The following is a 144,179-nucleotide window of genomic DNA, read 5'->3' as shown; positions in this document are numbered from 1 at the left end:
GGAGCGATGCCTCCTCCATTGTTAAGGACCCCCATCACCCAGGTCATACCTTGTTCTCATTGTTACCCTCAGGAAGGAGAAACAAAGATGTAAAGGCAAACACTCACTGATTCAGGAACAGCTTCTTCGCTTCTGCCATCCAGTTTCTGAAAGTGATTTTTGCATCACTTATTTAACTATTTACTTGCCATATATACTTGCTGTAATTTAGTCTTTTTCAATTATTATGTATTTCATTGTACCACTGCCGCAAAGTTAACGAATTTCACAAAATATGCTGATGATATTAAACCTGATTCTGAAAGTTCTTGCTAATCGAGTTGCAGAGCTGATTCGATTGGCTGAATGGCCTAATTTTGCTCTTTTCTCTTATGGTCTGGTATCCATACATCCAAATTACATCAAACATGCTAACCTCATCAGTCTTCTATGTTAGCAAAATCAAAGTCAATCAACTTACCTGGAATTGGTGGTAATAGAGCCATTCATTATGGATAATTGTGGCGATATGAAATTGTGAATAGCAGATATTAGTTAAAATAAGAACCAGTCTTCAGGAAATTAAACCTGTTAACAACTTAACTTCAACTGATTCTTTGATACTATTGAAACCAATCATTTTGCATTGGATATTCTGATTCTGTATCACAGGTGAAGACAATAAATGAATGCTCATGTTAATTTGAGCTTATTGAAAATTTCAGCATGAGATCAGTGGCCACTAAATGCACAGTTAAGAGCAGATCTGTTTAGCATTTCGTATTCTGTCTAGTTGAATGTTCTATATATTTTGAATGTCCAGAGTTTGTGTGAAGAAGCTTTTGGACTAGTGCTGAATATTCAAAGAAATACTGTGATTTGGGATGTGCAATCATTATAAATTTGTACTTTCACAGTTACCTGTCTACATTCAAAATGCTAAACTTTAGGTGATTATTGCCATTGAGTTCTCATCTAATTTTTAATTTAAAATATAAATATTTTTATATTTATAAATATACTTATATTTAAAAATATAAATACTTTGTGTTTAAAAATATAAATATTGTGTCAGAAAGAGATACTGGATTCTCTTCAGAAGGAATGTGGATTTGAAGAAAGACTTCTAAATCTTGCGGTTATAGCTTCCATGTGATTCAGTTCAGTCAGTCACAACACGACATTAATTGCTGAGGTTCTAGGAGTGCGCTCTTGAATGGAACTTCCTTTCACATCTATCATGTTAGTTGTCTTTAGGTCCCCTTCCTTGCTGTACTTCTGTGCATGCTTTGGAAGAACATTCCTTCCTCTATTGCCATTGCATCCTGATAACAATCACAGACCTACTTGCTCAGGTTCACTGCTACACTTTCAGTGGAATTGCATGCACTGAAGCTCCTGGTCTCTGTATTAATCCCTCCTGGCACATCCAAATCATGACAATGAGCAATTAACCCAAACACAGAAAGATAAATTCAGACAGTAAATGCTTTAAAGATTATTGCAAGCAAATGATTCCATACAGCATATGAATAGAACTGTCATAATTCTCTACTCTTAGAATAAAGAAACCATTGGATTGCTGTTGGTTTATGTGAATAAACATCAGCATTTATGACTCCATGTACTAACTAAAACATCACTCTCTATCCAGGCGTTGTTAAAACAAAACATGCTCCATGTGAGTAATTCTCAGAAATGATTCACATTGTCAAAATCAACAGTCCCCAATACACCACATAAAGAAATATCAAACACTCTATGTTGGAGAAATTAACCAATTTGACTTAACTGAATTTAGCCTCTAAACTTTGTAGTTGCTCAGTAGTTTTAATTTATTCTATTGGTGTAGTATATATTAGTTTTGGTTTTATGCATTGGTTTGATTTTTAAATGACTGAATCATGAATAAAATTACAATCAAGAACAGCAGCCAAGGGCAAAATTAACTGTGTTAACAAGGATTGCATACCTTGGGCTATGCACTCATTTCAAAGTTAAACACAAGAAATAAAAGTGTAGTTTCAACTCTTGAACCTGATTCATATCAATTTTCCAAATTATTTGCTTTACAAATTGGGTTAGTTTTTTCAACTATTTGTGGGTGTCTTGTAAGTGATTCATTGGAAGCCACAAAGACTGTGCAGGGTAGCCAAAAGCGGGAAAATATGTTTTAAAGCAGTCATCATTCAACATCCAAAATGACTTAAATGCACATAAATAAAAACACTGAACAGTAATATATTTAATTAATGGGTGTTGTCTATGCTGGCAGTGTACAATTGCACCAGTATGTTCTGAGGAAGATGGAACTTTACCTGCTGCTATAAGAAGTAGATCATCCGATGAGAATGTTTGCTAATAAAGGAGAGATTTTTTTCCACATTAAGTCTTGCAAAATGACGATGCCCAAGAACTTGAATGTTGAAGCAATGCTAACTGTAGTTGTTGATGGTAAGTGGGTGGAGTGGAGACATGTCTCTCTTGAAGTTGATATGTATCTCCATGGTTTTGAGGGCATTCAGCTCCAAATTGTAGTGACTGCACCAGGACACTGGAGAGGTAACATTGTGGTGGTACTTGGAATCATCGTCTCTGATAATTACTCTAATAACACTGATGTCATTCACAAACTTTATCAGTTCAATTGCTGAATCACTGGAGGTACAGATGCTGATGTACAGAAAAAAAGGAGGCCATAAGACCATAAGCTATAAGAATAAATTAGATCGCACAGCCCATAGTGATATATTATCTGTCTCATTCCCATTCTCCTGCTTTCTCCCCATAACCCTTGACACCCTGACTAATGAAGAGTCTTTGACTTCCACTTTAAATATTCTCAACGACTCAGCCTCCACAGTTGTCTGTCACAATGAAGTCAACAGATTCACCACCCTCTGCCTAAAGGAATTCATCCTCATCTTTGTTCTAAATGGATTTCACTCTGTTCTGAGCCTATGCCCTCTGGTCCTAGAGGAAACATCCTCTCCACATCCACTCTATCTAGGCCTTCCAATATTCAATAGATTTCCATGAGATCCTCCCTCATTCTTCTAAACCCCAGCAAGTACAGGCTCAGAGCCATCACATGCTCCTCATGTGTTCATCTTTTAAATCATGGAATCATTCTTATGAACCTCTTTGGATCTCTCAAATGCCAGCACATCTTTTCTCAGATAAGGGACTGAAAACTGCTCATCATACTCCAGGTGTGCTATGAACAATGCCTTTTAAAGACTCAACATTACAACCTTGCTCTTGTATTCTAGTCCTCTTAAAATGGATGCTAACATTGCATTTGCCTTCCTAACCACCGACTCAACCTGGAAGTTAACCTTCAGGGAATTCTGCATGAGGTCTCCTAATTCCCTTTGCACCTCAGATTTTTAAATTCTCTCTCCTTTGAGAAAATAGCCTATGCCTTTATTTATTCTGCCAAAATGCCTGATCATCCACCTCCCTACACAATATTGCATCTGCCACTTCTTTGCACATTGTCCCAGTCTGTCTAAGTCCTTCTACAGACTCCTGCCTCTTCAATATTGCAAGCACTCATCCACCTATCTTCACATCATCTGCAAACTTGGCCATAAAGCTCTCAATTTTGTCATGCAAATCATTGGCATATAACACGTAAAGGAGCAGTCCACACACCAACCCCTGGAGAACACCGCTGGTCACTGGCAACCAAGCAGGAAAGGCTTCCTTTACTCCAACTCTCTGCCTCCTGCCTGTCAGCTAACCTTCTGTTCTTGCTAGTATCTTTCCAGTAATACCATGAGCTCTTACCTTGTCAAGCAGCCTTACTTGCAGCACATTGTTAAAGGCCCTCAGAAAATTCAAGCAAGCAACATCCACTGACTCTCCTTTGTCAACCCTGCCTATTATTTCTCAAAGAATTCCAATAAATTTGTCAAGCAAGATTTCCCCTTAATAAAACCATGCTGACTTTGGCTTACTTTATCATGAACCTTGAAGTACCCTGAAAACTCGTCCTTAATAATGGAGTGCAAGATCTTCCCAACCACTGAAGTTAGGCTAACCAGTCTTTAATTTCCTTTTTTCAGCCTCCCTCATTTTTTAAAGAGTGATATTTGCATTTTTTCAGTCGTCCAAAACCATTCCTAAATCTTTGCATTTCTTGAATGATCATTACTAATGCCACCACAATCTCTTCAGCTATCTCTTTTAGAACCCCAGCGAGTAGTCCATGTCATCCAGATGACTAATCTAACTTAGATAATTCAGCTTCCAAGGTACTTACCCCTTAGTATGAGCAACTACATTCACATCTGCTCTCTGCCACCGTTGAATTTCTGGTATACTACTTGTGTTTTCCACAGTAAATACTGATGCAAAATTCTTAGTAAATTCATCTGCCATTACTTTGCTTCCTACTACTATTTGTCCATTGTCATTTTCCATTAGTCTGATATCCACTCTCGCCTCTCTTTTTCTCTTTACATATCTGAAAAAATTGTATCTCCTTTTATATTATTAGCTAGCTTACCTTCACATTCCATCTTTTCTAACCTACTGGTGCCCCCTTCCAATCAATGCTGGCCAGCTCCTTTACTTCACTGTACCTGAGCAACACATACCAAATGCTGGAGGAACTCAGCACGTCAAGCAGCATCTATGGAAAAGAGTACAGTAAGCAGTTGATGTTTTGGGCTGTGACCCTTCACCCATCCCGATGAAGGGCCTCTGCCCGAAACATCAACTATTTATTCTTTTCCGTAGATGCTGCCTGGCCTGCTGAGGTCTTCCAGCATTTTGTGTGTGTTGCTTGGATTTCTAACATCTGCAGATTTTCTCTTTTTGCTGATAAATTTGACTCTGTCATCTCCCTCTTAAACAGTGGGGTGAATTCTATCATATTACAAAATACATTTATTATCAACATATTTATACTGTATACAACACTGAGAATCGTCTTCCCACAGACAGCTATGAAACAAAGAAACCATGGGATTGCGATTAATGTCTCCTTAAGGTTCCTTGACCTTAAGCTCATGGATCAAATCTAGTTAATTACACAACACCCAATCCAGAACTGTGTTTCCCCTAGTGGGCTAAACCACAAGCTGCTCTAAAAAGCCATGTCATCGACATTCTACAAATTACCTCTTAGGATCTAGCAGTAGCTAGATTTGTCTAATCTACATGTACATTGAATTCCCGTGACTATCCTAACATTGCCCTTTCTACATGTCTTTACTGTCTCCCATTGCATTTTGTATCTCACATTTGGAGTCTTGTACTTAACTCCCATCAGGACATTTTTAGCCTTACAGTTTCTTAATTCTACCCACAAGTATTCTGTGTCCTCTGATCCTATTTCACCTGTTTCTAAGGATTTGATTTGATGTTTTTACTAACAGTGCTAACCCTTCTGCCTACTTGCCTGCCCTATTGATACAAGGTGAATCCTTGGATTTTAAGCTCCTAACTATGATCTTTTTTTCAGCCGCAACTCAGTAATACCCACAATGTTGTAACTGCCAATCTCTCATTGCGCTACCAGATCATCTGCCTTATTCCATACTCTGCATGCATTCAAGTATAACACCTTCAATCCTGTATCCATCATCCTTCTTGACTTTGCCCCCATGATACACTGTAGCTGATCACACTGGCTGCAATTTAGCACCTTTATCTGCCTGTCCTTCCTCACAATCTTACTACACACTGCCCCTGCTTATAATTTCAAAATAACTTTTGTGGCTCAGCCTAGTGACACCGTGGGAAGTAACATTTGCAAAAGTAGAACCCTGCGATTACTGACAATCGGGCATCTACATAAATAATACAAGTGACACAGAATTCCCGAGCCTATCCAAATAAACTTAACAAGCTTAATCACAAAGCACTAGGAGGTTGTATTACAAAGAGTGAATCACTCAAGTAAAACGCAAGGAAATCTAAATGATTGATAATGCTTATTAATCAACAATTAACCCATTCAGGTGCTCTAAAAGCCTTCAAGTCCAACACCCTCCAGTGTCCCATACATTCCTGAAGACCTCAATAAACATAGTTCCCCTTATCAGAGAGGAAATTTATGATCCATCTGCAGATGGGACCTGCTACGTTAAGTTTGGCTCACTTCTCTTGTGGAAGATCAGAAATCATGGCATTGAAGGCTAAACTGAAATAAGTAAAGACAATTCTGACATATGTGCCAGGAGATACTGTAGCATAAAGTGTAGACTAATGTTAACTGCATCATCTACAGATCTGTTGGCTCTGTAGGCAAACTGCAGTGGATCTACAAAATATTGAGTTATGGATTTGAAAGATAACTCTACTATGGGTGGCTGCAAAAGTACGAGGGTTGGGCATGGGGCTAGCAGCCCCATCCTGTAAAAGCCCAGAGCTACAGAAGCATCAAAAGAAGCTCCAATTTCCTCATCCTTGGGAGAGAAAGCAAATCCTGGGGAGACGTATGAAGTCATTTGCTGAAAGCAGAAGCCATGGGGCCGATCAGCTTTCGGCCTAGGACTGAGTACCCTGGCGAGTTGTTGCTGGCAGTTTATTCCCCAGTAGGGGTGACGGATTTCAGAAGAAGAAGCTTTGAAATATGACAGGACCAGCCTTTCAAAAGTCTTTATTATGACTGATGTGAGTGCAACTGGCATGGGGTCATTGAGTCAAGTAATCTTTGATATTTTGGGAGATTTTTTACATGCTGGAACAGTGCATAGTTTAAGAGATTGATTGAAAATGCCTGTGAAGATTGTAGGCAGCTACTTAGTGCAGTGTTTAAGGATGGCAGGAGAGTCAGAGTCAGGTCCAACAGTCTTCTTGATATTTTTGCTTCCTGAACAGCTTTCTCACCTCCTCTTCCTTGACAGCAAAAGGTGTGGGGCATTGGTGAAGTGTGATCTATGAGTCAAATTTACAGAAAAACTACATATTGCATGAGGCACCAGTTGCTTCATCTGTGCTTTTGAAATACATTTGATTTTTTGCAGCATGTCTATCATCAAGTTTTTAACAACTTGCTCTCCAAACCTGAAGCCACTAAGTCATGCTGAGGTGAGGTTCAATGAGATTGTTCTGACTTTATGTTATGTTTTATAACTTCCAAACATTAAACTAATTCAAAGGAAGATACCAGATTCTGGGAATGAGGGTCTAAATTAGTGTTTAAGCGAAGTGCACACGTTTCACATTGTAGCATGATGACTTATGCAATTCACATATTTATACATATAATCTGTAATGGATTATTTAAATCAACAAGAATGCTTAATCAACTTAAATATATATATAAAAGGTTACTCAGATATTAAATACACAAGTCTTTATTCAAAGTTGTTTGTGTATTGACTACCAGCAGGTTCTTTACACTATCCAGAGGAATCTGCAACAGGAATACTCTCCATACCTATTTCTGAAGGTCATCAGTATGGTGGCAGAGATATCCTGACTGAATTCAAACTAGTTTAGGATGGCCTGAAGTTTTTATTGAGAGATTCCATTACCTATCACAGCAATTCCGGCAATAAAAAATGGATAACTTAGATAATTTCCCGGGTAAAACAAAACTTGCAGTTCCACAGCAATCTTTATATAATCAAGTATCGAACTTCTCCTCATATTTAAATATTAGTATTTGGTGGAAACTCCAATGTAACCTGCACCAGACAAACTAAGATAGCACTCTCTCTCTCTCTCTCTCTCTCTCTCTCTCTCTCTCTGTGTTTCTCTTGTCCATTTATCCCTGCACACCAATCTCCTTCCTGTTACATATCCTTGCAAGCAGAAGAAGTGCTACATCTGCTTACCTCCTCCCTTCCCTCCATTCAGGGCCGCAAACAGTCCTTACAGATGAGGCAGAACTTCACCTGAAAATCTGATGGGGTTGTCTTACAGCATCTGCTGCTCCCAATGTGACCTCCTCTACATTGGTGTGACCAGCTGTAGATAGGGGGATTGCTTTGTCAAGCATCTCTGCTCTATCAGCAACAACCATGGTTAACTTTTTTAATTTCAATCCTCACTCCCCATTTTGACATGTTGGTTCATTGCCTCCTCTGTCTCCACTATGAGGTCACTCCCATATTGGAGGAGCAACACCTCATATACTGTATGAGTAGTCTGCAAACTGATGGAATGAACATCAATTTCTCTAACTTCCAGTAATTTTTCCCCTCCTCTTCTGTTCCCAAGTCTGGTTCTCCTCTTACCTCCTCTCTTCTCCTCATCTGCTTAACACCTACTCTTGGTGTTCTCCCTCCTTCCTGTTCAACCATTGTCCATCTCCTCTCAAATTTCTTTTTCTTTGGCCCTTTACTTTTTCTACCTACCACCTCCCAGCTTCTTAATTCACCACCCCTCCCCCATCCACCTGGCTACAACTATCACCTTCTAGGTTATAATCCTTCCCCTCCCCCACCTTATTCTGGAAACTTCCCCCTTCTTTATCATTCCTGGTGTCAGATCTAGGCTGAAAACATTGACTGTTTATCACCCTCCATAGCTGCTGCCTGACCTGTGGAATTCCTATAGCACTTTGTAAGTATTTCTCTGCAATTCCAGCATCTGTGGAATCTCTAGCATTTAAGGTATAATGGTGGATTGTTTATGTTACATGAAAAACTATTCAGAAAACAGAATAAAGTCCGAGAATGTGATCTCAAATATTTTCTGCAGTTTTTGAAGTATTTCAAATTATTTTGGAGATTATTGGAATGAAGTGAAATGGAAAGAAAATGAGAAAACATGATATGAAATAGTTTGTCCAAATGAAGCTGTTTGAACTTTCAGATTTTCTCCCCCGGTTACGGTGTGTTCATACTGCAAATACAGAGCCTTTCCCACCTACCAGTTTCTCTAGTGACTGAGTTACAGTCACAACATCACCCAAATAACTTTCTATCCTGTACCGTGGGGTTTTACTGTCCTTGTAAGAAGCCACCTTATTATTTCTGTACAATGTATTGTGTATGTTAATCAAAATGACTTCTTTGGTTTGTTAGAGTAGGAATGCTTTTATGTTTGATAAGTGTTTTCTCTCGCAGTTGTTTAGCTTTGGACTTGCTGATATGGGGATTGTATTCATTCTTTAACCAATGGGGAATATTATTTTGTCTTGTGAGGCTAGGAGCTTGGGGGTTTTGCGGTTTTTTCAGGAGAGTCGGAAGGAAGACGCCGAGGAAGGTGGACGGGCGCTGCACTGCTTGGTTGACCACCGGGGGTGGTCCCAGGTGTGAGGACGTGGAGGTCGGAGGCAAGCGACGAGGGGTCGAACAGTTCGATGGTTGAGCTCCAACGATGTGCTCTAAACTGACTGAACTTTGATAAGTTGGCGCCTTTTACTTTATTTTTGTTTCCTTCATATATACTGTATTGCATAGCACTCTTTTAGTTTTAGTAAAATCTTTAAAGTGTATTCCATAACGATATCTGGTGTGAGTTTGATATTGCGTGTGTATGCGCGGCATAAACTTGATTCTCACAGCACCTGTGTGTATGGAAGGTGGGGTTGGTGAGTGGCTGGATCTCCTTTTCCCCTAGACATATCCCAGCCTGTTGGGTAAGTGTTACATTTCAGTAGGGAACTGAGGCTGTCTTAATGAAATATGACATAGGTTAGGGATGAAACTAATTCCTCAACCAACTCCAAATTCTAATTAAGCTGGCAACTTGTTTTAATGTTGTCACATGTACTGAGATAAGGTGAAAAACTTGTCTTGCATACCATCAATACAGATAATTTCATTTTAGTAAGGCATTGAGGTAGTACAAGGTAAAATTATAACATAATGCAGAATAAAGTGTTATGGTTACAAAGTGCAGTGCAGGTAGACAATAAGGTGCAAAGCCAGAACGAGGTAGACTGTGAGATCAAAAGTCAATCTTAGCATATTAGGGGACTGTTCGATATTCATATAGCAGTGGGGTGGAAGCTTTCCTTGAGCCTGATGGGATGAGTTCCAAACTTTAGTATTTCTGCTTCGTGGGAGAGTGGAGATGAGAGAATCCTGGTGTGACTGAGATCTTTGATTGCGAATAATCTAGTTTTCTGGTAAGCAATGATATTAAAGTTTGTCTGATTGCTTACTTTGTAACACCAATGTGTGCGGTACCTTATGCTGGAATTAAAATTAAAGCTTATTAAGTCAGCAGTGACAGAGCTTCAAAGCTTGGAGCCCGAGGACATATTATTAGGTCTACAATTATTTCACATTTCTGCTGGAAAATTGAGAAGTTAACAAGCACTAAAAAATATAAGCTTTTTTTAAAAAAAATAATGCTTTGTTTAAGCAAGTTTGAAGTGGAGATTTTTTTTTGTTTTGAAAAGTATTTGCCCCAACCATGAATGTCCTTGATGACTCAGCATGCAGCACTGTCTAGGCTAAGGGGATCCAAGTATCTATAACTATCTGAAAGGGGAAATTTCCCACCTCAGACTTCACTGAGAAACACCTTCAGCTATGTTAGCCTTCTATTTCTCAATTCGCCCATCAGAAGAAGCATCCTCTCATTGTCGATATTACCCTCAAAATCTCCCTGTTAATCTCCAGCAGAGTCATTTCTCATCATTTTAATTCAGAAAATTATTGACTCAATATTTGTCATATTTTTAACTCTGAAGATTATTGACCCAATCTGTTAGATTGTGCTCATGAAATTATCTAATGAGTCAGAGTATTTTTTATTAAGAAGGCATTTTTTTTGATCAATTGATGCAGTCATATTTGCATTCAAGTGTAGAAAAGTGGGTCTTGGAATATTACGCTCAAAGTTTAAAACTATTTTATTTGAGATAGTGGCTAAAGTTGTGTCAGCAAAACTACTGAACAGTTCTGTGATTTACCAGTGTAGCATTATCAGAAAATGTATGTTTATGTAGTTACTTAGGACAGGGCAAAAAAGAATGCTTACAACAACCAAACAATTTGTTTCCTGATAAATCTATCCAAAAGCTTTTTATCTAATACTTAACGCTCTTAACCAGCTGGAAGCATAACCTGTATCCCCAAGGAAAGAAAATATATTTTACTTCAGCTCCAGCTTTTAGAACTTCTAAAATATTCAAGTTCCATTGATTTTCCATAAATCACCTTAAACACAGAGCCAAGCTGCAGCAGGCAATAAACCTCTAATACTTCTGATGAATAACAAGCTATTTTGTTCCACGGTATTTGTCTGTGCTGGCCTGAATCAGCTTGATTCCCATTTGGAATGGAAATACAAAATTAAATCTAGGGCTTTTCAATCTCTGGCTGAGGATCCAATTATGTTTTGGCAAACAACTTTCCTCACAATATCAAACAAATTTGTAATGAATTCTTCACAGTTCTGAATCATGCTCAGTGCCTATGCCCATGCCAATTCCATGACCAGACTGTATATTAGAGCTCCATGCATTGATACAAGCTGAGAGCTTCATTGTCATCCAGGTCACTGGTGTATTTCCATTCCTTCCCTGGACTCAGTGATGGATTAAGGAAGATAGAAGGGGAATAGATGTGACAGTATCAAAAAGTCCAACTTATTCTCTGCAAAAATGAAAGCTATGAATGAATTGATCCACACACTGTAGTTGGTAGATGTTTCTCTGAGGCATTGCAAACTGAAGGTCAGCTTGATACAGCCCACAATACCATCCCATATAACATCATTTCCTTGGAATAAAATACTTTCTTTGAATATATCAAAGGGAGAAAAATTATAGAAAGCCCACTCTGATTCACCAATGACTCTAACAGGAATTCTGTCACCGTCATCATCATTGTCATATTCATCAATGTCATAAAGAGGATGGATTTTCAATAATTTATGAAAACCCTCACTCAATGGTGACAGCCATTCAAATCAAAGATTCGGTTAATCAAAATTGGTTCTGCAGGAATGTAACCCAGGATGTACTGAATACACTCTACAGTTCAGGCAATCTTTTTGAAGAGAGAAATACAGGACTTAAAATTTCCATTGAGTGACCTTTCAGTGCAACTGGTAAAAAGTTGGATATAACTTTTAGGTGTGAAAAAGGAGGAGGAGAAAAAGGAATAAAAATGTATTGTCTTTGATAAAGTCAAAAGCAGAAAATCCAAATATCAAAAGAATTGAAAATACAAATTAAAAACACATGATAATCAGAATCAGATATATTTTCACTGATTTGAGTCTTGAAATGTGTTGTTTTGTGGTAGCTGTACAGGACATAACAATTAGTATTAGTTACAAAAAAAAAACATAAACAGAGTGGTGATTTGGGTTCATGGACTGTTCAGAAATCCAATGAAGGAGGGGAAGAAGCTGCTCCTAAAACATTTAGTGACTTAATGGAACATGTCAGGGAGAAAAAAAATCAATCTGGAGGAGATATAAAAGAAAAACTAAGTAATTATCTGAAATGCACTATAAAAATGTAGTGGTTGTTTTGAATCTGATATGTAAATACAGGTTGAGTACACTTATCGGAAATGCTTGGGGCCAGAAGCGTTTCGGATTTTGTTTCCTTTTTGACTTTGGAATATATAATGTGATAGCTTCGGATCGTTATCATTTCCAGCTCTGAGTTTTTGTGCAGCTATCTTACATATGCTCATCACACGTAGTTACTGATGTAGCCAGTCAGCATGTTAAATTTTCATCTGTGACAATCTTGACAAGCTCATCATTGTATTTCTATGCTGCCCCGTGATCAGCAGATGCTTTATAATCATTCACAAATCTTTAAAGGTGCCTTTTCCTAAATGTATGCACCCAGCCTGATGACTATTCACAATTATTACCTTCAATTTTCAGTTGAACATGATATAGATTTTTGCTTGTTTCCGTTTAGCAGCATATATTCACTCCAACATTGACGAATCTACACTTCAATACATGACCGAGATCTTCTTTTTTCATTTTATGCAATTTTTTTCACATTTTTCATTCGCTTCTGTTCATCACATATGAAAAGTCACCTCTCAGAACAGACACCTGCACAATGGCTGGAAACCTTCTCTGTACCTTGTGGAATGTTCCATTTGTGACATCACGTCAGTGTTCAAAAACATTTTGGAATTTGTAGTTTTTCAGATTTTGGAATTTCGGATAAGGGGTACTCAATGTGTACTAGGAGTACCATAAACCAACATCATTCAACTCACTTTTGAGATTGGAAGTTAGCGTGTTCCCAGCCTGCTGAAGAGATGCTGATCCTTAATCTTCAGCTGCGTTTCCTTTTTGTTGGGTAAGAGATTGTGAACAAGTAGGTCTAAGTTGGAGAATTAACAGGACAAGTGATTGGAAATGAAAGTATTGCAGACTGAAGGGTTACTGTGAATAGTCACCTCAACTCCTTTTAATTTATCCTATGCAGAGGAAGCTATGCTGTGAAGTAACTTAAGTTCAAACAAATCACTGCATTAGCAGGAAAGATTGATTGTGGTCCCAGAAAGTGGGAAGGTGGGAATTGAAAAGTATGTGCTATATGCTCTGTATTTGCCCAGGACAACATAGTGAGAAGGAGAGTCAGTATTGGCAGAGTGGGAGAAGAATATCAGAGTGAACAATTCCTTCAAAATACTGAAAGAGAATGGTAGGGCAAACTATTCTTCAAGTCAAGTCAAATCAAGTTTATTGTCATGTGCATAAATGCATGCAGTGAAAACCCCACTGGCAGCATCATCATATTCATGCTCAGTGGTGGCATCATGTTGGAGATACCATAAATTGCAAGGACACTCCATTGAACCTCACAGCTAATGTCACAATCAATGGTCATTTTTAAAGAAAAAGGATGTTTCTTTCAGTTAGTACGTGCACTGTATTTTCTCAGTGTCACCTCATGGGTATGCAGTGTTCCTTGAATTGTTTAGGTAGAAAGATATATAGTTAGATACTTCATTGATACCAAAGGAAATTATCGTGTCAGTGTAGCATTACAAGTGCACAGATTTACAAATATTAGGAGAGAGGTTACAAAGAATAAAAAATAAGTTAGCTCCAAAAAGTGTAACAGGAAGGGGTCATCACTTCCCCGGCTATAGGTTGACTCATTATAGAGCTGAGGATAAGATCGATCTCATATAGCACTCTTTGGAGCAGTGCAGTTGTCTTCGTCTGTTACTAAATGTGCTCCTTTGTTTAGCCAAGGTAACATGCAGAGGGTGAGAAACATTGTCCAGAATTTGCATGATTTTCTGTAGTGTCCTTTGTTCTACCACAGCCTCTAGTTTGTCCAGCTTGACTCCTATAACAGAGCCGGCCTTTCTAATTGGTTTATTGAGCCACTTGGCATCATCTGTGTTGATGCCATTGCCCCAGCACACCACTACATTGAAGATTGTTCTAGTAACAACACGCTCTCTAGGCTGTGTTTACTTTTAATGTTGAATTGCCTTTGGACTAGCTCTGGTTTTTCACTTTGTTTTGCAGGTGTCTCGTTTAGTAACATGGGGATTGTTAAGCTCGCATTGCATTTATCACTTTCACTCAATTTGGGGATAATTTGATTAGGACAGCATTTTAATGCCTTCCATTCCTACATGCTCCAGGGTGTATTTTAGGGGGGCATGCTAACCCCTCTTCACTCAGTCATTGTAGCTCCTTGTTTGGTGAAACTCAGACTGAGTTCCTCTCTGTATTGTGAGTGATTAAATTTAATCAGGATTCTGTATAGTTTGCCTGAACTCGTTTTAGCGTTGCTGGTAAATCTCTTAATGAATCTTTCCTATTGTTTGAGTTGTTGAAGTCTCTGTGATTCCTGAACTTGAGTTCACTAGTGATCATTACAGCTTGTGAGAGGATCAATAAGAACAAGGGGAACTCTACTCTAGTTCTGAAAGGGAGGCAGAACAATAAGAAGAGGCATTCAGGAAATAATATGGACATGGCTGAAAGCCCTGTCAGCTATAAGAGAAGAATCTGCAACTTGAATAAGAAGGAAGATTTGCTGGATACACTTGTATGGCATGTTTTGCCATCATAACGAATGCAATATAAATAGACATATTCATAACATTTTATCAAATTCTTACAAGAAGCAGGGTAGGAGACAGCATAGGCAAAGCAATGTGGAAGTCAATTGATACTGAAATGTTCTCATCACATCCTTCAGGATATTATAAATAAGATCAAGTCAGCCTCACCCTTCTAAACTGTAGCCTGGCCTACTGAGTCCTTCAGAATTTTGTATGTATTGCTTCGTTTTCTGGCATCTTCAGATTTTCTCTTGTTTGCAGATGTAAGCCTACCACCTTCAAGCATTCTTCATAAGATAACGCACCCATTCTAGAATTAGTATAGGCTTCCTTCTTAGAGGAAAAAAGTCTGAGTAGGGAATGGAATGGTTAGCATATACAAGGTGAGGTTGGGAAGAAGTTTTTTGTTCAGTGTGAGGAAGGAATAAGCACTGATGGAGATGCAGAGGTGCAAGACAATGGGATGATGGAGGGCAGGTAAATAGAAGAGAAATGCCTAATATTCTACATGTGCAACAGGAAGGGAAGCAAGTTAGCATTAATTCTATTATACAGGTATCCCCCGAGTTACAAACGTCTAACTTACAGACAACTTGTACTTACGAACCGAGGAGGGAGAACGCTGTCTGCCATTTTCAGTCGTTGCCATTGACACTGTATTGAGAGTTTAACTTTGTATTTGGCTTAAATTTTTCTTAGTAAGATTCACCCTGACCCCACCTCCCACCCCGTTCCCGTCGGCTGATGGCGCAGTGAGGTCAGTCCGGGCTGGAGAGCGGAGATTCCCGAGTTCGGTCTAGTGACAGACCGCTCCCGTGCCGGGTTAATGTCGAGCTCGCAACTCGACCTCGTAAAAAAAATAAAACTGCCACCTCCAGTTTAAATTCTCACGTGGAATATTGTGGAGGATCAAATACCCAAACCGAGCACAGCCCCCATTTGTCCCATTTAACCTGTCTCAGTGCAGACCCAGGCAATTCAGTGCAGTGGTCCTTAGGACCCAGTGGACCTCGGGAGCTGGTGGAGCTCGGGATCTGCCGGCTGCAGTGTTTCTGTTCCATTGACGGGAAGTGATCGCGATTGAAAATAAAGTGGAAATAATAAAGCGTTTGGAAAGAGGTGAAACACCATCGGTCATTGGAAAATCGTTAGGCTACAGTTGGCAAACAATCGGAATAATTTTAAAGGATAACGGATTAAGTGAGAATAATGGAGCATGTGAAAGGCCCTGCCCTGATGAAAGCTACAATTATTACTAAGCAACGCAGTGGTTTAATTATTGGAATACATATGTTTCTTAAGTGTTTTATATGCATAGAAAGGTAAAATATATACCATATACAAAGACAAACGTTTGACTAATGCTAAGTAATACTGGATGTACTTGTTCCGACTTACATACAAATCCAACTTAAAGACGGACTCAGGAATGGAACTCGTACATAACCCGGGGACTGCCTGTTGTTATACCATTGATTTCAAAGTAAGTGGAATCAAAGAGAAATTGAACAAATTGTTCAAACAAGTAGAGTATTAAGCTTGATACATTTTGGTGTTGAAGGAGAATTAGGTAGATTTGCATTTAAGGAAGGAAGAATGGTATTCATATTGAACTGATATAGGAATAAGGTAATGACGAACTGCACAGCCATGATGAATAGGATTTCATACCATTCTCCCAATTAATCTCCCAGTGTTAGATCTATCTGATGATGCCTCTTCCATACCATCTCAACATCTCTATTGATGGTGTTCCCACCTACATTGTTCCATTTCCTGCACAATCCTGATGTGTGTTCCCTCTTCTTTCAGTTTCTAGCCCTAGAGCTGTTCTAGTTCTACTTAGGATTGAGCAATTTCAAGTTCCTGGGTGTCAAGATCTCTGAGGATCTAACCTGGTCCCAATGTATTAATGGAGCTATAAAGAAGGCAGACTATATTTCATTAGGAGTTTGAAGTGAATTGGTTTGTCACCTAAAATACTCAAAAATGTCTATAGATGTTCCCTGGAGAGCATTCTAACAGGCTGCGTCCATGTGTGGTATGGTGGAGTGGGCGGTTGGACTACTATACAGGACAGAATGAAGCTACATAAATTCATCAAATTAGTCTGCTCCATCTTGGGCACTGGCCTCCATAGTGCCCAAGACATCTTCAAAGAGTAGCACCTCAGGAAGGCAACATCTATTATTTAGGACCTCCATCACCCAGAGCATACCCTCTATTCATTGTTACCATCAGGAGGGAGGCATAGAGGCCCAAAGACACACACTCAGCGATTCAGGAACAGCTTCTTCCCCTCTGCCATACAATTCCTAAACAGACATTGAGCTCATGAACATTATATTATTCCCTTTTTAATATATTTCTGTTTTTGCACTATTTTTAATTTATTTGATACACGTAAATATACCTACAGTAATTGATTTACTTATTTTTTCTTTTCTATATTCTCATGTATTGCATCGAAATGAAGCTGTTAAATTAACATATTTCACAATACAAGCTGATGATTCTAGCTCTGATTCTGTCCAGTGGGATGCCATGGATCATTCAAGTGAGACTGGCAGCATCAGATTTCTAGGAGAAAGTGGGCTGGTTTTGAGTCTTTCATTTGTCAGGTATTGGAAGAAGAAGGAGGTGTGGAGAAGAGCACAAGGGAAGTTGCTTGCGGAACCCTGCCCCAGCGAGAGGCGCCATTATATGAAGTGTTCTGTGAAGACAGATGGTTCCAAGATGAAAGTGCCAATACTTCTGAGTTAGCCAGTTCATTTGTAAAGGTCTTCAGAGGAAGTTTAAACTGTGACTGGTGTCTTTCGAGCAGAACTTAAATTCAACAAGTAATTAAAGCAAAGCGCCCGACTACCCAGCAATGAGCTCCAACATTTACATGCACACTATAGACTGGTTTAACTGTGATGGACTCTTTTTATGTTAACTGTTTCTTAAAGTTGAAATATCTGCAAATACACTTACACTTTTAGTAGGTGCCAGTGTAAGCTCCATTATTTTCTGGTGAATGATAACTTTGCATGGGACAGTATTTATACAGAATCCACCATCATTATCATTCGCTGAATGGAACATTCCTGTCTGGTTGAACCTGAATCATACCGACCCTAGATCTGTGTTGCTTATTGTGGTTTGGCCATCTCACCATTACCCATGCGATACTGAGTCACATGGCTCTTAGCCAGAGATAGCTACTGAGCCTAGTTTATTACAAGCAACGGCAAGAGGGTTACATTAATTTTAAACAGTGGCCCGTGTTCGAGATTCTCCCACAAGTATCAATATTTTTCCAGCATCCATCCCCTTTCATCTACTTTTCACTCCTTTAAACACCAGCAGATGGGTACCTAGCCCATTGAACCTCTCCTCAAAAAACCATGCTGAAGTGTTTCGGCCCGAAATGCCGACAATACTTGTTTCCACAGATGCTGCCTGGCCTGCTGAGTATCTCTGGCATTTTGTGTGTGTTGCTTGGATTTCCAGCATCAGCAGATTTTCTCTTGTTTGTGCTCAATAAAATATGTGTCCTCTCCAAGTATTGGCCAAATAAACCCACTCATAACTGTTTCCAATCTATTAACATTTTTCCTTTCATAAGAACACTGATGCCATTTATAGTTGATCAGATATAGTCTGATTAATGTCCTCAAAATCACAGTGGCACAGCTCCAGTGAAAAGGGTCTGATCTTGATTTGCAATCTGTGTTAAGTATATTGTCTCTCTTTAACTGAATGGGTACTCCAGATTCCTTTCATATTTAGAAGGCATACTGATTTTCAAGTTCAAACCTCAAAATATGTGAATTATCAAATGACTTTTACATCACTAAATACTATTCCGAGATCCATTTTCTTGCAGGAATTAATGTAGAACAATGCATACAATAAATTCAATGAAACCCTATGAACAAAGACAGACAAACAATCATTTTATTTTCCAGCATAATGGGTCAGCAGCAGATTCTATTCAATTGGTTGTCTACTCAACTCTGGAACTTGTGGATAGTGAAGGTGCATACATCAGCATGCGCTTCATTGACTGTTCAGCATTTAATACTACCACCCCCTCAAAACTAATCTGTAAGCTCCAGGAACTAGGCCTCGATACCTCCTTGTGCAACTGTATCCTCAACTTCATATAACCACATAACCAAATAACAATTGCAGCATGGAAACAAGCCATCTCGGCCCTTCTAGTCCATGCTGAACACTTACTCTCACCTAGTCCCACTGACCTGCACTCAGCCCACAACCCTCCATTCCTTTCCAGTCCATATACCTATCCAATTTTACTTTAAATGACAATATTGAACCTGCCTTTAACATTTCTACTGGAAGCTCATTCCACACAGCTACCACTCTCTAAGTAAAGAAGTTCCCCCTCATGTTCCCCTAAACTTTTGTCCCTTAACTCTCAACTCATGTCCTCTTGTTTGAATCTCCCCTACTCTCAATGGAAAAAGCCTATCCACGTCAACATTATCTATCCCCCTCATAATTTTAAATACCTCTATCAAGTCCCCCCTCAACCTTCTATGCACCAAAGAATAAAGACCTAACTTGTTCAACCTATCTCTGTAACTTAGGTGCTGAAACCCAGGTAACATTCTAGTAAATCTTCTCTGTACTCTCTATTTTGTTGATATCTTTCCTATAATTCGGTGACCAGAGAACTATACACAATACTTCAAATTTGGCCCTACAAATGCCTTGTACAACTTTAACATTACAACCCAAAGCTTATACTCAATGCTCTGATATATAAAGGTCAGCATACCAAAAGCTTTCTTCACCACCCTATCCACATGAGAATCCTCCTTCAGGGAACTATGCACCATTATTCCTAGATCACTCTGTTCTACTGCATTCTTCAATGCCCTACCATTTACCATGTATGTTCTATTTTGATTAGCCTTACCAAAATGTAGCACCTCACATTTATCAGCATTAAACTCCATCTGCCATTGTTCAGCCCACTCTTCTAACTGGCCTAAATCTCTCTGCAAGCTTTGAAAACCTACTTCATTATTCACAACGTCACCTATTTTAGTATCATCTGCATACTTACTAATCCAATTTACCACCCCATCATCCAGATTGTTAATGCATATGACAAATAAAATTGGACACAGTACAAATCCCTGAGGCACAGCACTAGTCACCAGCCTCCAACCTGACAAACAGTTATCCACCACTACTCTCTGGCATCTCCTATCCAGCCACTGTTGAATCCATTTTACTACTTCAATACTAATACCTAATGATTGAACCTTCCTAAAACTAACCTTCCATGTGGAACCTTGTCAAAGGCCTTACTGAAGTCTACATAGACAACATCCACTCCTTTACCCTCGTCAACTTTCCATGTAACGTCTTCAAAAAATTCGATAAGATTTGTCAAACATGACCTTCCACGCACAAATCCACATTGACTGTTCCTAATCAGACACTGTCTATCCAGATAATTATATATACCATCTCTAAGAATACTTTCCATTAATTTACCCACCACTAGCGTCCAACTTACAGCCCTATAATTGCTAGGTTTGCTCTTTTTCAATCTTTTTATTATTATTATTAATATCAACAAAATAAAATTGATACATAGATAATGGGATTACAAACATACACATTTCAACTGAACATGGAAGAATACGTAAGCAATGGTTACAGTATAAATGAGTATTCCCAAATCATGGACGATACAAGTAACAAATAAACAAGGCAAACCTACATATATCATAATATATATTAAAAAAACAGAAAAAAGAAAAAGAAAAAAATGCAAAAAAAACCTAATCTAATAATCTAATAATTAATAAGGAAAAAAAAACAAAAAAAGAAAAAAAGAGAAAAAGAAAAAAATGGAAAAAAGGGCTGTTTATAATATCTCACAAAAATACAAAATCATCAGTGTCGTCAACTCCGATCCTCCCAACATATATAAAATTGAAGCTGAAAAAACAAATAGGCTTGGAACAGGGTAGCTAGGTTTGCTCTTAGAACCCTTTTTAAACAATGGAAACACATGAGCAATACGCCAATCCTCCAGCACCATCCCTGTTTCTAATGACATTTGAAATATTTCTGACAGAGCCCCTGCTATTTCTACACTAACTTCCTTCAAAGTCCTACGGATTATCCTGTCAGGACCTGGAGGTGTAACTGTTATATTCCTTAGAAGTGCCACTACTTCCTCTTCTTTAATCATCATAGTTTCCATAACTACCCTGCTTGTTTCCCTTACCTTACACAATGCCATATCCTTCTCCTTAGAGAATACAGAAGAAAATAAATTCTTCTAAACCTCCCCCATCTCTTTTGGCTCCACACATAACTATCCACTCTGATTCTCTAAGGGACCAATTTTATCCCTCACTATCATTTTGCTATTAATATAACTGTAGAAAACCTTTGGATTTATTTTCACCTTATGTGCGAAAGCAACCTCATATCTTCTTTTAGCTTTTCTAATTTCTTAAGATTTTTTTTGCATTCTTTATATTCCTCAAGCATCTTATTTACTCCATGCTGCCTATATTTATTGTAGATCTCTCTCTTTTACTGAACCAAGTTTCCAATATCCCTTGAAAACCATGGCCCTCTCAAACTTTTAACCTTTCCTTTCAACCTAACTGGAAAATAAAGATTCTGTACCCTCAAAATTTCACCTTTAAATGACCTCCATTTCTCTATTACATCCTTTCCATAAAACAAATCGTCCCAATCCACTCCTTCTAAATCCTTTCACATCTCCTCAAGTTAGCCTTTCTCCAATCAAAAATCTCAACTCTGGGTCCAGTCCTATCCTTCTCCATAATTATATTGAAACTAATCGTATTATGATCACTGGACCCGAAGTGCTCCCCAACACATACCTCCATCACCTGACCTATCTCATTCCCCAACACTACCCCTTCTGTAGTTGATACCTCTAAATATTGCTGCAAAAATGAAAGGAAATGAAAGCAAATTAGATTCAAAACAGAATTGGATAAATGTTTGAAGAAAAAAAAAGATTCCTTAATCTGGATAAAGAATCAGAAAATAATATTAATTATAAGATCTGAAAGAGTTTTTTTCTGACTTCAGTAGGTCAAAAATTTTTTGAAGTGAAGACACAATTATAATGGAAGTACTGTGCAGCTAATTGCATACTTTGTATTCATTTTCTCACAAGGAACAATGTCATAAGAATATGAACATTGGTATTGGTATCAGTTCATTTTTGTCTAATTACTACGATAGGGTGAAAAGCTTTCCTTCTATACTTTTTGTACAGCTCAAATCATTACACGATGCATCAATGTAAAAAGGTAAAACAATAACAGTGCTGAAGAAGTTGTGAAAGCTATCCAAAAGTGCTATGCACCTCATTTACTCGATGCTGCCTATACTTATTGTAGATATCTCTCTTTTTCCGAACCAAGTTTCCAATATCCCTTGAAAACCATGGCTCTCTCCAACTTTTAACCTTTTCTTTCAACTTAACAGGAACATAAAGATTCTGTACCCTCAAAATTTCACCTTTAAATGACCTCCATTTGTCTATTACATCCTTCCTATAAAATAAATTGTCCCAATCCACTCCTTCTATTGTCACTGTGATCATTATTGAAACTAATGGCATTGTGATCACTGGACCCAAATTGCTCCCCAACACATACCTCTGTCACCTGACCTATATCATTCCCTATCAGAACATTCAACACTGCCCCTTCTGTAGTTGATACATCTATGTATTGCTGCAAAAAACTATCCTGCACACATTTTACAAACTCCAAACCATCCAGCCCTTTAACAGTATGGGCTTCCCAGTCTACATGTGGAAAATTAAAATCTCCCACAATCACAACCTTGTGCTTACTGCAAATATCTGCTATCTCCTTGCAAATTTGTTCCTCCTATTCTCGCTCCCCTTTAGATGGTCTATAATATGCCCCTATAAGTGTTACTACACCTTTCCCATTCCTCTATTCCACCAAAATAGTCTCCCTAGGTGAGCCCTCTAATCTATCCTGCCAAAGCACCGCTGTAATATTTTTTCTGACAAGCAATGCAACACTTCCCCCTCTCATCCTTCCGATTCTATCACATCTGAAGCACCAAAATCCGGGAATATTTAGTTGCCAATCACACCCCTCCTGCAACCATGTTTCACTAATAGCTACAACATCATATTTCCAGGTATCAATCCATGCTCTAAACTCATCCTCCTTTCTTAAAATGCTCCTAGCATTAAAATAAATGCACTTAAGATACTCTCCACTTCTTACTCTCTGCTTATCATTAACGGTGCAAACAACATTACTGTCTTCTTTTTCTTCCTTCTCCCATACACCTGTTCCGAAACTCTGGTTCCCCTCCCCCCTTGTATCTAGTTTAAATCTACTGGAGCCTCTCTAGCAAACCTACCTGCAAGAATATTTGTCCCCTTCCAGTTCAGATGTAAACTGTCCTGCCAGAGCAGGTCCCACTTTCCCTGGAAAACTGCCCAATTATCTATAAATCTGAAGCCCTCCCTCCCGCATCATGTCTTCAGCCATGTGTTGATCTGCACTATCTTACTATTTCTAAACTCACCTGCATGTGGCACTGGTAGCAATCCTGAGATTGCTATCCTGAAGGTCCTGTCCTTTAACTTGGCACCTAGCTCCCTAAACTCACCTTTCAGGACCTCCTCACTCTTCCTACCCACGTCATCTCATCCTCCCTCTTGAGAACACTGAGAACTTGATCCAAGACCCTGTCACCAGGGAGGCAACAGACCATCAGGGATTCTCGATCTCTTCCACAGAACCTCTTATCTGTCCCCATTACTATTGAATCCCTTATCACTAACTTTCTCCTCTTTTCCCTCCTTCCCTTCTGAGCTGAGGGTCCAGTCTTGGTGCCAGAGATGCAACCACTGCAACTTGTCCCCAGCAGGTCGTCCCCATCAATAGTATCCAAAATGATATACTTATTATTGGTGGGAATGGCCACATGGGTGCTCTGCTCGTTCTGTCTATTCCCCTTTCCTCTCCTGACAGTCACCCAGCTACCTGTCTCCTGTCTCTTAGGGGTGACTATCTCCCTGTAACTCCTGTTTATTTCTGCCTCTGTCTCATGAATGATCTGAAGTTCATCTATCTCCAGCTTCAGTTCCCTAACACGGTTTGTCAGGAGCTGCAGCTAGATGCACCTTTTACAGATGTAGTCATCAGGGACAATTGTGCTAGCCCTGACTTCCCACATACTGCAAATGGAGCACTCAACTACCCTAACTGCTGTCTTCATTACTTACTCCTATGGTAATTAAATTAATTAAAGGAACTTACCTGGCCTTATCTGACTTGGAGCGAAGCTCGTCCTCAGCCTTTGCTCGCCGAAGCCTCTCGAGCCAAAGCCTTCCTACTCTATCTCCCTGTACTCCATCATCCGCTCCATTAATCTGCTGCTTTTTTAATTCTCCCGCTGCCTCACGGGCCAACTTTCGCGCACTTGCGCAGTCATGCCCCATTCAAACTGCCAAAGAAATGCAAATTTCCTCACTTAAAGTTACACAACATTGCAGAATTCTACAAATCATAAACTAGGACACCCAGTTTCATATACATTCTAGAATTCTGCAATGTTTCATCATTTACATGATATGCATATATTTTACTTTCTTCATGCTAAAATGGATAATATCAAATTATAAACCACATTGCCAGATCCTTGCCTACTCACTTAATTCATCCATATCCCCGCATAGCTTCTTTATATCCTCTCCATTACTTACTTTCTCCATGTTATGATAGAGTCTTCAGCAGATTTGGTAACAGTACTTCCATTTTTTCATCCAAATCATTAATATAGATTGAAGAAGTTAAGACCTCAGTGTTAAGTTTGTGATACTTTACTCGTGTAACTTGTCAAGCAGATAAAGATCTAATTATTTCAACTGTCTGTTCCTATTAGCTACTGGCTCTTCCTATTAGCGAACCAGTCTCCTATTCATGATAATGTGGTACTTTGAACTTCATGAGTACTTTTTAACTCTGCTAACTTTAGACATGGCACAAGCTTCAATATTGAAATCGAGGTACAGTTTATCCACTTATTCTCCTGTTATCCATATTTTATCACTGGACTCCAAAATACCTTCAGGTAAGTTGGTGGCAACAGCGAACACAACAGCCTCTCAGAGGCCAACCAAAGGTGCTTTATTCTTTGTAAATCTGTTTTTTAAGATTCAAAGACAATTCTACTCCAAGACCATTGGGTGCTACTGGGCTACTCAATCAGTCAGCTGCTTGTTGATCAGAGTAGTTGGACTGGTGTCGGCAAAAATGGTGTTGAAGGAGCCAGCTCCGATGTTGGAGAGAGAGCTGTCCGAGGCTGGGATGGTGGAAATAGAGCCAGCCGAGATGCTGACAGAGCAGGTCAGGATATCCGTGGGTACAGAGGAGCTGACCTGGCTGCAGACCATGGTGCTGCCCACTACTTGGAAGCATCAAAGATGGTGTAATATAACAGTGGGAGATTGCCTCAGACATTTTGCTTGCAATTGCAAGACTCTGTTGGACAGTGATGATGTAAGTTGCCACAGGCCTGTTACCCTAGTCTGGTGGTGGGACAGACTACATGGGAGCTGGGTGGCCTTGATTCTAGTGAAGATTAGGCCTCAAGATCAGGTGAGAGTTGCGGAAGTGTTCACAGCAGGATGTCCAAGCTTGGCAGGGGCCTGGCCTCTCCCATTGCTGCCCTCCCTGGTTTGAGTAGTGGAATGAAGGGCTGGATTATGTCCGTCTGTACACTGCTGGGAGATGTACCACCAATTGCTGGGCACTGTCATGCTGGGTCTTGGACTATATATAAGTTTTTGTTTCCAACTGAATATTCTTTGCTCACTATTTTGATTATGTTACTCACTGTTTTCAAATGTTTGCTTGCTATTTTGAATGTTTTACCTTGGCCCCAAAGGAATGCTGTTTTGTTCAGTTGTATTTATACATGGCTTGAGTAATAATTAAACTTGATTTGATTTGATGTGTTGAACATAATGCCTTTCATAATTTCCTTATACTTTGCTTTTGTCACTGTCCATGTTCCTGAAAGTTCTTCCTAGCTGAAGCAACAATTTACTAATAATTTAATATTCTGTCCTTACTGCTATTTTTTGTTTTTGGATGCTTATATAGGGAAAACCATGTAAATTTAGGTGTTTTCTTTGTGGACCAGGAGTTGGACTTGGTTATCAGAGGCTATTTGAGGTGCATGCTGTGAGGAGCACTTTTAGGTAGTGGTAGCTTGTCCCCACTACCACTCCTCCTCTAAGCCCGGCGGAACTGTTTCTACTGACAGAAGAAGGAGCGAAGGCAGGTCCTGGCACCTTAAAACCAGTGCTTTGGGTAGATGGAGCTCGTCAGCCTGGGAAGGCAGTCCATCTAAGAGAGGGAAAACTCTGATTTCAAACCTCCACTGCCTTGCAGCCATACTCACTCATGGAAAAGGCTTCGGGAGTAAACCCTGAGGACAAATCTGGAGCTGAAGTCCCTAAGGCAGTCCAACGTTGCCTTCAACCTCGCTCTGGCAACTCCTGCGACGACACTGGTGCCAAGCTGTATTGACCCTTGCCCTTCCCTTGGACAAAATCAATGGCATGGGGAGGGGAGACTCACTGTATAGGTAACTGCCAGTCTTCCATAAAACCTTGCCTCGGCCTGCGCCCTGGAGAGGGCACAGATCCACAGTCTCACAAGACTAATGGATGCCACACTTTGTGCACCAACTCTGTTGAGTCCACAAATGTGGGTTACATTTTCAGTTGCCTATCTCTTTAATTTTACTGCACACTCCAAAGCTGCACAGTGAGAGAATGCGGAAAATCTCCAATGAGCAAATTGCAGAATTTGACATTCAAACTGAGTGAAATCAGTCACTCCAGAGAAGTAGTATTTTTAGCATTTTAATTCAGGTTTCCTCCATTTACTTTTCATTAACCTTCTTGATAATTATTCTGGTGCACACATTCACACTTCCTTCAAATGACCTCTTGTTTCTTCATTACCATCTTTTAACATGTCTTTTCTCATTTGATCTTTTCTACTCCAGTGGGTCAATGGTTCAATATAGCATCAGAGAATGTATACAGAATACAACCTGAAATTCTTACTTTTCACAGTCATCCACAAAACAGAAAAATCAAAGAACGAATGATAGAAAACTTTAGAACCCCAAAGCCCCCATCAAAATCTTTCTTTTTGACAATGAATATTCCAATATTTGTATCTCTATTATTTCATAGAGCTGAAAAGTTAACTCTAATACATTCTCCACAGATCTAAACTGATTGATGAAATTTTCTAGCATTTACCAATAAAGAGACAGCTTTCTTCAAGGAATGCATCATTCTTTACAATGATAGGCTGTCTACATTCTAGAAATCAATTTTTTTATCACTTGAGTTTAAGATTTATAGCATTTTCTGGTTTACAGCAGCTTGTGGAAATAAGAGGTTCCTTTGTACCATGTACTGTACTAAGTGAGGCTGCTCAATAGGCATCACTAGTCCTCCAAAGGTGAGACTTTTAATTTAGATCTGTGAGTATAACCTGCTACTCCATATGGCTTTGGCTCTTCATTCAGGAAATCTGTAGCTACTGAAATAGTTTTCTTTCTCACTCATTTCAAGGTCTTTTTAATATCTGAATTCATATTCATGATCAGTTTTATTCGCCCACATTTTGAGTCACTAGCCAGTGAATATAATGACCAACGTAACATTTCTAATAAGAAAATATATCCTTCATATACCAGCACTCAGTTTATTTAAAAATATAACTTCAGATGCTGTGGATCAAAGAATACGTACACAATGCTGGAAGAACTCAGCAGGTCAGGCAGCATCTGTGAGAAGAGAGTAGCCAATGTTACGGGCTGAGACCCTTCATCAGGAACGCGTTGTGTACGTACTCAGTTTATTCTCTTTGTACATGTAGGAATTTAGTTGTCCTAATTTACTACAGCTCTGCTGTGTGTCATCTGCTCACATGAACAATTGCATCTGAGGCACAGGTGCAAGGACATATATTTAATTACAGGTGCCCCCCACTTTATGAAAGTTCGATTTACAACACTTCACTTTTATGTGAGACATGTTTTTGCTAACCAAAAGAAATCCGAAGAGGATTTTCACTTTTATGAAGAAAGGCACCCGCTTTAAACATGAGTTTATCCTGAGAAAGACTACCATGACCGTGAATCCTTGTGCAGGCAAGTGTGTGCGCATGTGTGTACGTGCCTATTTTTTTCTACAAATCCGTTTTGGCTAAATCTTCTTGATTCTGGTAACTGAAACTACACTGTACGTAAATTATTTCTACTTTATATAGACTGTGTATTTATCATATCATTCCTGCTTTTACTATATGTTTGTTTTATTTTAGGTTTTATGTGCTATTTGGTGTGACTTGGTAGGTTATTTTTTGGGTCTAGAACGCTCAAAAAATTTTCCCTTATAAATTAATGGTAATTGCTTCTTTGCTTTACGCCATTTTGGCTTACGAAAGGTTTCATAGGAACACTTTTATTTTCAGATAGCAGGTGGAACCCCGTACTACTGTTACATTGATGATAAAATTTCCATTATTATCAAAGAAAAATTAATTGAAAGGAAGCAGGAGATTAAAACCAAGAATAATTTACCATGAAATATCTTCTGGCAATGCAATATACAGTCCTCAAGTTTCAGAACCTGAAGTCAACAATTTCAGATAACGATTCTTCCAGTTTGTGTCAGAAATGGCAAGTTCTCATTAGGCACCAGCAATACATGGAGCTAACTTTTATGTTTTATACTCTCTCCATAGATGCTGCCAGACCTGCTGGATGCTTCCAATATTGTTTTCCTACAGCTGTTCTTACTATTTTCTTCAAGTTTTCAGAATTATCTTAGTTATTTTCTTCTCCCTGTCCTCATTCAACTCCTTTTACCTACAGACGGCTATTAGTCAATTGTTAATCAGTCTTCACCATTCTCTCTGAACTAGGACAAAGTCAGCATGGTTTCATTAAGGTAAAATCTTGCCTGACAAACCTGCTGGTATTCTTTGGGAAGAATGCAAGTAGGAAAGATAAAGGGGATGCAGTGCATGTTGTATGTTTGGACTTTCAGAGGGCCTTTGACAAGGGGTCATACATGAGGCTACTTATCAAGTTAAGAGCCCATCGTATTACAGACAAGTTTCTAACATGGTTAGAGCATTAAGTGATTGGTAGGAGGCAGTTAGTTAAAATAAAAGGATCCTTGTCTGGTTGGCAGCCAGTGATTAGTGGTGTTCTGCAGGAGTTGGTGTTGGAACCACTTCTTTTTATGCTGTATATAAATGATTTAGATGATGGAATAGATGGCTTTGTTGCCAAGCTTGCAGATGATATGAAAATTGTTGAAGGGGCAATTAGTGTTGAGGGAACAGGTAGGCTGTAGAAGGACTTAGACAGATTATGAGAATGGGCAAGAAAGTGACAAATGAAATACAATGTTGGAAAATGCATGGTCATGCACTTTGGTAGAAGAAATAGATCTGCAGACTATGTTCTAAACAGAGCGAATATCCAAAAATCTGAGATGCAAAGAGGTTTGGGAGTCCTTGTGCAGAACACTCTAAAGGTTAAGTTGCAAGTTGAGTCGGTGGTGAGGAGGGAAAATGCAATGTTATCATTCATTTCAAGAGGATTTGAAAACAAGAGCAGGGATGTGATGCTGAGGATTTATAAGGTTCTGGTGAGGCCTCATCTACAGTATTCTGAACAGTTTTGGGCTCCTCATCTAAGAAAAGGTGTGCTGACATTGGAGAGAGTCCAGAGGGTGTTCTTAAGGATGATTCCAGGAATGTAAGCGTTATCACATGAGGAACATTTTATGGTCTGTACTCACTGGAATTTAGAAGGATGACAGTGTTGGGGGGGGGGGGGTCTCATTAAAACCTTTCAAATGTTAAAGGGCCTAGACAGATTAGATGTGGAAAGACTGTTCCCCACAGTGATGGAATCTAGGACAAGGGGGTACAGCCTCAGGGTACACGGGTGTCCATTTCAAACAGAGATGCGGAGAATTTTTTTTAGCCAGAGGGTAGTGAATGTGTGGAATTTGTTACCACAGGCAGCTGTGGAGGCCAGGTCATTCAGTGTATTTAAGGCAGAGATGGATAGGTTCTTGACTGGACACGACATCAAAGGTTATGGGGAGAAGGCTGGGGAATTGTATTGAGGAGGGTGAAAAATGATCCTATGTTTTATGGTCTTGTGGTCTAACTGACCTCACTGCTAGCTCAGTGTCATTCATACCCTCATGGTCTCCATTTGGCCACATACTTTCCTCTTGTTCTCTCTTCTGCTCCTCTGTTTCAAAACATAATCAAGTTTCAACGTTTCCTGGTTCCGATGGAAAATCATCAACCTGATGTGCTAATTCCATTACTTTTTCTACAGATACTCTATGAACTCTTCCATATTTCCAGTATTCTACACCTTTAATTATGTTCTGAAACTGTGTGAGAATATAATTGCAACTGCAAAATTAATCTTTCATCAAAACCTCCAATTTAACTAGATACATGATTTTAATGAAAATGTATAAAAACTGGAGACTGAAAATTTTGAGTTGCTGACCACTAATATTTAGAAATTATCACAATTAGTAGATCATTCTACTGTACAGGAACATTTGAATTTTTCAAAAAATATTTTAATTAATAAATAAGGTTTTGAAGAGGATGGGGACCTTCAGACAATGCAGGGGGTGGGGACAGTCTGTGAATAATGCAATGTGGCAGTGATGTTCTGCACTGAAATAAATTAGAAGACTGCATATTGGTTTTGAGAGTTCAGACTTTTGAGTAAGAAAGAAAAAAAGTCAATCTAGGCTTTCAGGTGACTTTCTGGAAAGTGGACAGTTGCAGACTACTACGTTCATGGGAGATAGCCTCCCAATTGCCACATCCTTTCTCCGTTTATATGTGATAGATCTCAAATTCTTTACACTTTCAGTCCTGCAACTTCAGCTTTGAAGACTTTGTTCCGATAAACCTCTCACTACTGCGAAAGTCATATACATCTTATATCAGATGTCAATTAACACAGCGACACACTTCAAAATTTTTCATCTTTCCAGTTAATCCCTCATGCCTTACTAATCCATAAGACAGCATTGTGTTTACTTTTGCCCTCTCCTAACCCTTTGACTGCCTCACTTGAAAGAACTTTGGAAAATGCTTCTCAAATTTGGATCCCCATATAAACCTATTGCCATTTTCTGTTGGCTCCATAGTAGTTCTAGTCATGTAGTTAACGCATGAGTCTCCAAATGAGCCAAACTTCATCTGACAAAAGTTGCATCATTGTCCCACTGACATTTTGCTTGATGCATTTTTGCATCTATTTCAAAAATAATTTGCAGAGTGAAGACAACTTTCAGAACTAATGGGAAAGCTAAATCTTCCCCACAGACAGCCATGAAACAAAGAAGAACCTTGGAACCAATCCATTCAAAGAAAAACAGCAAACATCAAATGCCCCTCCTCCGGCACACAACTGGCAACAAACATAAAGACACAGAATATAAAAACACAAAATCAAAAAGCATATTTCAGTTCAGTTCAGTCAACATTCATTACCTGCGGCTGCTCCAAAATTGGTTGGCCAATGGCAATTACAGACCAGAACTAAGGATGCTTAAGTGTTATTAGTCATGCTTGTATTTGTGCAAACTGACAAGCTAAACAAAACATCCTCAACTCATGTTCTCTCTGGAAAACCATCATACTCTACCCATCCATTCATGGCCCATGGGGGTCACTCATAAATGTTCCAATCTGATGTAACTCACTTTCTTTCCATCTGTATTAAAACTATGCAATTCTGTCCACCATCATTATGACTCAGATTTTCTCTTTTTTTTCCACATAGTCAGGACTATTGGGCATGCGCCATAATTCACTCACAGCAAAGCATTGCACAGATAAATGTGCAAAACTGCTACTCTAAGGACCCCCATTAAACCATTGTGTCTCTTCTCATCAGAGACATTCCATTAGTTGTACCCATATCACACCTACACCTCCTCTACCACCAAAGAATCATATGTTTTCTCTCCCATTTGTGATGAAGTATTCCAGAGCCCAAATGCTAACTGTTCTTCTTTCCACTGATGGTACCTGATCTGGTGAACACACCTGGCATTTTCTTTTTTTTATTATTATTTCTTCCAGCATCTGCAGCTTTTTGTTGATTTCTTGTCTTTCAACTGGTTGGAACATAACTTGATTTTCTGCTTCTATGCAACTTAGAAACTTAACAAAATGTGACATGATGACCAGAGATATATTGGCTCGTAATGTACTTTGCTTTCATCAGTAGTTCTACAGACTACTCATAAGAAACTATTCAACGTGGATCAGCCCATTTCTCATTCCTTTCTCTGCTCATTGGATCTTAGCAATAGAGGAACTGAGGTTTGATGCCAGTCCATTTGACCAGGGAAGGAGCACATTCATTTGAAGCTAGAAGGCTAGAGGCATATCACATCATCTCTTCAGTTTTCTTTAAATGTCCATGGCTAACAGATATGGCACAAATCTATTGATTTGAATAGGGTTGCAACTTCAAAGTCCAAAGTTCAAAGGATATTTATTATCAAAGTAGGTTTAAATTCTACAACCTTGAAATTCGTCTCCTTACAGGCAGTCCAAAGAAACCTAAAAGAACCTTTAAAAGAAAGACCGACGAACACTCAATGTGCAGAGAATAATAAATTTTGCAAACAATGGAAGTAAGCAGATTGCACTTAGAACAAAAATGAGTCCACAGATAAGAAGCTGGGAGTAGTCAGAGCAGGTCACAGCCTCTTCCTCTGTTCAGCTTTGAGTGGAGTGAAAATCGTGGAGTTCACGGACATGAAGCCTGGATCAGCTGGAGCAGGATGCAGCTTCAACCCAGGTAAATGTTGCAGAGCAGCAAGCAGAACCAACTTCGCCTCTGGTCCTGGCTCTACGCCTTTTCAATCCATCTGGCCTGGCGCTTAAATTGTCCAAACATTGGTTGTTCTTCCCTCCAAGACTGGGCCGTGTTGCATCGATACACCCCGGACTAATACCCTGCCACTACATTTCAACCACTACCCAGCCTTTCCAAGTCGACCCAGCACTTAGAACGATCAAACCTCACCTCGGTTTAGGTGGACAGGCCTCGAATCCACATTTCCTTCACTCCATTCACCTCAACCTCACCTTGAATATGCCTTGACTTCACTTTGAACATGCCTCAATCTTGCCCCGACTTCGCCTAGCACCTGTATGCTTCGGCCCTCAATTCAGCCTCACCTTCACTCACATGCTCAGTGTTTGCTATGATCGTTTACCATACTCTTTTTACAGAAAAACTGTATTAATGTTTAGTTGTAATCCTTATTTTGTTAACCACCAGCAGGTAGCCACTGACCTTCAGCAGCGCCATCTTAAACCAGAAGGATCAGTATGTAAGAGAGATCACATGCTTTTATAAATATTTAATGTATTTGTGGTATTTTAAATTAATTCCTATTACTTGAGTAAGCTTACATTTTGAATTTATGTCAAAGTATTGTAATTTCTTTTGGATATTCCTAATAATTTCTGGGTGTCAGCATCTCTGAATATGTATCTTGTGCCCAACATATCGATGCAATTACAAAAAGGACCCATTTTATTAGGAGTTTGAGGAGATTTCGTATGTCACCAAAGACTCAAGCCAACTTATACTGATGTACCGTACAGAGAATTCTAAATAGTTGCATCACCGTCTGGTATGGTGGCGCCAATGCACAGGATCAGAAGTTCAGGAGAGTTGTAAACTCAGCCAGCTCAATGACGGGCACTAGCCTCAGCACTGTCAAGGACATATTCGAAAGACAATGCTTCAAAACAGTAGCAGTCATCATTAAAGACACCCGCAATGTAGGATATTGCCTTTCTGTCATTTCTACTATCACAATGAGTAGTCAGTGTTTTAGAAACAGCTTCTCCCCTCGACTATCAGACTTCTGAATGGTCCATGAATCTCACTATTTTGCTCTATTTTTGCACTACTAATTTATATGCTTTTACATTCTTTATTGAAACTTACAGTAGTTTTTTTGTGTATTGAACTGATTTGCTGCCTAAAAACAACAAATTTCACATTAGATGTCAATGAGAATAAACTAGACTCTGATACAGCTTTTCAAGCAGTGAGTTATGAGAAGGGATTTGAGATCATCCGAACACAGATTCAGCATCTCCTGCTTGTTGCCTACTCACAGCTGGCACATCCTCACAGGATGAATTAAAGCTTGATGACAAATGTGGGCTTACAGACGGTAACTACAGATGTGTGGATAATGCTACAGAAGGGAGAACCTGCAGTGTGGGATGGATCATCCAATCAGAGGAAATTTATTTGTTAATATCCTAATTGAATTGGACTTCTGGTTAAGATGGCGCTATCAAACATGTGTGACAGCTCACTGATAGTTAGAAAGGCAAGAAATTTGACTGAAAACGTCACTAGAAACACCTTTTCCGAGGTAAATTGTGTTAAACTATTGCTGCAGACAGTGAAGGGGTGAACGATGGTGAGGCAACTTCGGGAGATGAGCCGAAAGGGTATGTTGTAGAATTGATGCAGATGGAGTGAGCCACTTGGAGAGGAAAAGTCAGGGTCGGGGCAGAGGAGATCCAATGCCCATACAGCCGGCCCGGGTTTGATGTTGAATTGTTCTGGGCACCTAAAGCAGAAGTCACAGCAGAGAAGATTTGAAGACCTTGAGAGTGGCTTCAGGCTGGGCAGTAAATTATTGCCCCAGAATGAGCTGCTGGGTGGCGTTGACTAGGTTTTGAGCCCTTCACAGTTACCGTGTCTTAAAGCAAGGTATGATCCAGTTTAAACAACTTAAGCGCCAGCCCAGATCAGAGGCAGGAGCTGATTTTATTCACTCTCTGTGATGTTCACACCTCCCTCCAAGGCGCCAGAGCTTTTTGCTCTTTTGTTGTTTGGTCAATTTAAATGCAGGCCCAGACAGACTGAAAAGATCGGGTGTCAGGATCTGAGACGAGAAACAATTATGCTCATTCTTTGCGATGTTCGCTCCTCTCTCCTTGGCACGGACACTATGAAAATTGCACTAGCTGCTGTGTTCCGTGCCCGCTATTGTGATGAACTGATAAGTGAGGCTTTGGGCCTACTTTGGGGCTGCTCCAGAGTCAGATCTGAGGACTCCATTTAAGTTTACAATGGTGTTGTTCGCTTCAATTGTTTGCACGATTTGTGTTTCTTTTTCTCTTACACATCCGGATTTAGACTTTTTTTTTTCTTTGATTGGGTTCTTTCGGGTTTCTTGCTTTGTGCCTATCTGTAAGCAAATAAATATCAAGGTTGTATAATTTATACATTCTTTAAGAGTAAATGTACTTTGAATCTTTGAATCTTAAATTTCATAATTAGAATCTAGAATTTATTTAAAATCTTACATCCATCCCACAACGTGAGTGAATAAAAATCTTTGCATTATGAATCTGTTGTAATGTATAGACATGTGAATTTAATAGTCTAGTGGCTTGAGTTTTGTCAGCAGGAAAAATAGACAATAACCCAATAAATCCTTCAACAACTCAGAAAGTAATGTGTTTTATCATTTGAAACAGTATTTCTTAATATTATAGCATTTTATTTTAGCATTTAGATATTGAGTTTACATTAGGTATTAACTTTCTCAAAAAACTAACATCCATTTCCTTTTATGATGACACTTGTGCCTTTGGCTGTTCTGCAAATAAATTGTGTTACAGAGTGTTTCTAATGAACATGTCTGGATCCTAATATGAAATTTCTTTATCTATTACTTCAATAACAAAATGTTTTAACCACTTCATTAAAAATAATTTAGAGGACCTTTCCAATCCATTAAATTCATAGCTTAAAACAAAACTCTATTAAGGAGAACATTGTTCTAAATTTTGACAAAATAAATTGCTTAAATCTATAAGAAGTTTTTTTTGTGTGTGTCGATAAGAAGATAGACATGGTTAATGATATCCTGAACTTACTACAGAGGCCTTACATTGAAATAATCATTAGACTGCTTTCAAGCCAATTACCTGAGCACCTACTCAAATTCCATTGCAAACACAAATTTGATGTTGGTAAATATAATGGATTACACTAGCAATCAGATGTAGATAAATCAGGTTCCCCATTCATCTTATCTTATTGCTGAGATGTCTAATGCTCAATTATTGGTAGTGCGTGAAGAAACTCACAACTACATTGATTATCAGCAGGAAAAGGATGACAGCAAGATGAGTGATGTAGAGAATGCAAGACATGAAGCAAGGTGGATGAAATGATACTAGATATTTGTCAGTTTTCAGTCGGAGAATCTTGTCTTCAGTTTTCTACTTGCTGTTCTATCATGCAAGGTCTTTTTCACTCATGATCATAAGGCACTGTGTTGAAATAAATTCCTTTGAGTGTTAAATTATTTAGTGTAAAAATATAGATTTCTTAGTTGTCCTTGTTTAAAATAAGTGAGGCAGCAGAGTAGCAGCACTTTGAAGCAGAACTACTATAAGCACATAAACCACTGCCACAGATTGCCTGTGGGTGAAGCTACTAACCTTCTGCACTGTTAATCTTCCCTGCATGTTCTGTTTTGCAAGATGCCACAGGTAATGGCTAATAATGTTCCTGGCAGCAGAAGTCAATTTATATGATGGAATAGTAATCTTTCAATTTGTTGCTTTTTTCTGGAGCCTAAAAAATAAATGAAAAGCTTAGCATTCAAAACCAAACAAATTTTGCTCTTTAGTTAACCTTCTGAAATTGTTATTCAAAGTCGGGATGTATATTTATAAATGGACATTGAACCAATGAACATTGTTTTACTACATTTTCTAAAATTTCTTTTTTTTTGCTCTATTTATTTAACTTACCTTCTTAATAGCCTTATATATAAATTTAATATAACTCATTTTTTGTTCTCTATGTTTATTTATCATGTATTTCGTTGTACTGCCGCTGTGTAGTTAACAAATGTCACAACATATGCCGGTGATATTAAACCTGATTCTGAATCCAATATTAAAATACATTGGAAACTAGCAATGTGATATTCAATTTTTCACAGAATAATTTGAACAGATGTTATCACATGAGAAAGTGCAAACGTGAATGGGACTGGATTAAGAATAATACACGATGCCTGTAAGTTTATGCAAAAGAATCAAATTATGGCACACACCCACAACACTGGAGGAACCCAGCAGGTCCAGCAGCATCAATAGAGAAGAATAAACAGTCAATGTTTTGAGGGCAGGGCCCTTCTTCAGGAATGAGAAGAAGGGGGAAGATGCGAGAATAAAAGGTAAGGAATGGAAAAGAAGCAAGCTAGAAGATGGTAGATGATATGGCACACTTTAGACAGGTAAAAGATTTTGGACCGTAAATTCAAGGCATACAGTAGCAATTTCCTTGTGAAAAGTATGTTCATGGCAAATGAAGATAAAAGCTTTACGTATTAGAAATATGCATGCATTTATCTGAAAACTACAAGCAAAAACTGATATATGATTGTACTTCAGTAGGGCTGGAATAATATTAATAGAAAACATTCAGCATCTTTATCAATAGATAGATTTTAATTAATACTATTATTGTCTGTCAGTGTTACCTTTGTCTCTAGGGATTCCAGATGGCTTGATTCCACTTCAGTTTTCTGGGACTTATGGTGGCTAGTGGGGATAATATGGGAATTGTGGAATGTTCCACAGAAGTTAATTGACAGGGCAGGGTTGTTTATGAGGTGATTCACTCCTTCACTTGCAAATTGCTTCTGTGTGCTCCCAATGCATGGCCCCAATCATCCTGAATACCCCTTCTCTACATGATCAGGCACGATCGGAGATTTCCAGGTGCCCATGGGAATGTTGTACCACCTTTGACTCATTTCCTATTTTGAACACTTTATTTTTTTTCTCTCAGTCCGTCTGTAATCTTCTTCCATCACAGTACCCAAAATAAAATCCTTGTCTGGGGAGTCTGCTTGCTGGCATACTGAAACTACAGTGAGTTAATTTGAAGGATCTTGTGGAGACGCCAGTGGTGGTACTTGGATGTATAGTGGTGGACAGGGATCACTACTGCCCAGTAGAGTTTTGCACCGGATCTGAGTTCCTCATTTCCTCAATTGACCAAGGGCTACTTGTGCATTAACAGCAGTAATGATTTTTATCATGAATGTCTACTTTCATGATGTGAGGTGAGGTTAGAGATCAATTTTGACCTGACAAGGATCTTTTTATAACATGTGCTTGATTTTATGAGACGGCCAAGCACTTGTCATCATGGAAGCATGGCAACATTTCCTGCTGGCTTCTGTTAGACTATATTATCAGCTACTCCATGGACCACAATGATACTTGCATCAGCATCAGTCATGCCATAACAAATAATGATGCCTGCCGCACTGATCAGTCCCCTGCCTGTTCCTGCTTCCTGCTGAAAAACTGTAACAGATATTAGATTGAGAGAGCACAAGGTTCAAAAATTTACTGACACCCATGGTGTATGTGGATTTTTCAATGCTCCAAACACCCTGGGACCTATTTTACCAATTGCAGTGGTAAGAAGATCAGGGACAGGAAAAAGTCAATGTTTGCTGAAGGAACGCCTCGAAGAGCTTCTCAACTATGACTCAGTTATTGACCTGTCAGGCACTCCAACCCACAGCAAAAATTTTATGGCAAAATGACAAGGTGCAGAGAAGGTGTCAGGAGCAGGTGGCATCCCTGCTCAAATGCTGGTATTGTTGAGACATTGCCTTCAAATTAAAACCACAAAAAACTGCAAAAACATGTAAGGTATTAAAAATAAATAAACAATGGCACACATTGGAAAACTGACTTAAAATCAGAATAATCTGTAAAGCTGAAAGTTGTTTTTAATGATACATTAACCTTGAACCACTTCTTATTGTTTGACTGCCACAGCACTCTCATCGGTGACATCATCTGAATCAGCAAGTCAGGCCTCAGAAATGCATTGACACCACAGGTTCACTTTCATTCGTACCTCTCTTGCTGACTTCACCACTTCTAAACTGTCAATAATATGAACGTGACTGGTTAGATGCTGATAAAATACAATTGTTTTAAGGAAAAGGCTCAAAGTTATAAAACTTCTTAATCTGCAAACACGAGGAAATCTGCAGATGCTGGAAATTCAAACAACACACACAAAATACTGGTGGAACGCAACAGGCCAGGCAGCATCTATAGGGAGAAGCACTGTCGACGTTTCAGGCCGAGACCCTTCATCAGGACTAACAGAAAGGAAAGATAGTAAGAGATTTGAAAGTAGAAAGGGATGGGGAAAATGCAAAATGATAGGAAAAGACCAGAGGGGGTGGGGTGAAGGTGAGATCCAGAAAGGCGATTGGCAAAAGGAATACAGAGCTAGAGAAGGGTAAGGATCATGGGACGGGAGGCCTAGGGAGAAAGAAGGTGGGAAGGGAGCACCTGAGGGAGATGAAGAACAGGCAGAGTGATGGGCAGAGAGAGAAAAAGGAAAAAAAGAGGGAGGGGGAAAACAAACAAACAAAAAAAAAACTAAATATATCAGGAATGGGGTAAGAAGGGGAGGAGGGGCATTAACGGAAGTTAGAGAAGTCAGTGTTCATGCCATCAGGTTGGAGGCTACCCAGCCAGTATATAAGGTGGTCTTAATCTGTTTTTTCTTCCAACAATACTAGACCCCGATAATTCTTTTTTGAGAGTGGCTAAAATTAAAATTAATAAAAAGGTAATTGACTGCAATATTGGGAAATGAATGTGGACTAAAAAGATTATTTGATCCATCTTATCATTTCAAATGGAACTATGCTACAGTTATTGTATGGAATCTTAAATGACTTGACTGGGACTGCATACAGTATGCCTGTATGCTTATCCAAATATCTTTCATAATTTGTTGAAATGACATTTCTATATCAGTACTGGATTCTCTTGAACCTTCCTGTGCATGTAATTTCCTGTTTTGAATATTTATACCTTGCTACCATCAATTGACTCTTTTCAAATTTCGGAAATACCTCCACCATACAAAAAATCAGCATACTTGTTCTTGTCTTTGCCCTATTTGAATATCTGCATTACATCTTGTTATTGACTTGTATGATACAGTTTGAGCACAGCTTTTTCAGAATTATCCTTGGCTATTCTGTACTGCCGATTGCTGCATTCTGTTGCTTGAGCTTCGAATCTCACTTTCTCTCAATTTCTCCATATCTGAACATCATTCAATGGATCTTTATCAAATGCTCTTGTTCAGTGCAACATTTTAAATATATACTCGCATTATCTTGTCACTTGATACATCTATTTATCCATTTCTCTATTTCTGTTTATTTTTAGAGTTTTAGAGTTGGGTGCTCAATTTCAGCAGCAGCTTCCCAGTTTCCATTCGATTCAAATGTAAATGAGACTAAAAATTATGTTTGATGAGCTCAAACATAAGTGAAACAAATTTGTTGAGTCATGAGCAATTTTACACCAATAAATCAGTGAATCAACATTAATTTACTTTATCTCCAAAAATCACACACATATACCTTTCAGCAAATGCTTTAACTATTTCAGTGTTTGCCCTGAATTCTCAGAAAACTACCAGATCTAATGATCTATCATACTGAAAAATGTAAAATGTAGTTTGAAAGCCTACATTGCTTATTTCAAAACTATCAGTGAACTCTACAATATATTTTGACCCCTTTGTAATTACTGGAATCGTTTCACAAATCTTCTCATCAGTCTTCCAGAGTCCTCAGGGATCAATGTCATCCATCCCAGAGAAGTTGTTTATTTTGAGACCTTGAGACTGACTAGGATTTCTGTATATTTTTATTGGTTCTGCTTGAGCTACTTAAGCATGAAATGGAGATTGTTATAGGAAAGTACTGAGAGCCTGGCTCCAGTTAAAGAAACCACATGGCGGAATTGTATAATAAAATGGATAGATTACACACCTGGGAAAGTTATATTACTGCTGAAATTGCATTGGGCAGTCCCTCCAGTTCGGTTAGTCATAAATATATTACCTTTACTGAACAAATATGAACCTGGAATTCAAGAATTTGAACTCAGCAATATTAAAGATTTTTTTAAAGAAAACAATGAAATATGATATAAATTAAAGAACTGATAAAATTGTTCAGTAAACCATATGCTTTCTGCTAACTTTAAGATTATGTAACCCCCTGGGTCACCTCAGGCTCGCTCATCTCGTTCCCGTCTAGGGGAGCAGCCTTCGGCCCCGCCAAACTGGGTAATCAGCTGGTGTGGATGCTGTGTGATGTCCCCGCCTCACCCAAAAATAGACAGTACACCATATGCGATTAAATGAGTACAATTTATAAAGGTTACTATAACTAAGTGATTAATAATGATACAGTATATATGAAGAAAAAAATAAAGAAAATGCGCCAAACTTATCAAAGTCCAAACCACTTCGTGCACAACCGTTGGAGCTCAATTACTGAAGTCTTCTGGCCACCATTCGATCCCCTCCAAACTCCTCGACTCGCAGCTTAGGACCACCCGAAGTGGTCAACCAAGCACATCTAGTTTCATCTCCTCTCCTCGGAGTACCTCCTGGCCTCAGACCCCGCTTGGGGTCCATTCCTCGCCCAGTTTACAGCATCGCGTCCTCTCTCTCTCACCCCTTCGGGCCGATCTCCCCAAAAGCCCGCCAACAATAGTTTACAGACTCAGAAGAAAGAAAAAGATTAATCCCAATTGGTTTACAAAGGAATACAATTCTCGTTATCAGTAAATTTTAACCCAAACAAGCTTCCAGCACTCTCTCGCAACAAAGAAGCATTCCTGCTTTTAACAAAACAAAGAAGCCATTTTGATTACATACACAGTAACAAAGAAAAAAGAAGAAACCCCCTTTACAATTATGATATTCAAAACATGGAATTTCATATCATAGAGACAGCCAGTGCTCCCCATCTCATCTATGCCAACTATCATAGCTATATAAACATCTCACTTGTTTGCATTGATCCCCTTCAACCAATTACTTCTGCACAGGGTCAAAGGCTGTGTTGGCCAATTGAAGTCAATGGTCAATTTCATTATAAGTATTTGCCATTATCGAGAAATAGCTTCTGGCATGATTCAAGATTTTCAATGTTTTGTTCTAAACTTGTATTGTCCAAGTGCGCATTATATAAAAGAGACAGGCTGATTTGTGGCAGATCTTCTGGGAACTATGCATTCTTCCAATGGAAATATGGTCTATCCTAGTTGCTTTAAATTCCTCCCACTTTACAAAGATGTGCCAGTATAGAGAATATACAGTGCCTATACCAAGTATTCACCTCCTTGGAAGTTTTTTTGTTTATTGTTTTACATCACTGTGGATTTAATTCGGCTTTTTTGACACTGATCAACAGAAGAAGACCATTTCCTGTCAAAGTGAAAATAGATCTCTACAGCTTTAGATCTCTATTTAGTGATCTAAATTTATTGCAAATGAAAAACATAAAATAATTGATCATATATGTATTCATCCCATTCAAGTCAGTATTTACTAAATGCTCTTTTGGCAGCCGAGTCTTGCATCTGTGTAGCTAGAGCTCTATCAGCTTTGCACATCTGGGCATTGCAATTTTTCCTCATTCTTCTTTACAAAACTGATCAAGCTTTGTCAGATTGCATAGAGATTGTGAGTGAACATTACTTGTCAATTCCAGCCACAAATGCTCAATTGGATTGAGGTTTGAACTCTGACTTAGCCACTCCAGGACATTAACTTTATTGATTTTAAACCATTCCTGTGTAGCTTTGGCTTTATGCTTGGCGTCATATACTTGCTGGAAAATAAATCTTCCCCCAAATAGCAGTTCTCTTGCGGATTGAATCAGGTCTTCCTCCGGGATTTCCCTGTACTTTGCTGCATTCATTTTACCCTCTACCTTCACAAGCCTTCCAGGGCCTGCTGCAGTGAAGCCACCACCATGCTTCACAGTAATGATGGCGTGATTTTGATCCTGTGCTGTTTGGCTTATGCCAAGCATTGCATTTAATCTGATGGTCAAAAAGCTCAACTATGGCTTTATCAGAGTGTGAAACCTTTTTCCATCTGAATTCAGAGTCTCCCACATGCCTTCTGACTTTAGCTGAGATTTCATGTGAGTTTTTTTTCCCACAGTGGTTTTTTCTTTTGCCAGTCTTCCATAAAGCTGCGACTGGTGAAGCACTCAGGTAATAACTGATGTATGCACAGTCTCTCCCACCTCAGCCATCGAAGCTTGTAGTCTTCCAGAGTTGTCATAGGTCTCCTGGTGGCCTCTCTCACTCGTTCCCCTCTTGCATGGTCACTCAGTTTTTAAGGATTTCCTTCTCTTGGCAGACCTACAGCCATATCAAGTTCTTTCTGTTTCTTGGTGATTGACTTTACTGTACCCCAAGAGATATTCAGTGACTTTGAAATTTTCTTATATCCATCTCCTGACCTATTATTCAATAACCTTTTTGCAGAACTGCTTTGAGAGTTCTTTTGTCTTCATGGTGTAGACTTTGTCATGATACTGACTCATCTGCAGCTGGACCTTCCAGATAAAGGTGTATTTTTACTACAACCAATTGAAACACCTTGACTGCACACAGGTGATCTCCATGTGACATCTAAAACCAGTCGGTTGCACCAGTGATGATTTGGTGTGTCATATTAAAGGGAATGAACACTTAATGCAATCAACAATTTTGTGTATTATGTTTCTAATTAAGTTAGTTCACTTTGTAGTGTTTTTTTCCACTTTGACATGAAAGAGTCGTTTTTTGTTGATCAGTGCTAAAAAGAGCCAAATTATATCCACTACGATTCAATACTCTAAAACAATAAAACATGAAAACTTCCAAGGAGGGTGAACACTTTTTATAGGCATTGTACTCTATGTAGTGTTGTATAACAGAGCTAGACTTGCTGGAAAATACTACTAAAAACAACTAACTTTGCTCAGAATAAGTATCATCAAATGCTACACAAATGCAAAAGTCCAAAGTTTGTTAAATCTGTAAAATTAACTCAACTCTTTAGTGCTTACATTGAGGACTTGCCAGCTGAATTCCACCCAGATTCTGCAATGAAGTAAAATTACATTTCTGGAGATATATCATTTACATTGTTTTTAGCTATGTCTTGTTTAAATAGTGTTAATTGTTTATTTAAATGTTTATTTAAGTTGAATCATATAAGTGTTAATAGTTACAGAACTCTTGGAATTTCAAGCCTATGTAGAAAATTTGAGTATGCTGACTATTTTGGGCAAACTTGTTCTTTTTTCTCCACTCCCCTGCATCATCCTTATACATACTGCATTATACCATTTCTCATTTCAAAATGCACATCCATCTATTCTAACCATTACACAAAGTAAATTTTGGTTTAGCCAGTAAACTGAGTGTCAACCAGTTTGTAGCATACTTGTTGTTGTTTAAATTATATTAGAATTGAATTCCAATTGCAAGTCAACCTCTTTCTTCAATATGTTAAACATATACAGGAAGATGGAGAGAGAGAGAGAGAGAGAAAAGTGAGGGAATAGAAAACACAAAAAGAGAAGGATGGCAGAGAAAGTGTGAAGTGGGAGATGCAGAGAGTTGGATGAGAGAGAGGAAGAAGACTTCCAAGCTTTAGTACTGGTGGACATTTCTCTATATCCTCATTTTACTTTCCCTTTCTGCTGACTATTTTTTTTCTCTTTTGTCCTTTTCATCATCTTCTTTTGGACTACTTTCATATTTTTATTCATTGCTGCTGTTAAGTTTTGTAACTAAAAACACAAATGACTAATCAAACGCAAAAGACTATCAGGGCGTGTGCTGGCAAACAATGGAACCCAGGTGAAGAGGAACAGTAGTTTTGAGACAGAAACAAAAGTTTATTCAGAGGAATTCTAAAATGAATATTGGTAGCTTGACTGAGCAACACAGCAAGATGAATCCTTTCTGAAACACACAAAGACCCTGTGATCTTTACTAATTGAGAATCTTTAAATAAGCAAAGTATGCACAATTACAAATCATCCTTTGGCCTTGTGGCATTCACTACTTCTTGAATTTTCTGAGCACACTTCGTTAATTCTCCTGTGTCAATGGTGTAACCACAGTAAGTGATGCTTGGTTTAAAGACAGAGAGGTGAAGCAAAGTTAAGATGGCACTAAACAGTGACTCCTTTGCTTGCATCTTCAGAAACGGCTCTATTTCTATCTTTAATATCTCTATTTTTCCCTTTCAAGGCTCTTTTGAAGACCCTGACCTGGAGTTACACGCTGACAGATTCTTTGAGGGAATGGGACTTGTTCTCTGGGTTTCAGGACTGGCCATTGCTTGGCACACCAAGGGTTCAGCCTGAGAGTCCGGCTCAGATTTGGAAGCCTAGGATCGCAGGGCTCTTGAGATGGGCGGATCAAGGGTTGGCGTCACAGCCGGAGACCTGTGTATCGTCAGGGAAGTCAGAAAATCTTCTGCTGTGTGCCCAAAGGCCCGGGATCTTTGAGATCTTTGGGACAGAGCTCAGATAGAGACGTAGCAGAATTTTAACATCATAAACTAGCAAGCTGTTTGTTAGGTCTCCCCACTCGCTGGGAAAAAATGGAGCCATCTCCTTGTCACAAGGGGACGTGGAGATTGGACCCAAATGCAGGACACAGGCACTGAAGTACTAGGGGCAGGACAGGAATAACTAAAGGATAGAACAAGATGGGAAGACAATGGCATGCAAGGGTGATCCTGGGGTTCAGAGAGTTCATGGCAAAGGCAGGACCCTGGAATTCACAGTAAAGGTAGGACCCTGGCTAGGCTGAAGGATGGGTCTATGGGACAAGGAATGCTGGGAGGATAGCCCCCTGGGCAGGCCACATTACTTCTGGGCAGGGCCTGGCCTCCCAGACAGGAACACAGGGGCCTGGGCAAGACACAGAACATCTGGGCAGGTTGCACAGCACAACCCATCAGAAGAAAGGGATAGAAAAGGGTCAGAGTCCCCCACCAGGCAACAGCAGTCCAGCCTGCTTACCCAACAGAGGCAAGGGATCAGAAGGGAACTCAGTCCAGAGTGACTACAAGAACAGACTTACAGAACCAGATGATTAACCATGGGTACTCCAAGCCAGGCAAATGGCACAAACTAGACAGAACAACCTCCAGAACTAGACTCAGTCCCAGATCCCCTTATATACACGCGCCAGCCAATAAGCATCAGGTATGCCTCCTTAAGCCAAGCTGATCCTATTTGGGCTTTTAGGCTGAAAGGAGGGACAGCTACAAGACCCAGAGACAGGAATCCATGGACCGGATCAAAACCCGGAATGCAGGCTCCGGACCAGACTATAACACTTCTCCCTTATTAAGGAGAGAGAGAACCTGTGGTATGTCGAATGCTGGTTGAAACGTTAAGTCTGCGGGGTAACTGCAAGTCTGTGTCTTTGCTATTACTTTGCTCACGCTTGAGTGCTTGGTGGTGGATGCCGATGCTTTTTTTTACTAGTGGGGGGAGGGGGGATCATTGCTTGATGCTGCTTTGCACGGGAGGGAGAGAAACTGGGGGAATTTGGGGTTCTTACATTTAACTGTTGTTCATTCTTTGGGGCACTTCTCTCTTTTCATGGATGTTTGCAAAGAAAAAGCATTTCAGGATGTATATTGTATGCATTTCTCTGACATTAAATTGGACTTTTGAACCTTTGAAGAATTTTCATGTGTTGCATTGTGCTCTGAGCCTATAATCTTCCAATCTTTTTAACACTTTCATGAGATTTTGGAGATGTTCCTTGTTGGCCTCACTGGTAACAATGATGTCATCCAGGTAACACTGAGTACCTGGGCAGCCTTGCAGTACCTGGTGCACAGCCTTCTGCTCGAGTGCAGGTGCATGTGCAGATGCTACTCCAAAAATAAGCCTATAGTCATGATAAAGCCCTTTTTGAGTGTAGGTAGGCCTCAGCTAAGTCCACTTTGCTGAAGTGTTTTCCTCCAGTAAGTTTTGCAAAGATATCCTCTATCCTGGGCAGAAGGTATTGATCTACCTTCAGTACTGGGTTGAAGATGACATTAAACTCATCACAGATCCCGACAGACTTACTTTCCTTACTGATAGGGAACCTAGATGTTGCCCATGAGTTCCACTCAACTTTGGAAAGAATTCCTTCAGCCTCCATGCGATGTAGCTCACGGGATCCTTTATCACAGCTAGTATAAAGAGCGGGACGTGCTTTGTAAAACTTGGATGTAGCATTTCAATTTAACACTATTTTACCCCTGACAGGTTTGAGTTTTCCACAGCCATCCTTCAACTCTGCAGTGGCAACCTCCAGCACTTTTCTTAATTTAGTTTCAGTTGACTCTATTGCAGGGGATGTGGTATACAAATGGTGGCTGGATCTTCAGTCAAATTGTAGTTGTCTCAGCCAATCACAGCCCCACAATGCTGGTTCTCGTGTTTTATTACATACAAGTTCAATGGGGCTTGTTGGGTATTGTAGGTCACTGTTATGAATATCATTCCCAAGTTCTTAATTGTATTCAATTCAGTATCTTCAGTTCAGCATCTTTGAAACTACTGAGCCAGTGTCCAATTCCACTGAAATTAATTTGCCATTCACTTCTCGTGTAAGCCGCTTAACTTGTCTATTATTAGTTTTCATGTTCTAAATCTCAAGGCTACGCAGTCCTGTTTCACTCTCATCATTATCAGATTTTTCATCAACAGCATGCTGATTAGTGCTCTTTTTGAAACTGCATCTTTACCATTCGTTTTCTTTTTCTCTTCCCTGTGCAGTACATTTAATTTTATCTGCCCAACATGCTCTTTGTCCGTGCTCTACTTTGTTGCATTTCCTGTAAGTTTTGTCCTTTAATCTGCATTGTTCTGGTGTATATGAGTCCATGCCACAATTGTAACACAATTTGTTTGGCAAGGCCAGCTTCTGTTTAAACATTGCAGTTTTATTCATGCTCACTTTCATTCCTAACTCAATTCAATCGCATCTCTATCTGCCATGTCCATTGTTACAGCTGTTTCAACTGTTCTTTTAAGTGTAAGCAATCCTCTAGCTAAAAGGTAATTTTGAATGCTTTCTAGTAAGATTCCATGAACTAAATGATCCCTCAGTGCATTATTAAGTCTACCACTGAACTGACAATGCTCTGACAACTTCTTCAATTAAGCTACAGATGCTGAAATGGGTTCCCTTTCATTTTTCATTCCACTTATTAAGCTAAAGTATTTGGCAATTAACAATGGTTTCAGTTTGATATGTTCCTGCATTATTTTTACAGTATCAGCAAAGCTCATTTTGGTTGGTTTGCTTGGAACAAATAAGCTTCTAAGCAAACTGTATTCCTTTAAACCCAATGCACTCAGCCAAATAACTTCTCATTGGCTATTTCATTTGTTTCAAAATATAGCTCAATATGCTCTATATACATATTCTAGTTAACTCTTGTCCAATTAAACACATCTACCTTTCCAACATCATTTCTACTTTTTCATTAATTTATTATTATTATGATCTTGTACTCACTGTTTATTAATCCATTTTTTGCCTCGTTAACACAAATATCTCTGTTTCTTGTCAAAGAAGTACATGCTGTGTAGCTTTTATACTTGATAATTTCTCATTGCACTTTATAAAAACACATGTTTTGCTGTGCTTCAATGGATAGGTAATCATTTCAGGTTTGTTTAAAACCTTCTTATCACCACTGTTACGTTTTGTAACTCCAAAACATAAAACTAATAGAAAGCAAAATGATGGGAGCCTAGGAGAATATGTTCTAGTTTTGTTTTTACTTCTAGCGAGGCACACGCTTGTAATGTGGTGTTGTGGCAACATATGCTATTTACAATAAATTGATTATTTATATGAACAAGAATACTTACCAAACAATACATTTACAATATTACTCAAATATTATTGAATTATCAAACGCACAATAGCTCACATTCCTTTGTGTCCTCCCTTTCTTTCTCTCTATCATCTCTGCCTATCTCAATACATCTTCGATTCCTCTTCCTCTAGCTCCTTCAATCCTCTCCCTCAGTTCTTATCTCTGCCTTACTCTCCTAATTCCTTCTCTATCTTCTCCTTATTCATTCCCTCCTCTTCCTCTCCCAAAGTAATTCCCTTACTACCTTCCTTTCTGTACTCATCACTCCTCTGTGCCATCTACAGTCCTCCCCTATATCTGTCCTCCCATTATTTTTCCAACCATCTCTTCTTCTACCAGTCTGTCTCCTTCCTTCTCTCTCTTAGTTTCACCCTATCTCCAGTTTATCTTTGTGTCCTTTACACCTTCTCTTTCATACCCTCCTGTCTTTCACTGAAGGTCTATACCATGTGAGAAATGCAGGTCCCTTCCAATGATAATTCATACTAAACAAAAACTGACCCATTTCCATATTAATCAGGCTCAGCAATCACTACCTTGAAATAATGGAGAACGTTCTAACATAGACCAGACTCAAAAAGGCCCTAAGATCTCCTCTCCAAATCCTTCTTATTTTCTCCAGAAAATTAATATTCTCCAATTTCATATTCTCCAGAAAACATTATCATTACAAACTAGTGAGAGCAATCAAACTTTTGGATAATGAGTCATATGGTCGCCAGTAGTGAGATGAAGAAAAGCAGGGACGCATGAAAGGCTAGATGAATACAAATCTCAAGATATTGTACAACTAGAAGGATGCTGAAATAAAGAAAAGGCCACAAGGTGCAGGATTCCTAAAGGTTAATTTTTAGGTTGCCTCAGTTGTGAGAAAGACAAATATGATGTTGGAATTCATTTCGAGAGGACTAGAATATAAAAGCAAGGATGTACTGTTGAGGCTTTATAAAGCACTGGTGAGGCCTCACTTGGAGTGTTGTCTGCAGTTTTGGAGTCCTTTTCAAATAAAGGATGTGTTGATGTTGGGGAGGGTTCAAAAGAGGTTCACAAAATGATTTGGGAATTGAAAGGCTTATCACATGAGGAGTGTTCGATGGCCCTGCACCTTTACTCACCAGAAATCAGAAGAATGAGAGGTGATCTCATTGAAACCTATCAAATTTTGGAAGGCCTTGATAGAGTGGATGTGGAGAAGATATTTCCTATGGTGGGTGAGTCTCAAACTAGAGGACATAGCCTCAGAATAAAGAGGCATCATTTTAGAATGGAGATGAGGAGAAATGTCTTTAGTCAGAGAGTGGTGAAGCTATGAAATTTGTTGGACTATATGACTGTGGAAGCCAAGTCATTGAGTATACTTAAGGCAGAAGCTGATAGATTTTTGATTGGTCAGACATGAAAGGGTATGTGGAGAAGGCAGGAGATTGGGGCTGAAAGGGAAAAAGAATCAAAAATGATGAAATTGCCTAATTCTGTTCCTGTATCTTCTATTATCAAAGGCTATAAAGGCCAAAACATCTCCATTAAGCCATTCAGAAAAATAAGAAAGCATTTTTCATTTGGAACAGACCAATATATTGATATTCTGTAATTGTTTGACAGTGCAGTTAAAAGCCTGAGTAATATTCAATTGCTTAGTTTTCTCTTTGCATATTGGATCATGATTATATATTTTTAATTACTCAACACCCCTAACTGAAAGTAAAATACCACAAATCTGGGATGCTCAAAAGCTACAATAAATCAACTAGAACAGCAATAGATTATCCTTTCACTGTTCTCTGCGTTTCTTTAGACATGAGACGTTGTAAATTGGAAAGACTTGCACAGCATCTGTTATTGACTCAGGTCATGCCAAAGTACATTTTTTCCCCAAATGTGCACTGACTCAAGTAGTGTAGGGAGGGCAGTAAACAATTTGCACACCAGAGATCTCAAAAGCAACTGCTGATAATGACTAAATTGGTCTTTTTTTTTGGTGATTAGGGAGTATATATTGATCAAGAAAACAAATATAATCTCCTTTGATATTTCTTTGAAGTAGCACCTTGCAACCTTTTAACTCATCTGAAAGAGCACATAAGACCTTGGTTGAATCTGAAAGCTGGTAGCTCTGATGGTGCAACCATGACCATCATAACCCATATGCTTGATCATCAATATTTCAGACAACCATGAAATAATAGTAGCTAAGTTCAATGCAGAACAAATTAGTAGTTGGAAGAATACCGCACATGATTCAGAACATTTGCTAGATCATCATTGCAATAAAAGTTCTCCACAAAAAAAGTCTTGACTCGTTCCTTTGATCAATGAAGGGTTTGCATATGGCATTAACATAACTTACTATGCTAAATATCTGTGTGCAAATGGTACATGCTCCAGTTCCTGGTTGATGTAATCAGGTGCTGCTCCTGAATACAAATTAAAATATAAGTAATTGACATCAGTGAAGGAATGTATATTTTCACATTATTTCCTTGCTATCTGTTGTTATAATGTGATTTATTTCTTGCAACAGGCAGTGGAACTTACTTTTGTTATCATGCTTTTAATCTCAATTATGTTATTGTGAACTAAGTTTCCACTGTGACTAATTCAACTAAAATTCAGACACTTTTATGCATACCGAAAACATTTGCTGAAGAGTATTCATTGATCCAAAAGCACTGCATTAGAACTAGCTTTTTGACACATTTATGACATTACTTATCTTTAAATGGAAATATTTGACAAATATGAAAGCAAGTAAAATAGCTATTAGACATGCTATGACCTTGAATGCCTTGGAAATGAATAACTTCTTTTTGGAATCAAAACTATGGGCTGTCTTACATAGAAACTCACACTCTAGTTTCTGGAAGGTATATTTGCATAAATTTTAGGACAACCGCTGACATGTGAAAATTAAGGCTAAACATTTGAACAAAAAGGAAACTCCCAAAAATTACTTGAATCTGCCTTCTTTGGCAGCAAACTGAGGATCAAACAGGCAGGATGTAAAGTGATGGGAGTGAGAGAAATTAATTTCTTTCTCTCCAGATACTGCCCGATCCACAGAGCATTCCATCTAGCTTTCTCTGTTTTTGAGCCATAATTTATATTCAGAGGGAAACAAAATATGGTACAGCTGAGAATGTACGTATCAACTTTCTTTTTACTACGGATATTCTTTTAGGAATTTAAGGATAGTAGCTGATAGAGGAAACCTCAGAATCCATTCTGTTTTGCTCTACATGCCACCTGGTGGTGGCTAGCAGTAATGCCAATTATTATCTTTACTCACAAGACTACAGAAATGAGCCATAAGAAGCTCTATCACTTCCATGATTGGTAAATTAGCATCATGAATTACAGTACCTTTTTTCTCTTACCCACCTATGTCACAAGGACAAAATAAACAGAAACAGAGTGTTGCATTTAGTCAGATTTGCCCATCCCAACCTCCTGTAAGCTCACAATTGATCTTTTCTACCACAACGCTAAATCAAGAATATCTCCTGATTTCCTTTATGTACGTCATCCTACAATCCCAGTCTATTGAGGACAAGAACATTGGTTCAGATAGGAGGGTAGAATAACTTGGTGGGATTGATACAACGTGCACCTAAATATGAAGTGCCAGATTTGTGATGTAAAATTCCTCAGTGGTTGGTTAGTTGAGTTGCATAACAGAGTATTCTCTGAGGCATGATCACATGCCAAGGCAGACATCAAGTGCTGTTTGATGGCTAGTGACTTGGTGAAAGATGCTCTTTGGTCTGCCCAGAACCTCTTGGTCTTCCAGCACAGAGAGATGTTCATCAGGGAATGCTACCAATTTGGTATATTGCATTTTAGGCTGAATGGATGCACTGATGCCTGGTGCAGCAAATGCAAAGTCTCTGTGGTGAAACAGCAAAGTGTAGGTTCTTTCCACTCTATACATGTAGGGGTTTGGCTGTGAAGCCCATCAAACAACGAAATGGTGTTTCACCTCTGGAGGCCACATGAGTGGTTATGGTGCTAGAGTTTCTAAAAATAATAAATTAACACTACTGATTGTCAGCATCATGAGTGAAAATTTTTACACTTCTTGATACATAATTTTCATTATGAATAAAGCCTATTTTAATTTTTCCAATTGAATGAAAATATTTTATAAAAGAAATTACTTTGTGCAAAACCTTATTACTTCAATACCTTGCAGTACAATGACCTCTATGGCTCCTCTCCAGTGACAAGACATCTGGGATGTTCTAACAAAAATTTGGATGAATGTACGTACAAAAACACTTGGTCACATGGTATTGTCAAAAGAAAAATCTACATAGTATTCTGTAACATTCCTCCTTGAATAATAAGAAAAACAAAAGGATGACAAAGAAAACTAAACCGTCATGATTAGGGTTGTGCAGTTGGTATTGCCTTTCTATACTTTACATTGTCATGAAGTCTCACTGATACATGGATCAGTGGACTGTCCAGGTAGATTGGATCTTAGCCATTTGTTCTTCCTTGACATAATCAATCATGTGGCAAACTTCCTGATGTGGTGACTGCTCCTCCAATATGAGATTTTCTCTGTCAAAACCATAGGACCTAAAGACCATAAAGCATAGGAGAAGTATTGGCCCATTTGGCCTATCGAGTCTGCACCAGCATTCTATCATGTTTGATTTATTATCTCCCTCAACCCCATTCCCCTAATCTCTCCCCATAACCTTTGATACCCTCACTAATCAGGAACCTCTCAATCTCTGCTTTAAATACACTCAATGACTATGACCTCCTGAGCCATCTATGGCAATGGATCCAAAGAGTCATCAGCTTCTGGCTAAAGGAATTCCTCCTCATCTCTGTTCTAAAAAGATGTCTTTCAATTCTGGTCCTAGACTCTCCCACTAGAAGAAACATCCTCTCCACAACCACTTTGTTTAGGCCTTTCAATATTTAATATGATTCAAAGTGAACTGTCCCCATTCTCTTAAACTCCAGCAAGTACAGACCCAGAGCCATCAAATGGTCCTCTGCACCCTCTTTAATGTCAGCTCATCCTTTGGGCATATTGGTCATGAAACTGCTCACAATAATCTAAGTGGAGTCTGACCAATGTCTTATAAAGCCTCAAAATTAGATACGTGATCTGGATAACCTCATATGACCTAGAGTATGGTGACTCACAGTGAGCATTTATTGCCATCATCACAAGTACTTTTGTTGCATAGTTGCAATGAAAATCATATTTGCAGCAACATCACTGGCAAACAATGCCATTCTGTAGAAGCAGCAGTCAAAAGAAAAAGATAAATTATGCTCATTTTTAAAGAAAGCGCTCCATTAGAGCAAAAAAAAGTCTTTTTAGTACTACATCATTGTCAAAATGGTCATGGTGTTGCCAAAATGTAGTGATTAGAGTTGGTTCAAGATCCAAGTGGTTGAAGGGAAGAAGCTGTTCTCGAAGCTTATCATATAGGTCTTCATGTTTCTCTGTCTCCTGTCCAATAGTAGTCGTGAAAATATGGCATGGCCCTTTTGGTGCAGATCTATCTTTAATATGGATTTTGCCTTCCTGGGATAGCAACTCAGGTAGATATTTCCAGTGGTGGGAAAGAACGTGTGTGTGACGTACTGTGTGGAGTACACTACTCTGCAGCTTTTTATATTTCTGTGGATTCAAACTGCATGGCAGTACCAGAACTAATACTACCAGTCAGGAGACCTTTGATAGTACAACTGTAGAAGTTTGTTATAGTGTTCAGTGACAGGCCAAGCCTCCTTAACCTCCTGAGAAATTAAAGATGCTGGTGTGGCGACCCATTTCCTGGCACATCCTAACTGGCTCACAATTAGCCAGCGTTCTGGCTAAGGGAAATAGCCTACGGGGGTTTGCGAGCACAGAGCTTTGGAGCCTCTGCGCCACGGGGGGCAGGTTGAGGGAGGCTTAAAAGCAAGGCTGGGCATTTCGAATAAAGTTTTTCTTCGACTGCAGTTACCGACTCCGTGTCGTAATTTTAGCGCTGCATGTAGCACACCGCTACAATTGGTGACCCCGACGGTCCAAACAATTTTTGGACCAGAAATGACCGACGCCACCTTTGTTCATGCAGTTTCGTTGAAACTGCCGGGTTTCTGGACACAGCAACCAAACCTGTGGTTCCAGCAAGCTGAAGCCCAATTCCACGTTCGGCAGATCACCTCAGAAGCCACCCGCTACTACTACGTGGTGAGCTCCCTCGACCAGGACACAGCGGCCCAGGTCACGGTGTTTATACAGTCGCCCCCGGCAGACGGCAAGTACACGGAATTCAAAGCCCTGCTCCTCAGGACGTTCGGACTCTCACAGCGCGAGCGGGCTGCCCGTTTACTGCACCTGGATGGCTTAAGAGACAGACCTCCATCGGCTTTAATGAATGAGATGTTGTCTCTGGCCGACGGACACACATGCCTCATGTTTGAGCAGGCGTTCCTGGAGCAGCTGCCCGAGGACATACGCCTGCTGCTGTCCGACGCGGATTTCAGTAACCCCCGGAAGGTGGCAGCCTGGGCGGAGTTGCTGTGGAACGCCAAAAAGGTGAGCGGGGCGTCCATTGCACAGATCACCCGGCCACGCTCCCAGCAGCAAACCAGTCCAGGCCTGGCCGCAGAGCCCACCAACCCCGGGGGCAGGGGTGGGGGGCCCAACAAACACTGGTGCTTCTACCACCAGCGGTGGGGTGCAGAAGCCCGCCATTGTCGCCCGCCCTGCAAGTTCCCGGGAAACACCAGGGCCAGCCGTCGCTGATGGCTATGACGGCTGGCCATCGGGATAGCCTCCTGTATGTGTGGGACAGAAGGTCGGGACGCCGGTTTTTGGTCGACACCGGTGCCGAGATCAGCGTTTTACCTCCGATGAGTTACGACACCCGCAGCAGGGCACCGGGTCCCCCCCGAGGGCCGTGAACGGCAGCACAGTAAGGACCTATGGCACCCGTCAGGTGCAGCTACAGTTCGGCTCCAGCCAGTTCACGTGGGACTTCACACTGACCGCTGTAGCCCAACTGCTTCTGGGTGTGGATTTTTTGCGGGCTCACAGCCTACTGGTCAACCTGCCCAGGAAGAGACTGGTACACGCCGAGACCTTTCAGATGTTCTCCCTGGGTGCAACCCAGTTGCCAGCCCCTCACCTTGGCTCCATCACGCTCTCCGACAACGACTTCACCAGGGTCCTGGCGGATTTCCCATCGGTTCTGGCACCGCAGTTCACAGCGGCCATGCCCAGGCACGGCGTACAGCACCACATCCCGACCCAGGGACCACCCCTCCACGCCCGCGCTCGATGGCTTCCCCCGGACAAGCTCTGACTGGCGTTCAAGAGGATGGAGGAATTGGGGATCATCCGGCGGTCCGACAGCCCATGGGCCTCCCCCCTGCACATGGTGCCCAAAACGACAGGGGGCTGGAGACCGTGCGGCAACTACCGCAGGCTGAACGAGGCTACCACACCGGACCGCTACACTGTGCTGCACCTTCAGGACTTTGCAGCAAACCTGCACGGCGCACGGATCTTCTCCAAGGTAGACCTCGTCCGAGGGCACCATCAAATCCTGATGCATCCTGACGACATCCCCAAAACGGCTCTCATCACCCCGTTTGGCCTTTTCGAGTTCCTCCGCATGCCGTTCGGCCCAAAGAATGCCGCACAGACGTTCCAGTGGTTAATGGACTCGGTGGGATGGGACCTGGACTTCGCGTTCATCTATTTGGACGACATCCTCATAGCCAGCAGCAGTCGTCAGGAGCATCTGTCCCACGTCCGTCAACTCTGCGCCCAACTGAGGGAGTATGGTCTAACAATCAACCCCGCCAAATGCCAGTTCGGACTCGATACTATTGACTTCCTGGGCCACAGGATTACTAAAGATGGGGCAACCCCTCTGCCCGCTAAGGTAGATGAGGTCTGCCACTTCCCCCACCCTACCACGATCAAAGGCCTTCAGGAATTCGTAGGTATGGTCAATTTCTAACACCGTTTCCTCCCTTCAGCTGCCCGGATCATACGCCCCCGTTCGCCCTGCTGTCCGGTCCAGGCAAGGACATTACCTGGGACGAGGAGTCCGCCGCCACTTTCATTCAAACAAAGGAAGCTTTGGCGAACGCCGCGATGCTAGTACATCCCAGAATGGACGCCCCTACCGCCCTCACAGTGGACGCATCTAACATGGCAGTCGGTGGGGTGCTGGAGCAACTCATCGCAGGTCGCTGGCAACCCCTGGCGTTTTTCAGCAAACACCTGTGGCCACCCGAGCTCAAGTACAGTGCTTTCGACCGGGAACTGTTGGCGCTCTACCTGGCAATCCGGCATTTCAGGTACTTCCTAGAAGGTCGGCCCTTCACTGCGTTCACAGACCACAAACCTCTTACCTTTGCATTTACGAAAGCGTCCGACCCCTGGTCGTCCCGCCAGCAACGCCACCTGTCCTACATCTCTGAATACACGACGGATGTCCGGCACGTCTCGGGTAAGAACAATGTCGAGGCGGATACGCTTTCTCGCCCTTTCCCAAGGAATAGACTTTGAGGCACTGGCAGAGGCACAGCAGGCAGATGAGGAGATTCCGAGTTACAGAACCGCAGTCTCCGGTTTGCAGCTCCAGGACCTCCCCATAGGCCCAGGTGAGAGGACCCTACTCAGTGACGTCGCCACCGGCCAGCCCCATCCCGTCGTCCTGGCACCTTGGCGGCGACACATTTTCGATTCCATTCATAACTTGGCGCATCCCTCCATCCGGACAACTGTCTGGATGGTTTCCAGCAGGTTTGTTTGGCACGAACTCCGCAAGCAGGTCAGTGAATGGGTCAGAACGTGCATGCACTGCCAGACGGCCAAAGTGCAGTGGCACACCAAAGCCCCACCACAGCAGTTCCACTCCGCCCACCGGCGTTTCGACCACATTCATGTGGATATTGTGGGCCCCCTGCCAGTGTCGCGAGGAGCGCGGCACCTCCTGACTATCGTGGACCTGTTTACAAGATGGCCAGAGGTGATCCCGCTCACCAACACCATCTCTGAGACTTGTGCCCGGGCACTGATCGCCACCTGGATATCTCGCTTTGGTGTGCCGGCCCACATTACCTCCGACAGAGGCGCCCAGTTCACCTCCAGCCTGTGGTCAGCTATGGCCAGGCTTTTGGGGACTCAGCTGCATCACACCAGTGCCTACCACCCACAGTCGAACGGACTAGTGGAGCGTTTCCACCGTCACCTGAAGTCGGCTCTCATGGCCTGCCTGCGAGGAGCTAACTGGGTGGACGAACTTCCCTGGGTCCTACTCGGCATCCGCACGGCGCCCAAAGATGATCTGCATGCCTCGTCAGCTGAGTTGATGTCCCCTGGTTGACTCCCTGGTCGTCCCCAGGGAGTTCATACCAGCCCCAAGGGGGCACGAGGAAGAACCCGCAGCAGTCCTGGGCAGACTACGCGAGAAGCTTGGTAACCTGGCCCCCATCCCCACTTCGCAGCATGGGCAGAACCCGACCTGCGTACCCAAAGACCTGCAGAACTGTAAGTTTGTGTTTGTATGAAGGGGTGGGCATCGGCCACCGCTACAGCAGCCCTACAAGGGGCCGTTTACGGTGCTACGGAACAACGGGTCCACGTTCGTGCTGGACGTTGGGGGAGAGAGGAGGTTTTCATGGTGGAACGATTCAAACCGGCCCATGTGGACCTGGCGCAACCGGCCGAGTTTCCGGCACCGTGGCGCAGAGGCCGACCTCCCAAACAGGTTCCAGCCCAGACTGTAGACATTGGGGGGTGTATCGCCGGTTCTGGAAGGGGGGGTAATGTGGCGACCCATTTCCTGGCACATCCAAACCGGCTCACAATTAGCCAGCGTTCCGGCTAAGGGAGATAGCCTACGGGGGTTTGCGAGCACAGAGCTTTGGAGCCTCTGCGCCACGGGGGGCAGGTTGAGGGAGGCTTAACAGCAAGGCTGGGTATTTCGAATAAAGTTTTTCTTCGACTGCAGTTACCGACTCCGTGTCGTAATTTTAGCGCTGCATGTAGCACACCGCTACACTGTTGTGTTTTCCTTGTGATTGTAACCATATGATGGCCCTAGGACAGGTAAGCTGATACGTTAACTCTTAGAAGTGTAAAGCTGCTGACTGTCTCCAATATTGGCTTTCCTTCCCCATCATAAAGTCAACAATGGGCTCTTAAATTTGCTGAAGCTAAGCGAGAGGCTGTTGTTGCAGTACCACTCAACCAGCAGTCCTATCTTGATCCAGTAAGCTGATTCATCACCACCTGTGAAGAGTGGGAATTCCAGGTTGTATACTCTATACATTCTCTGATATTAAATTGAATCATTTTAACTATTTGATTTGATCCGTACAACAACAGTTTCATTGGCAACTTGAAAGATGACATGGGAGGTGGGCTTAACCACAAAATTATACGTGTAGTGTGGATTAAATCTTGTGGTGCACAAAGCCTTGAGGTGTACTTGATTATGCATACTGGGTCTCTATTCATGGCAGGTACTGGCATGAACTTCTCAAGGGACTGACAGATTAATAATCAGACATCATGACCTCACCTTCTGCAAAGAAATGGATTAGTAACAAGATCCTGTCCTTGCTGATCAGTAAGGAGGAGTTGTTGTTACAAATCCTTAATGATTAACATCTGTCAGTGAGGAAGTTGAGTATTGAGTTGTAGAGGGAGGTGCAGAGGTCCAGGTTTTGAAGCCTGATGAAGAGCTGGGAGGTGGTAATTCTGTTGGATGCCAATTTGTACTTGATGAACAGCAGCCTGATGTTTCCATTTCTGCTGCCTAGATGGTCCACATCAGCGTGTAGAGCCAAATAAATCACATCTGCTGTTAATTAGTGTGGCAGTAGGCAAAGTAGAGTGGATCTAGGTGATCTCTGAGGCATATGTTGATTTGTGCCTTAACCAACCTCCCGAATCAGTTCATTATGGTTGATGTAAGTGATGTTTGACAGTAATAATTGGGACATGTCACCACTACCTGTGGCCATATATGGCATCCTTCAGTGGATTTTAGTATATCTATAGCATGTCCCTAACATTTAGTAATGGCAGCCTTCCATTCTAATAGAGTGCCTTTCTTCTTTTGCCTTCTTCCAGCTATTCTCCCATGCGGTTTTTCCACTAGCAGGGGTCAGCAACCTTTACCACTGAAAGAGCCACTTGGACCCGTTTCCCACAGAAAAGAAAACACTGGGAGCCGCAAAACCCGTTTGACATTTAAAATGAAATAACACTGCAAACAACGTTTTGTTTTGCCTTTATGCTATGTATAAACAAACTATAATGTGTTGCATTTATGAAATTGATGAACTCCTGCAGAGAAAACGAAATTACATTTCTGCATGCAACAAAAACATTTTGAACTCCGAAAAAAAGACGTTGGGTTGAAGTAAAATACTTAAGTAAAACTTAAGTAAAATACTCAACGTCTATTTGAGTCCTTCTTGTATTTATGAAAAACGCCAAACTTAAATTTGCCGCCAGCAGCAAACCAAAAATAACGTCAGCCAGCTGTCAACTTGAAAAATAAAAGGACTATTTCACTGAACAATGAAAACATATGAATATACGTAAAATAATAGGCAATTAAAATATTTATCATACTTGGTCAGGTTGACTCACACCTGACAATGCAGTCGTATTCAGTAGGGATGGATCTATGCTTAGGGGAGTGACCGGGAAGGATAATGTGTTTTTTTCCTCTCTGAACTCACAGAAGCATTTCCCAAACAATGTTTGCATTGCGATGATTGCAGAATGTAAATACTCCGAATTTATCATGTCGTGATCTTGTTTGAACTCTCTCAAATTGGGGAAGTGAGACAATGTGCCTTTCTGTAAATCTCTGGCAAGCACTGTCAACTTGCGCTGGAATGCCAAAACATCCTCCAACATGTGCAGGGCTGTACGTCCTTTCCCCTGAAGAGCTGTGTTCAGCGTGTTCAGGTGCGCTGTCATGTCCACCATGAAGTGTAGCTTTTCCAGCCACTCTGGCTGTTCCAGCTCAGAAAAGGTGAGCCCTTTGCTGCCCAGGAAAGTTTTCACTTCTTCCAGACACGCGACAAAGCGTTTCAGCACCTCCCCTCTGGACAGCCAGCGATAAAAACACGTTGTAGCGGTGTGCTACACGCAGTCAGTAAACTGCAGTCAAAGATAGCTTTATTCGAACTAAACAGCCTTGCTTTTAAGCCTCCCTCAACCCGCCCCCCCGTGGGCGCGGATGCTCCAAAAGACACATACTCACAAACCCCCGTAGGCTATCTCCCTTAGCCTGAACGCTGGCTAATTGTGAGCCGGTTCGGATGTGTCAGGAAATGGGTCGCCACAACGTCTTATTTAGATTGTACAAGATCACCATAATCTTCAAATTTAGAATTACATTTCAAAAACTAACAAACTAACATAAAATACATTTTAATTAAATACTGACCAATTATTTCCCAAAGCAACAGGGAGCCGCAGCACAGACGTAAAAGAGCCACATGTGGCTCCGGAGCCGCGGGTTGCCGACCCCCGCACTAGTGGATGATGCAGGGTTTATTTTGCTGAGAATAGAGTTCTTGTTCATTCTTACAGGTATCCCTAGCCAGCTCTTCTCATCATCCACCTTGGGTAATGCAAAGGCTGGCTGATGATTCAGCCTCCTCCAACAGACTGTGGCCACCTACACTCCATTTGCCTTTTCTTACACAGCGTGAGGTAATAATGTTTGGAAGTTCACATCACTGTTTGCTGTGAATACAGACCCACTACCCATGATCAGCAGGTTATAGACATTTCTTTGAGCTTGTGAATGACTGGGTAGTTTAAAAAAAAGTCAGTATCCCAAAAAGCCACTTGCCACCCAATACTTTATCCCATCACAGTGAAGTAGATCCAAACTGACTTTTACTCCATCTATTGAAGACTTGGTGAGAGCAAAGTGTTTCTTTGATTGTTTTTTTTTCTCAAATTCTGCTAATATCCCACTTATGGCTGGCTGATGAATATTTCTGTTCACCCTGCTGATGCAGCTAATTCCCTCTCAGATGTGACCATGTCAAACTTACGTAGGTAAGAATAGAAACTCTTTAACCTTAAGTGCTCAACCTATTCCTCACATTACATAATAGTCTGACAACAAGGGCAGCATTCTGTTGTGAGGCTTTCCATGCTGTTGGAAGCACTTATTTAAGCTACTGTAATTTCAGAGTCTGATTGGTACTAACCTCAGTTTACCACTGCAATGGCCAAGAGTGAGTCGATTGTGTTTTTCAAAGTTCTCTGCTTGAAATTCAGTATGCCAAGAATCTCATGAGGTAGTCTCAGTTAAATTCATCAGCTATATGCACGTCTTTGCTGGGACAATGTACATTATCAGGTCTACATGGTTTATGTCTGCACCCTTACAAGTATTCTCTGTGAGCATTGCTGCTCTTTTGAAAATGTGAAGTGCAGTGTTCCTGACTAATCTGATCACTATCACAGATTGTATTCTCTTGCAGGTGCCTTAGTGAAACTCCTGAACAAAGATCACAGCTTCAAGCTCCTGCTCAACCTGTTGAACACATCTCTCTCAGATCTCCACTCACCTGTGCCATCAGCTGACATTCCCAGCCAGAGCTATGAGAACCTTCCCAGAGACATCTGCCTTTTGTGTCATTTCCTTCCTGTCATCAGGGTATTGTGACATTGATACTGGCCTGATTGTCTTGTTAATTTTTGTTCACTGGGTGCCACGGTAGCGTTGCAGTTAGCACGGCAAAATTACGGCTTGAGGCATCGGAATCATGTCCATTTCCGCTGTAAAGAGCCCGTGCACCCTCTCCGTGGAATGTGTGGGACTTCTCCAGGTCCTCTGTCTGTGGTGAACTACGTGTGCCTGTCTGGACACGCCCCGGCTGACTGCTCCTGTGGCTCCTCCCACAGACGCCTGTATAAAGGCGATCAAGGCCTGAGCCCGGCCTCTCAGTCTCCAGGATGTAGTATGGTGGTCACTCACTGCTGGTTCCTTCTTCAGTCAATAAAAGCCGATATCTCGCCTTACGTCTCAGAGTGAGTTGTTGATGGTGCATCACTGTCTTCTTTCCACAGCCTAAAGATGTATCGGGTAGGTTAAATGGTAATTGTATACTTTGTTGTGATTAGCTTATGGTTAAATTAGGATTGCTAGGGGTTCTGCAACAGTGTGGCTCAGAGGGCCAGAAGGGTCTTTTCCAGACTGTATCGCTAAATAAGGAAAGTAATTATCAAAGTACATTATGGTCACTATATAGAACCCTGAGATTCAATTGAAAACAAGTGAATAAGTCATGAATAAATAAATAAATATGTACAATGTGGTACTGGTAGGAAAGCATTATTAAAGCAGAAATGTTGTATTTTAGAGATAGACTGTGCAGCCAAATCCAGAAATAGAACTAAATTTAAATACTCCTACGTGCCTGAGGAAAACATGGTCCGTCCATTGAGAAAGTTGTAAGGATGGAGAGGCAGTGAGAGAGTAAGACCTCTATCTGCCCCCTTCATGGTTTTTGTAACAAGAACAGAAAGTGCTATAAATGGTCAGCTAATTAGGAAGCCTTTCATGCTGATTTGATTGTTATTTAGACTATAACATTCACATAGAGTTATAGATAAAAACACTATGTCATGGCTTTTATCTGACAATCTTTAGAAATCCTAATAATCACTATTGATCAAGTCAGGTTATAAAGATGCTGGAATGAATATTCAGAGGAAATATTGAATTTCCTATGATGTGTTTAAAAGTTATATTTGTTTGCATATAACATTTCATGTTAATATACATTAAGTTATCAATTATAAGTGATGGGAGAAAGTTGTATTTGCTTTAACAACAGAAGACAAATATAACAAAATTTTAAAGCTTGCATTTTCAAACCTGACAAGTTACTCCATAAGAATGTTTATGTCTATATCTCCTACATAGAGGCTGCCTGATCAGCTGAATTCCTCAAGCATTTTGTGTGTGTTGCTCTGGATATACAGCACCTGCAGAATTTTTAGTGTTAATGTCTATTGGAACCGTTCTTTTGATTTGAGAGCCATTGGAGAAGATTAATTGTAACTACTGGAATTGAGCATGACATATAATTCAGAAATGATTACTTTATAATTTTAAAGTTATTTTGAAGAATTGATTTAGATAACCATATAACCATATAAAAATTACAGCACGGAAACAGGCCATCTTGGCCCTTCTAGTCCATGCCGAACGCTTACTCTCACCTAGTTCCACTGACCCGCACTCAGCCCATAACCCTCCAATCCTTTCCTGTCCATATACCGATACAATTTTACTTTAAATGACAATACCTCTACCACTTCTACTGGAAGCTCGTTCCATACAGCTACCACTGAGTAAAGAAATTCCCCCTCGTGTCACCTTTAAACTTTTGCCCTCTAACTCTCAAATCATGTCCTCTTATTTGAATTTCCCCTACTCTCAATGGAAAAAGCCTATCCATGTCAACTCTGTCTATCCTCCTCATAATTTTAAATACCTCTATTAAGTCCCCCCTCAACCCTCTATGCTCCAAAGAATAAAGACCTAACTTGTTCAACCTTTCACTATAACTTAGGTTTCACTGAAACCCAGGTAACATTCTAGTAAATCTTCTCTGTACTCTCTCTATTTTGTTGACAACTTTCCTATAATTTGGTGTCCAGAACTGTACACAATACTCCAAATTCAGCCTAACCAATGCCTTGTACAATTTTAACATTATATCCCAACTCCTATACTCAATGCTCTGACTTATAAAGGCCAGCATACCAAAAGCTTTCTTCACCACCCTATCCACATGAGATTCCACCTTTAGGGAACTATGCACCATTATTCCTAGATCACTCTGTTCTACTGCATTCTTCAATGCCCTACCATTTACCACATATGTCATATTTGGATTATTCCTATCAAAATGTAGCACCTCACTCTTATCAGCATTCAACTCCATCTGCCATCATTCAGCCCACTCTTCTAACTGGCCTAAATCTCACTGCAAGCTTTGAAAACCTACTTCATTATCCACAACGTCACCTATTTTAGTATCATCTGCATACTTACTAATCCAATTTACTACCCCATCATCCAGATCATTAATCTATATGACAAACAACATTGGGCCCAGTACAGATCCCTGAGGCACACCACTAGTCACCAGCCTCAAACCTGACAAATAGTTATCCACCACTACTCTCTGGCATCTCCCATCCAGCCACTATTGAATCCATTTTACTACTTCAATATTAATACCTAATGATTGAACCTTCTTAACTAACCTTCCATGCGGAACCTTGTCAAAGGCCTTACTGAAGTCCATATAGACAACACCCACTTCTTTACCCTCATCAACTTTCCTCGTAACCTCTTCAAAAAATTCAATAAGATATATCAAACATGACCTTCCATGCACAAATCCATGCTGACTGCTCCTAATCAGACCCTGCCTATCCAGGTAATTATATTATATATATATACCATCTCTAATAAAACTTTCCATTAATTTACTGACAGGCTTATACTTGCTAGGTTTACTCTTAGAACCCTTTTTAAACAATGGAACCACATAAGCAATACGCCAATCCTCCAGCACCATCCCCGCTTCTAATGTCATTTGAAATATTTCTGTCAGAGCCCCTGCTATTTCTACACTAACTTCCCTCAAGGTCCTAGGGAAAATCCTGTCATGATCTGGAGTTTTATCCACTTTTATATTCCTTAAAAGCAGTAGTACTTCCTCCTCTTTAATCTTCATAGTTTCAATGACCTCCCTACTTGTTTCCCTTACCTTACACAATTCAATATCCTTCTCCTTAGTGAATACCAAAGAAAAGAAATTGTTCAAAATCTCCCCCATTTCTTTCAGCTCCACACATAGCAGTCCACTCTGATTCTCTAAGGGACCAATTTTATCCCTCACTATCCTTTTGCTATTAATATAACTGTAGAAACCGTTTGGATTTATTTTCATCTTACTAGCCAAAGCAACTTCGTATCTTCTTTTAGCTTTTTGAATTTCTTTCTTAAGATTCTTCTTACATTCTTTATATTCCTCTAGCTCATTTACTCCATGCTGCCTATATTTATTGTAGATCTCTCTCTTTTTCCTAACCAAGTTTCCAATATCCCTTGAAAACCATGGCTCTCTCAAACTTTTAACCTTTCCTTTCAACCTAACAGGAACATAAAGATTCTGTACCCTCAAAATTTCACCTTTAAATGACCTTCATTTCTCTATTACATCCTTCCCATAAAACAAATTGTCCCAATCCACTCCTTCTAAATCCTTCTGCATCTCCTCAAAGTTAGCCTTTCTCCAATCAAAAATCTCAACCCTCGGTCCAGTCCTATTCTTTTCCATAATTATATTGAAACTAATGGTATTGTGATCACTGGACCCAAAGTGCTCTCCAACACATACCTCTGTCACCTGACGAATTTCATTTCCTAACAGGAGATCCAACACTGCCCCTTCTCTAGTTGGTACCTCTATGTATTGTTGTAAAAAACAATCCTGCACACATTTTACAAACTCCAAACCATCCAACCCTTTTACAGTATGGGCTTCTCAGTCCATGTGTGGAAAATTAAAATCTCCTACAATCACCACCCTGTGCTTACCACAAATATCTGCTATCTTCTTGAAAATTTGCTCCTCCAGTTCTCACTCCCCACTAGGTGGTCTATAATACACCCCGATAAGTGTTACTACACCTTTCCCATTCCTCAATTCCATCCAAATAGTCTCCCTAGACAAGCCTTCTAATCTATCCTGCCAAAGCACCGTTGCGATATTTTCTCTGACAAGCAATGCAACACCTCCCCTTCTTGTCCCTCCGATTCTATCACACCTGAAGCAACAGAATCCAGGAATATTTAGTTGCCAATCACCCCCCTCCTGCAACCATGTTTCACTAATAGCTACAACATCATATTTCCAGGTATCAATCCATGCTCTAAGCTTACAATGCTCCTAGCATTAAAATAAATGCATTTAAGAAATTCTCTACCTCTTCCTCTCTGTTCATCTCTAACAGTACAAAGAATTTTACTGTCGTCTTTTTCTTCTTTCTCCCATACATCTGTTCCGACAATTTGGTTCCCCTCCCTCCTCGTATCTAGTTTAAATCTACTAGAGCCTCTCTAGCAAACCTACCTGCAAGAATATTTGCCCCCCTCCAGTTCAGATGTAAACCGTCCCACTGGAACAGATCCCACCTTCCCTGGAAATCTGCCCAGTTATCTATAAATTTGAAGCCCTCCCTCCCGCACCATGTCTTCAGCCACGTGTTGATATGCACTATCTTACTATTTCTAAACCTACCTGCATGTGGCACCAGTAACAATCCTGACTTTGCTATCCTGGAGGTCCTGTCCTTTAACTTGGCGCCTAGCTCGCTAAACTCACCTTTCAGGACCTCCTCACTCTTTCTACCCACGTCATTGGTCCTTACATGGACCACAACATCCGGCTGCTCACCCTCCTTCTTGAGAATGCTGAGAACTCGATCCAAGATATCGTGGACCCTGGCATCAGGGAGGCAGCAGACCATCCGGGATTCTCGATCTCTTCCACAGAACCTCCTATCTGTCCCCCTAACTATCGAATCCCCTATCACTACTGCACTCCTCTTTTCCCTCCCCTTCTGAGCTGAGGGTCCAGGCTCGGTGCCAGAGACACAACCACTGCAATTTGTCCCTGGTAGGTCGTTCCCACCAACAGTATCCAAAACGGTATACTTATTATTGATGGGATTGCCCACAGGGGTGTTCTGCTCTTCCTGTCTATTTCCCTGCCCTCTCCTGACTCCTAGGGGTGACTATCTCCCTGAAACACCTGTCTATTTCTGCCTCTGCCTCCCAAATGATCCGAAGTTCATCCAGCTCCAGCTCCAGTTCCCTAACATGGTTTGTCAGGAGCTGCAGCTGGATGCACCTTTTACAGGTGTAGTCATCAGGGACAGCTGTGCTCGTCCTGACTTCCCACATACTGCAAACGGAGCACTCAACTGCCCTAACTGCTGCCTCCATTACCTACTCCTAAGCTAATTAGATTAATTAAAGGAGTTTACCCGGCCTTATCTCACCTGGAGTGAAGCTCGTACTCAGCCTCTGATCACTTTTAAAAACTCCCCCGCTGATCTCAGAGGCCGATTTTCATGCGCTTGGGCAGTCATGCCCCGTTCAACCTCGCCTCTGCCTGATTAAGCAAAAGCCGTCCCACTCTGCCTTAGTCCACTCCGACAATGGCCGCTGTATATGGTGGTCTTTATTTTAAACCTTTGGTGCGCTACGTCACAAGCCTGCACAGTCTAGCCTCTTTGCCTCAATCAGTTAAAAAAAGGCTTCTCTCCAAGCTTCTTTTACCTCTTCCCTCTCCGCCTCTTGCTTCGATTTAGAGGTGGAGCATTTAAATAAATAGGGGAGAGGAAAGTATCTCGTTCTATTTGGTGCAGCAAGAGAAGGCGCGCAGCACAAAAAATCTGTTAGTATATCTAGGGGTCGGTTCAGCTTCAACTGTTGAAGAGTATCCAGTGCTTACTAAAGAAGGAAGATGGTTCAGTCACCTTATAGAAAGAACAACCGAGACAATCACCAGAAGTAATACCTAATTTGAGCATCAGTGGATTGATCCTAAGTTCTATTGTAAGTATATACAGGATTCAGTTCATAGAACAGAGATTCCAAAGGAAAGAAAACTGTATCCTGGAGTCAGCTTTTACATTAATATATTTATAAAGTCATTGCCTCAAGTGAAGATATTTTGCTATGGAACATTCTGGATCAGATCATCTCTGGTGATTAATGATCCATGAATAACAAGCTGCCTACTCACATCAACCTGCTCTTCGATTATAGCCCTTCATACTCGTACCATCCATGTACCTACCAAACTTTTCTTTAACGTTGAAATCGACCACATATGCACCACTTGCAATGGCAGTTCATTCTGCACTCTCTTGACTCTCTGAGTGAAGAAGGTTCCCCTCATTTTCCTCTTAAACTTTTCACCTTTTACCCTTAACACATGACCTCTTGTTTTAGTTCCATTTAACCTCAGTGGAAAAGCCTACTTGGATTTACCTTACCTAGATGCTTCATAATTTTGTGTACCTCTATCAAATCTCCTCTCAATCTTCTACATTCCAAGGAATAAAGTCCTAAACTATTAAATTTTTCCATATAAGTCAGGTCCTCCAGACCCAGCAACATCCTTGTCATTTTCTCTGTACTCTTGCAATCTTATTCACATCTTTTCTGTAAGCAGGTGACCCAAAACTGCACACAATACTCCAGATTAGGCCCCACCAAAGTTTTATACAACTTCAGCAGAACATCCTATCTCCTGTACTCAATACTTTGATTTATGAAGGCCAATATACCAAAAGATTTCTTTATAAAAGTATCAACCTGTAATGTCATTTTCAATGAAATATGGACCTACATTCCTAGAACCCTTCATTCTACTTTACTCTTCAGTGTCCTGCTGTTCATCATATAAGACATTCCCTTTGTCTCAAGCTTTAACATTTACTCATTTAAATGCCGCTGTTTTTCAGTAGATCTCTTGATCAGGGATATTAGCTTTCTCTTATGATCCAACCCTAACTCTTTTCCACAAATTAATAACCATCCAGATAACCATTCTTCAAAAGCCACTGGTTGGTGTACTGTCAGTTACCTCCTCCCATTAAGGATTTGATGTCAGTTGCCTTCTAATGTCCCTATTCCTTTAGAAATTATTACATTCAGGATTTTCCTAAATTAAGTAACTACCTGAAATTATTGAGCCATAGAAATGTACAGTACTGAAACAAGGTCTCCAACCCACCACTGCCTCTGCTGACTAGTAAGCACAGATTTCAATGGACTGGCAATTCAAGTGCTTGTCTAGAAACTTCTTAAATATTATGAGAGCACCAGCTAGTGATTGAAAAGGTTCTCTATGCTCCTGGAAGTAGGTAATGAACAACAATGTTCAATTGTTTTATTACTAAGTGGGCTTCAATATGCTTGTAAAGCATCAAATTTATTTTTCTGGGATCATTTGAAAGCTTTAGTAGATTCTCTCCCTGTGTTCCCTATGAGGGAACATCAATCAGTCCTCACAGAGAGATCAGAAGTGTACAGAGTTAGCAATTTCAAGTTCCTGGGTGTCAATATCTCTGAGAACCTAACCTTCTCTTAACATATCAATGCAGTTACAAAGAAGGCAAGACAGAGGACAGAAGACAATATATTTTATTTGTGTTTCAGAAGATTTGGTTTGTCACCTAAAACACTCAAAAACTTCTAGATGTATCCTATAAACCATATAACAATTATAGCACAGAAACAGGCCACCTCGGTCCTTCTAGTCCATGCCGAACACTTACTCTCACCTAGTCCCACTGACCTGCACTCAGCCCATAACCCTCCATTCCTTTCCTGTCCATATACCTATCCAATTTTACTTTAAATGACAATACCGAACCTGCCTCTACCACTTCTACTGGAAGCACGTTCTACACAGCTACCACTCTCTGAGTAAAGAAATTTGCCCTTGTGTTACCCTTAAACTTTTACACCCTAACTCGCAAATCACGTCCTCTTGTTTGAATCTCCCCTACTCTCAATGGAAAAAGCCTATCCACGTCAACTTTATCTATCCCCCTCATAATTTTTAAATACCTCTATCAAGCCTATCAATACCCCTTACCTCTAAACTTCAATACCTCTATCAATACCCCTTCAACCTTCTACACTCCAAAGAACAAAGACCTAACTTGTTCAATCTTTCCCTGTAACTTAGGTGCTGAAACCCAGGTAACACTCTGGTAAATCTTTTCTGTACTCTCTCTATTTTGTTGACAACTTTCCTATAATTCGGTGACCAGAACTGTACACAATACTCCAAATTTGGCCTTAACAATGCCTTGTACGATTTTAGCATTACATCCCAACTCCTATATTCAATGCTCTGATTTATAAAGGCCAACATACCAAAAGCTTTCTTCACCACCTTATCCACATGAAGTTCCACTTTCAGGGAACTATGCACCATTATTCCTATATCACTCTGTTCTACTGCTTTCTTCAATGTCCTACCATTTACCATGCATGTCCTGTTTTGATTATTCCTACCAAAATGTAGCACCTCACACTTATCAGCATTAAATTCCATCTACCATCGTTCAGCCACTCTTCTAACTGACCTAAATCTCTCTGCAAGCCTTGAAAACCTACTTCATTATCCACAACACTACCTACCCTAGTATCATCTGCATACTTACTAATCCAATTTACCACACCATCATCCAGATCGTTAATGTATATGACAAACAACATTGGACCCAGTACAGATCCAGATCCCATGTACTATAGAAAGCATTCTGAAGAAATTAGTAAAATTAGTCAGCTCCATCATGGGGACAAACCTTCAGAGTATCCAAGACATCTTCAAGGAGTGGTGCCTAAGAAACGTGGCATCGATTGTTAAGGATCCCCTCCACTCTCTACTCATTGTTACCATCAGGAATGATGTACAAAAGCCTGAAGGCACACACTCAACAATTCACAAACAGTTTTTTCTCCCCTGCCATCTGATTTCTAAATAGACATTGAACCCATGAACATTACCTCAGTACTTTTTTAATTTCTGCTTTTGTACTCCTTATTTCATTTAACTATTTATATATAGATAGGTATACTGCCACTAAGTTAACAAATTTCACAACATGTACAGTGATACTAAACCTGATTCTGATTCTGACCAGCAAAGCACACTGAAGTTTATAATACTGCTAGATCAATACATAACGTAATCTATTTGCTCCATTATTTATCTGCTTTGTACAACTTGCCTATAAATCTAGTGGATCAGAGAACTTTATTTACTCCACAGAGCACTATTTCAACAATATTCCTCAAGACAGATATTATCTTATTTAGCAGGGATTAGTCTCCCTGTTCCTAAACAGGCACAATAGAATTTCTGATTCACAAAACTATGTAATGGCCTCTTTCTCTCATTCACTTAGTCTGATTATGGAGTGTTCGCAATAGCTGATTATTTGAAGTAGCAAATAGTTGATTCCTGATTTATAAAGAAAATTAGAAAGTGCAAAAACACTTTTCTTTACTGTATGCCTCTGAACACAGAGAAGAAAGATCCTCACAGGAGAAAAAGAGATTGAATGAACTGTTTAAACTTAAACATTATTGCACTATATGTACAAAAAGCAGTTGGTTATAGAATAAGATTAGTAAAATGTTACCAACAATGCGATATGACTACACAAGTTATTCATCAATACTTGCAACTTCAAAAACACCTTAAAACAGACAGAGCCAAGTAACCCAACAATGAATAGGTTAGAGCAAAGGTTCACAATCCTGCCACTAAACCGTGATGGGCAATTGAACTGCTTAAAGGAATAGCTAGTTGATGACTGTTCTGCACGTAAATGTCAAAGATGTCAAACCATCTTCAGCTAGAGAAGGCGAATGCATGGTTGAACTGGGAAAGTGGGCAAAGGAATGGTACATGGATATTAAGAAGACAAGTGTAAAGTAATTTTGAGAAATGAATTCTTCTTGAGCCTCCAGCCAGGTTCAGGTATCAATTATAACCAATGTTTTGATGACAAATTCTGCCATCTTCTTCAGAGATATGTCTAGTTCAGTGGTATTTCTACCCCCGTAGACCATCCCTCCTGATTGGTTAGTCCTCTTGACCATGTCTGCATGCTTCTATGCATTGAGTAACCTTGAGTAACATGATTGGTTGATTAGATATTTGCATTTGGATAGAAAATTGGCTGACTAACAGAAGAAAAGCAATGGGAATAAAGGAAGTATTTTCTAGTCGGCTGCCAGTGGCTAGTGTTCTGCAGTGGTCAGTGTTGGGACTGCTTTTTTCACATTATACATCAATGACTTGAATGAAAAATTGATGGATTGGTTGCCAAGTTTAAGTTTTCTTTAATAGAGAAAATGGCAGCGTGACGGCAGCGAGCGTGGCCACTCCAGGAATGAATATCTGTTATCTGTAAGTAGGGGCCATGCACAATCCTGATTTGATGGGGACTGACATGAGAAGCACGGAGGAACATCTGTTGAAACTTCTGACATGCCTGTTTTGTTGCCGCTGCTACTGTGCAATCAAGAAATCTCCAGAGAGGAAGGCCCCGAATCCTCGGCTTTGCCTGTTGCAGAGATAGTGTTCAATACTCGGTGTCGGAGGGCTGATCAGAGGCTCGAAGTTTTTCGGGCAGACTCAGAGTTGGCTGTGGTCGGATGCTTCCAGAGGCTGCATCAGGAAGTTTTGCGGAGCTGGAGGTTCATGGCAGGAAGAGTTTTTCTTCCTTCCACCATCTACATGAGATGATGGGCTATCGAGGAATTTGAGACTTACATTTACCATGTCCATGGTCTGCCCTTATCAAATTACGGCATTGATTTGCACTGTTGTAACTATATGGTATAATTATGTGGTTTTTGTAAGTTAGTCTTGGTCTGTCTTGTGTTTTTGTGATATCATGCTGGAGGAACATTGTATCATTTCTTAATGCATGCATTACTAAATGACAATAAACGAGGACTGAGTGTCCTCACAATATAGAGGTAGATAATGGTAAGGTAGGTAGTGTTGAGGTACAGGGAGTTCACAGAGGACTTAGACAGATTAGGAGAATAAGCAAAGCAATGGCAGATTTCAGGGAACTGTATGGTCATGCACTTTGGTAAAAGAAATAAAAACATCAACTATTTTCTAAATCGGGACAAAATTCAAAAATCAGAGGTGCAAAGAGTCTTGGGAGTTCTCTGCAGGATCCCCTTAAGGTTAACTTGCAGGTTGAGTCCGTGGTGTGAAAAGCAAATGCAACGTTAGCAATCTTTTCAAGATGACTAGAATAAAAAAAGCAACAATATAAGCTAAGGCTTCATAAGGCATTGGTCAGACTGCACTAGGACGATTGTGAGCAAATTTGGGTCCCTTATCTGAGAAAGAATAAGCTGGAATTGTCAAGGGTTTCTTGGAGGTTCACAAGAAAGATTCCAGGAATGAAAAGGGTTAACAAATGAGAAGTGTTTGATGGCTCTGGGCTTGTACTCACTGGAATTCAGAAGAATGAGAGGGGATTTCATTGAAACCTATCAAATATTGAAAGGCCTAGATAGAGTGGATATGGAGAGGGTGTTTCCTGCAGTGGCAGAGTCTAGGACTGCAGGACTCAGCCTCAGAATTGAGGGATGTCCATTCAGAATAGATATGAGAAAAATTTATTTAGCCAGAAAGTGGTGAATTTGTGGAATTCATTGCTACAGATGGCTGTGCAGGCTAAGTCACTGGGTATATTTTTTAAGCTGGTGGTCAATAGGTTCTTGGTCAAAGGTTTTGTGAAGAAAGCAGGGGACTGGGGTTGAGAGATAATAAATCAGCCATGATGGAAAGGTGGAGCAGAGTCAATGGACTGAATGGCCTAATTCTGCTCCTATATCTTATAGTCTTATGGTCTTGTAGAAAAGTCAAGTAATGTATTATCAATGAGGAACTGCATTTAACATATTGTCTAATTTATTGACAGAGCACAGTGACTGCCATAAATATCAAATGTGTGCCTGGTGTACAGGATAAAATAAATTAAATTGATGGCAAAGGAATATAATAGATCTCTAGACACATGATTATAATCCTTCCTAGATACTTGAATTTAAAAAGAGAGCGTTGTTCAGTAATCAGAAGATAGCAAGTAGTTCTCTATCGCTGCATATAACCAAATGCAATAAATATCTATTTTTTAATTTCCCTCAGATACAGTGGTATGCAAAATCTTGGGCACCCCAGTCAAAATTTCTGTTACTGTGAATAGCTAAGCGAGTAAAACATAACCTGACTCTAAAAGGCATAAAATTAAAGATGACACATTTCTTTAATATTCCAGCAAGATTACTTTTTTTATTTCCATCTTTCACAGTTTCAAAGTAACAGAAAAGGAAAAGGGCCCGAAGCAAAAGTTTGGGCACCTTGCATGATCAGTACATAGCAACACCCCCTTTGGCAAGTATCATCCCCTTTGGCTTGTAAACGCTTTCTACAGCCAGCTAAGAGTCCTTCAATTCTCGTTTGGGGGATTTTTGCCCATTCTTCCTTGCAAAAGGCTTCTAGTTCTTGGGCCGTCTTGCATGCACTGCTCTTTTGAGGTCTATTCACAGATTTTCGATGATGTTTAGGTCGGGGAACTGTGAGGGCCATGGCAAAAGCTTCAGCTTGCACCTCTTGAGGTAGTCCATTGTGGATTTTGAGGTGTGCTTAGGATCATTATCCTGTTGTAGAAGCCATCATCTTTTCATCTTCAGCTTTTTTTTTTAAACAGACATTGTGATGTTTGCTTCCAGAATTTGCTGGTATATAATTGAATTCATTCTTCTCTCTACCAGTGAAACATTCCCCCTGCCACTGGCTGCAACACAAGCCCAAAGCATGATCGATCCACCCCTGTGCTTAACAGTTGGATCACTGTTATTTTCATGAAGTTCTGTACCCTTTTTTCTCCAAACATACCTTTGCTCATAGCGGCCAAAAAATTCTATTTTAACTTCATTAGTCCACAGGACTTGTTTCCAAAATGTATCAGGCTTGTTTAGATGTTCCTTTGCAAACTTCTGATGCTGAATGTTGTGGTGAGGACAGAGGAAAGGTTTTCTTCTGATGACTCTTCCAAGAAGGTCTTATCTGTGTAGGTGTCACTGGACAGCGCACCACCACTCCTGAGTCTGCTAAATCTTCCTGAAGGTCTTTTGCAGTCAAATGGGGGTTTCAAATGAATTCAATTAAACACCTGAAAATGCCTGCAATCTTCTTTTCACCTTCTCCTGATTTGTGGGCATCATATATTTTAATTTTCAGAGTGCTAGGCAGCTGCTTCAAGGAGCCCATGGCTGCTGATTGTTGGGACAAGGTTTGAGATGTCAGGGTATTTATAAAGCTTTGAAATTTGCATCACCTGGCCTTTCCTAACAATGACTGTAAACAAGCCGGAGCCCTAACAAGCTAATTAAGGTCTGAGATCTTGGTGAAGGTTATCTAAGAGAGTAAATCTCTTGGGGTGCCCAAACTTTTGCATTGTGCTCCTTTCCTCTTTTTCACTCTAAAATTGTACAAAACAAAAATAATACACTAATCTTGCTTAAAATGTTGAAAAGAATGTTTCATCTTTAACACTTTATGACATTTGGAGATCAGTTCATCTTTTACTCACTTAACTACTCATAGTAACAGAAATTTTGACTGGGGGTGCCCAAACTTTTGCATGCCACTGTATGAAGGAAACTCAGCAAAGACCATTTTAAATTATGTGAGTTGATGGACTGAATGGTTTTGAAATTGACCTTTTTTCTTTCCTCAGCTTTCACACACAGAATCTCTTGCACAGTTAGTAGCAAAGGTTGCAGTTTCCTACCGTGCTATGGTGACAAAATAGTGTAGTGATTAGTGCTACGCTTCACTGCATGAGCAATCATTAGTCAGGGTTTAAATCCCAATGCTATCTGAGTTTGTATGTTCTGCCTATGTATACATGGGTATCTCAGGGTGCTCCATTTTCCTCCTACATCCCAAAGACGTATGGGTTATGGTTGGGGATAGTAAGTAACTTCAGTGTTGCCAGGAGCACGGCAACACTGGCGGGCTACCTTGCCACATCCTTTGCTGGTTGTTGTTTTGGTGTATGTTTGACAAATAAAGCTAACCTCTTTAATCTTTTCTTTCTACTCCACTTCTGAAACCTGGTCTGGGTGAAATCAATCAATGTCTCACTTTTTGTTTGCCTGCTACTGGTGGTGGATAGAAATATCTGAATCAGAATCAGAACAGTACCACTGAGAATTGTTGTGATTGTTGCCGTTTTGTGGCATCATTACAGAACAATACATAATATAGAATAAGAAATGCATATATAAAACAAGAGTGTGAAAAGAAAGCAACAATAGTAAGGTAGCGATTATGGGTTCATGGACCATTTAGAAATATGTTGCTGGAGGGAGGAAGCTGCTCCCAAAATGTTAAGTGTGTATCTTTAGACTCCTATTCCTCCTCCCCGATGATAGTAATGAGAAGAGGGCATGCCCTGGCTGGTGGGGGTACTGAATGATGGATGCCACCTTTTCTAATGGTGCCCTGGATGCTGGTGAGTCTGGTGCCCATGAAGGAGCTGGTTGAATTTGCAACTTCCTGCAGCCTTTTCCAACCCTGTGCAGTGGCCCCTCCATAGCAGACAGTGGTGCAACCAAATAGAATGCACTCCTTGGTCAATCTATAGAAATTTGTGAGAGTCTTTGGTAACACCAATATTCCTCACACTACTGATAAAATATAGTGGCTATCATGCCTCCATTGTAATTGTATCAATACGTTGGGTTGAGGATTCCTTAGAAATGCTGTCACCAACTACTTGAAACTGCTCATCTTTTCTTCTGCTTTTCTTTCAATGTGTTCCCATCCTGAAGCCCACAGTCATTTCCGTGGTCTTACTGATGTTGTTGTTGCGACACCGCTCAGCCATCCGAAATGTCTCACTCCAGTATTCCTCCTCATCACCGTCTGAGATTCCACGGACAGCTGATACTGGTTTAAAAAAAAATGGGATTTGATTTAACCAAGTCCTTCATTTGTGTACAGCTTCTGTAGTTGACAGGGATATAGTCCTTTCTCCTACTGGTTTCCTGATGCTCTTCCCACTCACAGAGTTAGAGGCCTATAGCACTGAAACACCTCATTCATCCCACTGAGTCCCCACCATTAATCACACACACATTTACATTATACTGGGGTGTTATGCAATCAAGACCCCACAGATTTGTTTGCCTATTTTGCAGATAACAAATTCATGGAACCTGGTGAAGAATGCATCAGTAATCTGCATTATAATTCCACATATGTTACAAAGGTGCATGAATCTTTGCAACTTTGACCAGCTCAGAAACTTAAACATTCATATAGCCAACATGACACTATCATGGACAGTCTGACGAGTAGGTACACAGCTTGCAAGCTGAACGAAAGAAAATATTGCCATTCGCAGTGAGTGCAGGGGTTTTAGGAAGTATGGAATTATGTGGATATACAGGCATTAATTCAAACGAGAACCAGTCGTCGGTTATGTCTGTTTGAACATAAATCATAAGCAGTAATCAGTTTTAAATTAAAATGGCAGTTCTGTAAACAAACACTACTGTCTACAGAGCACAGGCCACTGATGCTGGTTTCTCAAGAGATGTGGTACGCAAACTGACATGACCATGAAACACTCCTATATGCATCAACCAAACAGAACAGGCCTACATCAAATCTGGCATCACACTCATTTCTGCTAAGTTATTTAGTCAGGAAATACATAGAGCATGTCTGTATGCATATTCCTCTGTCTATCAATAGTTGGGATATTATATGTACTCTGCCCTTATAACATGAGTCAGCCCTCATAACATTAATATTATGAGGTACTGGGTTTGTTGCCCATGAAATTCTAAACTCAAACAAAGACTTTAAATCCTATTCTATATAAACAGCTACAAGTACCCTCACTAAAGGGAGCATCTACTGTAACTACCTACTCTTCAAAGACTAGTTCACTTTCCTGTTTATTCTCCACAGAGAGTTTAGCTGCCAATACCCACTATTTGATCAGTGGGGTTTCTCTCCTACCAAGGAGAAGATACTTCCAGCTAACCAAGTAGTTCAAAATACAGATAATTTATTTGTAATTATACATGTTTAAATCCACGAAACACTCTTAAAACAAATTTAAACCACAAACCATTTTCAAAGCATAAAGCATTTCTCAAACAGAAAGGATTAAAGAGTTCCAAAACACAGGTACAATTCCTAAAAACTAAAAAAAACATACCAAAGATACAGAAAAACAAGTTCTCCCTCTCAGAAACCAAACCTCCTGGAGTAATTGATTCACGTTTTTTGATGTTGCTGACCCAATTACTCATAGTTGGGAACTGCACTCTATATTTATATCCATTTTCTCCCACTTGAGAAACTTTGCAAGAAGTGTGATATTTCTTCAAATATCCTTTTTACACAAATGGCTTAAAAGCATTTTTAAATACATAGATCCTATTTACCATTAATGCTGTAAAGCTGACTTCTGAGTACATAAAACTCTTCCAACTATTAATACATTAATTATTAATGTACTAAACTATATTATCCATCTGGTTTCACAAGCTACCTTAACTAAGCTATTTAGGAGTCATCTTGTCTATTTGAAACAACCCAAATTAAACAACCCACTGTCTTATACTCTATTCTTGAGCAGTAATAAAGCAGGTGCAGTGTCTCTTTACAGGCAGAGCAGTTCCAAAATACAGAGCCTATTTGCAAAGCTGTTCTATGAGGAGTGCTTTTTTAACTTCAAACTGCTGGCTATTTATGTTTCGAGAACTAATGACTGACTTGCATTTACATCCATAAGTTAACCAAAGCAATATAGTTGAAAGTTTACTTACAACTGTTTGTGACCTTTCAAGTGGAAGCTGCTATTTCGAAAGCAAATTTAACAAACATGAGATAGAAGTGTATATCAATTACAATATTGGGTGCCTTGATTCCTTGTGTTCAGAAGATTTAGTCTATCCTTGTCTTAACCCAGGTAACCTTTTCATATTCTATAGCTTCACAGTATGGTCCAGATCAATTTTGACCCGGCCCAAGAATCCCCTTATAACTAGTGTCTATCCTGAATTTTGAACCACAGATCTATTTAGAATATATAAATAGCCTCTATGACATTAATAATGGGTGATTAATCCTTAATTAATGTTTCAGAGATCTAAAATCCATTTCAATAGATACAGGTCAAATTTGACCCGGAACAGCCTCAATGTACAAAAATTTGTAGCACCTGTACAAAAGTATAAAATTTTTAAATATTTTCATTTTTGTGCATTTTGGGTCATTTTAGGAAAAGTCATCAAATTTTGGCTAAAAATGGCATTTAGGGTGTTTATACTACTGTCAGAAACTGCTGTTTCTGTTGAGCTAATTGATGATGTTTTGAGCACAAAATTCTCTCGGTCTGTCTTATCTCTGCCTTTTTCACTGAGCCCCAAAATTGGAAGGTTTTTTTTGCACTAAAGTTGTATTGGTTCAGATTGCAACCTAGTGCACTTCATGATGAAAGAGATTCAAGCTAGAGCTGGAATAATCTGCTATAATCATGGCCCATCCCATTCCACTTTGCAGTGTATCTTACAGAGGAAAGTGTATGTAGGATAAAGGAGAGCTGTAGCTTCATGAAGTGATCATGCTGTACTTGTGAAGCAAATCTGTCATAGGAGACATCAGCCTCTGTTCAGCTGGCGTCTGGGAGTGTAACTGTACAATCACTTAATCTCTCCACCCCAGCCAGGTCAAAATGTTTCTCATTGCTGGGTTTGGAACCCTTCGGACATAAATCTACAGCATGAGTTTGCGGTTCTGTAGATGAAAACCTGGCACCTTTAAACCAGAGCTTCGGGTAGATGGAGCTCATTGGCCTGGGAAGGCAGTCCATCTAAGAGAGGAAAAACTCAGATTTCAAAGCTCCGCTGCCTTGTGGCCATACCCACTCATGGGAAAGGCTTTGGGAGTAAACCCTGAGGACAAATCTGGAGCTGGAGTCCCTAAGGCAGTCCCACGTTGTCTTCAACCTCACTCTAGCAACTCCTGCGACGTCACTGGTGCCAAGCTGTATCGACCCTTGCCCTTCCCTTGGACAATATTGGTCGTGTAGAGAGGTGAGACTTGCTGCTTGGGTAACTGCTGGTCTTCCATACAACCTTGCCCGGGCCTGCGCCATGAAGAGGACACTCGAGCATCGCTTCACCGTGACGGCTCAACATAGAAAGCAGCAGTCTAATGGTTATAAGCCTGTGCTTGATTGGCATAGAGCAAGGAGCCAGGGGTTACTTTTGATGGAGCTTTCATTGTGTGCTGCGTCTGCAAGGCTGAGTCGGGCGGCGCCATGGAAGTCCATAGCGGGGGTATTCCCTTCTGCCGCCTGCATGGGATGATGAGTCTGTCGGGACCCTGAGGACTTGTGGAAACTGTGTGGTGGTTTCTTTTGAACTTAGTCTTTTAGCATCTTTGGACTATTTTTACTGTGTCCATGGTCTGTTTTTTTAATCAATTATGCTATTGTTTGCACTGTTGTGACTATATGTTGTAACTATGTGGTTTTGTGCAGGTCTTGTAGCTTAAGTTTTTGGTCTTGTTTTTGTCTGGTGGATTTGGAGCTCCTTTCTGGGGAATGCGCTAAGATGGTAGTGTGATAGTAATACGCAGCAGCCTCTCTGGAGTCTGGATTGGGGATTACCAAAAGTTATGTGGATTTTCTGGTGTAGTCTATTTTGTCATATGCTTTTGTGATATCATTCTGGAGGAATGTTGTCTCAGTTCTTAACTGCATTGCATTTGTGGTTTCTAAATGACAATAAACTGAATCTGAATCTGAATCACGTCTCACTGGACAGCTACCGCCTGCCTCAAGCTGTGCAGCCACCAGCCAATTAGGTGCTGTCCCACCACAGTCCGCCCACTCCTCTGGGTACGTGGGACTTAGGGATACAAGTAGCTCGAACTGCAGATTGCTAACACTGCACCAGGCACAACACGAAGACAAAAAAAAAGACAGCACTCAGACTAAGATGCTGGAATATACAGAACATGACCACTGGTATATCAGGTGAGCTTCCAGAGATCAGTAAGACAGCAGAGATTAACAATGAACTGCTGAGACTCCAAGTGGACATCGCAGCACTCCAAGAGACATGTTTCTCAGAATTGGGAACCCTGCGTGAGGGAGACTATACCTTCTTCTGGCAGGGGAAGGGCTCAGATGAAACCAGAGAGCATGGTGTCGGCTTTGCCGTGAAGAAGTCACTGCTGAAGATGGTAGAGCCTGGGGAGAAAGGGACGGAGCGGATTTTCTCACTTCAACTCCACACATCCGACGGTCCTGTCAACCTTGTCAGCATCAAAGCCCCAACCCTCTACTCTACACAAGATGCACAGGATGGGTTCTACGACCAGCTCTGAATGATGATACAGGAGATCCCAAGTCAGAAACAGTTGCAGCTATTTGGCAACCTCGACGCCAGAATGGGCGCCGGCCACGACTCCTGGCCAAGCTCTCTGGGATGATATGGGATTGGCAGCATGAATGACAACAGGCAATGGTGGCTTGAGCTTTACATGCTCCACGAATTGTGTGTTGCCAACACCTACTTCCAGATCAAAGCTCAGCACAAAGTGTCTTGGAGACATTCCTGCTCCAAACACTGGCACCAGCTAGACCTGATCATCACATGACACCATCACCTGAGAAACATGCTCATGACTTGCTCCTTTCAGAGTGCCGACTGCGACACAGATCTAGTTTGCTGCTAGATCAGTTTTCAGCCAAAGAAGATGCACTATGCCAAGCCTCCAGCCAAGCAGCGCACCAGTAAGACACAACGTCCAGACAAAGTGGTGAGATTATCACTGAAAACCATAACAGGTGAGACCAGCAAGGACAAAGACAAGCAGTTGCAGAGATGGTTGGAGCATTACTCTGAGCTCTTCTCCAGAGAAAACAGCATCTCAGACAGCACGCTAGATGTCATGGAATGCCTGCCTGTCATAGAGGAACTGGATGCTTTGCCAACTACTGAAGAGCTGAGTAAAGCCATCGACAGCCTGCCCACTGGGAAGGCAGCAGGATCGATGGCATTCCATCAGAGGCCATCAAGTACGCAAAGGGCATCTCACTAAACCACCTGCACAAACTACTGTGCCAGTGCTGGATAGAGGGATCAGTGCTGCAAGACATGAGAGACTGCAACATTGTCACCCTTTATAAGAACAAAGGGGACAGAAGCGACTGTAACAACTACAGGGGAATCTCCTTGCTGAGCATCGTTGGGAAGGTCTTCACCTGCATGGTCCCAAACAGACTGCAGAAAATAGCAGAAAAGCCATATTCTGAGTCTCAGTGCCGATGAAGAAAAGCACACTCGCAGAAAAAACAGCAGCAAGACAACACCAGAGGACAGCGCCTTCAAGTGCAGTCGCTGCAGATGAGACTGTCACTCCCATGTGGGCCTCTACAGCCACAACAGACTCAGCTCTATCAACACAGACTGAAGCAAGGCTTTCCTGGCGCAGATCTTTGGTCTCGTGAGACTAACAGATGCCAACGTCATCATAGCTGTCAAATGTCAAAACGGGTCAAATTTGATACAAACAATATGTAAAGGTTAGTAATGGTGCTTGAACATTCAAAGATATCTTGTCAGTTACCATTGTATGTTCTCATTTTAGATATGTAATTCATTGGAACCATTTGTTAGACTAACTATTGAAGTAAACAATATTGTTGTAATTATTGAATTTGAATTGGATCAACTGTTATTGTTGTTTTTATGAGTATAAAAACCTAATGTGTGTTGAGTTCGAAGATACTACTGAGGAGATCTCCAGGAGAATGTTTGCTTGTGATAAATAAAGACCCTTATATCACCAGCTTCAGAGACTCCAGTGACTGCATCTAGTCTTCTCTTTTGGTCAGATTATCAGCGCTATTCTGTATCTGCCATTCCTAGCTGGATGTGTGTGTCTTCTTTTTTTTTGCTCTTTCCTCCAGCCTCTTTTATTTTGTTCTGTTCAGATCTCGATAATCATCTGCAATTTACAAGGCTTCACCACTTTCACTCTGCTAGTTCCACCACTATTTTCTGCACTTATTTTGGCATATCCATACTGCCAATAATATTTGTGCTCAATCCACTGCACAAGGTTTATCTTGCTTCTCCAAAAGATAACTTTTCACAATTGATGCCATCAGCAATAACATCTAACACAGCAAGATATAGACATAAATGATGCTAGCAGTGTCAAGTGACAACTAGTTATTCATTTACTCCAGAAGATTCAGCTATATTTTTGCTAAATGTTGTTGCCAAAGAGCAATGACGATTAAAGGAATGAATAAATCATGTGAATTAAGTGTGGAATACATATTATCAGGCAGTCGTTCCATTCATCACAAATTTACATCTGTCAGTTAGACATCCATTGCCCTTTTGATGCAGGTAGGATTTCACAACAGTTCGCATCAGAAAATTGAAATGCCCTTTCATGTGGGAAAAGTAAATGACAATCTGTTGAATTTGTCTCGCAATATTCTAATAACAGTCAAATTAAATGATTGTGTGCACTTATATACTCTGTCACCCTATCTATAAAATCTGGAAGCCCAATATTTTAATATTTTATAGATTGGTCAATTTGTCATTTTGGCTTTTAAAAACTGAAATTGTGTTTTGATACCCTTGAGCTACCTTTTAAAGTACAAGCATTTTCCAATTCTTTCTCCCAAAATTAATCTCCCATCTTTTTCCAGCATTAAATTATATTTACAGTTCTCTGCCCAATAAACTAATCTGCAAAATTATGTGAACTTTGTTTCAGAGTTAACCATTTTTATTGATAGTCTTTCAATAAATTTGATACTGTGTTTCTTTCTGCATATCTCATGTTCAGTTTTTTCTCTCTCAATAAAGAGAGTAATGACCCCATGACAGATCCCATAAGGACACCACATGCATTAATCATAGCTTCAGGCTTCTTTAACTTCAGCTAACCCCCATCCAGGCTGCTGAAATCTATTGTACATGGACATATCTGTAAGCCATTTCATCAAAATCTTCCCAAATTAACTTTTGGAAATGCAACTGCATCTGCTGCTGTTCCTTAATCAGGTCATCTCAATCAATATGATCAGTCAAAAATGCACCAAACCTTCATATACAAGTCCACAATGCCCTTTGTTGTAAATGCACCCTTCTGGCAAATTCTGGTTTGATTGAAGTCAATGTAATTCAGTAGTGATATACACGTGCAGATCTTAGCACGGCTAACTGGAACTGTATGTACTTCCAGGCATCAGTCATCACCTGCTTAAGATTCAAATGTCCAGCTACTGCTGGAGCTTTATTTTATATTGTCATATGCAAATTTACGTGTTTGAAATTTGCAAATATGAGATTGGGATTTTTCCCCAAATTTAGATTGCGACATATTATTCAGGTGTTTCTTGAAACTTTGTTTAACACTTAGGAGTAACTTAAGCTTTGATATTTTCAGAGATTTATTTGCAACCGCTGGCACTTTAAACACAGAAAAAGCCATTGTATTAATAAGGTTATTCTTTGTCTTGTATTAAAAAAACAAAATATTTACCATGATACAAGCCATGTTCATAGGACTAGCCTGATTTAACACCAGAAATATGATTTTTAATAATTCTTTGAAGAAATTAATTTGATATTTTATTAGTATCTTTTACTGGCTGTCCATTTATGATTCATGGGAGGAACTGTGATCTCTAAAATAGTAACCATCAGATGTAGTGACATTTATGCTTTGTTTCCATTGCAGTCAATGAAATGGAGGGTGCATTGATGGGTAGAACTGACACCCATACTCCCTCATTACTGTGACCAAAGACAAACTTTGCCTCACAGGTTTTAAGATTTCTGATTGAATATATTCATCCCATGTTACCACCCACTGAGGTTTGCTTAGCATTTGCTGCTCCTTCAGACAGAGAAAAATTGAGCAGACCAGAAAAACAGATGTGCCAGTTGGAGCGTTGGTCTAAAATTACATTACTGAATTATGAAAGACTTAGCACATGCAAAAGAAAATAACTTTTCATATCCAAATATATGTGGCAAATGATTGCATATGAACCTTTATACTGAACTGACAGTTTTTTCCCCGAAAAAGAATGTCATCACAATATGTCTGAAGCAATGGCAGAATAAAATATATTTTTGTAAAAAAAGTAAAAGGAAAAAAAAAGTTAATGGATCAAACATCATTATTTTAGTACATTTCAAAATGATACTGCAATTTTAGATTTACAATAGAAGACATATTATAATTGAAATGGTATATTTATAAACATTGGAACACTAGAACACAGAAAGCAAGTTGTACTGAGTAATAGGGACTGGAAGACAAGCTGTTAACACAAATGAATGTCAGCACCCATGAAGCACAGGTATTCAACCCCTTCAGCAAACACCAGAGAAGGAGTAAAAAAAGTTCTATTTAATTTTACAGCTAAAGATAAAATGAAAGGCAATGAAAATACAGTTGAGTTAAGTTAAAAGCATGCTATTTTTTTAACAATTTGAAATCACTGGGTTACATTGCACAGACAGCCAATTGCAAAGCATGTTACAACACATTGGCACTCCTGTTTAGTACTCTGCTAAGCAGATAATGTCCTTCGCTAAAATATTACTTGAAGAATAAATTGCTTTATTTTTACATTATTTTAATGTTTTAGTTAATTGTTGTAACTTAAACTGCACTTTTTAAATATCTAACTTTGCATTATTTTCATTTGTATTTAATTTGTTAAATGTGTGCCATCATTTTGAAATAACTGTTCCCATGTCAAAACAGCAGAAAGGCCTTTTCCAGCTCAAGTTGTCAGAATGCCATCAATCACCTTAAGCTTCCATCACCAGCAGTCTAGTGTTTGTGAACTATACAGCAACAAAAATAAACACAATACTGGGGTTAGTTTAGGATGCAATTGTGAAGTGAATGTTGGGTCCAGAGAAATTTAGCCCAATCACTTAACAATTCAAATGAACATAATGATAAATGTAAAAATGAATGGAAAATTTGTTTTCTTAAAATTAATTAATATACTAAAAATGTTGTTATTTGACACTTGCTTGAGAAGTTGTAAAGACTGAAGGTTAATAAGACACCTGGAGCAGATGGACTACACCCCAGGGTTCTGAAAGAGTTAGCTGAAGAGATTGTGAAGGCATTAGTAATTATCTTTCTAGAAGTTAACTATATTCTAAGTTCTTGAATATTGGAAAATTGAAAATGTTACTCCACTCCTTAAGGCAGAAGAAAGGAAATTATAGCCATCCGCTTCAGTGGTTAGAAACATGTTGGAGACTATTATTAAGGATAAGATTTCAAGGTACTTGGAGGGACATGATAAAATAGACCAAAGTCAACACGGTTTTCTAAGGGGAAATCTTACCTGACAAATCTGTTGGAATTCTTTGAGGAAATAACAGGCAAGATAAACAAAGGAGAGTTAATAGATGTTGTTTATTTGGATTTTCAGAAGGCCTTTAGAATGCTTAACAACAAAAAAGCCCATGACATTACAGGAAATATACTTGCACGGTTAGAAGATTGGCTGATAGGCAGGAGGTAGAGAGTAAGAATAAATTGGAACTTTTCTGGTGGACTGCCACAGGAGTCAGTATTCTTTTGATATCATACAGTACGTCAGTGACTTGGATGAAGGAAATAATGGCTGTGCGGCCAAGTTTGCTGATGATACAAAGGTAGGTGGAGGGGCAGGTAGTGCTGAGGAAGCAAAATGTCTGCAGGACTTAGACAGACCAAGGGAATGGGAAAAGAAATGGCAGATGGAATATAACATAGGGAAGTGCATATTCATGCACTTTGGCCGTAGGATGAAAGGCATGAACTATTTTCTAAATGGGAAGAATATTCAATAAACAGAGATCCTTGTGCAGGATTCCCTAAAAGTTAACTTGCACGTTGTGTCAGTGGTAAGGAAGGCAAATGCAATGTTGGCATTCATTTCAAGAGGACTAGAATACAAATGCAATATGTATGTAATACTGAGGGTTTATAATATTTTGGTTACACAACACTTGGAGTATTGTGAAGAGTTTTAGGCCCATTATCTGGCATTGGAGAGGATCCAGAAGAGGTTCACAAGAATGATTCTGGGAATGAACCTGGTTAACATATGAGGAGCGTTTGATGGCTCTGGGCCTGTACTCACTAGAGTTTAGAAGAATGAGAGAGGGTCTCATTGAAACCTATCAAATATTGAAAGGCCTAGACTGAGTGAATGTAGAAAGGATGTTCCCTTCAATGGAGGGCTCTAGGACTGGAGGGCCCAGCATCAGAATAGACGGATACCCATTTGGAACAGAGATGAGGAATAATTTCTTTAACCAGAATACGGTGAACCTGTGGAATTCATTGCCACAGATGGCAGTGCAGTCGGTGTAATTGGGTATACTTGAAGCAGGGGTCAAAAGGTTTTTGATTAATTAGGACATTAAAGGTTTTTTTGGTGAAGGCATGAGAATGGGATTCAGAGGGATATTAATTCAGCCATGATGAAATGGTGGAGAAGATTGAATGGACCAAATGGCTTATTCAGCTCCTACGTCTAATGGACTTTTGGTCCTATATGTAGAACTGGATTATACCGTGGTCAATAATCACAGCCCCAGCTACTTACGTTGCCTTACCTTTTCAGCTACTTCATTAATAATCTTGTCCTTATGTAAGTTCCGGAGCTGGACTGCTCATTATTTTACCCTGGTTCCATTCACATCTGTTCCAATAGGCACTGTTTTCATCTTACAGTGTTTTCAAGATAAAACTGAGTTGTGTGATAAAAAGTGAAAGGTAATATTCGTAACACTAAAGTGTAAAATAGCAACCCTTTATAGCATGAAACAGTCAACCAATTCTGACAGCTCATGTTGCATAATATCATTGAGACCTTGTATCAAGACTCAATGCAAGAGCAAAGTTGATGCTGGATCTGCTGCAACATAAGCCATCTGTGTGTTCAGTGTCTCTTTCTCTCATCCTGAAGCTCACAATAATGCGATGAGGCAGTCTTATTTACCTGGAAAGATGAAGAACAAAATCTGTCAAGAAGATTGACACAATCAATGAAACATAATTCTTTTCTTGATACTTCTGCTATGGAATCTCTCACTTCTAATCAGTTCACCAAGCTGTAGCATGAAGGGAATGAGTCTAACCAAATGTGGAGTTGAAAAACAAAAATCACATTACAGGTGATAAGTGTTCATGACCCAAGGAAATGTTCATGCCAAAAAAAGGGAGATTGGATAAACTATCGTGACATCAAATGGTGGCTCACCGTCAACTGGGTACTTTGGTTCTCATGGATGCTCTGTGCAAGATATTAACATATGCATACACATAGATTTTGTCACAAGGGCAGGAATGGCTGCTGGATGACTGGGATTTAGATGTTTCAAAAGCAACAGAGACAGTCCTGAATGGAGGATGTCCTGAAGGGATTGTCTTCTGAGTCATTTTTGTTGGAAGGAAAAAGGGAGTAAACATTTATTATCTCAACCCTCACCACACAAATAGCAACAGAGACTCCAAGGATCAGATTAGAAGGCAGAATTTGGAAAGGTGCAAAAATAACAGGGTTGCTGATATTTGTGATTTCAATTTCTGTAAAATTGATTGCACCTCCTAAGTGCAAAAGGTTAATGGAGCAGAATATGTTAGGTGTGTCCAAGAAGAATTCTTCCTGGGCACAACTAACATATTCTGCTCCATAAACCAGATTGGGTTTGGAGGAGCTGCAACAGAGATATTGGAGTTGGTGAGCAAAGGTGGCATGCAGTGTAACTGTGTGTGATTGCCTTGACATTTCTCTTGTGATTGCAAGATGATGTTGCAAACTTGATAATGTAAGATGCCTCAGGCATGTTTCCCTTGTTTGGTGGGATGACAGGCAGAGGGGAGCTGTGTGGCCTTGGTTGTAGTGAGGACTAGGCCTCAAGCCATGGGCTTGCCTGCTGCTGCAGTCCGTGAGAGGAGACATCAGAGGCGGTACAACATGGCATCTTGGTTGGGGGGGGTGGAATCTCCCATTGGTGCTGCCCTCCGGTGTTTGATTGATGGAATGACAGGCTAGATTGAAGTGCTGGAAAATGTACCATCAATTTGCAGGACATGTTGTTCAGGGTCTTAGGTTATATACAATAAGTGTTTTCTTTGTGTGACTCTGCATTTTTGCTCACTAGTTTGAATGTGTTGTAACACACACAAAATGCTGGTGGAACGCAGCAGGCCAGGCAGCATCTATAGGGAGAAACAATGTCGACATTTTGGGCCAAGACCCTGACAAAGTTAATCCTGACGGATTGGAGAAGCATAGTCAGGCTAGGGCTAGTCAGCATAGCTTTTAGAGGGCCAGGTCATATCTCAAGGCTTGATTGAATTCTTTGAGGATGTGACAAAGCACATTAATGAAGCGGTATTCATGGATTTTAGAGTAGATTAAAAGCACAACATTATGTGCTGAAGGGGCTGTAATGTTGTATGTTCTATGGTGCCAAACTTTCCACTCAATTGATAACTTTGACATTCCAATTCAACCAAACACTTTACCAGTGTAAACTGGCTATCTCAAAAGACAGCAATGTTATCCCATTTACCAGTGACATTATCATTAAACTGAGGAGGTATCATATACTCTTGGCCTGAAAGGAGATATGCTGAACATTTATATGACATCCTAAACTGTAAAAATTGTCTCATTTATAATGGATTAAACATTTGCTGATCAGAATGGGTTGATATTTAGTTCTAAAGGAGATTGCTGTTAAATGCAACAATGTGAGATTTTAAAAAATGACTCTCTTTTGTTTGTTGTTTTTGCAACTGGAATTTCAGTGTCAATTGTCCCTGCCACTTTGACCTGGCCCATGCCTTCATTAACCTGGTCCAACAGTACTTGACTTTATTAATCTGGTATGCACTGAGACACATCATCAGTTATATAACCTAGGGACCATCAAGTGCTTCAAACCTTTCAATATCAGGTGACCCAGCCAGAGTTGATCAAGTCCCTGCCTGTGTTTTTTTCCATTGATCAAGATAATGAAGAACATCTCACTTCATATTAGGATGATAGTATGCAGACAATGGGCAAAATACCACTCTTGTGTTTGTTGATTGCATTACTGGAGATTCAGTATTATTCAACCCTGCCACTTTGATCTGGTCCACACCTTCATTCACCTGGTTCAGCACTACTCTATTAACCTGGTATGTGCTGTGACCATTTTAATCTCTGATTTCAAATGGATAAACATTAAATCTTTTCAAGACCTAATGGAACAAGAAGTCAAATTCAGGCGAACACATTGTATGCACGAACTAAGTGAACCAGACAGCTGAGTTAGCAGTGGCATTATGGGATGTACAGGTTCTGTGGTGACTGAATTGGGGACAGAATAAGAATGATAGAGTAAAGATATCCTGTTTAAAGTCTCATAGAAACATAGAAAACCTACAGCACATTACAGACCCTTCGGCCCACAAAGCTGTGCTGAACATGTCCTTACCTTAGAAATTACCTAGGGTTACCAGTAGCCCTCTATTTTTCTAAGCTCCTATCCAGGAGTCTCTTAAAAGACCCTATTTATGCCTCCACCACCACCGCCAACATCCCATTCCACACACTCACCACTCTCTGCATAAAAAACTTACCCCTGACATCTCCTCGGTACCTATTTCCAAGCACCTTAAAACTGTTCCCTCTCGTGTTAGCCATTTCAGCCCTTGGAAAAAGTCTCTGACGATCCACATGATCAATGCCTCTCATTATCTTGTACATCTCTATCAGGTCACCTCTCATCATCCATCAGTCCAAGCAGAAAAGGCTGAGTTCACTCAACCTATTGTCATAAGGCATGCTCCCCAATCCATGCACTTCTCTTTAATCCTTTTCACTCCTTATGGAGCGTAGGGCCTCAACAAAAGTCCTCCACTTCCTGCGATCTCCAGCAGATGTTTTTGCAGTCTCCCAAGTTTGGCCGGCGGCTTTCAGTTTGTCCAAAAGCCTACGCCTCCAGGTTTGCTTTGGGCGACCTCTTCTTCTCTTCCCTTGTGGAGTCCATTTGAGTGATTGTCGAGTGACATTCGACGAGCTCTTCCTCAAGGTGTGGCCGACCCATCTCCACTTCCTCCTCCTTATCTGGAATACAATGGGCTCTTGGTTTGCTCTCTTCCATAGGTCTAGGTTTGACACTCTGTCGTACCACTTGAGGCAGAGGATCTGCCGGAGGCATTTGTTGAGGAAGGTTTGGATCTTGTTGCAGCTGGTGTTCGTGATTCTCCATGTTTTGGATCCATATAGCAGGACGGCTTTCAGATTGGAGCTGAACATACAGAGCTTAGTTTTGACAGAGATGGCTGTAGATCTCCAAACAGGTCGCAGGGTTGTGAAGGCGTTCTGGGTTTTTCCGATCCTTGCTCTGATGTCCTCATCTGTACCTCCTGATTTACTGATTTTGCTTCCGAGGTAGGTGAATTTGTCTACATCTTCAATTATTTGTCCTTCAATCCGTAATGGCTCCTCTTGTTTGTTATTAATGCATAGAAATTTGATCTTCTCCTTACTGATCTTAAGGTCTACTCACTATGAGGTCTCTCCCAAGGAATCTGCTTTCTTCTGCGTATCTTGAAGCCGGTGTGAGAGAAGAGCGAGATCATCTGCAAATGCCAGGTCTTCCAATTTCCCTGTTAACATCCACTGGATGCCTCTCTCTGAGCCAGCATAGGCTGTTCTTGTAGCCCAGTCGAATACCACAAGAAAAAGTAGAGGTGACAGCAAGCATCCCTGTCTGACTCCAGTAGTGACCAGGAACTCTTCGGACAGTCTCCCATCATGGATGACCCTGCATGAGAAGCCATCATAAAGCTGCTTGATGATATTTACCATCTCTTCCAGTACACCATATTGTTGGAAGATGCTCCACATCGACTTTCTGTCCAGGCTGTCAAATGCCTACTCAAAATCAATAAAACACACATATAGTGGAGTTTGCCAACAGGTACAGCATGATGGCCAAGGAGGTGAAGAAACAGCTCAGAAAGGACAAGAGGCCATACTTCAATGAAATAGCTATATGTGTGTTTTATTGATTTTGAGAAGGCATTTGACAACCTGGACAGAAAGTCGATGTGGAGCATCTTCCAACACTATGGTGTACTGGAAGAGATGGTAAATATCATCAAGCAGCTTTATGATGGCTTTTATTTGCCATTCTATTGTCTGCTCCACAATGACTCTAAGTGTAGCTATCTGGACAATGCATGATCTCTCTTTCCTGAACCCTGCCTGCTCATCTCTAAGTCACTGATCAATGGCGTCTTTCATCTGCTCCAAGATGACCCTGGTGAGAACTTTGCTAAGAATGGACAACAAGGTGATCCCCCTCTACTGGCCACACAGTGAAAGATCTCCAGATTTTGGCAGCTTGACAAGGAGGCCCTTCTTCCAATCTGATGGGATCTCTCCTGTTCTCCATATCAAATTCAGCAGTATATGCAAATGGTCCACCATAACCTCTCCACCCTCTTTCAATGCTTCTGCAGGAATGTTGTCTTCTCCAGCAGCCTTGCTGTTCTTCAAGCTTTTCAGGGCTTTTCGAATTTCTTGCTTGGTGATTTCACCTATATTGATGTTGAGTGGGTCTCCAGGCTCCAGTTCAGGTGGGTTCTGTGGTGGTGGTCTATTCAATACTTCCATTAAGTGTTCCTTCCATCTCGCCAGCTGATCTTCAACCGAAGTGAGCAGACAGCCTGTCTTGTCTCTAACAGGTCTGTTGAAATTGCTTTTCTTCCCTCTCAAAAGTTTAGTTGTCATGTAGAGTGCCTTGAGGTCCCTTTTATTGGCCACTGTTACTGCTTGCTCTGCTAATTCATTGAAGTATGACCTCTTGTCCTTTCTGAGCTGTTTCTTCACCTCCTTGGCCATCACGCTGTACCTGTTGGCAGTGATTTGTTTCTGTTGCCGGGTTCTGGCCTGATTCAACTCCTGTTTGAGCTTTTTCCTCTCCTCCACCTTCTGCCATGTCTCATCCCTGATCCAAGGTTGACTGGTGGTCTTCCCAGTACTTCTTTGCAGGCTCCTACAGTGTCTTGCTTAAAGGTAATTCAGGCGTGTTCCACTGTTCTCTCACCTTGTTCCTCTATTTGAAGAGCCCCAAAGTAGTTTTGCAAGGCGATGTGGAAATCTTTCTTGTTCTCTTCCGTCTGTAGTTTTCTAACATCAAACTTTATTCGCTTGTTCTGTTGCTTCTTCTTGGCTGACAGTTTCATCTTCAGCTTTGCAACAGCTTTGGTCAGATCCAATAACTGCTCCTCTTTCGGCTCTCACATCTTGCAATGAACTTCTCCAGCGCTGGCGGACTATGAGGTGATCAATCTGGTTCTCTGTTTGATGGTCAGGCAAGATCTAGGTTATCTTGTGGCAGCATCGGTGGGGAAAGAGGGTACCTCCAATGGCAGTTCGTTGAAGGCATAGAAGTCGGTAAGGAGTTCTCCATTATCATTCGTATTCCCCAAACCATTCTGGCCCATCTCTCTCTCCCTGCCAGTGTTATCACTGCCTTCTTTGGCATTCAGATCTCCCATGATGATCAACATATCTTGCTTAGGTACCTTTCCAACTACTGCTTGAAGCTGGGTGTAGAAGAGATCTTTTTCTTCTTCCTCTGCGTTGTTAGTTGGGGCGTAGCACAGGATAATGGATACCTTCTGGAATCTGGACTCAAACCTGGCTCTGATGATACGATAGGACTCTGGTTCCCATTCTATCAAACTTCTGGCTGCTTCTTTGGACAACATCAGGGCCACACCAGCCTCACACGGGTCTTCCTCTTTTTCTATGCTGGAATAGAGCAGAGTTTCTCCCGTCTGCAGTTTGGTCTCACCAAAAGTATTCCACTTTGCTTCGCACATGCCCAGGAGTGAGAGGTGGTATCGGTTCATTTCCTTCACTGCCTGTGCGCACCTACCTGTCTCCCAAAGCGATCTCACATTCCACGTTCTGATTAGGTTAGATTTCTTCTGTGACAGCAGCTTTGGAACCTCCATTATGGTTTTCCTCGGGTGAAGGAGGGTTGTCAGCCCTGCAGCTTCCTGATGGGTTTGGCTGAATCGCGTCGTCAGCTTCCTGAATGGTGCCCTGCTTTTCCCGAGATCTGGGTTAGTGGTTGACAATCTGTTGATGGTTTCTGTAACAATTGCTTGTTTTACGTGAACGGATTGTTAGCCCATTGCACAACCCCCAACCTGGAGGACCAAGGGTTTTCTGTCGTGGTCACCTTCCCCTAGACGATGGCATTTCCATGCTAACGAGCTCCACCTGCCCGGGTTTGAAATCAGAGTTTACCTTCTCCTAGATAGGCTGCCATCCAAGGCTAACGAGTCCTATCTACCCGGGTTTGGAATCGGAGTTCCTTCTCCTAGGCTATGTTGGTTCGCGGCACCTTCTTCCATATTATCCGGTGCACCCCTCACACAAGAGATCCCCCATCCACCACCCAGTGGACGTGCCTCAATGCCGTATAGCCCCAGCATGAGGTCAATCCATGCAACATCCTTGTAAATCTCCTCTACACCCTTTCTATGGTTTCCGCATCCTTCCTGTAGTGAAGCGACCAGAATTGAGCACAGTACTCCAAATGGGGTCATTACCTCTCGGCTCTTAAACTCAACCCCATGGTTGATGGAGGCCAATGCACCGAATGCCTTCTCAACTACAGACTCAACCTGCATATCAGCTTTCAGTGTCCTATGGACTTGAACCCCAAGATCCCTCTGATCCTCCACTCTACCAAGAGTCTCACCATTCATGCTGTATTCTGCCTGGGGTAAAGGATACTGAAGTCAATAGGTTCAGGATCTGCTGTAGGTAATCCTGTGCCAATGGATGAAGACCCATTAGTGAGTTCAGTTTGAATCAAAAGTAGTCAGAGAAAGGTAGTGTTCTTGTGAGCTATCCTGAGATGAGGAGGAAGGCAACAAGAAAAAACACCAGTTCATTGGCAGAACAATTTCAAATATGTGCCTATGTCCTTGCAAGATATATGAAGGTCCAGAAAATTCTGATAGATCAATAGAAAATGTACAAAATTAGCAACATTTTAGCAGCAATTTAAAAACAACCGTAGCAGAGGGAGACTCCTGAATTCAGAACTCAGAGCAGGCTGCCACCAATTAAATTAAGCATGATCAGTTCATCTCACAGAGTTCACTCAAGCTTCAGAAACATAGAATATAGAACTTTACAGGGCAGTACAGGCCCTTTGGCCCATGATGTTGTGCCAATCTTTTAACTTGCTCGAAGATCAATCCAAGTCTTCCCTCCTACGTAGCCCTCTATATTTCTATCATTCACTTGCCCATCTAAGAGTCATGTCCCTAATCTACCCATCTCCACCACCACCCTGGCAGCACGTTCTATGCACCCACCAATCTTATTGTAATAAAAACTATCTTTGACCTATACTTTCCTCCAATCACCTTAAAATTATGCCCCCTCATATTTGCCATTTCCACCCTAGGAAAAGATCTCTGTCCACCTACTTTATCGATGCCTTTTATCATCTTATACACCTCTGTAAATTTTGAGTTTTGAAGTAGGCTAGAACAGTGATATGAATGAGAAATCTGTAACAGTTCTAAGGGTTATATGAATGCCTGTATATTTCAAGTAATCTGATTATTAATAAACTGATTAAACTTGTAAACTTTAGCTCTTGTATTTCCTTGTCTGTACATCAGTTGACATCTTGTAAAGAAAAAGGATTCACGTCATATGGAAATGAAGCCATGCTTACTTTCTTAGCTTTGGAACTTCAAGCCATAAATAGAATGCAAAGTTTGTCTTTTCTGCATGGAGCATTGGAAATAGTTCTAAATTATTATAAACTTCTTATCTGTATACATCATACAAAAGACTTGTCAGCTCTAAGACCTTCCCTAATGGGGAATCTAGTTTTGTCAGAACATTTGGATATGGCCCAAGTGCAGAGACACTGCAGTGGGTCAACAGTTCACCGACTTTAATGAGAACTGTTGTAGAACTTAGATAACAAGAAAAACATTATATGCAAGGCCAGAGGGGCCATTATCTAAAACTGTCAAACTGAATGCTAAAAGCCAACATCAAAGCTGGAAGCAATACTTAAATACTAATTAAATACAGTTCCTTTACAGAGTCTGTCGAAATGGTAGTTCTCTTTCCCGGACAAGGAAGAGGTTAAGCAGGGAGTGTAGATGCTGCTCTGCTTTTGGTCAAGTCTCGAAAAGATGAGAATGAAAAGAAGGAGTTAAATGCCAACATAATTAACCAGTAATTAGCTGGAATGTGCATACTCATGAGCTCAATAGTCAAACCTGTTGTTCAGCCTGCCTGAAAAGATGTGTAGACCCTGCAACAGAGTTCGTGTTGAGACAAGTTTGACGGGAAATGGTAAAATGATAATTAATAATGAAACCTTGCAATCCTGTTTATCAATAAGTAATTGCAAACTCTAGAGTATTGTTGTGCAATACCGTAACCAGAGGATGATCAGAGAATTATGTTGTTCCATTCAGCTCTCCTTCAAGCAGTAGCAGCAAGCTAAAGTGGAATGTTTTCAACTGCACTAGGAAAACAGATTAGAAATTTGAAAATAATTTATATCTGAGGAATATTTACCTCATAAGAAGAGGCTAAAACTGTCACCTGCCCTTTAAAAATCAGTTGAATCCTGAAATTCATCAGAGAACACATTACACTGGACAACATTTGGTTTTAAAAAGTGCTGCTTCCTCAGAATTTTTGTTCTGTGGTAATGATAGACTGCTTGAAGTTGAATGTAAATATAATTTCAGACTTATGGTAACATGTAAGATTTGGAGAAAGAAGAAATTAACTGTCATAATGTGCATAATTGTATAACTGTGCTGATGCTTTGGAATAGTTCAACTAAGTTAAAAATGTTTTGTTGGTGATTTTCATTTGTACTCAGTGTCTAAGCCTTCTCACTTAAGTGTCCAACAGTAATCAGCAAGCAATAATGGATTCCAGTTGTCCTGATACCATTTCTTCATGCCAAAATGACCTTTTGAAACGTTCACCTTGCCCTTCACTAGCAGCATCAAGATTTGCAGGGAAGAAGCCCAATTGGAAAAGCAGAAAATTAATCTTTAGTGACATGTTGCACTTCATAGTTTTGTGTATTTGAAGCATGCTTCAACTAGCTGGATGTGATTTGGTCCTCTGTAGTTGGCAAGAAAACTTTCAACATCATCCTTGAATGCCTTGCATGCAATTTCCTCTGGTCCCACTAGAAATTCTTCAAATTGATGACCTGTTTGATTTGAGTACAGGTTTGGTTTAGTTGAGTTAAGAGAGATCAAGTCAACCAGCAGGGCTGTAGCTGAGGCAGCAGAGACAGAATCATCACGGGTGTGGACTAAATACGTCCAGAGGGCCAGATAGTTGGACAGTGTATCCATCTTTTGTAAACTCTTCAGTAGCTGCATAGACACCTGAAGAGTAGACTATCTGTTGGATGGAAGCGACCAACAACTCTGATCGAGGCAGATGCCAAGTTGTTAAGCTCATCTGTGGGAGGTGGTGCTTCAGCACTGCTGAGGCCCACCACCTCGAGGGAGACTTGATCATAAGTGGGCCAAAACTCCTGAAGACAGGTGGCAAATCAATTGATGATCCCACTGATGATAGCACAGGACAGTTAACATCTTAGTCCATGAGTATTTTCAATTCTAGGACCAACAAAACTACTTTCCTTAATCTTGGCATTATTTTGACTTGAATTGTGCCTGGTAGGGAATTTTCTTGATCAACAGCCCAAAATCTTTAGGATATACTCAGAAGTATTCAGGAAGCAAAATCTTTGTTGTTCAGTGTTATCTGTGAGTACAGGGCTGAAAACTGATTATTTTCATAATACACATGGATATTTACCAAACAGTTTAGGTAAGAAAATAATCTGGGTCTTCCAATTAAAACTAAATGGAAATTGTCATATTTTATCCTAGATAACTGTATCAATGTTCAGGAATCCCAAGTAGATGCAGAAGATTCAAATTTACTCCAAATCAATCACAGATCCTGAATCCTGGGAAAGAAGTGCATTGCCATATTGAGTTATATACAAAGGTTTCAAAGGTAATATAATGTCAGAGAAATGTGTACAATATACATCCTGAAATGCTTTTTCTTTGCAACCATCCATGAAAACAGAGGAGTGACCTGAAGAATGAATGACGGTCAAATGTTAGAACCCCAAAGTTCCCCCCAATTCCCCTCCTTCCCATGCAAAAGTGTCAGCAAGCAACAATCCCCCTTCCTCCCACTGGCAAAAAAACCTTTGGTATCCACCACTGAACACTCAAGCATGAGCGAAAACAACAGCAAAGACACAGACTTGAAGTACTCCAAAGCCTTTGCGTTTCACCCAGTATTCGACATACCACAGGTTCTCCCTCTTTTTCTCTCTCTAATAAGGGTGAAAGAGGTTTCTCCGTTTCGTAGCAAGAAGGGAGACAAAACAAACAGCTCACTGGTTTATGATGTTAAAAGTCCATTACGTTACTTTTTCCAAGCTCTATGCCCGAAGATATCAAGTCTCTGGACACACAGCCAAAAATCTTCCAGCTCCCAGGACACACCAGTCTGTTGGGACACTGACCTTCAATCTGCCCATTTCCAGAGCCCCAAAACACTAGGCCTCCAAAGGCAAGCAGTAATCTTAGGTCATGCTCTTGACATGTCGGTTAATGGCCTGTCTTAAAACACGAGAGTGGGTCCCATCCCCACGAAGAACCAAAGTCAGTGTGTATCTCCAGGTCAGGGTCTTCAAAAGAAACCTGAAAGGGAAAAATATAAATATTAAAGATAGAAATAGAGCAGTTTCCGAAGATGCAAGCAAAGGAGTCGCTGTTTAACACCATCTTGACTAAACTCCATTCTCTAGGTTTCTAACTGCCTATCAGCAAATATCTTGACAATCTTTTGATCAATTTATGGACTGTCAAGTAATGCAAGTAAGAAGCAAGCATTATAACCCCATAAGACCATAAGATATAGGAACAGAAATAGCCCATTGAATCTGCTTCAGCATTCAATCATGGGCTGATCCAATTCTTCCAGTCATCCCCACTCTCCTTTTTTCACACCATACCCTTTGATGCCCTGGATAATCAAGAACCTATCTATCTCTGCCTTAAATGCAACCAATGACATGGCCTTCATAGCAGCTCGTAGCAATAAATTCCACAGATTTACCACCCTATGACTCTAGTAATTTCTCCACATCTCTGTTCTAAATAGATACCCTTCAACCCTGAAGCCATGACATCTTGTCCTAGAATTCCCTACCATGAGAAGTAACTTTGCCATATCTAATCTGTTCAGGCCTTTTAACATTCGGAATGCTTCTATGAGATCCCCCCTCATTCTCCTGAACTCCTGGAAGTACAGCCATAGAGCTGAAAGATGTTCCTCATACAGTAACCCTTTCATTCCTGGAATAATTCTTGTGAATCTTCTCTGATCCATCTCCAATGTCAGTATATCCTTTCTAAAATAAGGAGCTTAAAACTGCACACAATACTCCAAGTGTGGTCTCACAAGTGCTTTATACAGCCTCAACATTACATTCCTGCTCTTATATTCTATACCTAGAGAAATTAATGCCAACATTGTATTCGCCTTCTTCACAACCAACTCAACCTCGAGGTTATCCTTTAGGGTATCTTTCACAAGCACTCCCAAGTCCCTTTGCATCTCTGCATTTTGAATTCTTTCCCCATCTAAATTACAGTCTGCTTGTTTATTTCTTCCACCAAAATGCATGACCATGCACTTTCCAACATTGTACTTCATTTACCACTTTTTGCCTGTTCCCCTAAACTATGTAAGTCTCTCTGCAGGCTGTCTGTTTCCTCAACACTACCCGCTCCTCCAGCTATCTTTGTATCATCGGCAAATTTAGCCACAAATCCATTAATACCATAGTCCAAGTCATCGACATACATTGTAAAAAGCAACGGTCCCAACATCAACCCCTGTGGAACTCCACTGGTAAGCAGCAGCCAGCCAGAATAGGATCCCTTTGTACCCACTCTCTGTCTTCTGCCGACTAGCCAATGCTCCACCCTTGCTAGTAACTTCCCTGTAATTTCATGGGCTTTTATCTTGCTAAACAGCCTCATGTATGGCACCTTGTAAAAGGCCTGCTGAACATACAAGAACACCATGGATACTGCATCACCTTTGTCTACCCTGCTTGTAGTTTCCTCAAAGAATTGCAGTAGGTTTCTCAAGCAGGATCTTCCTTTCAGGAAACCATGCTAGCTTTGGCCTATTTTATCATGTGCCCCCAGGTACTCCATAATCTCATCCCTAACAATCTATTCCAAGAACTTCCCATCCACTGATGTCAAGCCAACAGGTCTATAGTTTCCTTTCTGCTGCCTCCCATTCTTCTTAAATAGCGGAGTAACATTTGCAACTTTCAAGTCATCCGGTACAATGCCAGAATCTGTTGATTCTGGAAAGATCAAGATTATTTTGGCTCCTGCAACAGGTTTGGCTCTTAACCTTTTCCTTGAAACAACAACTTGAAGGAGAGGTTTACAATATCTAGTTTATAACCAAGATTTAAATAAACATAGTGATATTCTAAGTTTATAAATTTATGTATGAAACATAACTTAGGGATAGCATACTTTGTGATGAGCTTGCTTGTTAAAGGTCTGTCCTCTCCTTTCAGTCACTGCTAGCCCACATGGATTATCACTTTGGCTCCATCCAGGTGAGACAGTGACATGCATTTGTACACGTGCCCTGGGTGCAACTACATTTTTAGGTATTATTCTTTTATTTCAACATAATTATTTTAGCATAGAACCATTATAAATATACACTCAGTGATCAGTTTATTAGATATTCCCTGTACTTTACGAAGTGGCTGCTGACTGCGTTCATGGTCTTCTGTTGAAACCCATCCACTTCAAGGTTGGATGTGTATCTTCTGCACAGCACCGTTGTAAAGCGTGGCTGTCTGAGATACTGTCACCTTCCTGTCAGTTTGAACCAGTCTGGCCATTCTCCTCTGACCTCTGTCATTAACAGTGCTTTTTTGCCCACAGTACTTCCACTCACTGGATATTTCTTGTTTTCATACCATTCTCTGCAAACTCTAGAAACTGTGTGCGTAAAAAATCCAAGGAAATCAGCGAGGTTCTGAGATTTTCAAACCACCCTGTCTGGTACCAACAATCATTCTGCAGTCAAAGTCACCTGGATACCATTCTGACATTTTGACTGAACAACAACAGAACCTCTTGATACCTGTATGCTTGTTTTGATTATGTTATTGCCACATGATTGGCCAATTAGATATTTGCATTAATGAGCAGAATCAGGTGTCAGAATCAGGTTTATCATTGGCATTTACTGTGAAATTTGTTAACTTTATGGCAGCTGTACAATCAAATAAAATATCAATAAATAGAGAAAAATGAATTACAGTATATATATATATACACACAGCAGACATATATATGTCAATTAAATAGTTAAATTAAAATAAGTGGTACAACATAAAACAGAAATTAAAAAGTAGTGACGTAGTCATCATGGATTCAATGTCCGTTAAGAAACTGGATGGCAAAGGGGAAGAAGCTGTTCCTAAATTGGTGAGTTTATGCCTTTAGGCTTCTGTACCTCCTTCCCAATGGTAACAATGAGAAGAGGGCATATGATGAATGGTGGGGATCCTTAATGATGGACACCACCTTCGTGAGGCACCGCTCCTTGAAGATGTCTTGGATACTGTGGAGACTAGTACCCATGATGGAGGTGACTAATTTTATGAATTTCTTCAGCATGCTTTCCATGGTACCTGTTACATCCAGAACTTTTCAAGTGTTTTAGGTGACAAACCAAATCTTCTCAAACACCCAATAAAATACAGCTGCTGCCTTGCTTTCTTTATAGCTGCATTGATATGTTGGGACCAGGTTAGGTCCTCAGAGATATTGAAATTGCTCATGATCTCCACTTCTGGTATCTATGTGAGAACTGATTGGGAACACAGGCAGAGGATCTAATAAATCTTTCAAATGATACACAGAAGAATGAATTAGATATTTAACAAGTACATTGAAGCCCACTTAGTAATAAAACAATTAAACATTGTTGCAACACACACAAAATGCTGGTGGGACACAGCAGGCCAGGCAGCATCTATAAGAAGAAGCGCTGTCGACGTTCCGGGCCGAGACCCTTCGTCAGGACTAACTGAAAGGAAAGATAGTAAGAGATTTGAAAGTAGTAGGAGGAGGGGAAAATTCGAAATGATAGGAGAAGACTGGAGGGGGTGGAGTGAAGCTGAGAGCCTGAAAGGTGATTGGCAAAAGGGATACCGAGCTGGAGAAGGGAAAAGATCATGGGACGGGAGGCCTAGGGAGAAAGAAAGGGGAGGGGAGCTCCAGAGGGAGATGGAGAAAAGGCAGAGTGATGGGCAGAAAGAGAGAAAGAAAAAGGAGGGGGAAGAAAACTAAATATATCAGGGATGGGGTAAGAAGGGGAGGAGGGGCATTAACGGAAGTTAGAGAAATCAATGTTCATGACATCAGGTTGGAGGCTACCCAGCCGGTATATAAGGTGTTGTTCCTTCAACCTGAGTGTGGCTTCATCTTGACAGTAGAGGAGGCCATGGATAGACATATCAGAATGGGAATGGGACATGAATTAAAATATGTGGTCACTGGGAGATCCTGCTTTCTCTGACAGACAGAGCGTAGGTGTTCAGCGAAACGGTCTCCCAGTCTGCGTCGGATCTCACCAATATATAAAAGGCCACACCGGGAGCACCAGACGCAGTATACCACACCAGCCGACTCACAGGTAAAGTGTTGCCTCACCTGGAAGGACTGTCTGGGGCCCTGAGTGGTGGTGAGGGAGGAAGTGTAAGGGCAGGTGTAGCACTTGTTATGCTTACAAGGTTAAGTGCCAGGAGGGAGATCAGTGGGAAGGGATGGGGGGGACAAGTGGACAAGGGATTCACATAGGGAGCGATCCCTGGGGAAAGCAGAAAGGGGGGAGGGAAAAATGTGTTTGGTAGTGAGATCCCGTTGGAGGTGGCGGAAGTTATGGAGAATTATACGTTGGACCCGGAGGCTGGTGGGGTGGTAGGTGAGGACAAGGTGAACCCTATCCCGAGTGGGGTGGGGGCGGATGGGGTGAGGACAGATGTGCAGGAAATGGGAGAGATGCGTTTGAGAGCAGAGTTGATGGTGGAAGAAGGGAAGCCCCTTTGTTTAAAAAAGCAAGACATCGCCTTCATCCTGGAATGAAAAGCCTCATCCTGAGAGCAGATGTGGTGGAGGCGGAGGAATTGTGAGAAGGAGATAGCATATTTGCAAGAGACAGGGTAGGAAGAGGAATAGTCCAGGTAGCTTTGAGAGTCTGTAGGCCTATAGTAGATATCAGTAGATAAGCCGTCTCCAGAGATAGAGACAGAAAGATCAAGAAAGGGGAGAGAGGTGTCGGAAATGGACCAGGTAAATTTGAGGGCAGGGTGAAAGCTGGAGGCAAAGTTAATGAAGTCGACAAGCTCAGCATGCGTGCAGGAGGCAGCACCAATGCAGTTGTTGATGTAGCGAAGGAAAAGAGGGGGATGGATACCCATATAGACTTGGAACATGGACTGTTCCACAAAGCCAACAAAAAGGCAGGCATAACTGGGACCCATGCAGGTGCCCATGGCTACACCTTTGGTTTGGAGGAAGTGGGAGGAGCCAAAGGAGAAATTATTGAGAGTAAGAACTAATTCGGCTAGACGGAGGAGAGTGGTGGTAGAGGGGACTTGGTTAGGTCTGGAATCCAAAAAGAAGCAAAGAGCATTGAGACCTTCCTGGTGGGGAATGGAGGTATATAGGGACTGAATGTCCATGGTGAAAATAAGGCGGTGGGGGCCAGGGAACTTAAAATCATTGAAAAAATTCAAAGCATGAGAAGTGTCACGAACATAGGTGGGAAGGGATTGAACAAGGGGGGATAAAACAGCATCAAGGTATGCAGAAGTGAGTTCAGTGGGGCAGGAGCAAGCTGAGACAGTGGATCTACCTGGACAGACAGGTTTGTGGATCTTGGGTAGGAGGTAGAAACAGGAAGTGTGAGGTGTGGGAACTATGAGGTTGGTGGCAGTGGATGGGAGATCCCCAGAGCTGATAAGGTTGGTGATGGTACAGGAGACAATGGCCTGGTGCTCCTTAGTGGGGTCATGATCAAGGGGTAAATAAGGGGAGGTATCAGAGAGTTGTTGCTGTGCCTCTGCCAGGTAGAGGTCAGTATGCCAGACTACAACAGCTCCCCCCTTATCAGCGGGTTTTATAGTGAGGTTGGTATTGGTGCGGAGCAGAGCATTAAGAAGGAGTGAGGTTTGAATTGGAACACGGTGTGGTGAAGTCGAGATGGTTGTTGTCCCGTCGGCAATTAGCAATAAAGAGATCAAGATCCAGAGAATCTTTTCAATCGCTAGCTGGTACTCTCATAATATTTAAGAAGTTTCTAGAGAAGCACTTGAATGACCAGTCATTGAAATTTAGGAGGTACTGTACTTACTGGTCAGCAGGAGTATGGTGGGTTAGTTTCAATACTCTCTATTTCTATGGCTCAATAATTGTGACTTACTTCAATCTTACGCAGTAGCTTACACTCCCTCCCCCATACCAGACGGTGATGCAGCCAGTCAGAATGCTTTCCCTGGCACATTTGTAGAAATTTTGAAAGTTTTAGTTGTCACACCAGATCTCCTCAAACACCAAATGAAATATAGCTGATATCTTGCCTTCTTTATAGCTGCATCAATACTTTGCATCCAGGTTAGGTATCCTCAGAGATATTGAACTGAGGAACCTGACATTACTCACTCTCTACACTTCTGATTGCCCTGAGGATTATTTTGTGTCCCGTTGTCTTACTCTTTCGGAAGTCTAGAATCAGGTCTTTGGTCTTCCTGACGTTGAGTGCAAGGTTATTGCTGCAACACCACTAAACTAACTGTTAAATCTCTTGTCGTTACCTGAAGTTCTGCCAGCAATGGTCATATCTTCAGCAAATATATAGATGGCATTTTGAGCTATGCCTAGCCACACAGTCATGAATGTAGAGAGAGTGCACCAGTGTTGATTGTCAGTGAGGTGGAGATGTTATTTTCAAACCACACAGATTGTGGTCTCCTGGTTAGGAAGTTTAGGATCATTTTGCAGATGAAGGTATTGAGGCCTAGGTTCTGTAGCTTTTCAATCACGACTGTAGGAATGATGGTGTTAAATATTGAGCTATAGTCAATAAACAGCATCTTGACAGAGGTATTTACATTATCCAAATGATCCAAGGTCACATGGAGAGCCACTGAGATTGTGTCTACTCTATAGACCTGTTGTGGCAATAGGCAAATTGCAGTGATTCCAGGTCCTTCCTGAGACAGGAATTGAATCCAGCCATGACCAACATTGCAAAGCATTTTATCGCTGTAGATGTGGGTGCTCCTGGATGCTGGTCGTTAAAGCAGCTCACACTGCTCTTCTTGGGCAATGGTTAAGTTGTTGCCCATTTGAAGCATTGGGAGCTTATGCCTGTAGCAGCGAGAGATTGAAAATGTCTTTGAATACTCCCACCAGTTGGTTGGCACATGTTTTCAGAGCTTTGTCAGGTATTCTAATGGGCCCTGCTCGCTTGTGAGGGTTCACCCTTTCGAAGGCCAGCCTAATGTCGGACTCCAAGTCAGAGATCACCAGGTCACTGGATGCTGCAGGGATCCTCATAGCTGTGGGTTTTGAGCTCCCTTTCAAAGCGAGCATAAAAACAAGCTTGTCTAGTAGTGAAGCATCTCTGTCATTCATGATGTGGGGTTTAGCTTTGTAGGAAGTAATTGCTTGCAAACCCTGTCAGAGTTGATGTGCATCTAATGTTGCCTCCAACCTCTCTCAGAACTCTTTCTAGGCTCTTGAAGTAGCCCTCAGCAGGTCATACCTGGTTTCCTTATACAGATCTGCGTCACCAGATGTAAATGCCACAGATTTAGCCCTCAGGTTTGGGAATGTACCGTAAGTTTTCAGAGCCATAAAGCAGTCCTGTAAGTGCCCCCCCCCCCCCCGTGCTTCTTTGATCTATTCCTTCTTGTCCTACACTACTGGTGCTGCAGTCTTCAGTCTCTGCCTAAACTCAGTGAGTAGAAGTACAGCCAGGTGATCTTAGTCTAACAGTGGTCTAGTGTGCTATTTCCTCTGATAATACAGGCGATTTGTTGATAATAACTATTAATGACTTAATCAAGTTGGCCCAGCTAAAATCCCCCAAAATGATGGTGAAGGCAACAGGACATGCTGTTTCATACCTGTTGATTACATCATTCAGTTCATCTGGAGTCTGTTTGACATTGGCCTGGGGTGGGATGTACCCAAATGATCGCTGAAATCTTCCATGGCAGGTAAAATGGCTGATACTTAAGTACAAGGTATTCCAGGTCCGGGGTGCAATTTTGGGACTTCACTGGCACATTAGTTCATTTTGAGGAGTTGATCATGAGACATACACCTCCACCTCTGCTTTTGAGAGACTCAACCAAACTATCTTGACAATATATTGTGAACCCATCCATTCAAATTGCTGTGTCCAGTACGGAAGTGGTTAACCGAGATTCCATGAAACAAAGGACACAAGCGGTTCTAATGTTCCACTGATACAGCGACCTAGCTCATCAATAATCAAATTTATTTACCAGAGAGTGTGGGTTTGCCAGCAAGATAGTTGGCACTGGAAATTGAAAACCTCTTTTTTATAAACACATCATCAGAGCTGCACATCAACCCCACTTTCACCGGTGGCTTCTTATACAGGCATCTAATAAAGTGGCCAATTCTTGAGAGTTGTTCCTAATACATATAGTTTGCAATCTTGAAATGCAGCGATTCCACAATATATTCAAATAACAAGATAGCCTAACCAAGAATAACATGTAGTTAAGCCAGACTGCTTTATTCTGCCTTCAGACATTGCTATAAACTAAGTTCCCACAGTGCAGAAGATTCTTGCAACTTGTACTAAACCCATTCCTCCAGTCTCCTAAATGCTCATTTATATGTAGAGGCAGTGAATAAATTGGGCTTTGGTTATCTGGAGAGGACATATTGCCATTCCGAACACAGGCCATGTCATTTAGTTATTTAAGCAAGTATGCATTGTTGCTTGCATGTATGAAACTTTGCATTTGATTTCACGTGGATTTCAGACTTGCAACAGTGGAAGAGCCCTCAATTTAGTCTTCATCCATAATTAAAGTCCAAAAGTCATTTTCTGAGTTCATACTTTATTCATAAAACCTGCAAATGCATAATGCAGGTGCTTCTTTCTCGCCATTGACAGTATGATTCCATTTGCTTGCAAGGATTACAGTTCTCAAAATAGCACAAAATATGAACCTCCACATAGACCATGATATCCTTTTCAGGATCTTCTTGATAATTGAACAATCTAGTATAGATTTCAGAAAGTCTTATTCCCCATCATAGGCCCCCTCAGGATTGTGTGAGGTGGCACTGAAAGTGCAGCTATGCAGGAAGCAAGCAAGATCTAAGTCCTTGTTTGAAAGCTCTGCTAAGAAGGTGTTCCACCAAATTATTTTGAATGTTTTTTTCAGGTAACAAGCCAATAGGATCTGCTTTATTTTTATAAAGACCTTTAAGAATTTCTTTGGACCTAACCCTCCCTTGGAAGCATAAGAATAATTGTACAAATGGAGTTGTTGAAATCAACATGTACAAAATCTGGACAGGCTGTCCCAGGATGAGAAGAAGCAAAGTTACCACTCTTCACCCACCGAAACCTGCCCCCAAAAGTTTGACACAGCTCAGAACATGGTTTCAATTAAACAATATCTGATCTCTTACCCTGTGAGAGCAGATCCTGTTGTTAACAAAAGAACTCATAAACTGCCTACCCTCAAATCGCCATACTGATGTAATGAAAGTAAATGCAGAAAATCATAAAAGTTTGCACAATACTAATTCAAAGCAGTGCTGCTCAGAAAATGGCTGCATGTATAGTTTTCCGGTATGCTTCATACTTCAAGAGAGTCAAAATGTGTGTGTGTGTGTGTGTGTGTGTGTGTGTGTGTGTGTGTGTGTTTAAGTAAACAATTTACACCAAAAGTATGACTACATTTTGACATGCAACATGGACATACACTTTCGGCCCTTTGAGCCTGTTACACAACAATCCCCCAATTTTAATCCTAGCCTAATCACAGGACAGTTTACAATGACCAATTTTTTCTACAAGTTGGTATGTCTTTGGAGGAAACCTGAACACCTGGAGGAAACCCATGCGGTTACACGTAGAACATATAAACTCCTTACAGGCTGTGCCGGGAACTGAACCCGGATTGCTGGAACAGTAGATTGTTTTGCTTACCATTATGTTACCATGCTTCCTCAATCAATACTTTTAGTATCTAAAATTACTAAAATCCTTGTCTCTATTGGGATTTTCATCACTAACTGGAATGTAATTCATAATTAAGCATTTGAAACACTGAATTTGTAATCACATGGTAGGTGCATATACCAGTCATAAAGGAAAGTTCTGCTTGGTCAAGCTGGCAGGCAAAATCCAGTACAAACTTAGTCTTAGATCAGGGGAGAAAATGCATTTAGATTGTCTACGGCTTGTGGAACTTTATCCTGAAGGGAAGAATTTGTAGCCATATAATAAAGTGATGCCAGGTGAGGCTCTGGAGGCTTACAAAATCGTAACATTTAATAAGCATCTTGACACACAATTGAACAGCAAGTCTACAGACATAATGCAGAGAAATGGGATTAGCTCCTAGATGTACACTTGACGGCCACTTTATTAGTTTCACTAGTTAATGCAAATATCTAAACAACTAATCCTGCGGCAGTGACTCAGTGCATTGAAGCACATGCAAACATGGTCAACAAGTTCAGTTGTTGTTCAGACCAAATGTCAGAACAGGCAAGAAATGTGACCTAAGTAACTTAGACAGTGGAATGATTGTTGGTGCCAGATTGGGTGGCTTGAGTATCTCATAACTGAGGAACATTGAGTCATGAGAAACCATTGATCTCCTGGGATTTTCACACACAACAGTCTCTAGAGTTAACAGAGAATGGTTCAAAGAAACCAAAAAGAAAAAATCTAGGTAGCAGCAGTTCTGTTGGTGAAAATGCATTGTTAATGAGAGGTCAGAGGAGAATGACTAGACAGGTTCAAGCTGACAGGAAGGTGACACTAAGTTAAATAACCACAAGTTAAAACAGTGATGTTCAGAAGAGCACTTACGAATGCACAACATATTGAACCTTGAAGTGGATAACCTGGAGCAGAAGAAGATCACCAGCATACTGTACACTCAGAGGCCAGTTTATTATTAGCAGGAGGTGCCTAATAAAATGGCCGCTGAATGAACTGGTTGCCATAAACACAGTGGGGTTAAGAGCCCATTTCTGCACTTTACCCCATCTCTGTAACTCAAGGCAATGCAGTCAGGAAAGGTGATTCGGTCAATCATCAGCAGGTAAGACAGAGAATGAATTCAAGGAGGGATGACTCATTCGGCAGCATGAAATCATGCCTCATCTGGGTTGTCCCTACATTGACCCACAGCTAATTCACAGGGTTCAGCTCTTAGCACAGAGTGGTCAAAAGAAATTTTGTGCCAGTAGCATAAATATTATCCTTTAATATCAACTGAGGGTAGCTCACTGGAGAATAAAGTGAAAAACAATCATTTACTTATGTCCCTAATCATTATTTCAGCAGATACATTGGTAGCTTAATTACTAAAGATAGAAAGTTAGTCTGAAAATATGTCACTGTCGCAATGTGCTACACACAGTGCTGAAATAACAACACGCAGTCGGTAAGTCGATTCGATACTAGTTTATTCAAACTTCGCGGCGCTGGCATTTAAATCCTTAGTGCCTGCCCTCTCTGGGCGGAAATGACGTCAGAGGTGCATTACCAAAGATTCCCCCCGCGTGCTGGCTACTTGTGAGCCAGTTCGCCTGCACAGAAAGTGGGTCACCACATCACCAAATATATTCCTTTCTTTTAAACATCATTTACTTAAGGCTTAAGGTCTCTTACAAAGCCTAAAAACTCGACTGAAACTATTCTACTCATCTATCACATTGTAATGAATTTTCTAGGCATGCATTGACACTTTAGTCACATGGAGCAATTGAATTAAGGGCCACAGTCCAACCTGTGAAAGAGCACAAAACACATTTCTAATTACAGCTGAGCTCTCAAGCCAAACAATAAGGCAATCACAAATTTCACATTTCATGGACTTTCTTGAAAAATTATCCTGCAAATTATTTGCGTGTAATTATTTTAACAATAGATTTTTAAAAAATCAGATGGTATTTTTATATATATATTTATATATATGTAGTCTTTGTCTATCTTTGTGTGTAGATTTTCATTGATACACTAATAATTAATTTACTTGAAACTTTCATCTTTGAACTTTTGAATAGAATACTGATACCTTTTGTTTAAATTCAGCATTCAGTTTTAACAGAAATGGTCATTTGTATACATTTATATAACTTTCAAGGTGCAAAAGGAGGCCTTTGGCTATGTCAGATTTTCACACAGTAATCTCATCAATTTTTTCCCTGCTTTTTACCAAACTGAGTTATTCCTCTCAAGTGTCTATCCACTTCCCTTTTGAAGGCACTGATTAATTATGCTTCTAATGACTTCTCAGGCAGCAAAGCCTACATTATAACCACTCACTGTGAAAAAGAAATGTTTGCTCATACCTTAGTTGTAATTCTTGGCCCAGAACCATCCACTAGTGGAAAGACCTGCATGGCCTAAACTAAATAAAGCTATTTTTGTTTTGATTGTTTTTGATTGACTTAAGCAAAACAATTTATTTGATTGAGATAAATCATGTTCTCTGAATGATTACAATTGAGACTGACAACACTTAAATTTTGATTGATGTGGTTAAATTCATCATTACTACATTTTACTTCAAATTTATTGACTCATCCTTCACACTAGTGATTGATTCATTTAATTAAAATAAATTCAGATTTTATTTTCTTCAATATATACTTTTATGCATTTGTAATCAATTAAATATCAAGCCATTATGCATGTTTTGAATAATTTAATCAAAGAAATATTTACATTGGCATAGAGAAATGGTCCACTCTGTTTTAATGTTCAAACTAATACCTTACAAATCTTTTTTTTATTATTTTTGTTTGCTTGACTTGTCAAAAGAAATTTTTATGCTGGTTTAAAACATATAGCTTCATGGAAAACTACTTTTAGATCCATAAGAACTGCCAATTACATCCTCTAAGTTTTTCAGAGTTCAAAATTTAAAGTTCAAAGTAAATTTATTGAAGTCTGTATACCATAAGACATCAGAAGTCTGTATACCATGTGACATCAGATGTAATGAGAAAAATCCAGACCTTCATCAACAAATGCCTATGTCAGATTTTGGGGCTAACATGTGAAACATCAGACTATGTGAACAATACAGAATTATGGCAAAGGACCAACCAGACACCAGCTGAGGCAGAGATCAAGAGAAGGAAGTGGTGCTGGATAGGTCACATGTTGAGGAAGCCCCAAAACAGTATCAGCAGACAAGCTCTCACATGAAATCCTCAGGGCAAGCAAAATTGAGGTAGGCCAAGTCCACACAGAGGAAGGAAGTGTTAACCGACACCAGGAGAGTGGGAATGACGTGGTCACAGCTGGAGACACATGCACAAGACAGGTTGATCTGAAAAGATGTTGTTGATGGCCTATGCTCACTTGGGAGTTGAAAGGCAGAAGAAGAAGATACCAACCGTGAGATCCATCTTCTTGAGGGAGTTCAAAGCAAAGAAATACAATTGAATTCATGAAAAACCCTACACATCAATGACAGACAAACATCCAATGTTCAAAAAAAGAACAAATCATGCCGTTATTAAAATTAAGCAAATAATACACACATAATGAACCTCAGAGTCCCTGAAAGTGTGTCCAGAGCCACAGAGCCCTGAGGCAAGTGATGTCAACCCAGTAACCAATGGCTGCAGGCCACAGATGCATCCATTCAGTGCTGAGAACATAAGATATAGGAGTAGAATTAGGTCCTTTGGCCCATTGAGGCTGCTCAGCCATTCAATCATGGCTGATCCTTTTTCCTCCCCTCCTCAGCCTCACTCCTTAGCTTTCTCCCCATAACCCTTGATGCCATGATCAATCAAGAACCTATCAAGCTCTGCCTTAAATACACCCAATGACCTGGCCTCCACAGCTGCATATGGCAATAAATTCTACAAGTTCACCACCCTGTGGCTAAAGATGCTTCTCCGCACCTTTGTTTTAAATGGATGTCTGTCTATCCTGAGGCTGTGTCCTCTTGTCCTAGACACCCCCACCATGGGAAACATACTTTCATACATCTACCATGCTAGGCCTTTCAAAAGTTTTCAATAAGATCCTCCCTCATCCTTCTAAATTACAGCGAGTACAGATCCAAAGCTATCAAACATTCCTTGTATGATAACATTTTTATTCCCAGAATTGTCCTTGTGAACTTCCTTGGAACCCTCTCCAATGACAGCACATCCTTTCTTAGATGAGGAGCCCAAAACTATACTCAAGCTGAGCCTCACAAGTGCCTTATAAAGCCTCTGCATCACATCCCTGCTCTTGAATCCTAGATCTCTTGAAATAAATGTTAACATTGCGTTTGCCATCCTCACCACCAACTCTAAGTGAAAGTTAACCTTTAGGTTGTTCTTCACAAGGACACCCACATCCCTTTGCATCTCAGGTTTTTGAATTTTCACCCCATTTAGAAAATAGTCTGCCTATTTATTTATTCCACTAAAGTGCATGACCAGGCATTTTCTAACATTGTGTTTCATTTGCCACTTTTTTGCCCATTCTCCTAATCTGTCTAAGTCCTTCTGCAGCCTTTCTGTTTCTTCAATGCTACATGCCCCTCTACCAATCTTCGTATCATCTTCAAACTTGGCAACAAAACCATGAATTCCATTAGCTAAATTATTAATAGAAAGGAAACAATCCCAGCAACAACCCCTGTGGTAAACCGTTAGTCACTGGCAGCCAACCAGACAAGGATCTTTTTGTTCCCACTCACTATCTCCTACCAATCAGCCAATACTCTAACCATACCATGGGCTCTTAACTTGGTAAGCAGTCTCATATGTGGCACCTTGTCAAAGGTGTTCTGAAAATCTAAATATACATCCACTACATCTCCTTTATCCATCCTACCTATAATCTCCTCAAAGAATTCTAACAGGTTCATCAGGTGAGCAGTTCATTAGGTCGTTCAGGAAACCATGCTGACTTTGTTCTAGTTTGTCCTGTGTCACCAAGTACTCCATCACCTTATCCTTAACAATTGACTTTAACATCTTCCCAACCACTGAGGTCAGGCTAAATGATCTATAATTTCCTTTTTGCTGCCTTCCCCCTTTCTTAAAGAGAGTAGTGACTTATGCAATTTTCCAGTCCTCTGGCACCATGCCAGACTCCAATGATTTTTTGAAAGATCATTTCTAATACCTCCACAATGTCTACCACTACCTCTTTCATCTGTTCCAGGTGACTTATGTAGCCTTAGGTCTTTCAGCTTTTTGAGCACCTTCTCCTTCGTAATAGCAACTACACTCACTTCTCTTCCCTCACACTCTTCAATACTGGCACATCAGTGAAAGCTGATGCAAAATACTCATTTAGTTCATCTTTTATTTCCTTGTCCCCATTATTTTTCTGGCCTCATTTTCTAGAGGTCCTATATCCACTCTTTTATTTTTGACATACTTGAAAGAACTTTTAATATCCATTTTGGATTTGTTTGCTCGCTTGCTTTTATATTTTATTTTTTCCCTCCTAGTGACTCTTTTAGTTGTTCTCTTTATATTTTTTAAAAGCTTCCCAATCCTCTGTCTTCTCACTTATTTTTGCTTTGTTGTATGCTTTCTCTGTTGCATTTACATAAGGTTTGAATTCCTATTTTGCCATTTACATATTTTTTTTTGTTTTTAGAATACATCCTCCTCATTTTTCCCAGGACTGCACACCAATGCTGCTCTGCTGTCCTTCCTGCCAGTAGCTCCTTCCTACTTTGGCCACCTCCTCGCCCATAGCACTGTGATTTCATTTACTCCACTGAAATACTGCTATATCAGACCAGTTTCTCCCAATCAGATTTCAAGTTGAACTCACTCATATTGTGATCACAGCCTCCTAAGGTTTTTTTTTTACCATAAGCTGCTTAATCACCTCTGGTTAATTAACATAGCACCCAATCCAGTATAGCTGATCCTTTAGCAGGCTCAATGACAAACTGCTCCAAAAAGCTATCTCGTAGGCATTCAATAAACTCTCTCTCTCAAGATCCATTACTAACATGATTTTCCTAATTGATGTGCATATTGAAATCTCCTGTGACTATCATAACATTGCCCTTTTGACACACCTTTTCTACTTCCTGTTGTAATCTGTAGTCCATATTCTAGATACTGTTTGGAGACCTGTATATAATTACTATCAGGGTCCTTTTACCCTTGCAGTTTCTTATTTGAACCCACATTGATTCATCAACTTCTGTTACTATGTTATATCCTTCTACAGATTTGACGCCATTTTTTACCACCAGATCCATGTCAGCCCCTCTGCCTACCTTCCTTTCCCTCTGATACAACATGTAAACTTGGATGTTTAGCTCCCAACTACAATCATCCTTCAGCCACAATTCAGTGATGGCCACAACATCAGACATGACAATGTATAATAGTACAACAAGATCATTCACCTTATTTCTTATACTTCATGCATTGAGATTGTGGTGAACTACATATACCTGTCTGGACATGCCCCCTGCTGACTGCTCCTGTGGCTCCTCCCACAGACCCCGGTATAAAGGCGATTGAGGCCTGAACCCGGCCTCTCAGTCTCCAGGATGTAGTATGGTGGTCAACCACTGCTTGTTCCTTCTTCCAATCAATAAAAGTCGATATCTCGCCTTTACGTCTCAGGGAGAGTTATTGATGGTGCATCAGAGATATACAGTAACACTTTGAGTACTGTATTTTCTACCCTTTTTGATAGTGTTCCTAATGTACCAATACTCATCCTGTTGGCTGCAATCTTGTCCTATAATTTGCCTGCCCTATGTGACAGTCTGACTGCACGTTATCTTTGCTTTTTCACCATCCGTTGTTTCCTGAGTCCCTTCACTCCAGTTCCCACCCCTCTGCCAAATTAGTTTAAGCCCTTCCCAAGAGCTCTAACAAACCTGCCTGCAAGAATATTGGCCCCCTTGGGTTCAGGTGCATCCTGTCACTTTTGAACAGGTCCTACCTCACCCAGAAACGATCCCAATGATCCAAGAACCAGAAGCCCTGCTGCCTACACCCATTTCTCAGCCCCACATTTATCTGCCAAATCATCCAGTTCCTACCTCACTGTTGCATGGCATATGGGCAGTAATCTGGAAATTACTACCCTAGAGATCCTGCTTCTCAGCTTTCTGCCTAGTTCTCTGAATTCTTTTTTCAGGACCTTTTCGCTTTACTTTCCTATGTCATTGGTACCAATATTACCAAGACATCTGGCTGCTGTCCCTCCCTCTGTAAAATGCTATGGATGCGATTGGAGACATCCCTGACCCTGGCTCTTCCACTTTCCCTTCTGCACCACAGACCTATGCTCAGTCTCCATAGCATTCCCCTGGGAGGTCATCCCCACAACAGTATCCAAACCGGTATACTTATTATTGAGAGAAATAGTCACAGGGGTGCTCTGCACTAACTGTCTATTCATATTTCCACTTCCCCTGAGAGTCACCAAGCTACTTGCCTCCTGCAATTTAGGGGTGACTACCTCCCTGTACCTCTGCTCGATGGTCTCCTCATTCTCCTTTACAAGCGATAGGTCATCCTGCTGCTGCTCCAGATCCCTAACACAGTCTTCAAGGAGCTGCAACTGGATGCAGTTCATGCAGATGTAGTTCCCTGGCAGACTCTGGGTCTCACAGGACTTCAACATCCAGTATGAAGAACACACAACAGACATTTACTACACAGGTACAGTAAGAGAGAACAAAAAGGTGACCTCAACAGAAGTTTACGCAAAGCCAACGCCTCTTTCGAGTTGAAGCCTCCTTTGAGCCAAAGCCTGAATCTCCTACTCTCACCACTGCCCTAGTCCCAACAATGGCCACCCCAACAATAGTTATCCCACTTGTCTCTTCTATACTTTTAAACAAGTGTGTCCGACCTGCGAGGAATGTCGTTGCTGTGGCCTGCTCCTGCAGCTGACTGAGCCGTCAGAATAAGCCTGAATGCCCATGAAGCTCTCCTTTTAAATAAGCATTGCCGACCTTGAGATGAGTCATTGGTTTAATTTTTTTTCAACTATGTTTAGTGTGTTTTTGTTCCGTATAAAGCTGGAATTTTGTCTTCAAACTTGATAACTTTCAATATTTCATCCCAGTTTTTCTATTACTATTTCAAAGCACAGCTTATGCTCGAGTACAGCTTTGAGATGTTAAAGCTTCACCTTGAAGCGCTGAATAGCTCCAGAAGACAATTGTTAAGAACCATTTGCTGTGAACTGTGAAGACTGAAAATTTTACAGTCTGTGCAAAGAAATGACATGGAGAATATTGCAGACAGTGTTTCTACTTTGTCAGTAGATTGTTCAGTTCTATGGCAGTTACATGCTTCACCAAGATAAATTATATTGTAATTGTCCCTTTTCAATGAAAGACTTTTTCCTCATTTCTTGTGGCAATCTGTGACTTGAGAAAAGCTAAACTTTTCACCTTGCAGCTACTTGTTCTATATTTCATCCACCATGTTTCTATTAACTTCATTAATACAGTCGGCCCTCCTTATCCGCGAGGGATTGGTTCCCAGACTCCCCACGGCTACAAAAAAATGTGGATGCTCAAGTCCCTTATATATAACCTATATATAACTTACGCATATCCTCCCATATACTTTAAATCATCTCTAGGTTACTTATAATACCTAATACATTGTAAATGCTATGTAAATAGTTGTTATATTGTAATGTTTAGGGAATATTGACAAAGAAAAACTGTACGTATTCCTCTTGCTCACAACACAAGCAGCGAATGAACAAGACGCGAGGCGAACAATGATCAAACAATGAGTAAAACTTTTAATCAGCTCTAGATTACAGAATTTATAACACTTAATACAGTGGAAATGCTATGTATCTAGCTGTTACACTGTCTTGTTTAGGGAATATTGACAAGAAAGCGAACTGTACACGCTCCTCTCGCTCACAACACAGGCAGTGAATGAATGAGACGTGAGGTAAACAATGATCAAACGAGTAACACTTGTAATACCTGTACAGTAGTTGTTACACTGTCTTGTTTAGGGAATAAGGATGCTTTGGAGGAGGCTCAATAATACTAAAGTCAGGAACTGTGGAGGTTGACGGCTGAGGATCTTCATGCGTTTGAACGTCAAGACTTCAGAGTTGCAGATGCTTAGTTAGAAACATTGTTATAGGAAGCTGTCTCTTCTTTTTCTTTGCATCATCAAACAAATCTTACAATAGTTGTAGGCATGTTGTTATCCCCTAAGGTGACACAGCGGCTTTGTTCCAGGCTCTGAATAATACTCAAACAACAAGTGCTGGAAGAGCACTTCCGGGTTTTCTCGATACGTGGTTGGTTGAATTCGCGCATGCGGAACTCGCAGATAAGGAGTGCCAAGTGCATGTCTATGTCCTTCAGACCTACTATAATCGTGCTTTCTAATTAACACTTTACCAACTTTGTACCATCTACATACTTGAAATAGTTATTCCCATTATGAAAATACTGTATTCTGCAAGTCTTAGGCACATATATATAACTAGAAAGCCTAAGACTTTTGCACAGTACTATATAGTAAATCTATCTTTCCAGTTACCAAATAACACAGTATACTGAGCTAACACAAAGCAAGTACTCTTGTTTCACTATCACTTTCCTAGATTAACCAATATATAATAGTACTGTGCAAAAGTCTTAGACACCATAGCTATTTATTACTCTCTATTTATACTTTTGCACAGTACTATATATTTCCATCCAAAACTGTAAACAATGTACTTTACGCCAATCAGAAAGGCCTCTTTGCAGACTTTTTCCCCAATTCGTAGACAATTTGAAGAAATACTCATCGCTTCCCTTGGATAATTACATACTTTCATTCCACTGTCCTTTTAATATCATGTACCTATTTACTAAATAGATCTGTTAAGTAGCAAATTATCAAGTGCTTTTTCAAGGTCAATATATTTAAGATCTGCTCCAATACCTTCTTCATCTTTCTTTGTTAGTTTATAAAAGAAGTCAATTAGGTTAAGCAGGCATGATTTCATTTCTACAAATTTGAGCAGCTTTTCCAAATTAATTCATGTTTATTTTTCAAATAGGAATTATTTTTGTCCTTTTTATAGTCTGGTAACTTTTCTAACAAGATATGTGATCAACAGTTTTAGATTTGACATCATCTGTCTTCTGATGCTCACTGCCATATCCAAGAGAAGTAAAAGCATTGTGATGCAAATTTCTTCAAGCTCCAGAGGAGCTTCCACCAACCACCTAGAATGCACCTTATCAGAAACAGGAGTATTTTTAAACCCTAAATAATGCATAACTATTTAGTATTAGCTTTGCATCAGGACTTAACTCAACACACTACAATACACATTCAATGCAATGTTTAATGAATTCTCTTCATTCATGAAGACCAAAACAATGATTTTACCAGCACCCAAGGTAGTGTCGCCCTCTGCCTCAAATAAGCAATCTCTATTTGTATGAAGCCTGTTCTAACACTCAATGACCTTTCAACCTTTCACATCTTCATAGATTATTTAATTTCTTCTCTCATGTTACTCACTAATCTTCTCTACAACATCTTCTTTGGCTTTATTTCATACAAACTCTTTAATTTGTTTGGTTTAATTTCTCTGTCATTTGCTGTGAACCAATATTTCAGTTTTACTTTAATCTACATTTCCTTTAATATCCTTGGATGACCCTAATTTTCTCTTGAATAATATGTATGGTTTGTACTCAGACTTACTTCTGTCTTGTAAACTAGAAATTACAAAGAATCTTCCAAACAATTGAAGTCGCTGTTCTTCCAGGCATGGATTCACACCTTGAATTTTCTTGTCCCTTTCCATAACAACTTTAAACTCAAATTTATATTAAATTCCATTGGATGTAGAATACAATATTCACTGTATGAATCAAAAGATTTTATTCACTCATTCATCAAAAATCCTGCAACATTTGAAGATAAGAGCTAAAAATGATGATATGGTATCATATTTCAAATAACTTCTGTTAAACAGAGTGTAATAAAATTTATCTTAAGACATGTAGTGAGAATAAAAGACATACTCTATTTGACTTGATAATAGCTAGTACATATCATCAATGTTTTACAACATACTTGATGAAATTAATATTGTTTACATGAATAATGGCTAGGACACAGGATTGGGGAGGAGAAAAGACTTGGATGATAACTTTTTTGCTCTTTCCTCCTAATCCAACTCGTCCCCATTTCCTTATCTCTTTTTCTTCCCACAACCATTCCCTCTTCATATGCCCATCTATCATTATACTTCCCACTGGTTTACCTCCCTACCTCTTTCCCTATTTTCCATGTTTCGCTGTTCTCTCCCATTACATTTCATCATCTTCAACCCATTTTTATTCCACCAGTCACCTCCTAGCTTTGTGCATCATTCCTGCTTTGCTCGCTCCCTCACCTGTTCATCACTACTCCCCTCACCAGGATCACCTGCTGGTTTTTGTTCCATCCCTTACTCTCACTTGTTTATGATGGCTATCTCTGCTTTCTTTCCAGTCCAGATGAAGGGTCTAAACTCAAAACATTGCCTGTACATTGCCCTTCATGCATGCTGGTTGTGTGGCATTTAGCACGATGGTATTACAGTTCAGAGCATCGGAGATTGTAGATCAATTCCAGCATCCTCATGTGCACGTGGGCTTCCTTTAGATAATCTGGTTACATCCCACAGTCCAAAGACATACTGGTTATGAGTTTAATTGATAATTGCAAATTGTCTTATTATTAGGTTAGGGTTAAATCAGTTGGTTGCTGGATGGCATGTCTCAAAGAACAAAAAAGGGCTTGTTCCGCATTGAATCACTAAATAAAATAAATATATAATTTTTTTAAGCTTCTGAGTTCCTCCAATACATTGTTGTTTAGATCACCAACATTGTTCAGAGCAGAAAGTCTGCCATCTCTATGGTCTAGTCTTTATATAATTCCAATCTGATCAAGGTTTAACTGTCTTCTCAGTCAGTGATGCTTCTGATGTCCACATCCTCTGAATGGATAAATAAAGATATTTAGAGGAGATGTAACTTGTCACTTTCACTGTTCATCTGCTCATGGATAGATGGGAGTTAGAAGAGCTAGGCAGGGGCTTCGAGAAAGCTGAAAGAAGTTGCATTTCTATCAAAATTTGGTTTATCAGAATCAGAATCATGTTTATTATCGCTGATGTATGTAGTGATATTTGTTTCTTGGTAGCAGAAGTACTATGCCAAACATTAAAAAATTACAATAAAAATAAATAGATCATACAAAAAGAGAGCAAAGTAGTGAGGTAATGTTCATGGATACATGGACCATTTGTAAATCTGATGAAAGAGGGGAAGAAGCAGTTCTTGAAATGTTAGGTGTGTCTCTTTCGGCTCCTGTACCACTGCCTTGATGGTAGTAATGAGAAGAGGACACATCCTGATCTGATGGTCCATCATGTTCAAAGCTGCTTTCTGGAGGCACCATCTTTGGAAGGTGTCCTCAGTGCTGAGGAGTCTAGTGTCCATGATGAGTCGCCAACCTTCTACATCTTTTACCCAATCTGATGTGTTGATGCCTCTGTACCAGATGACAATACAACCTGTCTGAATGCTCTCCATGGTACAACTGTAGAAATTTGCTAGAGTTTCTGGTGACATGCCAAGTCTCCTCAAACTCCCAAAGAAATGTGGCTTCAGGCATGCCTTCTTTGTAATTGTATCAGTATGCTAGGCCTTTGTACATAAAGTGATCTAACATTATCACGACGTTGGTGATTTTGAAGTCTTTTTTTGTTATCCAGGTCTTGGCTTCTGTACTCTGACTGCAGCACATATGCTTTCAATTGGTCTCTGAAGTGTGTTAAACCAGCCGCTGCAGCGCATCCCAGAGCTTACTCATGAAGACAGCTCTCTCCATAATGGTTTGCTCTAGACAGGTTGGTACTAGTAATTTATTTGGTGCAGCTGTTCTCTTTGGAATGGGAGGTATGGGGAATGTTTTTAGAGTGCTCTCTTGTAAAAGAAACAGGGTGGTGTTGTGCTTTCAGCAAGAATACATAACTCACAGCAAGCAAAAATGAACAGAAATTAATTAAAGTTTTTAACCCAAGATTCAATATAGAATCCTGTGTCAATGCTGAACTTTTTGATTAAGTGATGAGAAGATAAGAAATTACTGATTATTTGTTTATATAAATTCTAGCTTTTCTTCTCGATTTCTTTTTAAATTTTTTTATTAGTTTTTTTTGCATTTTCTACATCGCTACAGATAGAAAAAAAAACCCAAATCAAAATGAAGTAAGTTAATACAGTGCAAAAATAAACATACAATAATGATATAATATAAAAAAGATAATTGAAAAAGCACCCAAATTGAAGACATGTAAAATGAGTATCCTCCCCAAGCCCCGCAACAAAAAAAACTCCTGACCAACCACAACACAATATAGAGAGTATAAATCAGGACATTCAAACCCCCAAAACTGTAAATACACTTAAAAACAGAAGATTATAATGCCTACTACCAAAAAAAAGAGCTGAAAGCAAGGGACCGAGAAAAAAAACCTTAGTTAAGAGGAAGGTCTCGATTTCTGTTACATGACAATGTCACAAACTACCAATCAGCCCTTGAGTAAGAAGTTGGCTGTGCTGTGGCTAGGTCAGTGCTCACTTGACAAGTTTAAATGCAAACATCAGGGATAAAGCTCAGCAATAACTTTTGGAATGCTGATAAACTCAAAAGCTTCTCCTTGAAGAATATTTATTGCTAATGGTTGAGCATTAAACATGCCCATCTGGGAAAAATTGCAGTCTTGTAACAGGCAGAAAGAATGAAGATGGTGAAATCAAAATCAAAGACGTGTCAGATAGTCTCGGATGTGATTTTTAGATTATAAGGAAGGAGTATTCCAAGAAGGAGGCAGCAATCAAGGAGGTTTGGTTAGAAATGTGGCACCAGGACAAGGTCAGTCTAAGATCACCTGGAACTAAAGAGTCAGTAATATTGCAAGAATACCTGCAAAAAGGTTACATAGATTCCATACCACAGGGGTCGGCAACATTTACCACTGAAAGAGCCAATATGGACCCATTTCCCACAGAAAAGAAAACACTGGGAGCCACAAAATCCGTTTGACATTTAAAATGAAATAACACTGCATACAACGGTTTTTTCTGCCTTTATGCTATGTATAAACAAACTATAATGTGTTGCATTTATGAAATTGATGAACTGCTGCAGAGTAAATGAAATTACATTTCTGCATGCAACAAAAACATTTTGAACTCCGAAAAAAAGATGTTGGGTTGAAGGTTACTCCATAGGTTGCCTACCTTGGATCGAAGAATTAAAAGAAAGCGCGCACTGGCGGGTGTCAGGCATTGGCAGTGGTGATGTATATTAATAGTGATAAAAAACACGTTGTAGCGGTGTGCTACACGCAGCGCTAAAATAAAGACACTGCAGCCAAAGGTAACTTTATTCGAACTAACCAGCCTTGCTTTAAAGCCTCCCTCAACCCGTCCCCGTGGGCGCGGATGCTCCAAAAGACACGTACTCACAAACCCCCGTAGGCTATCTCCCTTAGCCGGAACGGTGGCTAATTGTGAGCCAGTTCGGATGTGCCAGGAAATGGGGTCTCCACAACGTTTTTAGATTGTACAAGATCACCATAATCTTCAAATTTCGAATTACATTTCAAAAACTAACAAACCACTGGGAGCCGCATCACAGAGATCAAAGAGAAGCATGCGGCTCCGGAGCCGCGGGTTGCCGACCCCTGCCATACCACCAGCATCAGAAATAGTTTTTACCATTCAACTATCAGGCTCTGAACCAGTATCGATAATTTCACTCACCTCAACATTAAACTGATCACCAAAGACAGCCTATGAAATCACTTGCAGGGACTCCACAACCAATGTTCTCAGCATTATTTCTATATGTACATATCTATTCTTTTTTGTATTTGTGCAGCTTGTCTTCTTTTGCACATTGGTTACTTGTCAGACTTTGTGTGCAGCTTTTCATTAATTCTATTGTAAATATTTTTTCTACTGTGAATGCCTGCAAGTAAATAAATCTCAGAGTAGTACGTAATGACATATACATGTTTTAATAATACATTTGCTTTGAACTTTGCAAGAGAACTTTAAACAGACTTGTGGAGTGAGGGAGGATGTTAGTAAAATGGTTACATTTAAGGATTAAAGTACTGATATTATTGTCACATGTACCAAGATACAAACAAAGAGCTTCTCTTGCATGCCGTTCATTGAGATAAAATCATTACACAGTGCATTGAGGTAGAATAAGGTAAAACAATAGCAATGCAAAATAAAGTGTAAAAGTGCTATTGAAAATTTACAGTGCAGGTAAATAATGAAATACAAGATCATAATGAGGTAAAGCTGTGATGTTCAGAAAAAAGAGGTCAAATTTGAATATATCTTGTCGCATTTTACTACAACTTCAATCATGTTGCATATTGTTATTGTCGAAATAGAGTGGTGTTTATGTTTTTATTAATTTATTTGTGGTGTTTGTGGATTTTGATGGTCTTTTTATAACTGTTTAGAGCTTGCTGCTCTGTGAGCCTTGCCTATATTTTCCAACCTGGAGAGACTTATCCTTACCCAGAGGATAGTTTTAGGAAAATCTAGCTATAAATGGTGGTGTTGTCCTTGATAGCATCAGTCCAACTACAGTTGCTCGTTAAACAGGCTGCTCAAGGTTTGCAACAAGATGACTCGTGATGCACAAATTCATCCTGATTTGATTCTGTAGGCACCATTGGCACTTTCTCGAGGGAGCTCCTCACTTACTGTCTCCCGATGGATCCAGCTGATGAGAGTCCTAATTCCTCCAGCTACTGCTGATACTGCTAATCCTGTCTAACCAAATGCTGATCTGTGCGAAGCAGTGAAGCAGAGGCAGATACTATAATAAGTACTATATGCTCAATGAAAGCGATAGGGGAAAGAAAATACTTGTCCAGTCAATTCTTATTAAAACATCATGTTTTTAAAAATTATATACTTTTTAAATAACTTAGGCTTAAAATTGACCATAACATTTAGGTTATATTAGTTTGTGGGACCATGCAGCAAATAGAGCCCTGAGTCCAAGCTCTTACATCCTATACTTCTTGTGTCCTTAGCTCTCAGTGGAGCATAAGCTATTGATGACCTCCCATCTCTATCATCCAAAGCCGATGGTTTGGTTGGAGTTCATCAATGTTTCTGTAATCCATTGTATTCACTGTACAGGTTAATGGCCTATAGTGAGAGCCCAGTTGGCCAGCCTTACCCATTTCCACTTCTCACGTTGAGGATGAAGGGTTGAACTTTGAGAGGCTCTTGCATCCTATGGAACAGACAAGAGAAAGACATAGGGTCATATAGCATGAAATTAGGCCCTTCAACTCAACTGGTCAATGCCAACTAAAATCGCCATCTTAGCTAGTCCCATTCACCGTGTTTGCCCCATATCCTTCTAAACCAGGGATTTCCAACCTTTTTATGCCATGGACCCCTACAATTAATAGATGGATTTGTGAACCCTAGTTTGAGAAGTTTTCCTATATCCATGTATCTGCCAAGTACCTTTGTTAATGTACCTGCCTCAGACACCTCCTCTGGGAACTCATTTCACATAAGCGACTTCTGGAGATTAGACAGCTTGGGTTTTCAGGGACTGATGATTTTGAAGAGTTATTGTATCAAGAAGTTTTAGAAGATGGGGTACTGGTGAATTCATTGGTTCTTGTGGCTCATGATGTCAGGATCTTGTGGAAGTTGAGGCTTGGACTGATCATGGTACTAAGGGGTAAGATTGCAAATAAGGTAACCAATAGGAGGTAGATTGAAAATCTGGTTGAATGGTGCCCAACAATAGCCTTTTACTCAACATAACTAAAACTAAAGAACTGATTGTTGATTGCAGGTAGAAGAAGCCAGAGGTTCATGAGCCAGTGCTCATTAGGAGGTCAATGATGGAGAAGGTCAGTAACTTTAAATTCCTTGTCATTACCATATTAAAGGTCCAAAACTTTTTGAGCCAATGACTCTTCAAAATTATCAGTCCCTGAAAACCCAAAATGTTTAATCTCCAGAAGTCTCTTGTCCTTTGATTAGCCCCTGTTTTACAATTTCTGACCAATATTATTATCTAGAATTGCAATTTATTTGAATTGTGTCCAGGAGAGATTTTTGACACCGTATGCTGATAGGTGAATGAAAGAAGAAACATTACTGTCTTGCGGAATATAGTTAGCTAGCCTTGAGGAGGGAGTAAGAGTAGAGAAGTATTTTGCAGATAATGATCACAATTCCATATATTTCAAGTTATTAAAGAAAAAGAAAGGGATAGACCATGAATACAGTTTTAATTTGGGAAAAGGCCAATTTCACTAAAATGAGAAACAGTAGATAAAACTACACCTGCACAGTGGAAAGCATTCAAAGGGGGAAAAAAGGTGAGATTTCAGGGCTAAAATGTTCAAAGAAGAGTGAAATCCAAGAGTAAGAATCAAAGGGGGCCTTGAGATGTCAAAGAATATTGAGGATTGGATAAAGTAAAAAAAGTAAGCATTTAACAGGAATGGCAAACCAAAGACAGAGATGATAAAATGTGGTGTTTAAAAGGGAGATTAGGAAGACAATTAATTCAAAGTCCAGAGTTCAAAATAAGATTGTTATCAAAATATAAGTATGACACCATTTGCAACTCTGCAATTCCTGCCTTCTTCTGGGCATACACAGTAAATCCAAGGAACACAATGCAATCAATGGAAGACTACTCCCAACAGGATAGACAACAATCAGTGTGCAAAAGATAACAAATTACAAACACAAAAGAAAAAAAATAGATAAATAAGCAATAAATATTGAGAATTTGAGTTGAAGATTCCTTGAAAGTGAGTCCATAGGTTATGATAAATGTTCAGTGATTGGGTGAATGGGTGTGAGTGAAATTATCCCCCCTGGTTCAGGAGCCTGATTACTGTTCCTGAACCTGGTGCTGTGGGCCCTGAGCCTCCTGCATCTCCTTCCTGATGGCAGCAGTGAGAAGATAACGTGGTCTGGTTGGTTGGGGCCCTTGATGATAGATGTTGCTTTCCTGTGATAGCACTCCATCTAGATGTGCTCACTGGTGGGGAGAGCTGTACCCATAATAGACAGAGCTCTGTCCACTACTTTTTGTAGGATTTTCCACTCAAAGGCATTGGTATTTCTATACTAGGTGAATATATTCAACACCACATACTTATAAAAAATTGTCAACATTTTACATGTAATGGTGACAGGGTATCACTGGTAGACAGAATTAAGATAAATTTGAAGCCATTTTGTAAGTACATTAAAGGCAAGAGAACAACTAGGATCAGAATATGCTCCATAAGGGACAACAGGAGCAATCTATGCATGGTTGTTAACCATGTGGAGCGTAGATTTGCACAAGAGGGTGAAATTCATGTGTTGGTGTAATGGACTAAGAAATGGAAGATGGTGAAGAATCCTGATGGATGTGAGATGAAGTACTCTGGGAGCAGTAATGAAGCTGGGACATACACCATGAATGGGTCTGTCCTGAGGAGTACTGAGTGTACCATGGGACTTTGGAGTGTAAGTCAAAAAATCCCTGAAGGTAGCAGAGCCGGTTGATAACATTGGCTGACATGACACATGGGATACTGGACTTCATTTGTCAGGGCACTCAATCAAAGAGTGGAAAGGTTACATTACAACTTTGTAAAACATTGGTCCTAGTTCAGCCGCAGTTCTGTCTGCATTTCTTATCACACCCCAACAGGAATGATGTGATAGTACTAGGGAGGGTGGAGAAGAAATTCAGCAGGATGGTCCCTGGGATGGACTCTTTCAATTTTGAGGAGAGACTGGAGAGATTAGATCTATTTTCTCTGGAGTGGAGGGATAAAGAGGAGGTCTAATTGAGAAACAGGCATTGTAAGGGGTATTGATATTTTACACTGCAGAAGACTTTTCTCTTTATCTAAGGTGATATAAAAATTCAGGACATAATTTTCGAGTAAGGGTAAGAGATTTAGAGGGGATTTGAGGGGACCGTTACACCCAGAGACCAGAGAGCATGTGGAACAGATTGTCAGATAGAGAGATGAAAACAGAGTCACTGAAAAATATGTCCAAATATTTCACAGTAGAGCCCAAAACAAGGAAAATTGCAATGTCTGAAAAACTAAAAATTCAAAATCTGAAATGTCAGTGACTCAAAACTATTCATCCCCCTTTGCTCAGTGCTTAGTTGAATCACTTTTAGCAGCTATTACATCCAGTAGTCTTTTTGCATAAGTCTCTATTAGCTTTGCACAAAGGAATGAAGCAAGATTTACCTATTCTACCATGCAAAATTGCTCAGGCTGTGCCAAGTTAGTTGGGGAGGAACTGTGGACAACGATCTTGAAGTCTTGCCAGAGATGTTCGATCAAGGTAAGCTCAGGTCTCTGACTAAGCAACTCAAGGACATTGATTTTCTTCATTTGAAGCCACTCCATTTGTTCTGGCAGTGTGCCTTGAGTTATTGTCATATTGGAAAAAAGTCAGTGTTTTGTATATAAGAGGTTATTCTTAGAATGTCAATGTTTAAGCATTCTGGCATAGGCTAGCAAGCTTTTGTCCAGGATCTCTCTGTATTTACAGCACCAGCATCTGCCTTCCCATCAATCTTGACCAGATTTCCAGTCCCTGCTGCTGAAACACTTCTCCAAAGCATGATGCTTCTTCCAGCATGTTTACAGTAGGGATGGCATAACCTGGTTAATGCACAGTATTAGATTTACACCACATGTACTGCTTAGTGTTGAGGCCAAAGTGTTCCACTTTAGTCTCACCTGACTCCAAAACCTTCTTCCACTTCTTTAAATGACCTTTTAAGTGACACTTTACAACATCTTAATCGGCAAGGATATGCTTTTTGTTAAGTCAGGGCTTCTTCCTCATCACTCTTCCATAAATACCCTTTTTCAGCAAGGCCTTTGAAATTGTGGAGCCCTTAACTTCATCACCAGTTGCAGCCATTGACTTCAGCAGCTCACAGAATGACTGTAGACATCAGACTAACCTTCCTTGCAAGTGGCATCCTTCTCCACTGACTAAAGGGGCAGCCTGACCTAGGCAGTGTGACAGTAGTTTCATATAAAGTCTGCTCTGTACCTTTGAGATAGTCTTATAATATTCCCTAGATTTGTGCTTCTTTATTATCATTTCCTTGATCTGTCCTGAATGCTCTTTTGTCTTAATTTTGGTTTGGTCTGTTGAAAATCTATCATACTGTTGAACCTTACAGACAGATGGGTGATCTCCAATTTTCTACATCAACAACTTGGGTGAATTAGTAAAGTAATATACAGTATTGTACCTGGGGAAAGTTAGTGTAGTAATAGCAAAGGGGATGAGTACATTTTCAGTCACCCAATTTTGGTTTTTAATTTTTGGTAAATCATTCACAAGTTTTAGATTTGTGTCTTTTGATTGGACATGATGCACAATGTTTTGAGATTAGCTCAAAAATCCTACTGCAACATATTTAAGTTTTTAAAAAATGAAATATGTGAAATCAGTTCTGAGGGTTGAATACTTTTTCAGGGCACTGCATAGTCGAGCATCAATAAAAGATATTCACATGTTTATACATTAACTTGTGGTGGTCTCTCCATGGGCCTCAAAGTGGAGTTGGCAATCTTTCTCCCAAATTAACATTGGCAATGGAGTGATCTCTATTGTGGATGTGGTTCAGCTCTGAGCTTTTGGAATACTTGAGTTTTCACAACATTTTAACATGAAAGTAGATGTTGTATAATACATTTGGACCTCAGCTATAGTTCTGTCATGCAAATAGGATTCCAAGTGCTATTTTATGTTGAAGTTCAGAGATTATCAGAGACTGTATGCAGTATACAATCTGAAATTCTTACTCTTTACAGGCATCCATGAAACAGAAGAAAAGCCCTAAAGAACAAATAAGAGAAATACATTAGAACTCCAATGCCCCCACTGCTCCTCTCATGCACAAACAGCAACAAAGCATCAACTCTCCCCCACCTACCCCAGCAAAAGCATCTTCCCCTCACTACCCACCATGCAAGCAATAACAAAACCCCAAAGAGACTATGATCCAATCCATCTAATAAAACACTGTCCATCCCAACACCTTGACATCCACAGGCTCTCTTTCTCTCTCACTAACAAGGGCACCTGCCACAGTGAGAGGGAGCTCCCTATTTCGATGTTACAGTCTGCAGCGTCACTGATTCTGACAGCAATGTATGCTACTGTCCCAATGTTCAGATCTCCCGTGACACCAATGAGAAATCAGGTCATTCATAGGGTCACACCTCAAAGCTGCACATCTTCCAGGCTGCTCCTGGAGATATTGAAAAAGCTTGCTGTAGTCTGAGAGTGGGAACCCACCATCGTGAAGAACTGTTGTTTGAGTGCAGCTGAAGATTGCTGATTCTTACAGAACCCAAGCAACCTTGAAAATGAAAGAAGAAACATCACTGAGAAGAATTTAAACTGTTTTACAGATGAACTAGAAGAAGTTGCTCTCTGGTGCCAACTTTAGCTCCTCTTGTATTGTCAGATGTTGGTAAGAACTTGATTTGTTACAAAACAATGGATTCAAAGAGCTTGAAGAAAAGATGCGCATTGAATTATTTGTATGGGACCAGTGCTGGAAGGAGCAAGATCCACTGTCCTGTCCACACAAGTAAGCAAGGATCCTGCTCTTGTTAATGGCACTCTCTCTTCAAATTTATTTCATTTAAACACTTCTGTGATTTAAAGTTAAAGGATGGGGTATGTGCTAAGCTCACTTTAGCGTATATTCTAAGTTAAAGTTAAGCTGAGGCTTCAGAATTATGCAAGCACCTTTACCACTGGAGTTGAGACTGACTATTGCACTCTGTCAATCAGTCAGAAGTCAAAGTAGAACCCATTTACTGGAGTGGGATTTATTAATACACTAAGCTTGTCCTTCAGGGTCATCTTAAAAGGCAGAGTATTTCTTGTATTTAATGGTTGTCTCAGCATAAATTTCTAATGACAAATTGACTGCAAGGACATTTCAGTTAAATCTCTGAAATATTACTCATTTTCCCAAGCACAAGGTGTTATTTTATGAGGATGGTCAACTTTCTACATTAGAAATCACACCTTGCAAATTTGTTAGAGGTTTTTAAAGAGCTGACCAAGAGGATTGAAGAGGGCAGATTAGTGGACATTGTCCACATGGATTTTAGCAAGCCTATTGTTTGCTAGGCTGGTCCAGAAGGTTGACTTAAATGGAATCCAGGGTGAACTGGCCAGTTGGATGCAAAATTGGATTGGTGGTAGGGGTTAGAGGTTGGTACTGGAGGATTGCTTGTTGGATCAGTGTCCTGTGATCAGTAGTGTAATTATTGTTGTTTGTCAGATATATTGACCATTGTGATGAGAAAGTAGGTAGCATGATTAATAAATCCATTGATAACACCAAAATTAATGGTATGGCAGCCAGTGAAGAAAGTTGTCTATGGTTACAACAGGATCCAAATTATCTTGGAAAGTAACAAGGAATGGCAGATTGAAATTTACTCACTCATGTGCAAATAGATGCGAGCCATAGCAGGTGGTAGTCAGTAAATGCACTGTTTCTGGAGAGTGGTGTAACACCAAAAAACAGCGAGATACAATCACACATTTCCTTGAAAATAGTGACATAGGTAAACAGAGAAGGCATGTAGCACACTTGCTTTATGTAAATGATCAGGATGCTGTGTGTCAGAGTTGGGAAATCATAGTTCAGCTGTACAAAATGTTAGTAAATCATACCTGCGATATTGTTTGCTAGACTCTGAGAAGGGTTGGAAAGTCTAAATCTTCTGTAGAGGGCATAGGTTTAAGTTGATTCAGATTTAGATTCAAATTAATTAATTTATTTTATGTGCATTGAAACATGGTGAAATGTGTCATTTGCATTAATAGCCAGCACAACCTAAGGATGTGCTGGAGGCAGCCTGAAAGTGTCGCCATATATTCTGACATCAACATCAACATGCTCACAATGCTTGGCAGAACAGCACAGAACACAACATGCAAGAAAACAACAATAGCAAATCGAGCCCTTCTTCTCCCTTCCACCCACACATCCAACCTCAAGACAGGCCTCCAGTGAACTCACAGATAATGGGCTTCCAGCTTCTCCAGTGGACATCGGACGCATAGACCCATCAGGCTTCAACTTCTGGACTTCCAATTTACCTTTGGGTTTTGATCTTTGGTAATACTCAGGAAGACACCTCAATTGGAATAGTCAATGACTTTTGGCTAAATGGCCAAATTCCATGTTGTATGAGTCTTTGATTCTTTGGCTTAACTTTCTTTACCTTATTGAATAACTGCAAGTAGTTTGCAAGTTTTTCAAAGTTCAAAGTACATTTATTATCAAAGCATGTATACTTTATAGAACCTTGAGATTAGTCTCTTTACAGGCAAGTATTATTCTATAATGTTCCAAATAATAATTGCATGATTGATTTCATGTATTTATCCAAAAATATAATAGGCAAGATTTCTTTGCCATATCATATTTGGCGATCCATAATGAACAGATTTATTATTTTTTCATGCACAGCATAAACTTGCATGAGGCTGCAAACCAGACACTAAAATGCGGTCAGTTTTATGTGTAATTTTAATTCCGATCTATATCATGATTAATGTTCAATGAAATAGTTTAATGAATAGTTCAATAAAACTATATGTGATTTATCATCATTTCAGTCAGTGATAAATTCTAATCGAGTGAAATGAAATAATTAAGGCTAAAAATAAAGCATCACTTCAGAGGTAAATACTTCAAAATGAGAAACAAATGGGAACAGCTTGATCAGCAGTGGAAAGCAACATCATGATGCGGAAGAAATATAACTGAGAGAAATGAAAAATTATACAAAGATCAAAAAACTTGAAGGCTATGAGAAGAAAAGACCTTGGCAGATCTTCATGTCCCATGGAAAGAAGGAATGCAAGTAAATGTAAGGCAAGGCAAGGTTTACAGATTCTTCACAATTACTTACTTCCGTCACTTACTCATTCAGGATATATCCTTTTCTACAGGTGCAGGTTCTATTCCTCTGCTCAGCAACCACTGAACAGTTATGGGTACAATATAGAAATACTCATGAATCAGACAGCCAGCTGACAATTACTCTTAAATAAAGTTCATTGCTGACAGCCACAATTGGTCAATGCTACCAATGGTTGCTCAATAAGGAATTATTAAATACATTTTAGCTAAAATTATATGCTACAATTAAAATGATTCTACCTAAGTTCACATATACACATCACCTGCAAATGAAATACTGAAAATGTTACAGGCAGAATCAGCGATGAATAAAAAAATCAATGGTTTGCTGAAAGATTCTGGTCATATTTGTTTTTGTGCAAGATGGGGCATAGCTGTCTGTATTTCTGCATTATTCACAGGTAAAAGTGGGTCTGTTCATGGTATCAGAAAGTGGGTCTGCTCCTGGTTTCACTTAAATAAAGTCAAGGAAGTTAAATTTTAAACCCAGAGAAAGGTTTGGTGCCCGAAGATGAATTTGAAATAAAATTATCTATATACTTGAGCTTAAATGAGTGTCAACTATGTAGCCATTTATAGCTATTCAAAACATTACGACTGACAGTGCCTTCCATACATTATTCAATCTCCAGAAGTTCCTCCAGGAAACAGCCCCCATTGGTATGTATTCAAATGCATGAAGATTTACCACTTCTAATCTCTCTCGGTAATCTTCAATTCTTCATGCCTATTACTGGAAGGAGAAATTGTGATAACCTTTTCACTAATTTAGCATCTTTTTTGATACAGAGAAGATTCCAGATTCCAGATTCAAGATTGTTTGATGTCACTTCCTGTACACAAGTGTGAGGAGAAGGAAATAATTGTTACTCCAGATCTGATGCAGCAAAAAAATACAGAAGATAAAGAACACAATCATAATAATAATAAAATGCACCATAAATGTAAATACATATAATAAATTATATACTGTATATAGAGTGATAATATATCAATAAAGTGACACCAGGCTGTACATAAGAAAACTGACAGGAAATAATGAAGCAGTGGAGAGTTAATAGGTGAAGTATTGATACAGTCTTACTGTTTGGGGTAGGTAACTGTTTTTGAGTCTGGTGGCCCTGGTCCGGATGCTACGTAGCCTCCTCCCTAATGGCAGTAGAACAAACAGTCCATGTGCAGGGTGTGCGAGACCTTTCATAATGTCACTAGCCTTTCCCCAGCACCCTTCTGTATATACTGTATGTCCTTGATGGCTGGTAAGGTGGCACCAATAGTATGTTGAGCAGCTTTGATTACAAATTGTCAAGCCATTCTGTCCACCCCACTGCCATGCAGTTTCCATACCAAGCAGTGACACAGCTTACCAAGATGCTCTCTACCGTGCATCTGTAGAATGACGTCAGTATGGATGTGCAAGGCCCAGCTCATCTCAGCCTCCTCAGAAAGTAGAGGTGTGGTGAGCTGTCTTAACTGCGTAGGATGTTTTCTGGAACTGTGAGAGGTTGTGTGAGATATGCACTCCCAGCAGTTTGAAACTGCTAACTAATTCTTACCTTTTCAAAGTTACAAACTCTTCAATAATTTATAAATCACAGGTATGTTCTAGATTTCCTGACCAAAATAAAAGGACAAGAAAGGATTGTGAGAATTTTAGGATTAGAGGATATCTGTGTCCAAGGGAACAGCATAAAAAGGTGTAAGCTGCTTACGAAAGGAGACATAAAATAAAAATGGCATTGGATGCATTATTATTGTTTATGCTGTACAAAGATAATTTATACTGATGGCACAGGGTAACTATGGCCATGATTTGGGAGATCAATACACCTCAGGAAATTGTAGGTTACCTAATAAAATGACCACTGAGGTATCATCGATGAGGTATCAGAAATAAAGGGGGAGGCTATTTTGTACTAAGATGAGGAGAAACTCCTTCAATCAGAACAAATTAACTTTTGAAATGGGAGAGAGCTGTGAGGGTTCAGCCATTGATTCTTTTCTAACAAGGTAAAGGCAGATCAACCATAAGTATGCTCAATTAAAAACAGAAAATATTGAAAATACTCCAAGCCAGTCAGCACCTGTGGAAAGATGGAACTAATATGTCAGGTCACTGATTTTTTCTGACAGTAAGTTGCACTTGTCAGATCTACAGATAAAAGCACATGGACGAATGCTTCAGCAGCTCTTGTGCAGAGAAAGTAATGAAACCACTCAGAGCTGCAGCAAGATTTCCAATTGCTACCATATTGTCTGTGGAATTAAGGACCTTGAGAGAGTTATGACACTTCAGCAATCACTGTTCCAACAGAAAAATCTCCCTGAAGTCACATCAGTGACTTCAATGGAGCATGGAACTGCCATCAGGGTGTCAGCAGTTATGCTCCTAGTACTACACCACCTGCTGTCTGTCAGCTTGGCAGCCAGCCTCGTACTGATGTCTACCGCAGTGAGGTACAGCAACCCACAACTGTACTCTCTGGGCCAGAACTGCTTGGTATCATCAAGGAGCAACTGAGGCATCTCTCACTGTGAAACAGCAGGTTCCACAGAAGCTTGAAGAAACGTGGAAGCAAAGGAATAATGAACAAGGATAATTTTTGACAATACTAATAACACTAAAAATTCCTTAAGTTACAAATTTAAGCTGCATCGTCTGGTAGCATTTACTTTTCCAATGTGGTCCATGAATTATGGCAATAACCCCTGACAGAAAGAAAGTAAGGTGAATGAGTTATTGGAATTGCTGTTCCTGAAATCACACTCTATACATCCTTCGTGGAATATTTTTCTGCAGGATTACCTGTTTATCCGTGCTGCTTACTTTCTCTTCTTCCTTCTCTCTTTCCTCTTCAGTTAATTACATCCAATTCTGGCCACCACCTGTAGGAAGGACGTGGAAGCTTTGGAGAGGGTGTGGAAGAGATTTATCAGGATGTGACATGGATTAATGGGCATGTGCTGTAAGAAGATAGTGAAGAAACTTGGGTTGTTTTCCTTGCAACAAGTGAGGCCATGTGGGGATCTGAATTAAGTTTATATAATTATGAGAGGCATAAATAGACAGCTATTGGCTATCTGTTTACCAGTATTGAAATGTCTAATAGTAGAGGATATCCATTTAAAATGGAGGGGGGAGCAGTTAAGTTCAAAGGATATTTTTTATATTAAGCATGCTGGATGTCTGGTATGGACTTCCATGGGTGGTGATGGAAGCCGGTATGATATAGTGTTTAAGAGGCTCTTGGAAAGGGACATGGAGGGCTAGGGATCATGAGCAGACAGAAGGTTTGTTTCATTCAGGAATCATTAATTCAGCACTTCATCTTGTGCTGAAGGGCTTGTTCAATTATCTTAAAATAAGAGTGAAGGGTGATAGCAAGGATCTGTATGGACCAACATGGATATTGACCCCCATCATGTTAAGTGCTGCAGGGATACATCACACTTGAATAAACAGAAAGACTTCAGAATGTGCTCAATCACCTTTCGCACGACAATATGGCAGTTATCAATGTATACGTTGAGTGGCAGGGTGGAGATAATTCTTTTCCAAAGGAAGTATAAGGTGCTGCTTCCTTCCACTAGCCCGCAAGTAACCTTCAGCAAGGTGTAGTATCTGCTCAGCCCCTCCAGTCGGGGTCATGTGAAGCCTTGGGAGGAGGGGTGGATGGTCATATGAGGAACTGGTTCATATCAGAAGTCCTGGCTTGTACGACCACTGACACCAGGCAGACTTACTCTGAAGAGTATTGATTATGGCTAGGGTCACCCATCTTATAAAGACACTGCCCAGATGAAGACAATGGCAAACCACTTCTGTAGAAAAAATTACCAAGAACAGTCATGACCGTGGATCACGATTGCCCACATCATAAGACACAGCACATAATGATGATGATTATTGTGCGTGTATTCCTGTGGGTTACACATTGGCTTGCTGCGAATGCCAAGTGGGCTACCATTTGTTTGTTTCAGATTCAGATGCAGAGGGCAGATTGAAGTGACACAGCACAGTCACTTATGTAGCTCTCTGGATACATATGTGAAGGTTTTACTTCAGCTAGTTTTCATAAAGTGGAATTTCATTTGATTCTAGTATAGCATAGAACTGATGAGAAATGCTTGTCTCAACAAAGAGTCAAAAATATGAAAAATAGTTAATGAATTAGGTATGTGAGTCAATTGCCTTTAAAACAAGTTATAGATTCTGGAAGTATGAAATGAAAACAGAAAATGTTTGAACCACTCACCAGTTCAGCTAGTGTCGAAACACAATACTTCAGGTCTATGAATATTCCTCAGGAAATTATTTCCTGTGATGGGCAATCACGATAAAGGAGAAGCATAAAACTTTAAATTTTAGCCATGCTGGAGGGAACTGGGAAGCAATTTGTCATTAAAAGTACTATTCTTATATCTTCTCTCTCTGAAAACAGTGGCAGGTAGAAAAACAGGAAATCTTGAAGACTGGAATCAATAGATTATTTAAAATATCAAATTCATGTCTTTCAGTTGAGTTACCAACTGTCACTTAGGTGAAAAATGAAACTTGTATCATCACTAAAATAAACATGTTAACATGTATGTATATATGAATTATTCCAGTGAACCACTGTGGTTATCGTTGGTTGCCACAAGCCATTGTCTAGAATCCTTCATGACACAAGATTGTTGAATGTTGTTTCTACTACACCAGTGTAAAGGAGAGAAACATAATAATTACTCCAGATCTGATATAGCAGAAACAAAACACAAAAGATAAAGTACACAATAATAAAAAAAACTCTATAAATATATAAGATAGCCAATATACAGTATATGGGTTGAATAAAAGTGACAAGAGCCACCGGAGTGTCAACATAAGCTGACTGCCAGAAAAATTATAAGGTTGTGGTAATTGGGTGTGCAGAGGGGTGGTTTAGTGTTTGGAGCTGATGCTCAGCCTTACTACTTGTGGAAAGTTACTGCTTTTGAGTTTAGTGGCCCTGCCCTGGATGCTATGTAGCCTCCTTCCTGATGTGAGTGGGATAAACAGTCCATTAGCAGGAATGGAGGGATGTTTTACGATGTTACAGGCCTTCTCCCAGGACCTTTCTGTACAAAGGTCCTTGATGGTGGGTAGGCTGACGCCGGTGATGTTTTGACTACATGGGCAGTTTTGACTATCCAGTTTAGAGCTTTCCTGGCTGCCGCAGTGCAGTTTCCGCACCACACTGTGAAGCAACATTTCAAAATGTTCTCAATTGCACATCTGCAGAATGACATGAGTATTGATGTGCACAGTCAAACTCTCTTTAGCCTCCTCAGAAAGTAAAGGTATTGGTGATCCTTCCTGATTGTGTGGCATATGTTCTGGGACAATGAAGGGCTGTGCCAGGTGTCTGCCCCAGGGGTTTGAAACTGCTTGCAGCTTTCACTGATGTTCTGATGCTGCAACGAGGGGCGTGAGTAGCTCGAGTTCTTCTGAAGTCGATAACCATCTTCTTTGTTGCATTGACATTGAGGTTGAGGTTATTTTCTCCTCCACTTCCTCTGTAGTCTGTCTCATTGTCAGTGGTGATGATCCCCACCACTGTCCTGTCATCAGCAAACTTGGCAATGTGATTAATCGGGTATCTGGGCATGTGGTCATGTCTGAGCAAAGTTTATAGCTATGGGGTCAGCACACAGCCCTTGGAGGATGACACTTGTTGTGGATGCTGTAAAGGAAGAAACAGTAGAGCATCTTGACCCTCTGAGGTCAGTTGCACAATTGTGTATTTAGACCGATGATTGGGAGTTTGTTCACTCACGTCTGTGGGAGAATAGTGGTGAATACTGTAAATCCAGAAACAGCATTCTGACATAAGTGTCCTTGTTTTCTAGGTGTGTTAGGGCCAGGTGCATGGCAGATGCTATGGCATCTGTCGTAGAGCAGTGCTGTTGTTATGGACATTGGTGAGTGTCCATTCAAAGCACTTTGTGATGATTGTTATTATTCTCAAGGGAGACTTTGAATGTTGAGAACAGTAGTTTAATGAGGAAGAAGCGTGTTACGGTTAGAGAGTCAGTTTTGAAGTGTAATTTCTATTTTGCTGTAGGGCAAATGGCAACCTATTTTGCATAGAAGTTTGCATAGACAGGAATGCTGTAGTGTTCAGATAATCAAGTATTCAATGATGTCAGTTATAGGATAAATAATGGCCAAGGAGCCAAGGTTAATTTTTTTTTTATTTTCGACAGAATGCCTTGGAATGTATTATGTTCCTCTATGAGAACAGGCAAAAGGTTGGTTATAGTAACAGACAGAAGTTTGAAGAAGGCAGCACTTTCTTGGTACTGCACCCGACTATCAACCCTAATTATGTTTTTACTCTGCAGGTCTCCTTACATACTATTATCTGGTACATCAGCTTTGGTCATTAGTAGCTCCCATTCAGAGGGAAACAGATCTGATCTGATGTTTTTATCACAGCCCAATACTTTTACTCTGCATCTTTTGTTTCATCTTCTTTATCTGTTGCTCCACTTTGGCTAAATTATAAGAAAGTCCAGTTTGCTGCATGCAACTTCTGTCGAACTCCAGCAGGTAAGTTGTTAAATTGGTATATTTTTTATTGTCACGTGTAATGAGGTACAGTGAAAACTATTTTGCATGACATTATGCAATTTATTTTATCACATCAGTATATTGAGAGTAGAACAAAGTGCAGAATAAAGTGTTACAGCTACGGAGAAAGTGCAGTGCAGGCAGACAATAGGGTACAAGGCCATTAAGAACATATAGATCATACAAAAAGTCCATTCAGTTATCTCATAAGGGTGTGATAGATGTTGCCCTTGAGTCCAGTGGTAGATACATTCAGGCTTATGCATCATCTACCTGATGGGGGATGGGGTGCAGAGAAGAAGAATGAATGTCCAGCGTGTGTTGGGTCTTTGATTATGTTGGCTGCTTAACTAAGGCAGCAAAAAGCATGGGTCCATGGGGCCGGGGGGGTGGGTGGCGGGGGTGGGGGGGAGGTTGCTTTCTGTGATGTGCTCAGCTGTGTCCATGACTCTCTGCAGCTTCTTGTGGTCTCTGGTAGAGCAGTTGCCGAACCAAGGTGTAATGAATCTGAATAGAATGTGTTCTGTGGTGCATTGATAAAAATTGGTGCAGGTTGAAGGGGACATGCTAAATTTCTTCAGCCTCCTGAAGAACAAAAGGTGCTGTTCAGCTTTCTTAGTCATGGTTCCCCTTTAAGACAATGGAAGAGAGGCTTGAAAGTTTGTCTGAACATAAGAGGGTTTCAACTTCCGCTACATTCTATTCTGTTGGCAAACATACAGTCTCTGTAAAATAAAATCGAAGACCTCAGAGCAAGATTGTTATACCAGAGGGACAACAGGAACTGTTGTATTTTTTTGTTTCATGGATTCTTGGTTATCCCCCAGCCATTCCGGATGCGGTGAAACAGCTCATTGGCTTCACGATTCACCACCAGCATAAGATTGCTAAGACTTTCAAAGACAAAGGAGGTGGAGTATGCTTTATAATTAACTTCTCATGTTGCACAAATACCTAGCAATCAAGTGTCTTTCATTTTATAGCTTACAGTCTTCACCTTGAAATGGTGTATATTCTACCTCAAGCCTGTTTCAAACAGGCTCTATGTGAACTAAGCAACATAATCAATATGCATGAAATAACACAACTTACTGCCTTTCCCATCATTCTGGGGAGTTTTCAGCAGGTCAGCTTGAAATTTCTGTGACTTGTGGCATCGTCAATCTGTGGCATTCAAGTCTGGTGATTCTGGACTGGACAAGAAAGCCAGGTATGAATTACAGAGAGTTATCTCATAGCAAAAGAATAATTCCAACTGAGGTCAGGGGTGGAGTCAGATGCACATCAACTCTGGCATTGTTTGCAGGCCAATTCTTCCTACAAAGTAAAACTTAACATCAAGAATGGCAGTGATGCTTCACTCCCAAATGAGCTCAAAGTTTTTTATGCATGCTTTGAAAGGGAGAATAAGACTACAACGTCAAGAAGGGATGACTCAGAAAGCTGGTATCCATCATTAAGGAGCCCCATTGTCCAGGACATACCCTCTTCTCATTTTTACCATCAGGGAAGAGGTACAGGAGCCTGAGTGCACACACTCAATGATTCAGGAACAGCTTCTTTCCCTCTGCCACCTGATTTCAGAATAGACATTGAAACCACGGACACTACTACCTCATATACCTTTTGTAGAATTTATTTAATATAACTCTTATAATATATATACTTACTGTAATTTACAATATTATTATTATGAATTATAATATACTGCTGCCTCATGACAACAAATCTCAGGATATTTATTGGTGATATTAAACCTGATTCTGATACTGATTCTGATTTATGGAATCAATGTAATTTGACCAGAATAGGCTATTGGTGATGTTCACGTCTAGGAATCTGAAGTTTTCAAGCCTCCTTGCTTCAACATCATTGATTTAAGAAGGAAGATATGGACCACCACCATCTTTCTGAACAAAATGCCCAGCACTTTTGTTTTGCTGGCTTTGATGATGTTGTTGTTACGACATCATGCCACTAGACTCTCTATCTCCTTCCAATCTGTAGAGGGTGTAGAACAGGGGGCTTATGCAGTCTTGTAAAGAAATGAGGAATGTCTGGACATCTTATTCAGTTTCACAAGGGATATTCAGCTTGTATATGGGATCTAGAATTATTTGTCATCTTGCTAGTAGTGGGGTTGGGGGCTGAGAGTAAAGGGCATTGAATGATATATAAATGCCACTCATTAAAATTGGATCATTTGGGAGTATTCTGGAGTTATGTGAAAAGATCAGATATTAATTCAAATAAGAACCAGTCTTCAGTTCTTAATGTCAATTTTAAATGCAAACAATTAATTTAAGCTAAAAGTATATCTTTGCAAATGAACAATATTGTCTGTGGAGCACAGGCTGGCCCACAAACTAAGAGATATAGTTTGCAAAATGGTGACCATGAGGCCAAACGTTGAGAAAATGGGGTTGTGTTAATTGGCCTGCAGCAATCCAGGCAACTATAGGTTTAAGTAATTTATACCATAGTAAGCAAGTTCAAGGAAGCTTGCTGACCAGAATATCACTTAACACATCAATTGCTGATCTGTCAATTGTTGGGGTATTTGTATTTGTGTATTCAGAGAGTCAGATCACACAAATAGTAATCTTGGGCATCCAGCTCTTTGTCCTCAGAAGTACTTTTGTAAGAATATCTGTGTGAATTAGTTTGTCCCAGCAAAGGTATTTGAAGATTCAGAGCTGTCTCCCACTGTAGATATGGAATTCAAAGGAAGCATTGTCAACACAAAATATTGAAATAAATTATGTCATTGTAACTATTGAAATTGTATTGAATCACCAGCTGTTACCTTTGATCTTAAAGGTATACAAATCTGATGAATTCTGAGTTGGTGAGATTCTACAGAGAAGATCTCCAGATGAATGCCTGCTTGTCACGGTGAATGAAGACTTCTGCATCAACAGCTTCAGTATATCAAATGTGACGCCAGTTATAGTCACAATAGAAATACATTGACTTTCCAAGAAAAAGTAGCCATCAACTTTGCTGATCCAATACATTGCTGACCCAATTAGATTGAGTAAATAATGAAATTCAACACAATTAAAAATGAATTTTGAAGAAATATTGGCAAAAACAAAAAAAAAGGCAGATCTTTACTAAACCTTGGGAACATTATGTCCTGGTACCAGTGCAGAATTGTCATCGGAAAGAAGGCATGACAGTGCTTCTATTTTCTTAGAAGTTTGCTTAGATTCACCAAAAACTTTGGTAAACTTCTATAGATGCACAATGGAGTGTATCCTAACTGGCTGCATTATAGCTGGTATGGAAATACCAACACCCAGGAACAGAAAACCCTGCAGAAAGTGATGGATACAGCCTAGTCCATCACAGGTGTAGACCTTCTCATCATTAGGTACATATGCATGGAACACAGTGACACAAAAAGAACAGCATCCAGGAAATACCCTCTTCTCTCTGTGATAATCGAGCAGTAGGTACAGAATCCTTAGGTCCGACAACACCCAGTTCAGGAACTGTTATTACCCTACAACTATCAGGCTCCTGAACCAGGTGTAGTGATATGACGTGCAATGATGTGCTAGTACATGATTGAACAGAGAACTGAGTATGTGTGGGATTGCTAGAATGTTCCAGCACGTGGCTGGATTAAGACATGTTTGTTTATTACTATAAATAAAATTTCTCTAATTCTTCCAGAATATGATTTTTCACTGTTAACCCATGGTACGTTTAAACAGAAGTAACATAACATTGTGTCAGATGGGGTTCTGGAAGAATAATACGGGAGAATCGAGAATTGAGAATCGAAGATAATTGAAAAAAAAGAAAAAAAAATCAAATCGTAAATGGTAAAATGGAAGGTTTACAACCCCCATGAAAACTTCAACTGACTGGCAATGTAGCTGAAAATTGGAGGATATTCAAGCAACAATTTGAACTGTACTTATCGGCGATTGATTATAAAGAAAAATTGGAAAAAAACAAATCTGTGCTTCTGTTCCATGTAAAATGGAATGATGCAGTAGAAGTATATAATAATTTTCTCTTTGAAGATGGAGATAATTTCAATTTAAAGTCAATAATGGACAGTTTTGAAGTATTTTATATATGTAAGCGTAATTTAACATATGAGTGATATAAATTCTTCACATGTGCGCAGAGAGCTTTTGAAACAATTGATCAGGATGTTACTGAGTTAAGAAAGTGTAGTAAAACATGTGAGTTTGGAATGTTCACGGACTCACTCATTAAAGATAGAATTGTTTGTGGCATTCGAGATAATGCTTTGAGAGAAAGAATGTTGAGAGAGCAAGAATTAAATTTTGAAAAAGCTTTAGTGCTCTACAAACCTTCTGAGACTGTGACGTTGCAGGCTGAAGAGC

Source organism: Hypanus sabinus, chromosome 5 (assembly GCF_030144855.1).
Source record: "Hypanus sabinus isolate sHypSab1 chromosome 5, sHypSab1.hap1, whole genome shotgun sequence".
Taxonomy (NCBI): domain Eukaryota; kingdom Metazoa; phylum Chordata; class Chondrichthyes; order Myliobatiformes; family Dasyatidae; genus Hypanus; species Hypanus sabinus.
The sequence above is the reverse complement of the archived record's forward strand: the minus strand, read 5'-3'. Positions refer to the sequence as shown.